This window comes from Somniosus microcephalus, chromosome 12 (assembly GCF_052327205.1).
Source record: "Somniosus microcephalus isolate GS21.2 chromosome 12, FLI_Smic_1.0, whole genome shotgun sequence".
Taxonomy (NCBI): Eukaryota; Metazoa; Chordata; class Chondrichthyes; order Squaliformes; family Somniosidae; genus Somniosus; species Somniosus microcephalus.
The window spans coordinates 200050853-200195031 of NC_140998.1; the positions used below are offsets into that span (position 1 = coordinate 200050853).

The 144179-nt window shown below is 48.6% G+C and overlaps 1 protein-coding gene across 1 annotated transcript; it reads right to left on the reverse strand.

The window, feature by feature from the left end:
* Positions 1 to 15874: 15874 nt before the first annotated feature.
* LOC147109883 (POU domain, class 2, transcription factor 2-like) lies at positions 15875 to 100820 on the reverse strand. The gene is made up of 4 exons (XM_086004223.1): positions 100570 to 100820; positions 66299 to 66364; positions 41991 to 42025; positions 15875 to 16049 (listed from the first exon to the last, which is right to left on the reverse strand). Exons 2-4 carry the CDS (start codon positions 66354 to 66356, stop codon positions 15912 to 15914), a joined length of 231 nt encoding a protein of 76 aa, XP_085860349.1. The 5' UTR covers positions 66357 to 66364; positions 100570 to 100820; the 3' UTR covers positions 15875 to 15911.
* Positions 100821 to 144179: the final 43359 nt, after the last annotated feature.

The window sequence follows — 144179 nt, forward strand, 5'->3', positions numbered from 1 at the left end:
ACCTGCTCTGTGCTCCTGTCCTTTACCTGCTCCGTGCTCCTGTCCTTTACCTGCTCTGTACTCCTGTCCTTTACCTGCTCCGTACTCCTGTCCTTTACCTGCTCCGTACTCCTGTCCTTTACCTGCTCCGTACTCCTGTCCTTTACCTGCTCCGTACTCCTGTCCTTTACCTGCTCCGTGCTCCTGTCCTTTACCTGCTCTGTGCTCCTGTCCTTTACCTGCTCCGTACTCCTGTCCTTTACCTGCTCCGTACTCCTGTCCTTTACCTGCTCCGTACTCCTGTCCTTTACCTGCTCCGTACTCCTGTCCTTTACCTGCTCCGTACTCCTGTCCTTTACCTGCTCTGTACTCCTGTCCTTTACCTGCTCCGTACTCCTGTCCTTTACCTGCTCTGTACTCCTGTCCTTTACCTGCTCCGTGTTCCTGTCCTTTACCTGCTCCGTGCTCCTGTCCTTTACCTGCTCTGTACTCCTGTCCTTTACCTGCTCCGTACTCCTGTCCTTTACCTGCTCCGTACTCCTGTCCTTTACGTGCTCTGTACTCCTGTCCTTTACCTGCTCCGTACTCCTGTCCTTTACCTGCTCCGTACTCCTGTCCTTTACCTGCTCTGTACTCCTGTCCTTTACCTGCTCTGTACTCCTGTCCTTTACCTGCTCTGTGCTCCTGTCCTTTACCTGCTCTGTGCTCCTGTCCTTTACCTGCTCCGTACTCCTGTCCTTTACCTGCTCCGTGCTCCTGTCCTTTACCTGCTCTGTGCTCCTGTCCTTTACCTGCTCTGTACTCCTGTCCTTTACCTGCTCCGTGCTCCTGTCCATTACCTGCTCTGTGCTCCTGTCCTTTACCTGCTCTGTACTCCTGTCCTTTACCTGCTCCGTGCTCCTGTCCTTTACCTGCTCTGTGCTCCTGTCCTTTACCTGCTCTGTACTCCTGTCCTTTACCTGCTCCGTACTCCTGTCCTTTACCTGCTCTGTGCTCCTGTCCTTTACCTGCTCCGTACTCCTGTCCTTTACCTGCTCTGTACTCCTGTCCTTTACCTGCTCTGTACTCCTGTCCTTTACCTGCTCTGTGCTCCTGTCCTTTACCTGCTCTGTACTCCTGTCCTTTACCTGCTCTGTACTCCTGTCCTTTACCTGCTCCGTACTCCTGTCCTTTACCTGCTCTGTACTCCTGTCCTTTACCTGCTCTGTGCTCCTGTCCTTTACCTGCTCCGTGCTCCTGTCCTTTACCTGCTCTGTACTCCTGTCCTTTACCTGCTCTGTACTCCTGTCCTTTACCTGCTCTGTACTCCTGTCCTTTACCTGCTCTGCACTCCTGTCCTTTACCTGCTCTGTACTCCTGTCCTTTACCTGCTCCGTACTCCTGTCCTTTACCTGCTCTGTACTCCTGTCCTTTACCTGCTCTGTACTCCTGTCCTTTACCTGCTCTGTACTCCTGTCCTTTACCTGCTCCGTACTCCTGCCCTTTACCTGCTCCGTACTCCTGTCCTTTACCTGCTCTGTACTCCTGTCCTTTACCTGCTCCGTACTCCTGTCCTTTACCTGCTCCGTACTCCTGTCCTTTACCTGCTCTGTACTCCTGTCCTTTACCTGCTCTGTGCTCCTGTCCTTTACCTGCTCTGTGCTCCTGTCCTTTACCTGCTCTGTACTCCTGTCCTTTACCTGCTCCGTGCTCCTGTCCTTTACCTGCTCCGTACTCCTGTCCTTTACCTGCTCCGTACTCCTGTCCTTTACCTGCTCCGTACTCCTGTCCTTTACCTGCTCCGTACTCCTGTACTTTACCTGCTCTGTGCTCCTGTCCTTTACCTGCTCCGTACTCCTGTCCTTTACCTGCTCCGTACTCCTGTCCTTTACCTGCTCCGTACTCCTGTCCTTTACCTGCTCCGTGCTCCTGTCCTTTACCTGCTCCATGCTCCTGTCCTTTACCTGCTCCGTACTCCTGTCCTTTACCTGCTCCGTGCTCCTGTCCTTTACCTGCTCCGTGCTCCTGTCCTTTACCTGCTCCGTACTCCTGTCCTTTACCTGCTCTGTGCTCCTGTCCTTTACCTGCTCCGTACTCCTGTCCTTTACCTGCTCTGTACTCCTGTCCTTTACCTGCTCCGTACTCCTGTCCTTTACCTGCTCTGTACTCCTGTCCTTTACCTGCTCCGTACTCCTGTCCTTTACCTGTTCCGTACTCCTGTCCTTTACCTGCTCCGTACTCCTGTCCTTTACCTGCTCTGTACTCCTGTCCTTTACCTGCTCCGTACTCCTGTCCTTTACCTGCTCCGTACTCCTGTCCTTTACCTGCTCCGTACTCCTGTCCTTTACCTGCTCCGTACTCCTGTCCTTTACCTGCTCTGTACTCCTGTCCTTTACCTGCTCTGTGCTCCTGTCCTTTACCTGCTCCGTGCTCCTGTCCTTTACCTGCTCTGTACTCCTGTCCTTTACCTGCTCCGTACTCCTGTCCTTTACCTGCTCCGTACTCCTGTCCTTTACCTGCTCTGTACTCCTGTCCTTTACCTGCTCCGTACTCCTGTCCTTTACCTGCTCTGTACTCCTGTCCTTTACCTGCTCCGTACTCCTGTCCTTTACCTGCTCCGTGTTCCTGTCCTTTACCTGCTCTGTGCTCCTGTCCTTTACCTGCTCTGTACTCCTGTCCTTTACCTGCTCCGTGTTCCTGTCCTTTACCTGCTCCGTACTCCTGTCCTTTACCTGCTCTGTACTCCTGTCCTTTACCTGCTCCGTACTCCTGTCCTTTACCTGCTCCGTGTTCCTGTCCTTTACCTGCTCTGTGCTCCTGTCCTTTACCTGCTCTGTACTCCTGTCCTTTACCTGCTCCGTACTCCTGTCCTTTACCTGCTCCGTGCTCCTGTCCTTTACCTGCACTGTACTCCTGTCCTTTACCTGCTCCGTACTCCTGTCCTTGACCTGCTCCGTACTCCTGTCCTTTACCTGCTCCGTACTCCTGTCCTTTACCTGCTCTGTACTCCTGTCCTTTACCTGCTCTGTACTCCTGTCCTTTACCTGCTCCGTACTCCTGTCCTTTACCTGCTCTGTACTCCTGTCCTTTACCTGCTCCGTACTCCTGTCCTTTACCTGCTCTGTGCTCCTGTCCTTTACCTGCTCTGTGCTCCTGTCCTTTACCTGCTCTGTGTTCCTGTCCTTTACCTGCTCTGTACTCCTGTCCTTTACCTGCTCCGTACTCCTGTCCTTTACCTGCTCTGTGCTCCTGTCCTTTACCTGCTCTGTGTTCCTGTCCTTTACCTGCTCCGTACTCCTGTCCTTTACCTGCTCTGTGTTCCTGTCCTTTACCTGCTCTGTGCTCCTGTCCTTTACCTGCTCTGTGCTCCTGTCCTTTACCTGCTCCGTACTCCTGTCCTTTACCTGCTCCGTGCTCCTGTCCTTTACCTGCTCTGTACTCCTGTCCTTTACCCGCTCTGTGCTCCTGTCCTTTACCTGCTCTGTACTCCTGTCCTTTACCTGCTCTGTACTCCTGTCCTTTACCTCCTCTGTACTCCTGTCCTTTACCTGCTCCGTACTCCTGTCCTTTACCTGCTCCGTACTCCTGTCCTTTACCTGCTCTGTACTCCTGTCCTTTACCTGCTCCGTGCTCCTGTCCTTTACCTGCTCCGTGTTCCTGTCCTTTACCTGCTCCGTACTCCTGTCCTTTACCTGCTCCGTACTCCTGTCCTTTACCTGCTCCGTACTCCTGTCCTTTACCTGCTCCGTACTCCTGTCCTTTACCTGCTCCGTACTCCTGTCCTTTACCTGCTCCGTACTCCTGTCCTTTACCTGCTCCGTACTCCTGTCCTTTACCTGCTCCGTACTCCTGTCCTTTACCTACCTGCTCTGTACTCCTGTCCTTTACCTGCTCCGTACTCCTGTCCTTTACCTGCTCCGTACTCCTGTCCTTTACCTGCTCCGTTCTCCTGTCCTTTACCTGCTCTGTGCTCCTGTCCTTTACCTGCTCCGTACTCCTGTCCTTTACCTGCTCTGTACTCCTGTCCTTTACCTGCTCCGTACTCCTGTCCTTTACCTGCTCCGTACTCCTGTCCTTTACCTGCTCTGTACTCCTGTCCTTTACCTGCTCCGTGCTCCTGTCCTTTACCTGCTCCGTGTTCCTGTCCTTTACCTGCTCCGTACTCCTGTCCTTTACCTGCTCCGTACTCCTGTCCTTTACCTGCTCCGTACTCCTGTCCTTTACCTGCTCCGTACTCCTGTCCTTTACCTGCTCCGTACTCCTGTCCTTTACCTGCTCCGTACTCCTGTCCTTTACCTGCTCCGTACTCCTGTCCTTTACCTGCTCCGTACTCCTGTCCTTTACCTGCTCTGTACTCCTGTCCTTTACCTGCTCCGTACTCCTGTCCTTTACCTGCTCCGTACTCCTGTCCTTTACCTGCTCCGTTCTCCTGTCCTTTACCTGCTCTGTGCTCCTGTCCTTTACCTGCTCCGTACTCCTGTCCTTTACCTGCTCCGTACTCCTGTCCTTTACCTGCTCCGTACTCCTGTCCTTTACCTGCTCCGTGCTCCTGTCCTTTACCTGCTCCGTGCTCCTGTCCTTTACCTGCTCTGTACTCCTGTCCTTTACCTGCCCCGTACTCCTGTCCTTTACCTGCTCCGTACTCCTGTCCTTTACCTGCTCCGTACTCCTGTCCTTTACCTGCTCCGTGCTCCTGTCCTTTACCTGCTCCGTCCTCCTGTCCTTTACCTGCTCCGTACTCCTGTCCTTTACCTGCTCCGTACTCCTGTCCTTTACCTGCTCTGTACTCCTGTCCTTTACCTGCTCTGTACTCCTGTCCTTTACCTGCTCCGTACTCCTGTCCTTTACCTGCTCTGTACTCCTGTCCTTTACCTGCTCCGTGTTCCTGTCCTTTACCTGCTCTGTGCTTCTGCACCTCCCCTTTTACCTCTTGTGCTCAGAACAATAACTGGGCTTGTCCTGATGTCATGTGCCAGTTCTGATCCGTGTGCTCTGAAACATGCAGCTGTCTTTTTTTTCTGTCTCAGATGCCGCCGGACCCATTGAGCTTGTTCAGGTTTATGTTTTTCTGGCAGAATAGCTGCAATCTGGGCGTGGATTGTTACTGGTTGGTGTTGTGGGGGGGCGGGGAGTGGGTGAAAGGGTTAAAGTGTGGAGCAGTGAAGGTGAGGAGGTGCCTGCTGCTTCCTGTTTGGTAGCAAGAGCGAGAGAGAGGGGCTTCCCCTCCCGCAGCTAGCAGGGGAAAGGTCTGACTCACAAAGCCCACAGAGGTGAAAGTGTTTGAAAAACATGTTAGTCACAGAGCCATGTGGGAGAGGCAGAATCTGTGTGTAAGACAGAGATAAAACCTCCTACAGCAACCAGCATCTAACCCCGCGCCACAAACACACACGAACATTCCTTTAACGCAGCAATATCTCCACCCAGGCTTCTCAGTTTGAGAATCCCAGTTGCCCTCTGGGCACACAGATTCTCTGAACTGTCACTCAGATAATCAACTGATGTGGTGAGGTAGGAAATGGGAATGTCACTGATCTGAGGCACGTTGATGTGACAGTGTAGAGGGAGCTTTTCCCTGTAACTAACCCGTACTGTATCTGCCCTGGGAGTGATTGATGGGACAGTGTAGAGGGAGCTTTACTCTGTATCTAACGCGTGCTGTACCTGCCCTGGGAGTGTTTGATGGGACAGTGTAGAGGGAGCTTTACTCTGTATCTAACCCGTGCTGTACCTGCCCTGGGAGTGTTTGATGGGACAGTGTAGAGGGAGCTTTACTCTGTATCTAATCCCGTGCTGTACCTGCCCTGGGAGTGTTTGACGGGACAGTGTAGAGGGAGCTTTACTCTGTATCTAACACGTGCTGTACCTGCCCTGGGAGTGTTTGATGGGACAGTGTAGAGGGAGCTTTACTCTGTATCTAACACGTGCTGTACCTGCCCTGGGAGTGTTTGATGGGACAGTGCAGAGGGAGCTTTACTCTGTATCTAATCCCGTGCTGTACCTGCCCTGGGAGTGATTGACGGGACAGTGTAGAGAGGGAGCTTTACTCTGTATCTAATCCCGTGCTGTACCTGCCCTGGGAGTGTTTGATGGGACAGTGCAGAGGGAGCTTTACTCTGTATCTAACCCGTGCTGTACCCGACCTGGGAGTGTTTGACAGGACAGTGTAGAGGGAGCTTTACTCTATCTAATCCGTGCTGTACCTGCCCTGGGAGTGTTTGATGGGACAGTGTAGAGGGAGCTTTACTCTGTATCTAACCCATGCTGTACCTGCCCTGGGAGTGTTTGATGGGACAGTGTAGAGGGAGCTTTACTCTGTAGCTAACCCGTGCTGTACCTGCCCTGGGAGTGTTTGATGGGACAAAGTAGAGGGAGCTTTTCTCTGTATCTAATCCGTGCTGTACCTGCCCTGGGAGTGTTTGATGGGACAGTGCAGAAACATAGAAACATAGAAGATAGGAGCAGGAGTAGGCCATTCGGCCCTTCAAGCCTGCTCCGCCATTCAATGAGATCATGGCCGATCATCCAAATTCAGTACCCTTTTCCTGCTTTCTCCCATATCCCTTGATCCCTTTAGCCTTAAGAACTATATCTAACTCCTTCTTGAATATATTTAATGATTTGGCCTCAACTGCCTTCTGTGGTAGAGAATTCCACAGGTTCGCCACTCTCCGGGTGAAGAAATTCCTCCTCATCTCAGTCCTAAATGGCTTACCCCTTATCCTTAGACTGTGACCCCTGGTTCTGGACTCCCCCGCCATCGGGAACATCCTTCCTGCATCTCGTCTGTCTAGTCCTGTTAGAATTTTATAAGTTTCAATGAGATCCCCTCTCATTCTTCTAAACTCCAGCGAATATAAGCCTAATCGACCCAATCTCTCTTCATACGTCATCCCTGCCATCCCAGGTATCAGTCTGGTGAATCTTCGCTGCACTCCCTCCATGACAAGAACATCCTTCCTCAGATAAGGCGACCAAAACTGCACACAATACTCAAGGTGTGGTCTCACCAAGGCCCTGTACAACTGCAGCAAGACATCCTTGCTCCTGTACTCGAATCCTCTCGCTATGAAGCCCAACATACCATTTGCCTTCTTAACCGCCTGCTGCACCTGCATGCTTACCTTCAGCGACTGGTGCACAAGGACACCCAGGTCTCGTTGCACTTCCCCTTTTCCCAATCTATTGCCGTTCAGATAAAAATCTGCCTTCCTGTTTTTGCCACCAAAGTGGATAACTTCACATTTATCCACATTGTACTGCATCTGCAATGCATCTGCCCAATCACCCAACCTGTCCAAATCATACTGGAGTTTCTCTGCATCCTCCTCACAGCACACTCGCTCACCCAGCTTTGTGTTGTCTGCAAACTTGGCGATATTACATCTAGTTCCTTCGTCTAAATCATTAATATATATTGCGAATAGCTGGGGTCCTAGCACCGATCCCTGCGGTACCCCACTAGTCACTACCTGCCACTCGGAAAAAGACCCGTTCTTTCCAACTCTTTACTTCCTGTCTGCCAACCAGTTCTCTATCCAAGTCAGTACCTTACCCACAATCCCATGTGCCTTAACTTTGCATGCTAATCTCTTATGCAGGACCTTGTCGAAAGCCTTCTGAAAGTCCAAATACACCTCATCCACTGGTTCTCCCTTATCAATTCTACCAGTTACATCCTCAAAAAATTCCAGTAGATTTGTCAAGCATGAGGGAGCTTTACCCTGTAGCTAACCCGTGCTGTACCTGCCCTGGGAGTGTTTCATGGGACAGTGTCGAGGGAGCTTTACTCTCGATCAAACCCGTGCTGTACCTGCCCTGGGAGTGTTTGATGGGACAGTGTAGTGGGAGCTTTACTCTGTATCTAACCCGTGCTGTACCTGCCCTGGGAGAGTTTGATGGGACAGTGTAGAGGGAGCTTTACTCTGTATCTTGAAGGGTTAATTACAGTCCTAGCCCTTTTGGGCTACCCCAGATCAGGCGTATTCCCCAGACGTTCACCTTCAACTTAAGTTAGAGATAGCCGAATTCCATAAGACGCTTAAATGGGTCTAAAGGTTCAGGCTATCGCTCCCTAAAGGAAAGGAATGACTTTTAATGACCTCCGGATAGTACTTTTAATAAGTTGAACTAGACTGTAACCTTCCGGATATTATGAGGGTCCGGAATATCCATCAGATTTCTGCAACTCCTTACAAAAGTGTGTACAGAATTTGTGGGTTCGCGAGTATATACAGATTCACTCTTTGAGACAATTCTAAAAATATACAGTTTTATTTAAGAGCCGGCATTCAGTTAACATCTGTTGATCAGTCGCAACATTAACAATTCAAAATACAATTAGATTACATTTCTTATTTCTCAGAGATCCTTATTCTCAAATCTTTACTTTGTTATATTTCTTATTTCTTATTTCTAAATCCAGAACATTTCTTATTTCTTATTTCTAAATCCAGAACCTCCACCAAAAATCAATCACTTTGATATACCCAAGACTCATAGTTAAAAACTTAGAGATGCCTCTGGAAAGTTGAGAAACGCCCTGCCCGTTCAGCGTGTTCTGACTTTCTGTTAAAAAGCTCTTATTTTTATACCCTTTTGGCATTGGTTTCTTCTTTGATGTTCCCTGCTGATGTCAGCTAATTGTCTTTATTGATACCTCTGTTTGAATGGTTTCTATGATACTATCAATTCAACTATTGCATGCATAATTATTTCTCTACTTTTAGGTGTTCCAAAAACCATCATAAAAACAATGACAGCTATGGATTTTGTTTGATGTCATTCTTACCGAAGATTCTTCATTCATTTTTTAATATTGGCTTAACTGCTTTTTAGCAGACATTTTGACTCCGTTCTGCTTGAAGTTTAATACAAACACAATGCAATTGCTTGGTGTCATCTATTGAAGTTATATCTTCAAAGTCTTGTTGGTATGGTTTTTACTATATGTAAATCAAAACCACTTTAACTGTGTGTTTACTTGTTTTCTAGCTATCTCAATTGGTTGCATATTTTATCGTGTTTCCTGTCATCCAAGTTTAACATAAAACTATTTGACCAGCAGGTTTCTTTTCTTGATGTCATGTTTCAAAGGCACATGCCTCTTTTAATGTTTGTATTTCTGTTTCAATGTGTTAGTTTGTAACACCTAAATTCGGTCTTCCCATTGTGTTCGTTGCAAACCGTAGACCTTTCGGAACCACCAATGGTTTGCTTCAATCTTTCATTGTTTTAGTACATTTAACTAATTCTCATTTCAAAGCTTGTTTACAACTTTGTTATCAACTGATCTTTCCTCAGAAGCCTGTATTTCTGTTTACAGCCTTTCTGCTGAGACTTGTGTCTTTTAAACCCAGTATGTCTTTTATTAATAATATTACAAATCTGTTCATAGTACAGGAAACTATCGATTTACTGGCACCTAAATAACGGGAAATCTCTGTTAACCGGCAAAATTCAGGAGTAGGTTCAGGTAAGTTTTAATTCATATTAGTGGCCGTTCCTGGATCTTGTGGCCGGGTTCCTGTACCTGTTGCTAAGCGACAGGGACGCTTGGATCTTGTGGTCGGGTTCCTGCACCGGTTGCTAAGCAACAGGGAGGCTTGGATCTTGTGGCCGGAGTTCCTGCACCTGTTGCTAAGCAACAGGGAAGCCTGGATTTGTTGCTGTGTACGGAGCTCTCGTACCGTTTAACTATACCTCTCTGTAATCCGGACTTTTTGATAAACCGGCACCACGCCGGTCCCGTTGGTGCCGGATAAAAAAGAGTTTCCTGTATCGTGTATTTCTCTGAATCATGGCTATTCCTTCACAATCTAACCCCGTGCTGTACCTGCCCTGGGAGTGTTTGATGGGACAGTGTAGAGGGAGGTTTACTCTGTATCTAACCCGTGCTGTACCTGCCCTGGGAGTGTTTGATGGGGCAGTGTAGAGGGAGGTTTACTCTGTATCTAACCCGTGCTGTACCTGCCCTGGGAGTGTTTGATGGGACAGTGTAGAGAGAGCTTTACTCTGTATCTAACCCGTGCTGTACCTGCCCTGGGAGTGTTTGATGGGACAGTGTAGAGGGAGCTTTACTCTGTATCTAACCCGTGCTGTACCTGCCCTGGGAGTGTTTGATGGGACAGTGTAGAGGGAGCTTTACTCAGTATCTAACCCCATGCTGTACCTGCCCTGGGAGTGTTTGATGGGACAGTGTAGAGGGAGCTTTACTCTGTATCTAACCCGTGCTGTACCTGCCCTGGGAGTGTTTGATGGGAGAGTGTAGAGGGAGCTTTACTCTGTATCTAACCCGTGCTGTACCTGCCCTGGGAGTTTTAAATGGGACAGTGTAGAGGGAGCTTTACTCTGTATCTAACCCGTGCTGTACCTGCCCTGGGAGTGTTTGATGGGACAGTGTAGAGGGAGCTTTACTCTGTATCTAACCCGTGCTGTACCTGCCCTGGGAGTGTTTGATGGGACAGTGTAGAGGGAGCTTTACTCTGTATCTAACCCGTGCTGTACCTGCCCTGGGAGTGTTTGATGGGACAGTGTAGAGGGGGCTTTACTCTGTATCTAACTCGTGCTGTACCTGCCCTGGGAGTGTTTGATGGGACAGTGTAGAGGGAGCTTTACTCTGTATCTAACCCGTGCTGTACCTGCCCTGGGAGTGTTTGATGGGACAGTGTAGAGGGAGCTTTACTCTGTATCTAACCCGTGCTGTACCTGCCCTGGGAGTTTTAAATGGGACAGTGTAGAGGGAGCTTCACTCTGTATCTAACCCGTGCTGTACCTGCCCTGGGACTGTTTGATGGGACAGTGTAGAGGGAGCTTTACTCTGTATCTAACCCGTGCTGTACCTGCCCTGGGTGTGTTTGATGGGAGAGTGTAGAGGGAGCTTTACTCTGTATTTAACCCGCGCTGTACCTGCCCTGGGAGTGTTAGATGCGACAGTGTAGAGGGAGTTTTACTCTGTATCTAACCCGAGCTGTACCTGCCCTGGGAGTGGTTGATGGGACAGTGTAGAGGGAGCTTTACTCTGTATCTAACCCGTGCTGTACCTGCCCTGGGAGTGTTTGATGGGACAGTGTAGAGGGAGCTTTACTCTGTATCTAACTCGTGCTGTACCTGCCCTGGGAGTGTTTGATGGGACAGTGTAGAGGGAGCTTTACTCTGTATCTAACCCGTGCTGTACCTGCCCTGGGAGTGTTTGATGGGACAGTGTAGAGGGAGCTTTACTCTGTATCTAACCCGTGCTGTACCTGCCCTGGGAGTGTTTGGTGGGACAGTGTAGAGGGAGCTATACTCTGTATCTAACCCGTGCTGTACCTGCCCTGACAGTCTTTGATGGGACAGTGTAGAGGGAGCTTTACTCTGTATCTAAATCCGTGCTGTACCTGCCCTGGGAGTGTTTGATGGGACAGTGTAGAGGGAGTTTTACTCTGTATCTAACCCCGTGCTGTACCTGCCCTGGGAATGTTTGATGGGACAGTGTAGAGGGAGCTTTACTCTGTATCTAAATCCGTGCTGTACCTGCCCTGGGAGTGTTTGATGGGACAGTGTAGAGAGAGCTTTACTCTGTATCTAACCCGTGCTGTACCTGCGCTGGGAGTGTTTGATGGGACAGTGTAGAGGGAGCTTTACTCTGTATCTAACCCGTGCTGTACCTGCCCTGGGAGTGTTTGATGGGACAGTGCAGAGGGAGCTTTACTCTGTATCTAACCCATGCTGTACCTGCCCTGGGAGTGTTTGATCGGACAGTGTAGAGGGAGCTTTACTCTGTATCTAACCCGTGCTGTACCTGCCCTGGGAGTGTTTGATCGGACAGTGCAGAGGGAGGCTTACTCTGTATCTAACCCGTGCTGTACCTGCCCTGGGAGTGTGGAGCATTAACACTGGATGTGAAGGGTTTGTGTTGAGCACTAACGCTGAGTGTGAAGGGTTTGTGTTGAGCACTAACGCTGAGTGTGAAGGGTTTGTGTTGAGCACTAACGCTGAGTGTGAAGGGTTTGTGTTGAGCACTAACGCTGAGTGTGAAGGGTTTGTGTTGAGCACTAACGCTGAGTGTGAAGGGTTTGTGTTGAGCACTAACGCTGAGTGTGAAGGGTTTGTGTTGAGCACTAACGCTGAGTGTGAAGGGTTTGTGTTGAGCACTAACGCTGAGTGTGAAGGGTTTGTGTTGAGCACTAACGCTGAGTGTGAAGGGTTCGTGTTGAGCACTAACGCTGAGTGTGAAGGGTTTGTGTTGAGCACTAACGCTGAGTGTGAAGGGTTTCTGTTGAGCACTGACGCTGAGTGTGAAGGGTTTGTGTTGAGCACTAACGCTGGATGTGAAGGGTTTGTGTTGAGCACTAACGCTGAGTGTGAAGGGTTTGTGTTGAGCACTAACGCTGAGTGTGAAGGGTTTGTGTTGAGCACTAACGCTGAGTATGAGGGGTTTGTGTTGAGCACTAACGCTGAGTGTGAAGGGTTTGTGTTGAGCACTAACGCTGAGTGTGAGGGGTTTGTGTTGAGCACTAATGCTGAGTGTGAAGGGTTTGTGTTGAGCACTAACGCTGAGTGTGAAGGGTTTGTGTTGAGCACTAACGCTGAGTGTGAAGGGTTTGTGTTGAGCACTAACACTGGATGTGAAGGGTTTGTGTTGAGCACTAACAGAGTGTGAAGGGGATGTGTTGAGCACTAACGCTGAGTGTGGAGGGTTTGTGTTGAGCACTAACGCTGAGTGTGAAGGGTTTGTGTTGAGCACTAACGCTGAGTGTGAAGGGTTTGTGTTGAGCACTAACGCTGAGTGTGAAGGGTTTGTGTTGAGCACTAACGCTGAGTGTGAAGGGTTTGTGTTGAGCACTAACGCTGAGTGTGAAGGGTTTGTGTTGAGCACTAACGCTGAGTGTGAAGGGTTTGTGTTGAGCACTAACGCTGAGTGTGAGGGGTTTGTGTTGAGCACTAACGCTGAGTGTGAAGGGTTTGTGTTGAGCACTAACGCTGGGTGTGAAGGGTTTGTGTTGAGCACTGACGCTGAGTGTGAAGGGTTTGTGTTGAGCACTAACGCTGAGTGTGAAGGGTTTGTGTTGAGCACTAACGCTGAGTGTGAAGGGTTTGTGTTGAGCACTAACGCTGGGTGTGAAGGGTTTGTGTTGAGCACTAACGCTGAGTGTGAAGGGTTTGTGTTGAGCACTAACAGAGTGTGAAGGGTTTGTGTTGAGCACTAACGCTGAGTGTGAAGGGTTTGTGTTGAGCACTGACGCTAAGTGTGAAGGGTTTGTGTTGAGCACTAACGCTGAGTGTGAAGGGTTTGTGTTGAGCACTAACAGAGTGTGAAGGGTTTGTGTTGAGCACTAACAGAGTGTGAAGGGTTTGTGTTGAGCACTGACGCTGAGTGTGAAGGGTTTGTGTTGAGCACTAACAGAGTGTGAAGGGTTTGTGTTGAGCACTAACAGAGTGTGAAGGGTTTGTGTTGAGCACTGACGCTGAGTGTGAAGGGTTTGTGTTGAGCACTAACAGAGTGTGAAGGGTTTGTGTTGAGCACTAACAGAGTGTGAAGGGTTTGTGTTGAGCACTGACGCTGAGTGTGAAGGGTTTGTGTTGAGCACTAACAGAGTGTGAAGGGTTTGTGTTGAGCACTAACGCTGAGTGTGAAGGGTTTGTGTTGAGCACTAACAGAGTGTGAAGGGTTTGTGTTGAGCACTAACGCTGAGTGTGAAGGGTTTGTGTTGAGCACTAACGCTGAGTGTGAAGGGTTTGTGTTGAGCACTAACGCTGAGTGTGAGGGGTTTGTGTTGAGCACTAACGCTGAGTGTGAAGGGTTTGTGTTGAGCACTAACGCTGAGTGTGAGGGGTTTGTGTTGAGCACTAACGCTGAGTGTGAGGGGTTTGTGTTGAGCACTAACGCTGAGTGTGAAGGGTTTGTGTTGAGCACTAACGCTGAGTGTGAGGGGTTTGTGTTGAGCACTGACGCTGAGTGTGAGGGGTTTGTGTTGAGCACTAACGCTGAGTGTGAAGGGTTTGTGTTGAGCACTAACGCTGAGTGTGAAGGGTTTGTGTTGAGCACTAACGCTGGGTGTGAAGGGTTTGTGTTGAGCACTGACGCTAAGTGTGAAGGGTTTGTGTTGAGCACTAACGCTGAGTGTGAAGGGTTTGTGTTGAGCACTAACGCTGAGTGTGAAGGGTTTGTGTTGAGCACTAACGCTGAGTGTGAAGGGTTTGTGTTGAGCACTAACAGAGTGTGAAGGGTTTGTGTTGAGCACTAACAGAGTGTGAAGGGTTTGTGTTGAGCACTGACGCTGAGTGTGAAGGGTTTGTGTTGAGCACTAACAGAGTGTGAAGGGTTTGTGTTGAGCACTAACGCTGAGTGTGAAGGGTTTGTGTTGAGCACTAACAGAGTGTGAAGGGTTTGTGTTGAGCACTAACAGAGTGTGAAGGGTTTGTGTTGAGCACTAACAGAGTGTGAAGGGTTTGTGTTGAGCACTAACAGAGTGTGAAGGGTTTGTGTTGAGCACTAACAGAGTGTGAAGGGTTTGTGTTGAGCACTAACGCTGAGTGTGAAGGGTTTGTGTTGAGCACTAACGCTGAGTGTGAAGGGTTTGTGTTGAGCACTGACGCTGAGTGTGAAGGGTTTGTGTTGAGCACTAACGCTGAGTGTGAAGGGTTTGTGTTGAGCACTAACGCTGAGTGTGAAGGGTTTGTGTTGAGCACTGACGCTGAGTGTGAAGGGTTTGTGTTGAGCACTAACAGAGTGTGAAGGGTTTGTGTTGAGCACTAACGCTGAGTGTGAAGGGTTTGTGTTGAGCACTAACGCTGAGTGTGAAGGGTTTGTGTTGAGCACTAACGCTGAGTGTGAAGGGTTTGTGTTGAGCACTGACGCTGAGTGTGAAGGGTTTGTGTTGAGCACTGACGCTGAGTGTGAAGGGTTTGTGTTGAGCACTAACGCTGAGTGTGAAGGGTTTGTGTTGAGCACTAACGCTGAGTGTGAAGGGTTTGTGTTGAGCAATAACGCTGAGTGTGAAGGGTTTGTGTTGAGCACTAACGCTGAGTGTGAAGGGTTTGTGTTGAGCACTGACGCTGAGTGTGAAGGGTTTGTGTTGAGCACTAACGCTGAGTGTGAAGGGTTTGTGTTGAGCACTAACAGAGTGTGAAGGGTTTGTGTTGAGCACTAACAGAGTGTGAAGGGTTTGTGTTGAGCACTAACAGAGTGTGAAGGGTTTGTGTTGAGCACTAACGCTGAGTGTGAAGGGTTTGTGTTGAGCACTGACGCTGAGTGTGAAGATTTTGTGTTGAGCACTCACAGAGTGTGAAGGGTTTGTGTTGAGCACTAACGCTGAGTGTGAAGGGTTTGTGTTGAGCACTAACGCTGAGTGTGAAGGGTTTGTGTTGAGCACTAACGCTGAGTGTGAAGGGTTTGTGTTGAGCACTAACGCTGAGTGTGAAGGGTTTGTGTTGAGCACTGACGCTGAGTGTGAAGGGTTTGTGTTGAGCACTAACGCTGAGTGTGAAGGGTTTGTGTTGAGCACTGACGCTGAGTGTGAAGGGTTTGTGTTGAGCACTAATGCTGAGTGTGAAGGGTTTGTGTTGAGCACTAACGCTGAGTGTGAAGGGTTTGTGTTGAGCACTAACGCTGAGTGTGAAGGGTTTGTGTTGAGCACTAACGCTGAGTGTGAAGGGTTTGTGTTGAGCACTGACGCTGAGTGTGAAGGGTTTGTGTTGAGCACTAATGCTGAGTGTGAAGGGTTTGTGTTGAGCACTAACGCTGAGTGTGAAGGGTTTGTGTTGAGCACTAACGCTGAGTGTGAAGGGTTTGTGTTGAGCACTAACACTGAGTGTGAACAGTATTGTGCTTTGTCTGGAAGCTGCTGAACGCAGGCTTAGAATGAGACTGACATGAGCTAAGAGGAATGATGATATGACGAGTTCAGACCTGCTGACTGTTCCAGACCGATTAGACCCCGCGGCCAATTCCAGGAAGCTCAGTCCTTTTGTCATACTGTGGAGGTGGCTGATGCTGTTGTGGAGGGAGATACACAGGATGAAGTAATTACTTCAGTCACAGTTACCTTGGTGCTGAGGTTGGAAGTAGCAGGTGATGAGGAAAAGGACGGCACTTTACTTGACTGCGTCTGAAACACAAACAGATGGGTCTAGTTACTCTACTGTTTGATCTCCCGAATTTGTCCGCCCAACCTAGACACGCAACCAGTGCTAGCCAGCCTGGGATAAATCCATACAGTTAACCAGCCTGGGATAAATCCATACAGTTAACCAGCCTGGGATAAATGCATACAGTTAACCAGCCTGGGATAAATCCTCACAGATAACCAGCCTGGGATAAATCCATACAGTTAACCAGCCTGGGATAAATCCTCACACATAACCAGCCTGGGATAAATCCATACAGTTAACCAGCCTGGGATAAATCCTCACAGATAACCAGCCTGGGATAAATCCTCACAGATAACCAGCCTGGGATAAATCCTGACAGATAACCAGCCTGTGAGAAATCCTCACAGATAACCAGCCTGGGATAAGTCTTCACAGATAATCAGCCTGGGATAAATCCTCAGAGATAACCAGCCTGGGATAAATCCTCACAGATAACGAGCCAGGGATAAATCCTGACAGATAACCAGCCTGTGAGAAATCTTCACAGATAACCAGCCTGGGATAAATCCTCACAGATAACCAGCCTGGGATAAATCTTCACAGATAATCAGCCTGGGACAAATCCTCACAGATAACCAGCCTGGGCCAAATCCTCACAGATAACCAGCCTGGGATAAATCCTGACAGATAACCAGCCTGTGAGAAATCTTCACAGATAACCAGCCTGGGATAAATCTTCACAGATAACCAGCCTGGGATAAATCTTCACAGATAACTAGCCTGGGATAAATCCTCACAGATAACCAGCCTGGGATAAATCTTCACAGATAACCAGCCTGGGCCAAATCCTCACACATAACCAGCCTGGTATAAGTCCTCACAGATAACCAGCCTGGGCCAAATCCTCACAGATAACCAGCCTCGGCCAAATCCTCACAGATAACCAGCCTGAGATAAATCCTCACAGATAACCAGCCTGGACCAAATCTTCACAGATAACCAGCCTGGGATAAATCCTCACAGATAACCAGCCTAAGCCAAATCCTCACAGACTTAAAAAGGGTGGTAGACAGAAAACGGCAAATTATAGACCGGTAAGCCTGACATCGGTAGTGGGGAAAATGCTAGAGTCTATTATAAAAGATGTAATAGCAGAACATTTGGAAAACAGTGACAGGATTGGACAAAGTCAATATGGATTTTAAAAAGATAAATCATGCTTGACTAATATACTGGAATTTTCTGAGGATGTAACTGGTAGAATAGATATGGGAGAACCAGTAGATGTGGTGTATTTGGACATTCAGAAGGCTTTCGATAAGGTCCAGCATAAGAGATTATTGTGTAAAGTTAAAGCATATGGGATTGGGGGTAAGGTACTATCTTGGCTAGAGAACTGGTTGGCAGACAGGAAGCAAAGAGTTGGAATAAACGGGTCTTTTTCCAAATGGCAGGCAGTGATTAGTGGGGTACCGCAGGGATCGGTGCTAGGACCCCAGCTATTCACAATATATATAAATGACCTAGACGAGGGAACTAGATGTAATATCTCCATGTTTGCAGACGACACAAAGCTGGGTGGATGTGTGTGCTGTAAGGAGAATGCAGAGAAACTCCAGTACGATTTGGACAGGTTGGGTGACTGGGCAGGTGCATGGCAAATGCAGTATAACGTGGATAAATGCGAAGTTATCCACTTCGGTGGCAAAAACAGGAAGGCAGATTATTATCTGAATGGCAATAGATTGGAAAAAGGGGAAGTGCGACGAGACCTGGGTGTCCTTGTGCACCAGTCGCTGAAGGTAAGCATGCAGGTGCAGCAGGCGGTTAAGAAGGCAAATGGTATGTTGGCCTTCATAGCGAGAGGATTTGAGTACAGGAGCAAGGATGTCTTGCTGCAGTTGTACAGGGCCTTAGTGAGACCACACCTTGAGTATTGTGTGCAGTTTTTGTCACCTTATCTGAGGAAGGATGTTCTTGCCATGGAGAGAGCGCAGCGAAGATTCACCAGACTGATACCTGGGATGGCAGTAATGACGTATGAGGAGAGATTGGGTCGATTCGGCTTATATTCGCCAGAGTTTAGAAGAATGAGAGGGGATCTCATTGAAACTTATAAAATTCTAAAAGGACCAGACAGACTAGATGCAGGAAGGATGTTTCCGATGGCGGGGGAGTCCAGAACCAGGGGTCACAGTCTAAGGATAACAGGTAAGCCATTTAGGACTGAGATGAGGAGGAATTTTTTCACCCAGAGGGTGGTGAACCTGTGGAATTCTCTGCCACAGAAGGCAGTTGAGGCCAATTCATTAAATATATTCAAGAAGGAGTTAGATATATTTCTTGAGGCTAAAGGGATCAAGGGATATGGGGAGAAAGCAGGAAAAGGGTACTGAATTGGGATGGGGCAAATCCTCACAGATAAACAGCCTGGGATAAATCATCACAGATAATCAGCCTGGAATAAATCCTCACAAATAACCAGCCTGGGATAAATCCTCACAGAAAACCAGCCTGGGATAAATCCTCACAGAAAACCAGCCTGGGATAAATCTTCACAGAGAACCAGCCTGGGATAAATCCTCACAGAAAACCAGCCTGGGATAAATCTTCACAGATAACCAGCCTGGGATAAATCTTCACAGAGAACCAGCCTGGGATAAATCCTCACAGATAACCAGCCTGGGATAAATCCTCACAGATAACCAGCCTGGGATAAATCCTCACAGAAAACCAGCCTGGGATAAATCCTCACAGATAACCAGCCTGGGATAAATCCTCACCGATAACCAGCCTGGGATAAATCCTCACAGATAGCAAGCCTGGGATAAATCCTCACAGAAAACCAGCCTGGGATAAATCCTCACAGATAACCAGCCTGGGATAAATCCTCACAGAAAACCAGACTGGGATAAATCCTCACAGATAACCAGCCTGGGATAAATACTCACAGATAGCCAGCCTGGGATAAATCCTCACAGAAAACCAGACTGGGATAAATCCTCACAGATAACCAGCCTGGGATAAATCCTCACAGATAACCAGCCTGGGATAAATACTCACAGATAGCCAGCCTGGGATAAATCCTCACAGAAAACCAGACTGGGATAAATCCTCACAGATAACCAGCCTGGGATAAATCCTCACAGTTAACCAGCCTGGGATAAATCTTCACAGATAACCAGCCTGGGATAAATCCTCACAGATAACCAGCCTGGGATAAATCCTCACAGATAACCAGCCTGGGATAAATCCTCACAGATAACCAGCCTGGGATAAATCTTCACAGATAACAAGCCTGGGATAAATCCTCACAGATAACCAGCCTGGGATAAATCCTCACAGATAACCAGCCTGGGATAAATCTTCACAGATAACCAACCTGGGATAAATCTTCACAGATAACCAGCCTGGGATAAATCCTCACAGATAACCAGCCTGGTATAAATCCTCACAGATAACCAGCCTGGGGTAAATATTCACAGATAACAAGCCTGGGATAAATCCTCACAGATAACCAGCCTGGGGTAAATCCTCACAGATAACCAGCCTGGGGTAAATCCTCACAGATAACCAGCCTGGGATAAATCCTCACAAAGAACCAGCCTGGGATAAATCCTCACAGATAGCCAGCTGGGATAAATCTTCACAGTTAACCAGCCTGGGATAAATCCTCACAGATAACCAGCCTGGGATAAATCTTCACAGATAACCAGCCTGGGATAAATCCTCACAGTTAACCAGCCTGGGATAAATCTTCACAGATAACCAGCCTGGGATAAATCTTCACAGATAACCAGCCTGGGATAAATCTTCACAGATAACCAGCCTGGGATAAATCCGCTCAGATAACCAGCCTGGGATAAATCCTCACAGATAACCAGCCTGGGATAAATCCTCACAAAGAACCAGCCTGGGATAAATCCTCACAGATAGCCAGCTGGGATAAATCTTCACAGATAACCAGCCTGGGATAAATCCTCACAGTTAACCAGCCTGGGATAAATCTTCACAGATAACCAACCTGGGATAAATCTTCACAGATAACCAGCCTGGGATAAATCTTCACAGATAACCAGCCTGGGATAAATCCGCTCAGATAACCAGCCTGGGATAAATCCTCACAGATAACCAGCCTGGGATAAATCTTCACAGATAACCAGCCTGGGATAAATCTTCACAGATAACCAGCCTGGGATAAATCTTCACAGAAAACCAGCCTGGGATAAATCCTCACAAAGAACCAGCCTGGGATAAATCTTCACAGAGAACCAGCCTTGTAACGATCAATAGCATGTCATTCTATAGTGGACACTAGGTGGAGCCGCAGAGCCGTATATAGCTGTATATTAAGACTACACTTCCCAGCTGTATATATATATTAAGACTACATTACCCATGAGGCACTAGGCTACCCACAAGGCAGCAGTCAAGATGGAAGCCTCTACAAGATGCTGTACAAGTCCACATGTGCTCAATAAAAGTAGCTAGCAAAAGCTAGCTGTGTTCATGATAAGAATGTCTATTTATTAATGAACATAACATGGTACCAGGGTGGTGAAGATCTGCTGAAAATTGTGAAAAGCGACATGGAGAATTTGAAGCCACCAGAGCGTTTGAATCTCACAGAAAAAATCGACTACAACTGGCAGACCTTTAAACAGCCATTCGAACTCCACATTGCAGCCATCGGATTCGGTACGAAGCCAGACGCAAGGAAGATAGCGTTGCTGCTTACGGTTGCAGTCCCACAGGCGATAGAGGTATTTAATACATTTGTATTTAATCCAGTGGAGAACAGAGAAAAATTAGAAGATGTGCTAAAAAAATTTGATGCACATTGCTCTCCCAAAAAGAATGAGACCTATGAAAGATACATCTTCCGTTCTCGGACACAGCAACAAAATGAGGCTTTTGATAGCTTTATAACTGATCTGAAACTGAAAGCACAGACAAGTAATTTCTCTGAGCTCAAAGCATCCATGATTCGTGACCAGATTGTGTTTGGTGTTCATGATAAAAAAGTCAGGGAACGTCTGTTGAGAGAAACCGAACTAAATTTAGAAAATGCGGTGAAAATATGCCAAGCCAGCGAGCTAGCTCGAAATCACGCGAAGACTTTCAGTGAAATCAATAATGATGCGAATGTAATGCATGATAATGATGCTGTCGGTGCTGTGTCCTACAAGGGGAAGAAACGTGGGCAGAACAGAAATGAAAAGCAATCGGAGGATGACATTTTTAATTGTAAACGCTGTGGTTACAAACACCAGTTAAGACAATGCCCAGCGTTTGGAAAAATGTGCACAAAGTGTAATGGAAAGAATCACTTTGCCAAACAATGCTTTTCAAAAGTAAAAACAACGAAAGGGCAACAAGTTAATGTAATTGAGGACACTGATTTAAGTGAGACGTTTTTTGTACGAATGGTGTCATGTGACAATATCAAAAAGGATACACAAAATGTGCAGCCCTCAGAAATGGACAATGCTGAACATAAAGTTAATGCAGTAAAAGAGGACAAATGGATGATCCCGCTGCAGGTAAATGGAGCATTAGTTACCTTGAAACTAGACACTGGGGCAAAAGCAAACTTAATCAGTATGAGTGACATTAACAATATGAAAGAAAAGCCCAAAATACAGAAAAAGTCAGTACTACTGAAGAGCTATAATGGACAGAAAATAGATAGCTTAGGTGTATGCAGACTTAAAGTGACAGTCAAAGACAAAGTGCATCATCTCATGTTTTCTGTTGTGGCTGAAAGACTTGATTCGATACTAGGTGACAAAACTTGTGAAGACTTAGAACTGGTCAAGAGATTCTACCGTATAAACTGTGCCATAAGCAGACCAGATGACTCAGGTGATGAAGCAGAGAGCCCATCAAGGATGAAAAGGCCAAAAGGGTATCCATGTCTTCAAAAAGCCTAGTTTCTCCAAGAAGAAAGAAAAAGACTTTAAGGTCAGAGAAGCCAAAGGAAGAAAAGCACAAAGAGGAAAAACACAAGGAGAAAAAGTCCAAAGATATAACCGCAGCAGATGTTGTTAAGCAGTGGAAAGAGAAAAAGAAAAAGAAGAAGCCTGCACCAGAGCAGGAAGCAGTTCCGGTGGATACTCCTTCTTTCCTCAGGCCAATCTTTGGTGTTCCATTAGCCGAGGCTGCTGAGAGGACTATGCTGTATGATGGGATCCAGCTACCAGCAGTTCTTTGAGAGTGCATTGACCACATTGAGAGTTATGGCATGAAGAGTGAAGAACACACTGAAACCCTCTCCAAGCAAAGATCGCAAGGAGACCTCGATCTATACAAGAGCAGATTGATGATAATGCCGCAACTGCATCTTGTCATTCACCGCCAGAACAATCTCATGAAGACACATCAGACTTACCCGTGTTGAGAAGATCCACACGTGAAGTAAACGAGCCTGATAGACTTAATCTTTGAGTACAATGTAAAGCTTTGAAAATGTGTTGACTGTTTTGAAAATGTTTATGTTTATAGAGCACTAACAAAAGGGTTACTGATATTATCTTTATTGTTTTCTTGAAAGCTGATTGATATTGATTTTGTTAAACCTCAAAGAAAGGGGGATGTAGTGATCAATAACATGTCATTCTATAGTGGACACTAGGTGGAGCCGTAGAGCTGTGTAGAGCAGTATATAAGACTACACTTCCCAGCTGTATATATATATTAGGACTACATTACCCATGAGGCACTAGGCTACCCACAAGGCAGCAGTCAAGATGGAAGCCTCCACAAGATGCTGTATAAGTCCACATGTGCTCAATAAAAGTAGCTAGCAAAAGCTAGCTGTGTTCATAATAAGAATGTCTATTTATTAATGAACATAACAAGCCTGGGCAAAATATTCACTGAAAACCAGCCTGGGCCAAATCTTGATGGATATGCAGCCTGGGATAAATCTTCACAGATAACCAGCCTGGGATAAATCCTCATAGAGAACCAGCCTGTGATAAATCTTCACAGATAACCAGCCTGGGATAAATCTTCACAGATAACCTGCCTGGGCCAAATCCTCACAGATAACCAGCCTGGGCCAAATCTTCACAGATAACCAGCCTGGGATAAATCCTCACAGATAACCAGCCTGGGATAAATCTTCACAGATAACCTGCCTGGGCCAAATCCTCACAGATAACCAGCCTGGGCCAAATCTTCAGAGATAACCAGCCTGGGATAAATCCTCACAGATAACCAGCCTGGGATAAATCTTCACAGATAACCTGCCTGGGCCAAATCCTCACAGATAACCAGTCTGGGCCAAATCTTCACAGAGAACCAGCCTGGGATAAATCCTCACAGATAACCAGCCTGGGATAAATCCTCACAGATAACCAGCCTGGGCAAAATCCTCACAGATAACCAGCCTGGGATAAATCTTCACAGATAACCAGCCTGGGATAAATCTTCACAGATAACCAGCCTGGGATAAATCCTCACAGATAACCAGCCTGGGGTAAATCCTCACAGATAACCAGCCTGGGATAAATCTTCACAGCTAACCAGCCTGGGATAAATCTTCACAGATAACCAGCCTGGGATAAATCTTCACAGAAAACCAGCCAGGGACAAATCCTCACAAAGAACCAGCCTGGATAAATCCTCACAGATAACCAGCCTGGGATAAATCCTCACAGATAACCAGCCTGGGATAAATCCTCACAGATAACCAGCCTGGGATAAATCTTCACAGATAACCAGCCTGGGATAAATCTTCACAGATAACCAGCCTGGGATAAATCCTCACAGATAACCAGCCTGGGATAAATCTTCACAGATAATCAGCCTGGGATAAATCCGCACAGATAACCAGCCTGGGATAAATCCTCAGATAACCAGCCTGGGATAAACCTTCACAAATAACCAGCCTGGGATAAATCCTCACAGATAACCAGCCTGGGGTAAATCCTCACAGATAACCAGCCTGGGATAAATCCTCAGATAACCAGCCTGGGATAAACCTTCACAAATAACCAGCCTGGGATAAATCTTCACAGATAACCAGCCTGGGATAAATCCGCTCACATAACCAGCCTGGGATAAATCTTCACAGAGAACCAGCCTGGGATAAATCTTCACATAGAACCAGCCTGGGATAAATTTTCACAGATAACCAGCCTGGGACAAATCCTCACAGATAACCAGCCTGGGACAAATCCTCACAAAGAACCAGCCTGGGATAAATCCTCACAGATAACCAGCCTGGGCCAAATCCTCACAGATAACCAGCCTGGGATAAATCTTCACAGATAATCAGCCTGGGATAAATCCTCACAGATAACCAGCCTGGGATAAATCTTCACAGATAATCAGCCTGGGATAAATCCTCACAGAAAACCAGCCTGGGATAAACTTTCACAAATAACCAGCATGGGATAAATCTTCACAGATAACCAGCCTGGGATAAATCTTCACACATAACCAGCCTAGGATGAATCCTCACAGATAACCAGCCTGGGATAAATCTTCACAGATAACCAGCCTGGGATAAATCTTCACAGAAAACCAGCCTGGGATAAATCCTCACAGATAACCAGCCTGGGATAAATCCTCACAGATAACCAGCCTGGGATAAATCTTCACAGAAAACCAGCCTGGGATAAATCCTCACAGATAACCAGCCTGGGATAAATCCTCACAGATAACCAGCCTGGGATAAATCTTCACAGAAAACCAGCCTGGGATAAATCCTCACAGATAACCAGCCTGGGATAAATCTTCACAGATAACCAGCCTGTGATAAATCTTCACAGATAACCAGCCTGGGATAAATCCTCACAGATAACCAGCCTGGGCCAAATCCTCACAGATAACCAGCATGGGATAAATCTTCACAGATAACCAGCCTGGGCCAAATCTTGATGGATATGCAGCCTGGGATAAATCCTCACAGATAACCAGCCTGGGATAAATCCTCACAGAGAACCAGCCTGTGATAAATCTTCACAGATAACAAGCCTGGGATAAATCCTCACAGATAACCAGCCTGGGCCAAATCCTCACAGATAACCAGCCTGGGATAAATCTTCACAGATAATCAGCCTGGGCCAAATCCTCACAGATAACCAGCCTGGGATAAATCTTCACAGATAACCAGCCTGGGATAAATCCTCACAGATAACCAGCCTGGGATAAAACTTCACAAATAACCAGCCTGGGATAAATCTTCACAGATAACCAGCCTGGGATAAATACGCTCAGATAACCAGCCTGGGATAAATCCTCACAGATAACCAGCCTGGGATCAATCCTTACAGATAACCAGCTTCGGATAAATCTTCACAGATAACCAGCCTGGGATAAATCCTCACAGATAACCAGCCTGGGATAAATCTTCACTGATAACCAGCCTGGGATAAATCCTCACAGATAACCAGCCTGGGATAAATCTTCACAGATAACCAGCCTGGGATAAATCCTCACAGATAACCAGCCTGGGATAAATCCTCACAGATAACCAGCCTGGGATAAATCCTCACAGATAACCAGCCTGGGATAAATCCTCACAGATAACCAGCCTGGGATAAATCTTCACTGATAACCAGCCTGGGATAAATCCTCACAGATAACCAGCCTGGGATAAATCTTCACTGATAACCAGCCTGGGATGAATCTTCACAGATAACCAGCCTGGGATAAATCCTCACAGATAACCAGCCTGGGATAAATCCTCACAGATAACCAGCCTGGGATAAATCCTCACAGATAACCTGCCTGTGATAAATCCTCACAGATAACCAGCCTGGGATAAATCCTCACAGATAACCAGCCTGGGATAAATCCTCACAGATAACCAGCCTGGGATAAATCTTCACTGATAACCAGCCTGGGATAAATCTTCACAGATAACCAGCCTGGAATAAATCTTATTGCAAAATACTGCGGATGCTGGAAATCTGAAATAACAACAGAAAATGCTGGAAATACTCAGCAGGCCAGGCAGCATCCGTGGAGAGAGAAACAGAGTTAATGTTTCCGGTCTGGGACCCTTCATCAGAACTGGAAAAAGCTGGAGATGTAACAGATATTAAGCAGGTGCCGAGACAGCAGGGGGGTTGGGGGTTAGGAGGGGAGAGGAAGAAATAGAAAGAACATCCTGTACTTTTGTAAGAGGCCTGGGATAAATCCTCACAGATAACCAGCCTGGGATAAATCTTCACAGATAACCAGCCTGGGATAAATCTTCACAGATAACCAGCCTGGGCCAAATCTTCACAGATAACCAGCCTGTGATAAATCTTCACAGTATTTGACAATTAGGAAGGACAGACAGGAAGGAAAGGGAGGTGGGGTTGCTATGTTAATCAAGGATGGAATCACTGCAATACTCAGAAATGATATTGGGTGAAAGGATCAGGATAGTGAAACAGTTTGGGTGGAGATAAGGAATAATTAGGGGGAAAAGTCACTAGTGGGCGTAGTCTATAGGCCTCCTAACAGTTGCAACTCTGTTGGTCAGAGTATAAATCAGGAAATAGTTGGGGCTTGTAATAAGGGAACAGCTATAATCATGGGGAATTTTAACTTTCATATTGACTGGACTAATCAAATTTGGCATGGCAGCATTGAGGAAGAGTTCATAGAGTGTATTAGGGACGGGTTCCTTGAGCAGTATGTAACTGAACCAACCAGGGGGCAGGCAATCTTAGATCTGGTCCTGTGTAATGAGACAGGATTAATAAAAAATGTCCTAGTAAAGGATCCCCTTGGAATGAGTGACCATAATATGGTTGAATTCCAAATTCAGTTTGAGGGTGAGAGAGTTGGATCTCAAACCAGCGTACAAAGCTAAAATAAAGGAGACTATGAAGGTATCAGAGTAGAATTGGCTAAAGTGGACTGGGAAAACAGATTAAAGTGTAAGACGATACAAGAGCAGTGGTCTACATTCAATGAGATATTTCACATCTTTCAAGATAAATATATTCCACTGAGGAAAAAGGGGAGTAAAAGAAAAGACAGCCATCCGTGGCTTAGTAAAGTAATAAAGGATAGTATTCGACTGAAAACAAGGGCATATAAAGTAGCCAAATCTAGTGGGAGGATAGAAGATTGGGAAGCATTTAAAAGCCAGCAAACAATAACGAAAAGATTAATTAAGAAAGGGAAGATAGATTATGAAAGTAAACTAGCAAAAAATATAAAAACAGATAACAAGAGTTTCGACAGCTGTATAAAAAGAAAAAGGGTGGCGAAAGTGAACGTTGGTCCCTTAGAAGATGGGACCGGGAAACTAGTGGTGGGGAACATGGAGATGGCAAAGACGCTGAACAAATATTTTGTATCAGTCTTTACAGTAGAGGACACTAAAAATATCCCAACACTGGACAAACAGGGGGCAATGGCGGGGGAGGAGCTAAACACGATTAAAATCACTAAGGAGATGGTACTCAGTAAAATAATGGGACTTAAGGCGGATAAATCCCCCGGACCTGATGGCCTACATCCTAGGGTCTTGAGAGAAGTGGCGGTAGGGATTGTGGATGCATTGGTGATCATTTTCCAGAACTCCCTGGACTCAGGAAAGGCCGCGGCAGATTGGAAAACTGCTAATGTAACACCCTTATTTAAGAAGGGAAGTAGACCAAAAGCTGGAAACTATAGACCAGTTAGCCTAACATCTGTGGTTGGCAAAATGTTGGAGTCCATTATTAAGGAAACAGTAACAGAGCATTTGGATAAACATAATTTAATAGGACAGAGTCAGCATGGTTTTATGAAGGGGAAGTCATGTTTGACAAATTTGCTCGAATTCTTTGAGGATGTAACATACAGGGTGGATAAAGGGGAACCAGTGGATGTAGTGTGTTTGGACTTCCAAAAGGCATTTGACAAGGTTCCACACAAAAGATTACTGATCAAGATAAAAAATCACGGGATTGGGGGTAATATACTGGCATGGGTGGAAGATTGGCCATCTAACAGAAAACAAAGAGTTGTGATAAATGGTTCGTTCTTGGGCTGGCAATCAGTAACTAGTGGTGTTCCGCAGTGGTCAGTGCTGGGACCCCAACTCTTTACAATCTATATTAACGATTTGGAGGAAGGGACCGAGTGCAACATATCCAAGTTTGCCGACGGTACAAAGATGGGAGGGAAAGCAGTGAGTGAGGAGGACATAAAAAACCTTCAAAAGGACATAGACAGGCTAAGTGAGTGGGCAGAGATTTGGCAGATGCAATATAATGTTGGAAAGTGTGAGGTTATGCACTTTGGCAGAAAAAATCAAAGAGCAAGTTATTATCTAAATGGAGAAACTGCAAAGTGCTACAGTACAAAGGGATCTGGGGGTCCTGGTGCATGAAACACAAAAAGTTAGTATGCAGGTGCAGCAGGTGATCAGGAAGGCCAATGGAATCTTGGCTTTTATTGCGAGGGGGATGGAGTATAAAAACAGGGAAGTCTTGCTGCAGTTATACAGGGTATTGGTGAGGCCACACCTGGAATACTGCGTGCAGTTTTGGTTTCCATATTTAAGAAAAGATATACTTGCTCTCGAGGCGGTTCAGAGAAGGTTCACTCGGTTGATTCCAGAGATGATGGGGTTGACGTATGAGGAAATGTTGTGTAGGTTGGGACTCTACTCATTGGAGTTCATATCTTATCGAAACATATAAGATTGTGAGGGGGCTTGATCGGGTGGATGCGGTGAGGATGTTTCCACGGATGGGTGAGACTAGAACTAGGGGGCATAATCTTAGAATAAGGGGCTGCCCTTTCAAAACTGAGATGAGGAGAAACTTCTTCACTCAGAGGGTAGTAAATCTATGGAGTTTGCTACCCCAGAGAGCTGTGGAAGCTGCAACATCAAATAAATTTAAAATGGAGATCGACATTTTCCTAGCAGATAAGGGAATTAGGGGTTACGGGGATAGGGCAGGGAAGTGGACGTGAGTCTAGATTCAGATCAGCCATGATCCTATTGAATGGCGGAGCAGGCCTGAGGGGCCGTATGGCCTACTCCTGCTCCTACTTCTTATGTTCTTGTGTTCTTATAACCAGCCTGTGATAAATCTTCACAGATAACCTGCCTGGGATAAATCCTCACATAACCAGCCTGGGCCAAATCCTCACAGATAATCAGCCTGGGATAAATCCTCAGAGATAACCAGCCTGGGCCAAATCTTCACAGAGAACCAGCCTGGGATAAATCCTTACAGAGAACCAGCCTGGGATAAATCCTCACAGAGAACCATCCTGGGATAAATCCTCACAGATAACCAGCCTGGGATAAATCCTCACAGATAACCAGCCTGGGATAAATCCTCACAGATAACCAGCCTGGGCCAAATCCTCACAGATAACCAGCCTGGGATAAATCTTCACAGATAACCAGCCTGGGATAAATCTTCACAGATAACCAGCCTGGGATAAATCCTCACAGATAACCAGCCTGGGATAAATCCTCACAGATAACCAGCCTGGGATAAATATTCACAGATAACCAGCCTGGGATAAATCCTCACAGATAACCAGCCTGGGATAAATCCTCACAGATAACCAGCCTGGGATAAATCTTCACAGATAACCAGCCTGGGATAAATCTTCACAGATAACCAGCCTGGGATAAATCCTCACAGATAACCAGCCTGGGATAAATCCTCACAGATAACCAGCCTGGGATAAATCCTCACAGATAACCAGCCTGGGATAAATCCTCACAGATAACCAGCCTGGGATAAATATTCACAGATAACCAGCCTGGGATAAATCCTCACAGATAACCAGCCTGGGATAAATCCTCACAGATAACCAGCCTGGGATAAATCCTCACAGATAACCAGCCTGGGATAAATCCTCACAGATAACCAGCCTGGGATAAATATTCACAGATAACCAGCCTGGGATAAATCTTCACAGATAACCAGCCTGAGATAAATCTTCACAGATAACCAGCCTGGGATAAATCTTCACAGATAACCAGCCTGGGATAAATCTTCACAGATAACCAGCCTGGGATAAATCCTCACAGATAACCAGACTGGGATAAATCCTCACAGATAACCAGCCTGGGATAAATCCTCACAGATAACCAGCCTGGGATAAATCTTCACAGATAACCAGCCTGGGATAAATCCTCACAGATAACCAGCCTGGGATAAATCTTCACAGATAACCAGCCTGGGATAAATGCACACAGGTAACCAGCCTGGGATAAATCTTCACAGATAACCAGCCTGGGCCAAATCCTCACAGATAACCAGCCTGGGATAAATGCACACAGATAACCAGCCTGGGATAAATCTTCACAGATAACCAGCCTGGGATAAATCCTCACAGATAACCAGCCTGGGATAAATCCTCACAGATAACCAGCCTGGGATAAATCTTCACAGATAACCAGCCTGGGATAAATCTTCACAGATAACCAGCCTGGGATAAATGCACACAGATAACCAGCCTGGGATAAATCTTCACAGATAACCAGCCTGGGATAAATCCTCACAGATAACCAGCCTGGGATAAATCCTCACAGATAACCAGCCTGGGATAAATCTTCACAGATAACCAGCCTGGGATAAATCTTCACAGATAACCAGCCTGGGGTAAATCTTCACAGATAACCAGCCTGAGATAAATCTTCACAGATAACCAGCCTGGGATAAATCTTGATAGATAACCAGCCTGGGATAAATCTTCACAGATAACCAGCCTGGGATAAATCTTCACAGATAACCAGCCTGGGATAAATCCTCACAGATAACCAGCCTGGGATAAATCCTCACAGATAACCAGCCTGGGATAAATATTCACAGATAACCAGCCTGGGATAAATCCTCACAGATAACCAGCCTGGGATAAATCCTCACAGATAACCAGCCTGGGATAAATCTTCACAGATAACCAGCCTGGGATAAATCTTCACAGATAACCAGCCTGGGATAAATCCTCACAGATAACCAGCCTGGGATAAATCCTCACAGATAACCAGCCTGGGATAAATCCTCACAGATAACCAGCCTGGGATAAATATTCACAGATAACCAGCCTGGGATAAATCCTCACAGATAACTAGCCTGGGATAAATCCTCACAGATAACCAGCCTGGGATAAATCCTCACAGATAACCAGCCTGGGATAAATCCTCACAGATAACCAGCCTGGGATAAATATTCACAGATAACCAGCCTGGGATAAATCTTCACAGATAACCAGCCTGAGATAAATCTTCACAGATAACCAGCCTGGGATAAATCTTCACAGATAACCAGCCTGGGATAAATCCTCACAGATAACCAGCCTGGGATAAATCCTCACAGATAACCAGCCTGGGATAAATCCTCACAGATAACCAGCCTGGGATAAATCCTCACAGATAACCAGCCTGGGATAAATCTTCACAGATAACCAGCCTGGGATAAATCCTCACAGATAACCAGCCTGGGATAAATCTTCACAGATAACCAGCCTGGGATAAATGCACACAGGTAACCAGCCTGGGATAAATCTTCACAGATAACCAGCCTGGGCCAAATCCTCACAGATAACCAGCCTGGGATAAATGCACACAGATAACCAGCCTGGGATAAATCTTCACAGATAACCAGCCTGGGATAAATCCTCACAGATAACCAGCCTGGGATAAATCCTCACAGATAACCAGCCTGGGATAAATCTTCACAGATAACCAGCCTGGGATAAATCTTCACAGATAACCAGCCTGGGATAAATGCACACAGATAACCAGCCTGGGATAAATCTTCACAGATAACCAGCCTGGGATAAATCCTCACAGATAACCAGCCTGGGATAAATCCTCACAGATAACCAGCCTGGGATAAATCTTCACAGATAACCAGCCTGGGATAAATCTTCACAGATAACCAGCCTGGGGTAAATCTTCACAGATAACCAGCCTGAGATAAATCTTCACAGATAACCAGCCTGGGATAAATCTTGATAGATAACCAGCCTGGGATAAATCTTCACAGATAACCAGCCTGGGATAAATCCTCACAGATAACCAGCCTGGGATAAATCCTCACAGATAACCAGCCTGGGATAAATCTTCACTGATAACCAGCCTGGGATAAATCCTCACAGATAACCAGCCTGGGATAAATCTTCACTGATAACCAGCCTGGGATGAATCTTCACAGATAACCAGCCTGGGATAAATCCTCACAGATAACCAGCCTGGGATAAATCCTCACAGATAACCAGCCTGGGATAAATCCTCACAGATAACCTGCCTGTGATAAATCCTCACAGATAACCAGCCTGGGATAAATCCTCACAGATAACCAGCCTGGGATAAATCCTCACAGATAACCAGCCTGGGATAAATCTTCACTGATAACCAGCCTGGGATAAATCTTCACAGATAACCAGCCTGGAATAAATCTTATTGCAAAATACTGCGGATGCTGGAAATCTGAAATAACAACAGAAAATGCTGGAAATACTCAGCAGGCCAGGCAGCATCCGTGGAGAGAGAAACAGAGTTAATGTTTCCGGTCTGGGACCCTTCATCAGAACTGGAAAAAGCTGGAGATGTAACAGATATTAAGCAGGTGCCGAGACAGCGGGGGGGTTGGGGGTTAGGAGGGGAGAGGAAGAAATAGAAAGAACATCCTGTACTTTTGTAAGAGGCCTGGGATAAATCCTCACAGATAACCAGCCTGGGATAAATCTTCACAGATAACCAGCCTGGGATAAATCTTCACAGATAACCAGCCTGGGCCAAATCTTCACAGATAACCAGCCTGTGATAAATCTTCACAGTATTTGACAATTAGGAAGGACAGACAGGAAGGAAAGGGAGGTGGGGTTGCTATGTTAATCAAGGATGGAATCACTGCAATACTCAGAAATGATATTGGGTGAAAGGATCAGGATAGTGAAACAGTTTGGGTGGAGATAAGGAATAATTAGGGGGAAAAGTCACTAGTGGGCGTAGTCTATAGGCCTCCTAACAGTTGCAACTCTGTTGGTCAGAGTATAAATCAGGAAATAGTTGGGGCTTGTAATAAGGGAACAGCTATAATCATGGGGAATTTTAACTTTCATATTGACTGGACTAATCAAATTTGGCATGGCAGCATTGAGGAAGAGTTCATAGAGTGTATTAGGGACGGGTTCCTTGAGCAGTATGTAACTGAACCAACCAGGGGGCAGGCAATCTTAGATCTGGTCCTGTGTAATGAGACAGGATTAATAAAAAATGTCCTAGTAAAGGATCCCCTTGGAATGAGTGACCATAATATGGTTGAATTCCAAATTCAGTTTGAGGGTGAGAGAGTTGGATCTCAAACCAGCGTACAAAGCTAAAATAAAGGAGACTATGAAGGTATCAGAGTAGAATTGGCTAAAGTGGACTGGGAAAACAGATTAAAGTGTAAGACGATACAAGAGCAGTGGTCTACATTCAATGAGATATTTCACATCTTTCAAGATAAATATATTCCACTGAGGAAAAAGGGGAGTAAAAGAAAAGACAGCCATCCGTGGCTTAGTAAAGTAATAAAGGATAGTATTCGACTGAAAACAAGGGCATATAAAGTAGCCAAATCTAGTGGGAGGATAGAAGATTGGGAAGCATTTAAAAGCCAGCAAACAATAACGAAAAGATTAATTAAGAAAGGGAAGATAGATTATGAAAGTAAACTAGCAAAAAATATAAAAACAGATAACAAGAGTTTCGACAGCTGTATAAAAAGAAAAAGGGTGGCGAAAGTGAACGTTGGTCCCTTAGAAGATGGGACCGGGAAACTAGTGGTGGGGAACATGGAGATGGCAAAGACGCTGAACAAATATTTTGTATCAGTCTTTACAGTAGAGGACACTAAAAATATCCCAACACTGGACAAACAGGGGGCAATGGCGGGGGAGGAGCTAAACACGATTAAAATCACTAAGGAGATGGTACTCAGTAAAATAATGGGACTTAAGGCGGATAAATCCCCCGGACCTGATGGCCTACATCCTAGGGTCTTGAGAGAAGTGGCGGTAGGGATTGTGGATGCATTGGTGATCATTTTCCAGAACTCCCTGGACTCAGGAAAGGCCGCGGCAGATTGGAAAACTGCTAATGTAACACCCTTATTTAAGAAGGGAAGTAGACCAAAAGCTGGAAACTATAGACCAGTTAGCCTAACATCTGTGGTTGGCAAAATGTTGGAGTCCATTATTAAGGAAACAGTAACAGAGCATTTGGATAAACATAATTTAATAGGACAGAGTCAGCATGGTTTTATGAAGGGGAAGTCATGTTTGACAAATTTGCTCGAATTCTTTGAGGATGTAACATACAGGGTGGATAAAGGGGAACCAGTGGATGTAGTGTGTTTGGACTTCCAAAAGGCATTTGACAAGGTTCCACACAAAAGATTACTGATCAAGATAAAAAATCACGGGATTGGGGGTAATATACTGGCATGGGTGGAAGATTGGCCATCTAACAGAAAACAAAGAGTTGTGATAAATGGTTCGTTCTTGGGCTGGCAATCAGTAACTAGTGGTGTTCCGCAGTGGTCAGTGCTGGGACCCCAACTCTTTACAATCTATATTAACGATTTGGAGGAAGGGACCGAGTGCAACATATCCAAGTTTGCCGACGGTACAAAGATGGGAGGGAAAGCAGTGAGTGAGGAGGACATAAAAAACCTTCAAAAGGACATAGACAGGCTAAGTGAGTGGGCAGAGATTTGGCAGATGCAATATAATGTTGGAAAGTGTGAGGTTATGCACTTTGGCAGAAAAAATCAAAGAGCAAGTTATTATCTAAATGGAGAAACTGCAAAGTGCTACAGTACAAAGGGATCTGGGGGTCCTGGTGCATGAAACACAAAAAGTTAGTATGCAGGTGCAGCAGGTGATCAGGAAGGCCAATGGAATCTTGGCTTTTATTGCGAGGGGGATGGAGTATAAAAACAGGGAAGTCTTGCTGCAGTTATACAGGGTATTGGTGAGGCCACACCTGGAATACTGCGTGCAGTTTTGGTTTCCATATTTAAGAAAAGATATACTTGCTCTCGAGGCGGTTCAGAGAAGGTTCACTCGGTTGATTCCAGAGATGATGGGGTTGACGTATGAGGAAATGTTGTGTAGGTTGGGACTCTACTCATTGGAGTTCATATCTTATCGAAACATATAAGATTGTGAGGGGGCTTGATCGGGTGGATGCGGTGAGGATGTTTCCACGGATGGGTGAGACTAGAACTAGGGGGCATAATCTTAGAATAAGGGGCTGCCCTTTCAAAACTGAGATGAGGAGAAACTTCTTCACTCAGAGGGTAGTAAATCTATGGAGTTTGCTACCCCAGAGAGCTGTGGAAGCTGCAACATCAAATAAATTTAAAATGGAGATCGACATTTTCCTAGCAGATAAGGGAATTAGGGGTTACGGGGATAGGGCAGGGAAGTGGACGTGAGTCTAGATTCAGATCAGCCATGATCCTATTGAATGGCGGAGCAGGCCTGAGGGGCCGTATGGCCTACTCCTGCTCCTACTTCTTATGTTCTTGTGTTCTTATAACCAGCCTGTGATAAATCTTCACAGATAACCTGCCTGGGATAAATCCTCACATAACCAGCCTGGGCCAAATCCTCACAGATAATCAGCCTGGGATAAATCCTCAGAGATAACCAGCCTGGGCCAAATCTTCACAGAGAACCAGCCTGGGATAAATCCTTACAGAGAACCAGCCTGGGATAAATCCTCACAGAGAACCATCCTGGGATAAATCCTCACAGATAACCAGCCTGGGATAAATCCTCACAGATAACCAGCCTGGGATAAATCCTCACAGATAACCAGCCTGGGCCAAATCCTCACAGATAACCAGCCTGGGATAAATCTTCACAGATAACCAGCCTGGGATAAATCTTCACAGATAACCAGCCTGGGATAAAACTTCACAAATAACCAGCCTGGGATAAATCTTCACAGATAACCAGCCTGGGATAAATACGCTCAGATAACCAGCCTGGGATAAATCCTCACAGATAACCAGCCTGGGATAAATCCTCACAGATAACCAGCCTGGGATAAAACTTCACAAATAACCAGCCTGGGATAAATCTTCACAGATAACCAGCCTGGGATAAATACGCTCAGATAACCAGCCTGGGATAAATCCTCACAGATAACCAGCCTGGGATAAATCCTTACAGATAACCAGCTTCGGATAAATCTTCACAGATAACCAGCCTGGGATAAATCCTCACAGATAACCAGCCTGGGATAAATCTTCACTGATAACCAGCCTGGGATAAATCCTCACAGATAACCAGCCTGGGATAAATCTTCACAGATAACCAGCCTGGGATAAATCCTCACAGATAACCAGCCTGGGATAAATCCTCACAGATAACCAGCCTGGGATAAATCTTGATAGATAACCAGCCTGGGATAAATCTTGATAGACAACCAGCCTGGGCCAAATCCTCACAGATAACCAGCCTGGGATAAATCCTCACAGATAACCAGCCTGGGATAAATCTTCACAGATAACCAGCCTGGGATAAATCCTCACAGATAACCAGCCTGGGATAAATCCTCACAGATAACCAGCCTGGGATAAATCCTCACAGATAACCAGCCTGGGATAAATATTCACAGATAACCAGCCTGGGCCAAATCCTCACAGATAACCAGCCTGGGATAAATCTTCACAGATAACCAGCCTGGGATAAATCCTCACAGATAACCAGCCTGGGATAAATCTTCACAGATAACCAGCCTGGGATAAATGCACACAGATAACCAGCCTGGGATAAATCTTCACAGATAACCAGCCTGGGCCAAATCCTCACAGATAACCAGCCTGGGATAAATGCACACAGATAACCAGCCTGGGATAAATCTTCACAGATAACCAGCCTGGGATAAATCCTCACAGATAACCAGCCTGGGATAAATCCTCACAGATAACCAGCCTGGGATAAATCTTCACAGATAACCAGCCTGGGATAAATCTTCACAGATAACCAGCCTGGGATAAATGCACACAGATAACCAGCCTGGGATAAATCTTCACAGATAACCAGCCTGGGATAAATCCTCACAGATAACCAGCCTGGGATAAATCCTCACAGATAACCAGCCTGGGATAAATCTTCACAGATAACCAGCCTGGGATAAATCTTCACAGATAACCAGCCTGGGGTAAATCTTCACAGATAACCAGCCTGAGATAAATCTTCACAGATAACCAGCCTGGGATAAATCTTGATAGATAACCAGCCTGGGATAAATCTTCACAGATAACCAGCCTGGGATAAATCTTCACAGATAACCAGCCTGGGATAAATCCTCACAGATAACCAGCCTGGGATAAATCCTCACAGATAACCAGCCTGGGATAAATATTCACAGATAACCAGCCTGGGATAAATCCTCACAGATAACCAGCCTGGGATAAATCCTCACAGATAACCAGCCTGGGATAAATCTTCACAGATAACCAGCCTGGGATAAATCTTCACAGATAACCAGCCTGGGATAAATCCTCACAGATAACCAGCCTGGGATAAATCCTCACAGATAACCAGCCTGGGATAAATCCTCACAGATAACCAGCCTGGGATAAATCCTCACAGATAACCAGCCTGGGATAAATATTCACAGATAACCAGCCTGGGATAAATCCTCACAGATAACCAGCCTGGGATAAATCCTCACAGATAACCAGCCTGGGATAAATCCTCACAGATAACCAGCCTGGGATAAATCCTCACAGATAACCAGCCTGGGATAAATATTCACAGATAACCAGCCTGGGATAAATCTTCACAGATAACCAGCCTGAGATAAATCTTCACAGATAACCAGCCTGGGATAAATCTTCACAGATAACCAGCCTGGGATAAATCTTCACAGATAACCAGCCTGGGATAAATCCTCACAGATAACCAGACTGGGATAAATCCTCACAGATAACCAGCCTGGGATAAATCCTCACAGATAACCAGCCTGGGATAAATCTTCACAGATAACCAGCCTGGGATAAATCCTCACAGATAACCAGCCTGGGATAAATCTTCACAGATAACCAGCCTGGGATAAATGCACACAGGTAACCAGCCTGGGATAAATCTTCACAGATAACCAGCCTGGGCCAAATCCTCACAGATAACCAGCCTGGGATAAATGCACACAGATAACCAGCCTGGGATAAATCTTCACAGATAACCAGCCTGGGATAAATCCTCACAGATAACCAGCCTGGGATAAATCCTCACAGATAACCAGCCTGGGATAAATCTTCACAGATAACCAGCCTGGGATAAATCTTCACAGATAACCAGCCTGGGATAAATGCACACAGATAACCAGCCTGGGATAAATCTTCACAGATAACCAGCCTGGGATAAATCCTCACAGATAACCAGCCTGGGATAAATCCTCACAGATAACCAGCCTGGGATAAATCTTCACAGATAACCAGCCTGGGATAAATCTTCACAGATAACCAGCCTGGGGTAAATCTTCACAGATAACCAGCCTGAGATAAATCTTCACAGATAACCAGCCTGGGATAAATCTTGATAGATAACCAGCCTGGGATAAATCTTCACAGATAACCAGCCTGGGATAAATCTTCACAGATAACCAGCCTGGGATAAATCCTCACAGATAACCAGCCTGGGATAAATCCTCACAGATAACCAGCCTGGGATAAATATTCACAGATAACCAGCCTGGGATAAATCCTCACAGATAACCAGCCTGGGATAAATCCTCACAGATAACCAGCCTGGGATAAATCTTCACAGATAACCAGCCTGGGATAAATCTTCACAGATAACCAGCCTGGGATAAATCCTCACAGATAACCAGCCTGGGATAAATCCTCACAGATAACCAGCCTGGGATAAATCCTCACAGATAACCAGCCTGGGATAAATATTCACAGATAACCAGCCTGGGATAAATCCTCACAGATAACCAGCCTGGGATAAATCCTCACAGATAACCAGCCTGGGATAAATCCTCACAGATAACCAGCCTGGGATAAATCCTCACAGATAACCAGCCTGGGATAAATATTCACAGATAACCAGCCTGGGATAAATCTTCACAGATAACCAGCCTGAGATAAATCTTCACAGATAACCAGCCTGGGATAAATCTTCACAGATAACCAGCCTGGGATAAATCCTCACAGATAACCAGCCTGGGATAAATCCTCACAGATAACCAGCCTGGGATAAATCCTCACAGATAACCAGCCTGGGATAAATCCTCACAGATAACCAGCCTGGGATAAATCTTCACAGATAACCAGCCTGGGATAAATCCTCACAGATAACCAGCCTGGGATAAATCTTCACAGATAACCAGCCTGGGATAAATGCACACAGGTAACCAGCCTGGGATAAATCTTCACAGATAACCAGCCTGGGCCAAATCCTCACAGATAACCAGCCTGGGATAAATGCACACAGATAACCAGCCTGGGATAAATCTTCACAGATAACCAGCCTGGGATAAATCCTCACAGATAACCAGCCTGGGATAAATCCTCACAGATAACCAGCCTGGGATAAATCTTCACAGATAACCAGCCTGGGATAAATCTTCACAGATAACCAGCCTGGGATAAATGCACACAGATAACCAGCCTGGGATAAATCTTCACAGATAACCAGCCTGGGATAAATCCTCACAGATAACCAGCCTGGGATAAATCCTCACAGATAACCAGCCTGGGATAAATCTTCACAGATAACCAGCCTGGGATAAATCTTCACAGATAACCAGCCTGGGGTAAATCTTCACAGATAACCAGCCTGAGATAAATCTTCACAGATAACCAGCCTGGGATAAATCTTGATAGATAACCAGCCTGGGATAAATCTTCACAGATAACCAGCTTGGGATAAATCTTCACAGATAACCAGCCTGGGATAAATCCTCACAGATAACCAGCCTGGGATAAATCCTCACAGATAACCAGCCTGGGATAAATATTCACAGATAACCAGCCTGGGATAAATCCTCACAGATAACCAGCCTGGGATAAATCCTCACAGATAACCAGCCTGGGATAAATCTTCACAGATAACCAGCCTGGGATAAATCTTCACAGATAACCAGCCTGGGATAAATCCTCACAGATAACCAGCCTGGGATAAATCCTCACAGATAACCAGCCTGGGATAAATCCTCACAGATAACCAGCCTGGGATAAATATTCACAGATAACCAGCCTGGGATAAATCCTCACAGATAACCAGCCTGGGATAAATCCTCACAGATAACCAGCCTGGGATAAATCCTCACAGATAACCAGCCTGGGATAAATCCTCACAGATAACCAGCCTGGGATAAATATTCACAGATAACCAGCCTGGGATAAATCTTCACAGATAACCAGCCTGAGATAAATCTTCACAGATAACCAGCCTGGGATAAATCTTCACAGATAACCAGCCTGGGATAAATCCTCACAGATAACCAGCCTGGGATAAATCCTCACAGATAACCAGCCTGGGATAAATATTCACAGATAACCAGCCTGGGATAAATCCTCACAGATAACCAGCCTGGGATAAATCCTCACAGATAACCAGCCTGGGATAAATCTTCACAGATAACCAGCCTGGGATAAATCTTCACAGATAACCAGCCTGGGATAAATCCTCACAGATAACCAGCCTGGGATAAATCCTCACAGATAACCAGCCTGGGATAAATATTCACAGATAACCAGCCTGGGATAAATCCTCACAGATAACCAGCCTGGGATAAATCCTCACAGATAACCAGCCTGGGATAAATCCTCACAGATAACCAGCCTGGGATAAATCCTCACAGATAACCAGCCTGGGATAAATATTCACAGATAACCAGCCTGGGATAAATCTTCACAGATAACCAGCCTGGGATAAATCCTCACAGATAACCAGCCTGGGATAAATCCTCACAGATAACCAGCCTGGGATAAATCCTCACAGATAACCAGCCTGGGATAAATCCTCACAGATAACCAGCCTGGGATAAATATTCACAGATAACCAGCCTGGGATAAATCTTCACAGATAACCAGCCTGGGATAAATCCTCACAGATAACCAGCCTGGGATAAATCCTCACAGATAACCAGCCTGGGATAAATCCTCACAGATAACCAGCCTGGGATAAATCCTCACAGATAACCAGCCTGGGATAAATATTCACAGATAACCAGCCTGGGATAAATCTTCACAGATAACCAGCCTGAGATAAATCTTCACAGATAACCAGCCTGGGATAAATCTTCACAGATAACCAGCCTGGGATAAATCCTCACAGATAACCAGCCTGGGATAAATCCTCACAGATAACCAGCCTGGGATAAATATTCACAGATAACCAGCCTGGGATAAATCCTCACAGATAACCAGCCTGGGATAAATCCTCACAGATAACCAGCCTGGGATAAATCTTCACAGATAACCAGCCTGGGATAAATCTTCACAGATAACCAGCCTGGGATAAATCCTCACAGATAACCAGCCTGGGATAAATCCTCACAGATAACCAGCCTGGGATAAATCCTCACAGATAACCAGCCTGGGATAAATCTTCACAGATAAACAGCTCAAACCAATTTTTGACATATAACCAGCCTGGGATAAATCCTCACAGATAAACAGCTCAAACCAATTTTTGACATATAACCAGCCTGGGCCAAACCCCAGTCTAATCACCCAGCCAACCGCTTCCTTAATCCCCCACCCCCTCCCCTCCCCCCCACCCACCACCTCCGTATCCACCCCTCCCTGCTCCCCCACCCACACCCAGCCCCCAATATCCCCTCCCTGCTCTCTCCCACTCTCCTCTACAACCCCTTCCTGCATTTTCCTGCTCCCCCCACCCTCCCTGCCACTCCTATCTATCCCCGACATCCTCCGTGCTTCCCACCCTCTGCCTGCTCCCCCCACCCTCTCCCCTTGTTCCAGAGCCCAACTTGTTCACTAACTCTGGTCTTTAACAGCACCTACCTGGTGATTGGCGTCTGGCCCATTTCTCTCGGTGTCTGAAAGGGAGACAGAGACAGATGATTATTATTAATCACTCACTCAGTACAAGTGTTGGGCAGCATTAATGAGCAGAGACAGAGGCAGTGAAGTGATGCTGGAATCATGGGAGTTCGTCAGTGAAAAGATGAGTCTTTAGTTTAACTTGCTGCATTCGCCTGTGTCAAATGGAGGGAGTGATCACTGCACTGTCGGAGGGTCAGTACTGAGGGAGCGCTGCACTGTTGGAGGGGCAGTACTGAGGGGGCGCTGCACTGTTGGAGGGTCAGTACTGAGTGAGCGCTGCACTGTCGGAGGGGCAGTACTGAGGGAGCGCTGCACTGTTGGAGGGGCAGTACTGAGGGGGCGCTGCACTGTTGGAGGGTCAGTACTGAGGGAGCGCTGCACTGTCGGAGGGGCAGTACTGAGGGAGCGCTGCACTGTTGGAGGGGCAGTACTGAGGGAGCGCTGCTTTGTCGGAGGGTCAGCACTGAGAGAGCGCTGCTTTGTCGGAGGGGCAGTACTGAGGGAGCGCTGCACTGTCGGAGGGGCAGTACTGAGGGAGCGCTGCACTGTCGGAGGGGCAGTACTGAGGGAGTGCTGCACTGTCGGACGGGCAGTACTGAGGGAGCGCCGCAGTGTCGGAGGGGCAGTACTGAGGGAGCGCTGCTTTGTCGGAGGGGCAGTACTGAGGGAGTGCTGCAGTGTCAGGACTGGAACTTGAGGGATTGGGGAATTGTCCACTACCCATCCCAATTCTCTCCGTGAAACCTTATCCTGGAATGGGTAAATTGTCTGGAGTTGGATAACCCCTGACTCAATGGACCTGAGTGTGGAGTTTGGATAGCTTGCTAGGTCTCTTTTCTCTTGAAAAGAGAAGGCTGAGGGGTAACCTAATAGAGGTCTTTAAAATTATGAAAGGTTTTGATAGAGTGGATAGAGAGAGAGTGTTTCCACTTGTGGGGAAGAGCAAAGCTAGAGGCCATCAATATAAGATAGTCACCAAGAAATCAAGGAGGGAATTCAGAAGAAACTTCAATGTCCAGTGCGTGGTGAGAATGTGGTTGAGGCAAATAGTATCGATGCATTTAAAGGGAAGCTAGATAAGCATATGAGGGAGAAGGGAATGGAGGGTTATACTGATAGAGTTAGATGAGGAAAGATGAGAGGAGGCTCGAGTGGAGCATAAACAACATCATGGACTGGTTAGGCCGAAAGCCCTGTTTCTGTGCTGTGTATTCTATGTAGATTGGGCTGACTACACGTCCCCAATTTCCAGGGACAGTCCCCGGATGAGGTACTGTGTGCCCTGGCAAACAATGTCCCCAGAAGAGTCCCCGGTTCATGAAGCTCGCCCCCGCATACCCTAAACTTTGAATTTCTCGTGCTGGTATATGACGTACAACACACATACATTCTACCATTTGCCCTTACTTGATTACACCGTCCCTGCCCGGGTGCCCCGTCAATCATGCTCACCCATGAGCACCGACCTGAGGCGGGCTCGGCAGTGTACTCTTTTTATACGGGGTGGATAAACAAATCAACTGTAACTTAATAAAACTTTAAATAAAACTTAACAAATTAAATTAAAATTTGGTTCCCGGTGGTGATAATGCACTCCAGTCCTCGCGGTGCCCACCGGTCGCGGAAGGGCTCAAGCGTGCCGGCGGACACCGCGTGCTCCATCTCCAGGACCACCCGGGCACGAACATGGCCGCGGAAGAGAGGCAGGCAATCGGGCCGAACGACCCCCTCGACCACCCGCTGCCTGGACCAATCGATGGATTTTTTGGCCAGGCCCAGGAGCAGTCCTATGAGGAGGTCCTCCGATCTGCCCGCTCCCCTCCGCACCGGGTGACCAAAGATCAGGAGCGTGGGACTGAAGTGCAGCCAAAAATCGAGGAGCAGCCCCTTCAAGTAGTGAAAGAGGGGCTGCAACCTCTCACACTCCCTGTAAACATGAAACACGGACTCCTCCAGGCCGCAGAAAAGGCAGGCGGCCTGGGAGTCCGTGAACCTATTTAAAACCATATTGCACGGGACTGCTCCGTGCAACACCCTCCAGGCCAAGTCCCCAATAGAACAAGGGAGGACTCCCGTGTAGAGAGCCCTCCATTGGGGACCTCCGCCGGACGGCAAGATGGCGTGTCCGGACGGCAGACGAAGATGGCAAAGTGGAGAGTGTGCAGGAGCAGCCCGTACAGGAAACGCCTCCGTGCAGAATGAAAAGGCACGGAGGGCATTTCCCCGAGACAGCACAAATTGTGAGGCGCCGGTTCCCGAGAGGGGTGGGCTCGGCAGTGTAAGGGGAGGGTGTATCGGGTAGCGTCCATGACATGAATTAGTCATTCATGAAAGAAAGGCTTATAAAATAATACTGAGCGGCCTATGGGTGGCGCTGTCCAGGGAGAGTATTAATACTCGGGCACGGGCCCAGCTTGCCCAGGACATTCTTAACAGGAACTAGTGAAGGACACAACTAGACCTCCGTTGTAAAACAGTTGATTAAAGCTTTGTTTACCGCTTAGACCAAGTGCCTAGTAGTTTTCTTACGTCAGTCCACGTGAATCGAGCGCCGAGCACGCGCTGCCAGCAAGTTCGGCTGTGCTCCCGACCCAGCCTTGCTCGACAACCAAACCCCCACATTGTTCTCCCCTCTTCCTTCGCTACGGGATGCACCAGTTTGAATGGCAAGCGGTCGTGAACCGATTGGTCGGCGGGCTTCTAATTTCATCATCTCCTCCCTCCCCCCACCCGCCCCCCACAATTCGAAATGGTCACAATTCGGAAGTTGATTGGTCGGTCAGTGATGGTTACGCCCAATGATGTTGTTAATATATGGTGTGATTATTTTTGGGGAAAAAACGGTCGGCAACACTCGAGTGCAGTGGAGACAAAAGGACAGGTGTCAGCAAGAGCCTGCAGCAGTGGACACGGAAATCTGACATTCCTGAACAGTGTTCTTGTATTATTTAGAAACAGAGTCTGAATGCGTTTCAATAAGGCGACATGACACCCGCGGTAATTATATACACATTTGTTTTGCATTGGCAATGTATGTGTGTAGCTGGTAAAATATAGGCTGCTAAAAACGTTTGCCTCGCTACGATACGCAACCTACGTTTTCCGTCCTGGCTACTTTGCTGTGCTCCCGTCCTGTGCGTCCCCAGATTCGGTTTAGGAAATATGGTCACCCTAATGGATTCTATGTAACCTCTGACTCACTGGGTCTGGGCCTGGGGTTTGGATCACCCGAGTCACTGGGCCTGGGGTTTGGATCACCCCTGCCTCACTGGGCCTGGGTGTGGGGTTTGGATAGCCCCTGAGTCACTGGGCCTGGGGTTTGGATCATCCCTGACTCACTGGGCCTGGGGTTTGTATCACCCCTGAGTCACTGGGCCTGGGGTTTGGATCACCCCTGCCTCACTGGGCCTGGGTGTGGGGTTTGGATAGCCCCTGACTCACTGGGTCTGGGCCTGGGGTTTGGATCACCCCTGACTCACTGGGCCTGGGGTTTGGATCACCCCTGCCTCACTGGGCCTGGGTGTGGGGTTTGGATAGCCCCTGACTCACTGGGTCTGGGCCCTGTCTCGGGGTGATACCTCTGGTTCAATTGCCGTCTCCACAGGAGACTCTTGTCCAGACACAAATTGGTGAGGTAATCCTCCGATTAGTTTTCACGCTCTGACATGTGGCTGGGAGTCAGCCGGCCTCCCTTCTGTCGCCCTGTGGCCATTCTTCGTAGGTGGTCCTGGGCCTGCGGTAATCGGATCCTCCGACTTCAGCAACATTGGGCGGAACCTCCTCGCTGCCCGAACAGGCAGGTCAGTCACTGTCAGAGACCAGGGCCAGGCAAGTACACTTTCTGGCAGGCATCAAGAGCAGGAACTCCAGCTGATTTTACCCTCTCTAATCCCCGATCAATGAGGCCAATTGTAGCCCCACCATTGTCCAAGCTAAGATCAGGCTAAAACAACACAGGTCGGCGATGGAACTTGGGCTTTTCCTGCTCTGTGTGGGGCTCAGTCCCACAGTGACGGTGTATCGGAACAGAACGAGAGCTGATATAGAGGCCCTGCAGCCACTCCCAGACCTGGCTGGTCACACAGTGTACAATCCCTCCACCACACAACAAGGGGCTGACATCAGTGTGATCACAGCCAGTGCTGCTGAACAGGTCAAGACGGCCCTAACTCAAGGCAAAACAACCTCCGAGTGCCATTTCGGCCCACATATTGATATACAAAGGGAAGCTCCCAGATCCAGTCAAACTCCCGATCCAGTCCAGGCTGCCGATCCAGTCCCGGCTCCCGACCCAGTCCAGGCTCCCGACCCAGTCCAGGCTCCCGACCCAGTCCAGGCTCCCGATCCAGTCCAGGCACCCGTTCCAGTCCAGGCTCCCAATCCAGTCCAGGCTCCCGATCCAGTCCAATCTCCTGATCCAGTCCAGACACCCGATCCAGTCCAGGCTCCCGACCCAGTCCAGGCTCCCGATCCAGTCCAGGCACCCGTTCCAGTCCAGGCTCCCGATCCAGTCCAGGCTCCCGATCCAGTCCAATCTCCTGATCCAGTCCAGACTCCCGATCCAGTCCAGACTCCCGATCCAGTCCAGACTCCCGATTCAGTCCAGGCTCCAGATCCAGTCCAGACTCCCGATCCAGTCCAGACTCCCGATCCAGTCCAGACTCCCGATTCAGTCCAGGCTCCCGATCCAGTCCAATCTCCTGATCCAGTCCAGACTCCCGATCCAGTCCAGACTCCCGATCCAGTCCAGACTCCCGATTCAGTCCAGGCTCCAGATCCAGTCCAAGCTCCCGATCCAGCCCAGGCTCCCGATCCAGTCCAGGCTCCCGATCCAGTCCAGGCTCCCGATCCAGTCCAATCTCCCGATCCAGTCCAGACTCCCGATCCAGTCCAGACTCCCGATCCAGTCCAGACTCCCGATCCAGTCCAGACTCCCAATTCAGTCCAGGCTCCAGATCCAGTCCAAGCTCTCGATCCAGTCCAGGCTCCCGATCCAGTCCAGGCTCCCGATACAGTCCAGGCTCCCGATCCAGTCCAGGCTCCCGATCCCGTCCAGGCTCCCGATCCCGTCCAGGCTCCCGATCCAGTCCAGGCTCCCGATACAGTCCAGGCTCCCAATCCTGTCCAGGCTCCCGATCCCGTCCAGGCTCCCGATCCAGTCCAGGCTCCCGATCCAGTCCAGACTCCCGATCCAGTCCAGACTCCCAATTCAGTCCAGGCTCCAGATCCAGTCCAAGCTCTCGATCCAGTCCAGGCTCCCGATCCAGTCCAGGCTCCCGATACAGTCCAGGCTCCCGATCCAGTCCAGGCTCCCAATCCCGTCCAGGCTCCCGATCCCGTCCAGGCTCCCGATCCAGTCTAGACTCCCAGATCCAATCCACGATCCCAATCGAGTCCACACTCCCGATCCAATAGCAACAACTTGTATTTATATAGCGTCTTTAACATAGTAAAATGTCCCAAGGTGCTTCACAGGAGCATTATAAAACAACATTTCACACTGAGCCACATAAGGAGATATTGGTCAAAGAGGGAGCTTTTAAGGAGCGCCTTAAAGGAGGAAAGAGAGGTAGAGAGGTGGAGAGGTTTAGGGAGGGAAATCCAGAGCTTAGGGCCTGGGCAACGGAAGGCACGGCCACCAATGGTTGAGCGATTATAATCAGGGATGCTCAAGAGGCCAGGATTAAAGGAGGGTCGTGGGCTGAAGGAGATACAGAGGGCTCGAGGCCACAGAGGGATTTGAAAACAAGAATGAGAAATTTAAGATTGAGGCGTTGCTTAACCTGGAGTCAATGTAGGTCAGCGAGCACACGTTAGGGCACGGGCAGCAGAGTTTTGGATGACCTCAAGTTTACGGAGGGTAGAATGTGGGAGGCCAGCCAGGAGTGTGTTGGAATAGTCAAGTCTAGAGGTAAAAAAGGCATGAATGAGGGTTTCAGCAGCGGATGAGCTGAGGCAAGGGCGGAGACGGGCGATGTTCTGGAAGTGGAAATAGACAGGCTTAGTGATGGAGCAGATATGTGGTCGGAAGTTCATTTCAGGGTCAAATATGACACCAAGGTTGCGAACAGACTGGTTCAGCCTCAGACAGATGCCAGGGAGAGGGATAGAGTCAGTGGGTGGCGAGGGACTGAAGACAATGGCTTCGGTCTTTCCAATATTTAGTTGGAGGAAATTCCTGCTCATCCAGAACTGGATGTCGGACAAGCGGTGTGACAATTTAGAGACAGTGGAGGGGTTGAGAGAAGTGGTGGTGAGGTAGAGCTGGGTGTCGTCAGCGTACATGTGAAAACTGATGCTGTGTTTTCGGATGATGTTGCCAAGGGGCAGCATATAAATGAGAAATCGGAGGGGGCCAAGGATAGATCCTTGGGGGACACCAGACGTAACAGTGTGGGAGCAGGAAGAGATGCCATTGCAGGTGATTCTCTGGCTGCGATTAGATAAATAAGAATGGAACTAGGAGAGTGCAGTCCCACCCAGCTGGACGATGGTGGAGAGTCACTGGAGGAGGGTGTTTGTGCTCCACCGTGTCAAAGGCTGCAGACAGGTCAAGAAGGACGAGGAGGGATAGTTTAACTTAGTCGCAGTCACATAGGATGTCATTTGTGGACTCTAATAAGAGCCGTTTCGGTACTGTGGCAGGGGTGGCAACCTAATTGGAGAGATTCAAACATGGAGTACTGGGAAAGATGGGCAGGAATTTGGGAGGTGACAACACGTTCAAGGACTTTGGAGAGGAAAGTGATGTTGGAGATGGGGTGGTAGTTTGCAAGGACGGAGGGGGCAAGGGTTGGTATTTTGAGGAGAGAGGTGATGACGGCAGATTTAAAGGGGACGGGGACAATACCTGAGGAGAGAGAACTGTTTACAGTGTCAGCTAACATGGGGGCCAGGAAGGGAAGTTGGGTGGTCAGCAGTTTAGTGGGAATAGGGTCAAGGGAGTAGGAAGTGAGTCTCGTGGACAAGATGAGCTCAGGGAAGGCATGAGGGGAGATCGGAGAGAAACTGGAGAAAGATGCGAGTTCAGGGCTAAGGCAAGGGGGGTACCTTAGAGGAAGTTGGCCCAGTGGGCTAGGAGAAGGAAGGGAACTGGCAGAGGCAGCTGAATGGATGGTCTCAATCTTAGAGACAAAGAAGTCCATGAACTCCTCAAACTTGTTGGAAGTGAGGGTGGAGGAGACGGGGAGAGGGGTTTAAGACTGTTTGCAGTAGAGAAAATAAGCCGGGGTTGATCTTTGCATTCCAGAATGATCCTGGAATAGTGAGCAGTGTTGGCAGACGAGAGCAGGACCCGATAGTGCTTTATGTGGTCCGGCCAGGTCTAGCGGTGAATGGCTAAACCAGGTGTCCGCCATATCTGTTCAAGGCTGGATTTGAGGGAGCAGAGATGAGGGCCGTACCGGGGAAACGGCCAGGGTGTGGGAGAGTAATGGTTTTAAAGGGGGCTAGGGCATCAAAGGTGGAGGTGAGGGTGTGGTTGAGCAGATCGGCAGCTGCAGAAATGTCATGGTGAATGGAGGGCCAAAGGCTGGACAGTTGGGATTTTTAAAGTGCAGTTGTAAGTGAATTGGAAGAGAGTTTTTCCAGGGGCGGACACAGAAGGAAGTAGGGTTGTGAGGGGGAAGGGGGATGTGGGTGGAGAGCGAGACAAGGAAGTGGTCAGAGATGGCCTTATCTATTACTGACACGATGGGAGTAGCGAGGCCACGTGAGATGGCAAGATCGAGGGGCTGGCCGTGAATACGGGTTGGGGCGTTTACACCGAGGGGGAGATTAAGGGAGGACAGGAGGTTGGTGAACTCAGAGGCGAGAGAGCATGATGAATTGAGATGGGGGTTGAAATCACCAAGGATGAGAAATCGTTCAGTGCAGAGGCTGAGGAAGGAAAGCAGTGAAGATATCTCGGTAATAACATTTTTACAGGACTTGGGTGGGCGGTAGAGAATGAGGATTTTAAAGGAGAGGCGAGAGGGGTGGACTGAGGTGAGATGCTCAAAGGAGGAGAAAGCGCCAGAGGAGTAGGAGGACAGACCAGGGTGTGATTTGGTGATAGAGCCACACCGTCACCACGGCGGTCTGAGCGGAGCAAGTGGTGGAAGGTATAGCCAGGTGGGGAGGCTTCATTTAGGGGGAAGGTGTCATCACCCCTCAGCCAGGTTTCCGTCAAAGCCATGAAGTCATGCAATCATCCAAAATAAGCTCATGTATTGCAAGAGCCTTGTTAACAAGTGAGCGGACATTCTGGAAGGAGATGCAGAGAGGGGCGGTGATGGCTGATCCACTGGCAGAGTCCACTGGGAGGGGTGAGTTGGACGGGGAGGAGATTGGCAAGATTAGCCCCCAGCGGGGGCACTAGGCGGGAAGGCCGGCGAGGGAGTAGGATGGGGCTGTTGCTGCTCGTGAGGAGGCAGTGACGAGTGCCTTGATGGGCCCTTCGGAGGATGCCAAGAGAGGCTTACCTAAGAGGGAGTCAAGCCTGGGACAACGGCAGAGAGCAGGAAGATTGAAGAGTACTGAAGGGTTGGGGTAGGGATTTGGGAGGGCAGAGTACCCGAGAGTGGAGAAATGAAAGGAGGCATGTCGACAGGAGAGGGGGGTCTAGGAGGGGTAGAGAGAAAAGAATTAAAAAAATTAAGAAAAAAGTGGAAATAGAAGTGATAGGCTCGGGCCCGGAGCGGCAGCCACAGAAAACTCCAGTTACATAGGCCTGGTTACATAGAAACATAGAAGATAGGAGCAGGAGTAGGCCATTCGGCCCCTCGAGCCTGCTCCGCCATTTAATGAGATCATGGCTGATCATCCAAATTCAGTACCCTGTCCATGCTTTCTCCCCATATCCCTTGATCCCTTTAGCCTTAAGAAATATATCTAACTCCTTCTTGAATATATTTAATGAATTGGCCTCAACTGCCTTTTGTGGTCGAGAGTTCCACAGGTTCACCACTCTCTGGGTGAAGAAATTCCTCCTCATCTCTGTCCTAAATGGCTTACCCCTTATCTTTAGACTGTGACCCCTGGTTCTGGACTCCCCCGCCATCGGGAACATCCTTCCTGCATCTAGTCTGTCTAGTCCTGCTAGAATTTTATAAGTTTCAATGAGATCCCCTCTCATTCTTCTAAACACCTGTGAATATAAGCCCAATCGACCCAATCTCTCCTCATACGTCATTCCTGCCATCCCAGGTATCAGTCTGGTGAATCTTCGCTGCACTCCCTCCATGGCAAGAACATTCTTCCTCAGATAAGGCGACCAAAACTGCACACAATACTCAAGGTGTGGTCTCACCAAGGCCCTGTACAACTGCAGCAAGACATCCTTGCTCCTGTACTCGAATCCTCTCGCTATGAAGGTCAACATACCATTTGAATTCTTAACCGCCTGCTGTACCTGCATGCTTACCTTCAGCGACTGGTGCACAAGGACACCCAGGTCTCGTTGCACTTCCCCTTCTCCCAATCTATTGCCGTTCAGATAATAATCTGCCTTCCTGTTTTTGCCACCAAAGTGGATAACCTCGCATTTACCCACATTATACTGCATCTGCCATGCATCTGCCCAATCACCCAATCTGTCCAAATCATACTGGAGTTTCTCGGCATCCTCCTCACAGCACACATGCCCACCCAGCTTTGTGTCGTCTGCAAACTTGGAGATATTACATCTAGTTCCCTCGTCTAGATCATTAATATATATTGTGAATAGCTGGGGTCCTAGCACCGATCCCTGTGGTACCCCACTAGTCACTGCCTGCCACCCGGAAAAAGACCCGTTTATTCCAACACTTTGCTTCCTGTCTGCCAACCAGTTCTCCATCCAAGTCAGTACCTTACCCCCAATCCCCAGTACCTGACCCCCTTACCCCCAATACCCCCAGTTACGTAGCAATTATTAGGATACCTATATCCTGGTAGTAACAGGGAATAGATAGGAGACAATAGGAGGGAGTCCAGAGTTAAAGTCAGAGGTCCCGCGGTAGGATAAAGTTGACATAGGTAGGGTGGAGTCGGCATGGAGCATTGACGAATTGTTGTCCAAGTTCGGAGACGGGTGTAGCGAGCGAGTGGAATCCAGAAGCTATTTGAAGGGTTGAGAATTGAAGGCTGGAGGTATTTCCGTGGGAATGAAGATCCAGGAGACGTGCAGAATGATCATGGCGAAGTTGGAGGTCACCGTAAGATCCAGAAATGTACTTGGGCCCAGGCGAGTAAAACACTAGCCAGAAACCAGACTGTAGCTGAAGCTGAATAACCAGTAGGACCAGTAGGCCGGTCACAGGCTCAGCAGGGAACAGCAGCGGTGGGGGAAGGGCTAAAGCTGATCAATGCTACTTTAAAATTGAAGCAACAGCACACAGCAGCTGAGTTTTACGGCATAGTCCAGTGCAGAAGCGTAGTCTTGATGTCCAGAGAAGTCCAGGAATTTGGAAGCCAAATTTGAGAAGCGATCCAGGAGCTCAATGAGAAAGGCATGGCTGGAGAACAGCAGTTTAAACTAGCCGTTAACTTGCAGTTAACTTTAAAATGCGCCCACTAATAGAGCTAGGGGAACTTAAACAGCGGAAGAGAGGAGATTGGGAGAGAGAGGGCAAAAGATGGCAGCGGATTGCCAAGGATACAGGCGCACAGTGAGGATCTCCCTCGGGAGCTGCCAGACTAGGAGCCATCTTGGGACAATGTCCAGTCCAGTCCAGACTCCCGATCCAGTCCAAGATCCCGGTCCAATCGAAGCTCCCGATCCGGTACACGCTCCCGATTCGATACATGCTCCCGATCCAGTCCCAGCTCCTGATCCAGTCCAATTTTTCTTTGGACACTAAGGGAATCAAGGGATACTGGGATAGGGTGAAAACATGGATTTCAGGTGGAAGATCAGCCATGATCTTATGGCGGAGCAGGCTCAAAGGGCCGAATGGCCTACTCCTGCTCCTATTTCCTATCTTCTTATTTCTTATTTTGCAGAGACGCAGGTTACACAGAGACACGTTACAGAGACACGTTACATAGACTCATAGAAATTGGGTATAGCCCCACTTGAGGCGTTAGAATTGGCGCTGCGCAAAGTTTATAGCCAGACGCAACTTATCGCCGCCTGGCGCGATATTGGGTTGCATCGCCCCCAAAGGTGATTGAGGCGCGAATTCAGGCGTTGCACGGGACTCCTAAGGCGCTAAACTTCCGGCGCAACCCAATATCGGCGCGGACGGGCGCAGCGCAGGTGCTCTCAATTACTGATAACCACGAGACTTCCAGGCGCCGGCCGGCTCTTAAAGGGGTGGGTCAGTCAGCTTCAGCATCCACACTCTGCGCCTTGCAGGCCTCAGAATCGGCGCAGGCCCTTCTCTGGTGCTAAAAACTTGGACCAGATGGAGAAGGTCAGGCAGAGAGCAGAGCGCTTGACCAATGAGGCTCTGGAGCAATTGGTGGCCGCAGTGGAGCGCCGTCGAGATGTTCTGTACCCAGACAATGGCAGGAGGCCGAATCATAAGGACTACCGACGAGCTTGGAGGGATGTATGCCAGAGGGTCAACTCCAGCAACATGGTGACCAGGAGCCCTGTCCAAGAGCCCTGTCCAATGCAGAAATAAATTCAATGACCTCACTCGGGTCGTCAGGGTGAGTGTTGTTTCTGCATACTTCTGCATCCCTTCATTTGCACCTGTCTTTATGGCTACAGGGTGGCCTGTGCCCCATTCGCCATCTGCCAGCAAGCACCCATGGCCCTTTCTGGGCACACACAACCCACATTTGACTCAGGGCATCATGTAAGGGCTCTTGCACCATGGGGGGCATGAGATGATCACTCAGGGCATTATGTAAGGGCTCTTGCACCATGGGGGGCATGAGATGATCACTCAGGGCATCATGTAAGGGCTCTTGCACCATGGGGGGCATGAGATGGTCACTCAGGGCATCATGTAACATAACTTCCCCTCCTTTCCCCTGCAGTCCAAGCTGGTGAAGATTCGCAAAGACCAGCTTCGAACCGGTGGAGGACCTCCACAAGTGGTCACTCTCACGGATCTCGAGGAGAGAGTCCACCAGATTCTTGGAGGACGTCTGAGTGGTCCTGTAACCACTGCAGCTGCCGACCCCATTGTCGACAGCGATGGTAAGGTTCTCACCTTTTACAACTGTCTCCTTCCACTTGGTCCCCCCGCCAGCATGCTTTCTCACTGTGGAGCCATGTCATAGCCTTGCCACAATCTGGCATCCCTTGCTGCCAAGCTGTCCTTTTGCTAAAGCCACTCTTCCACCTCCCTGCTTTCAGATGCTGCATCACCAGCTCGGGATCCGGGCCCTGAAGCTGCCAGTGCCAGTGCCTCCGGAGGCGAGGATCAGGAGGAAGCCGGACCATCCGTTCCAGCCTCAGGGGAGCCTACACATCTGCAGACTGGGGATAGTAGTTCCCTGGAGGGGAGGGGGGGGGGTGCTCTGATGAGGAGCCAGTTGCCGGAACAAGCGGCCTGCAGCAACGCGAGGGGGGTAGGCAAGTTCGGGCACCGGCTCCCCGGAGGGCAAGGCAGGGCACAATGACTGCTGCACAGAGTGCAGAGGAGGTGTGTAGCCTTGCTGAAATGAGCACCCAGGCCCGGCTCAGGCACACTGAGCTTATGGCTGCAGTGGGGAGGATGCCTCAGTCGATCGACACACTGGCAAAGAGTGTGCTGGACTTTGGGGCAGCAATGGAGAGGACTGTCCAGGGCTTCAGGGCAGCAATGGAGAGGACTGTCCAGGGCTTCGAGGCCGCTATGGAAAGGACTGTTCAGAGCTTCGGACAATCCTTGGAAAGGTCTGTCCAGGGCTTGTCCGACGCAGTGGAACGGACTACTCCAGCCTTGTCCGAAGCAATGGAAAGAACTGTCCAGGGCTTCTCCGAAGCACTGGCACCTGCCACACAGGTCCTCACTGCTGCCACGCAGTCACTTGCCGGCCTCGTCCACACCCAAATTGAGGCAACGCGAACTCTCACTGCTGCCACCCTCTCTGCATCAGCCAGGATCACCCCAGGCCCTTCCAGTACCACAGGAGGCCATGAATCAGTGGAGCAGTCGATTGTGGTGAATGATCCGAACCGGTCCCCTCAGAGAGCCAGTGTGTCATCTGACCATGGTGCAGGTGTCCTCTCTCAGCAGGTGACCATTGCTCATGCCACCGCTGGAACGTCTGCAGTGCAGCTGCCACCACCTGCAGGGCACACTGCTTCCAGCCATGCCCAGTTCAAGCAGCCAGCTTCCACGCCCTCCAAGCCCAGAGGTTGTCCAGGCCGTCCCTCAGGGGCTTCTGCGCTTCCAGACAGTCAGCAGGCGTCCCCCAGCCTTGACGCCGCCACTGGGGTTCAATTACGTAGGAGCAGCAGGGAGGGAAGGGGCCGACCGCGAAAGAGAAGTCGGTCTCCATCAAGGGGCCAGCAGTAGAGGGAGGTGCTGAGACGTATCTTTCTCCAAATTCAAGGACGCCCTCACCTGTTGTGATTGTTTGTGATGGTTTGTTAAGTTTTGCGGCTTTGCCAGAGAGTTATCTGTTATTTTGTTAGTTATGGTTTCTGTTGACATGACGTTGTTATGCTGGAAGGAAGCACTTTTTTGACAATAAAGAATTTTTTTAATTTACAATGGTACTCGTAACTATTTACAATCATGGTGGCCTTCATAGGCTTTGTACAAGCCGAAGTGCGCGGTACGAATGACACCCATCATGCCGTCAGAGGGGCCTAGAACTGAGTCCTTATGAGCCTCTGACGGACGGCCCTTCCAGTTTCAGGAGCCCTCCCATCTTCCTCCTCCTCCTCCTCCTCCTGCTCGTCCGCATGCTCCTCCTCCTCCTCCTCGTCCGCCTGCTCTTCCTCCTCCTCCTCCTCCTCCTCGTCCGCCTGCTCTGCTGGACCTTGAGGGTCGGCTGGCATTGGCTGGGTTTGTCGAATGGCCAAGTTGTGGAGCATGCAGCAGACGACGACGATGCGACCCACTTGCTCCGGTGAGTACTGCAGGGCTCCCCCCGAATGGTCTAGACAGCGGAAACGCTGTTTGAGCACACCAATAGTGTGCTCCACAATGTTCCTGGTCGCTTGATGGCTGCTGTTGTAAAGCTCTTCTGCCGGGGTAGCAGGCAAACGGAGCAGGGTCATGAGCCATGGCAGAGAGGATAGCCCTTGTCGCCAAGAAGCCAGCCTCGTGGGTGAGCCGGGCCCTCAAAAAGGTCAGAAACTGAGGTCTGCCGCAGGATGAACGCATCGTGGCTGCTCCCAGGGAATTGTGCGTTGACTGCCATGATCAGCTGCCGGTGGTCACAGACCAGCTGGACATTGAGGGAGTGGAACCCCTTGCGGTTGCGGAACTCCTCAGGATTCTGTAATGGCGCCCGCAAAGCCACGTGTGTGCAATCAATGGCCCCCTGCACTATGGGGAAGTCCGCAATAGCAGCGAAGCCCTGCGCGTGCTCCCCCTGCTTCTCCAGGGTCACAGGGAAGGTGATGAATTCACGCCTCCTTCTATAGAGGGCAGCTGTCACTTGCCGGGTGCAACAATGCACTGCAAATTGTGATATATTCGCGATGTCCCCAGTGGCTGACTGAAAGGATCCGCTGGCGTAAAAGTTGAGGGCAACAGTCACTTTGACGGCCACCGACAGAGAGGTCCTGCACCGTAGACGCGGCTGCAGATCTTCAGCAAGCAGGTGGCACAGCTCAGTCACAACCTCCTTACCGAATCTGAGCCTTCGCAGACACTGCTCCTCCGACATGGTGAGGTATGACACCTGCTGCCTGAAAACCCTCGCAGCGTATCGTCGGATTGGGCGACCTCCATTGCCCCTCCTCCTTCTGGCCAATCCCGGCCCTCTCTCCCGCCGTCTCTGTGCCCCTTCCAAATGTCTGGCCATGAGGACGTTCCCCTCCAAAGCAGCTCCCATTGCTATGCCAGACGGGCAAGACGCAGTAATGTCTAGCGCTCCAACTGCTCCGGACAGGGCTGCAGGTCCCAAGTCTCCGAAGGCTAACTCAGAAAATTACTGTGCAACAGAAGGTCAGCAACTCTCTCCAGCAACGATCAGAATGAACAGGCCAAGTGGCTGCAGCTTTTATACTAGAGCTGTCCCCTTTAAATAGCGCCCCCCGACTCCGAGAAGGGCCTGGGAACGTTCCATCCAACTGTCACTAATAGCGCCAGGCAGAAAGGTTGCGGGCGACACCGAATATCCGGTCAGGGGCGCCAAAAAGGCGTTGCACACTGAAATGACATCATGATCTGCCTGCGCACGCGGGCGCGCACAAAGAGTTAGCGCAGGCGCTAAAAGGATACTCAATATGGGAGGTGGCGCTATCTTCATTGCGCCCGCCCAAACATTGGGTAACGCCCCAATTCTCGGGCTCTTTAGGCGCTAATCGCTGGCGCTACCAACCGAATTTCTAGGCCATAGAGTCATAGATTTATACAGCACAGAAAGAGGCCCTTCGGCCCATCGTGTCCGCGCCGGCCATCAAGCCCTGTCTATTCTAATCCCATTTTCCAGCACTTGGTCCGTAGCCTTGTATGCTATGGCGTTTCAAGTGCTCATCTAAATGCTTCTTGAATGTTGTGAGGGTTCCTGCCTCTACCACCCTTTCAGGCAGTGAGTTCTAGATTCCAGTCACCCTGTGGGTGAAAAAGTTTTTCCTCAAATCCCCTCTAAACCTCCTGCCCCTTACCTTGAAACTATGCCCCCTGGTTATTGACCCCTCCACTAAGGGGAAAAGTTCCTTTCTATCTACGCCCCTCATAATTTTGTACACCTCAATCAGGTCCCCCCTCAGCCTTCTCTGCTCTAAGGAAAACAACCCCAGCCTGTCCAGTCTCTCTTCATAGCTGAGACGCTCCAGCCCAGGTAACATCCTGGTGAATCTCCTCTGCACCCTCTCCAATGTAATCACATCCTTCCTATAGTGAGGCGACCAGAACTGCACACAGTATTCCAGCTGTGGCCTAACTAGCGTTTTGTACAGCTCCATCATAACCTCCCTGCTCATATATTCTATGCCTCGGCTAATGAAGGCAAGTATCCCATATGCCTTTTTAACCTTATCTACCTGTCCTGCTGCCTTCAGGGATCTATGTACATGCACACCAAGGTCTCTCTGATCCTCTGTCCTTCCTAGGGTCCTACTATACATTGTGTATTCCCTTGCCTTGTTAGTCCTCCCAAAATGCATCACCTCACACTTTTCAGGGTAAAATTCCATTTGCCACTGTTCCGCCCATCTGACCAACCCGTCTATATCATCCTGTAGCCTGAGGCTTCCCTCCTCGCTATTTACCACGCCACCAATTTTCATGTCATCTGCGAACTTACTGATTATACCTCCTACATTCATATCTGAATCATTAATGTACACTACAAACAGCAAAGGACCCAGCACCGATCCCTGCGGTACACCACTGGACACAGGCTTCCAGTCACAAAAACAACCTTCGACCATCACCCTCTGCCTCCTGCCACTAAGCCAATTTTGGATCCAATGTGCCAAGTTGCCCTGGATCCCATGGGCTCTTACCTTCTTGACCAGTCTCCCATGCAGGACTTTGTCAAAAGCCTTACTGAAGTCCATGTAGACCACATCAACTGCACTACCCTCATCCACACACCTAGTCACCCCTCGAAAAATTCAATCAAATTGGTCAGACATGATCTCCCCCTGACAAAGCCATGCTGACTATCACTGATTAATCCTTGCCTCTCCAAGTGGAGACTAATTCTGTCCCTCAGAATTTTTTCCAATAATTTCCCTACCACTGATATTAGGCTCACTGGCCTGTAATTCCCTGGTTTATCCCTACTACCCTTCTTGAATAATGGTACTACATTAGCTGTCCTCCAGTCCTCTGGCACCTCCCCTGCGGCCAGAGAGGTCACAGAGACACGTCACAGAGACACGTCACAGAGACACGTCACAGAGAGGGACATTACAGAGACACGTTACAGAGACACGTTACAGAGCGACACGTCACAGAGAGGGACGTCACAGAGACACGTCACAGAGGCACGACACAGACATTACAGAGACACGTCACAGAGAGGGACGTTACAGAGAGGGACATTACAGAGACACGTCACAGAGAGGGACGTTAAAGAGAGGGATGTTACAGAGACATGTCACAGGCACCTCACAGAGACACCTCACAGAGAGGGACATTACAGAGGCACGTTACAGAGACATGTTACAGAGACACGTTACAGAGACATGTTAGAGACACGTTAGAGACACGTTACAGAGACATGTTACAGAGACACGTTACAGAGACATGTTACAGAGACACGTTACAGAGACATGTTACAGAGACACGTTACAGAGACACATTACAGAGACATGTTAGAGACATGTTACAGAGACACGTTACAGAGAGGGACATTACAGAGACACGTTACAGAGACATGTTACAGAGACACGTTACAGAGACATGTTAGAGACAGGTTACAGAGACATGTTAGAGACATGTTACAGAGACATGTTAGAGACACGTTACAGAGACACGTTACAGAGACATGTTAGAGACATGTTACAGAGACACGTTACAGAGACATGTTAGAGACATGTTACAGAGACACGTTACAGAGAGGGACATTACAGAGACACGTTACAGAGACATGTTACAGAGACATGTTAGAGACACGTTACAGAGACACGTTACAGAGAGGGACATTACAGAGACACGTTACAGAGACATGTTACAGAGACATGTTAGAGACACGTTACAGAGACATGTTAGAGACATGTTACAGAGACACGTTACAGAGACATGTTAGAGACATGTTACACAGACACGTTACAGAGACATGTTAGAGACATGTTACAGAGACACGTTACAGAGACATGTTAGAGACATGTTACAGACATGTTACAGAGAGGGACATTACAGAGACACGTTACAGAGACATGTTACAGAGACACGTTACAGGGACATGTTAGAGACACGTTACAGAGACACATTACAGAGACATGTTAGAGACATGTTACAGAGACACGTTACAGAGACACGTTAGAGACATGTTACAGAGACACGTTACAGAGAGGGACATTACAGAGACACGTTACAGAGACATGTTACAGAGACACGTTACAGAGACATGTTACAGAGACACGTTACAGAGACATGTTAGAGACACGTTACAGAGACACGTTACAGAGAGGGACATTACAGAGACATGTTACAGAGACACGTTACAGAGACATGTTACAGAGACACGTTACAGAGAGGGACATTACAGAGACACGTTACAGAGACATGTTACAGCGACACGTTACAGAGACATGTTAGAGACACGTTACAGAGACACGTTACAGAGACATGTTAGAGACATGTTACAGAGACACATTACAGAGAGGGACATTACAGAGACACGTTACAGAGACACATTACAGAGACACGTTACAGAGACACGTTACAGAGACACGTTACAGAGACATGTTACAGAGACATGTTAGAGACACGTTACAGAGACACGTTACAGAGACACGTTACAGAGAGGGACATTACAGAGACACGTTACAGAGACATGTTACAGAGACACGTTACAGAGACATGTTAGAGACACGTTACAGAGACACGTTACAGAGACATGTTAGAGACATGTTACAGAGACACGTTACAGAGACATGTTACAGAGACACGTTACAGAGACATGTTACAGAGGCATGTTAGAGACACGTTACAGAGACACGTTACAGAGACATGTTAGAGACATGTTACAGAGACACGTTACAGAGACACGTTAGAGACATGTTACAGAGACACGTTACAGAGAGGGACATTACAGACACGTTACAGAGACATGTTACAGAGACACGTTACAGAGACAAGTTACAGAGACATGTTAGAGACACGTTACAGAGACACGTTACAGAGACATGTTAGAGACATGTTACAGAGACACGTTACAGAGACATGTTACAGAGACATGTTACAGAGACACGTTACAGAGACATGTTAGAGACACGTTACAGAGACACGTTACAGAGACACGTTACAGAGAGGGACATTACAGAGACACGTTACAGAGACGTGTTACAGAGACACGACACAGAGACACGTCACAGAGAGGGACATTACAGAGACACGTTACAGAGACATGTTAGAGACACGTTACAGAGACACGTTACAGAGAGGGACATTACAGAGACACGTTACAGAGACATGTTACAGAGACACGACACAGACATTACAGAGACACGTCACAGAGAGGGACGTTACCGATCCTCTCTCTCTCCTCTTTGATCCTCCCCGCTTCGATCCTCTCTCCCCCCTTCGATCCTCTCTCCCCCCTTCGATCCCCTCTCCCCCGCTGCTCCCCTCTCCCCCTCTGAAGCCCTCTCCCCCTCCGATCCCCTCTCCCCTTCCGATCCTCTCCCCCCCTCAAATCCTCTCTCACCCTCCGATCCCCTCTCCCCACTTGCATCCTCTCTTCCCACCTTCGATCCTCTCTCCCCCCTTCGAGCCTCTCTTCCCCCCTCGATCCTCTCTCCCCCTTCGATCCTCTCCCCCCGCTTCGATCCTCTCCCCCCCCTTCGATCCTCTCTCCCCCCTTCGATCCTCTCTCTCCCCCTTCGATCCTCTCTCCCCCTTCGATCCTCTCTCTCCCCTTCGATCCTCTCTCCCCCTTCGATCCTCTCTCTCCCCCTTCGATCCTCTCTCCCCCTTCGATCCTCTCTCCCCTTTGATCCTCTCTCTCCCCCTTCGATCCTCTCTCTCCCCCTTCGATCCTCTCCCCCCTTCGATCCTCTCTCCCCCTTCGATCCTCTCTCTCCCCCTTCAATCCTCTCTCTCCCCCTTCGATCCTCTCTCCCCCTTCGATCCTCTCCCCCCCTTCGATCCTCTCTCCCCCCCTTCGATCCTCTCTCTCCCCCCTTCGATCCTCTCTCTCCCCCTTCGATCCTCTCCCCCCTTCGATCCTCTCTCTCCCCCTTCGATCCTCTCTCTCCCCCCTTCGATCCTCTCTCCCCCTTCGATCCTCTCTCTCCCCCTTCGATCCTCTCTCTCCCCCCTTCGATCCTCTCTCCCCCTTCGATCCTCTCCCCCCCCTTCGATCCTCTCTCCCCCTTCGATCCTCTCCCCCCCCTTCGATCCTCTCTCCCCCCCTTCGGTCCTCTCTCCCCCTTCGATCCTCTCTCCCCCTTCGATCCTCTCTCCCCCCTTCGATCCTCTCTCTCCCCCTTCGATCCTCTCTCTCCCCCTTCGATCCTCTCTCTCCCCCCTTCGATCCTCTCTCTCCCCCTTCGATCCGCTCTCCCCCCCTTCGATCCTCTCTCCCCCTTCGATCCTCTCTCCCCGCTTCGATCCTCTCTCCCCCTTCGATCCTCTCTCCCCCCTTCGATCCTCTCTCCCCCTTCGATCCTCTCTCTCCCCCTTCGATCCTCTCTCCCCCCTTCGATCCTCTCTCCCCCCTTCGATCCTCTCTCCCCCCTTCGATCCTCTCTCTCCCCCTTCGATCCTCTCTCTCCCCCTTCGATCCTCTCTCTCCCCCTTCGATCCTCTCTCCCCTTCGATCCTCTCTCCCCCTTCGATCCTCTCTCCCCCCTTCGATCCTCTCTCCCGCCTTCGATCCTCTCTCCCCCCTTCGATCCTCTCTCCCCCTTCGATCCTCTCTCTCCCCCTTCGATCCTCTCTCTCCCTTCGATCCTCTCTCTCCCCCTTCGATCCTCTCTCCCCCTTCGATCCTCTCTCTCCCTTTGATCCTCTCTCCCATTTCGATCCTCTCTCTCCCCTTCGATCCTCTCCCCCCCTTCGATCCTCTCTCCCCCCCTTCGATCCTGTCTCCCCCCCTTCGATCCTCTCTCCCCCTTCGATCCTCTCTCTCCCCCTTCGATCCTCTCTCCCCCTTCGATCCTCTCTCCCCTTCGATCCTCTCTCTCCCTTCGATCCTCTCTCTCCCCCTTCGATCCTCTCTCCCCCTTCGATCCTCTCTCTCCCTTTGATCCTCTCTCCCCTTTCGATCCTCTCTCTCCCCCTTCGATCCTCTCCCCCCCTTCGATCCTGTCTCCCCCCCTTCGATGCTCTCTCCCCCTTCGATCCTCTCTCCCCCTTCGATCCTCTCTCTCCCCCTTCGATCCTCTCTCCCCCCTTCGATCCTCTCTCTCCCCTTCGATCCTCTCTCCCCCCCTTCGATCCTCTCTCCCCCCCTTCGATCCTCTCTCTCCCCCTTCGATCCTCTCTCCCCCTTCGATCCTCTCTCTCCCCCTTCGATCCTCTCTCTCCCCCTTCGATCCTCTCTCTCCCCCCTTCGATCCTCTCTCCCCCTTCGATCCTCTCCCTCCCCCCTTCGATCCTCTCTCCCCCTTCGATCCTCTCTCTCCCCCTTCGATCCTCTCTCCCCCTTCGATCCTCTCTCTCCCCCCTTCGATCCTCTCTCCCCCTTCGATCCTCTCTCCCCCTTCGATCCTCTCTCCCCCTTCGATCCTCTCTTCCCCTTCGATCCTCTCTCCCCCCTTCGATCCTCTCTCCCCCCTTCGATCCTCTCCCCCCCTTCGATCCTCTCTCCCCCCCTTCGATCCTCTCTCTCCCCCTTCGATCCTCTCTCCCCCCTTCGATCCTCTCTCTCCCCCTTCGATCCTCTCTCCCCCTTCGATCCTCTCTCTCCCCCTTCGATCCTCTCTCCCCCCTTCGATCCTCTCTCCCCCCTTCGATCCTCTCTCTCCCCCTTCGATCCTCTCTCCCCCCTTCGATCCTCTCTCCCCCTTCGACCCTCTCTCCCCCTTCGATCCTCTCTCTCCCCCTTCGATCCTCTCTCCCCCTTCGATCCTCTCTCTCCCCCTTCGATCCTCTCTCTCCCCCTTTGATCCTCTCTCCCCTTCGATCCTCTCTCCCCCTTCGATCCTCTCTCTTCCCCTTCGATCCTCTCTCCCCCCCTTCAATCCTCTCTCCCCCTTCGACCCTCTCTCCCCCTTCGATCCTGTCTCCCCCCCTTCGATCCTCTCTCCCCCTTCGATCCTCTCTCTCCCCCTTCGATCCTCTCTCTCCCCCTTCGATCCTCTCTCCCCCCTGCGATCCTCTCTCCCCCCTGCGATCCTCTCTCTCCCCTTCGATCCTCTCTCCCCCCTTCGATCCTTTCCCCCCCTTCGATCCTCTCTCTCCCCCTTCGATCCTCTCTCTCCCCCTTCGATCCTCTCTCTCCCCCTTCGACCCTCTCTCCCCCCTTCGATCCTCTCTCTCCCCCCTTCGATCCTCTCTCCCCCTTCGATCCTCTCTCCCCCCTTCGATCCTCTCTCCCCCCCTTCGATCCTCTCTCCCCCCTTCGATCCTCTCTCCCCCTTCGATCCTCTCTCTCCCCCTTCGATCCTCTCTCTCCCTTCGATCCTCTCTCTCCCTTCGATCCTCTCTCTCCCCCTTCGATCCTCTCTCCCCCTTCGATCCTCTCTCTCCCCCTTCGATCCTCTCTCCTCCCTTCGATCCTCTCTCTCCCCCCTTCGATCCTCTCTCCCCCTTCGATCCTCTCTCCCCCCTTCGATCCTCTCTCCCCCCCTTCGATCCTCTCTCCCCCCTTCGATCCTCTCTCCCCCTCTGATCCTCTCTCCCTCCCCTTTCAATCCCCTCCCCCTCCCCCCCTTCAATCCCCTCTCCCTCCCCCTTCACTCCCCTCTCCCTCCCTTTTCGATCCCCTCACCCTCCCCCCTTCTCTCCCCTCCACCCCTCTCGATCCACTCACCACGCGCACCCCCCCCCTCCCCCACCAGCCAACGGATACCCTGACCTTCTCCGCACGGAACCGAGGAAAGCGCGACTGTGCAGGCTGCAGCCGCTACACTGTTGGGCACTCCGCAGGCGCGACCAGATCATGTGCGCAGAGAGTGCCAAAAATGCGGTGCAAATAATGCCACCGAAAGGAATGTGTGCTCATCTGATCATCGCCTAAGGCTATCACTGTCCATTAACACCAGAAAATGGCACTATTCATGTGCGGAAGGCCAGACCAAAATTTCTCCTCGACAACGTTCAATTAATTTTCAGGACATGTTACTCTGAAGCTTCACCACTGCCACTCATCCCTACCTGCGGAAGATGCACATGTTTGGCCTGTACAGAATTAGCAGTAAAGTGGAGGAAAAGTGAGTTGCTATTTGTTTAGTAGATTATAGAAAGTCCCAGATGACCATTTAATGCTCTTGTATTATATTCCTGTGTTTAACTCACTTACCTATGTTATCCAAGTTTATAGATGGAGGATCACAGGCATGGATTCAGAATTTACTCTCCTGTATTGTGTGATCGCAGCCAACTACTGCTCCCCCCCCCACCCCCAAGCTCCGAACACCCGCCTTCGCCCCTCTCGATTGCCGGGGTCCAACCCCTAGGGTCCCCGGCTACTGCCTCCTGCCGCTGCTTTTCCTGCCCGGGTGTGCCTGTCGATCTAACCGGCGGCTGGGCGGCAAACGGAAGAAGAAAATGATAATGAGCCTCTTGGCAGGACCTCCGCATCCCCCGGGGATGTCCGGGTTCCTCGGCCGTTTCTGGTCTCCCCCGGATCCTCTCCGTAAATGTCGGGGCCACAGTCAATAATAAATCCAATCGGGAAATCGGGAGAAACTTCTTTACCCAGAGAGTGGTGAGAATGTGGAACTCGCTACCACAAGGAGTGGTTGAGACAAATAGTATAGATGCATTAAAGGAGAAGCTAGATAAGCACATGAGGGAGAAAGGAATAGAAGGGGTGGGAGGAGGCTCGTGTGGAGCATAAACACCGGCATGAACCAGTTGGGTCAAATGGCCTGTTTCTGTGCTGTACATTCGATGTTATTCTATGTACCAGGATGGTAGAAGGTGAACTAGACTGTCCCTGGTCTTTTTCCGTCCAGCAATCCCTACGGTCCAATGTTCCTACCCTCAATGCCACCACTTTGAATGACTGCTTCGGGCAGACTCAAACATCCCCACATGCCGTACTGCACTTCGCTGCACCATCTGCCTCAGTCACCTGCTCCTGACTCACTCGGAACACTTCCTGCGTCCAACTCCTGACTGATCAGTACCCACCACACAAGAGGTGGACGGGACGGCGCGGCACCAATGTGGGAGGCGCATTACTGATGGATGAGAGTGTACAGGGCATGGGTACTTAGACACGGAGAATGGAAGGACATTGGGGCAGGGGATGGGTGAGTGAGAGAGACAATGACACAGATAGCTGGGATCACTGGGAGAGCGGAGGGGAGGTGTATGAGGGGGAGACTGAGCAGTGAGCTGTGATGCTCCAGCCCTGACAATAATGAGGTAGTTCTCTGCTCACAGACAACGGTACAGTACCTGTCAGTTCCAGCTGGGAATCCAATCCGGGATTCTCACATTCTGTCCCTTTGTTCATTCTTATTTCTGTAAAAAAATAATAGAATCAAATAAAATACTTAGAACCGATAACAATAAACCAGAGATAGAGAGAGACAGAGAGAGAAAGACAGATAGATGACCTGTCAAAATTAAGATTAGTCCTGGGAGAAGGAGACAGACCATACCTTGGTGCCAAATATGTAACAACATGTCACAACCTGAGGACTGTTTAAAATTAATACTGAATGTACCCAACGATGTACAACGACTGTTTAAATTAATATTATTTAAAGTAATATTGTATGTACCCAATGAAGGTCAAAATTGTTTGACACCTACAGAATGTTGGAAAACTGTACTTTTTGTTATGTAAGCTTTGGCAATATGGTTACCTGTAAACTTTCATGCCAATAAAGCATTTGAATTGAAAATTGAGAGAGAGAGCGAGAGACAGAGAGAGAGGGAGAGACAGAGAGAGAAAGACAGATAGAGACAGAGACAGAGAGAGGGAGAAGAGGGAGAGACAGAGAGAGGGAGAGAGAGAGAGAGAGACAGAGAGAGAGAGAGAGAGAGAGAGAGAGACACAGAGAGAGGGAGAGACAGAGAGAGAGACAGAGAGAGAGAGAGAGAGAGACAGAGAGAGAGAGACAGACAGAATTCTGCCGAAGCATCCTTCGCACCCAAAGAAAAACGCCAACAAATGCATGCAGAGCCGAACTAGGCAGATACCCACTGATAATAAACATCCAAAAACGAGCACTAAACTTCCTAAATCACCTCAAATCTAGCTCCCCAGACACCCTTCATTTCAAAGCCTTTCAGACCCAAGAGCTAAACCCAGAAAAGAGTCCCCTGAGTCAGCTGCTACTGAAACTAAGTACTCAGCCGGACCCTGACCAGCCCCAGACCAACACAGCCGTCCAAACACCAATCCGAGTGAACCAAATCATTAAAAAATGCAAAGAAACCTACCTGGAACATTGGAACAAAATAACTGAAAGCCAAAGCAGATTAGAATGTTACCGGGCCCTAAAAAGAGAATATAAACTGGCAGACTACCTCACGACCATCAGAGACACAAAACAGAGACAGACCCTCACCAGGTACAGACTAAGCGACCACCAACTGGAAATTGAAAAAGGCAGATACAAGAAATCCTGGCAGCCTAGAGAGAATAGAATATGCGATCAATGTCTGGCTGGCGAGGTTGAAACAGAAATGCATTTCCTCCTAAAATGCGAAAAATTCAACACATCAAGAAACATATTATTCAACAAGCTAAGCCAAACAACCCCAGATTTCAAGGAATTGGATGATCTGTCAAAATTGAGATTAGTCCTAGGAGAAGGAGACAGACCATACCTTGGGGCTAAATATGTAACAACATGTCACAACCTGAGGACTGTTTAAAAGTAAGACTGTTTAAAATTAATATTGAACGTACCAAATGAAGTAGAAAGACTGTTTAAAATTAATATTGTTTAAAAGTAATATTGTATATACCCAACAAATGTCAAATCGATTGACACCTACAGAATGTTGGAAAACTGTACCTTTTTGCTATGTAAGCTTTGGCAATATGGTTCTCTGTAAACTTTCATGCCAATAAAGCATTTGAACTGAACTGAACTGAAAAAACTGAGAGACAGAAAGACAGAGAGAGAGGGAGAGACAGAGAGAGAGAGAGAGAGAGAGATAGAGAGAGAGAGACACAGAGAGAGAGGGAGAGACAGAGAGAGAGACAGAGAGAGAGAGAGAGAGAGAGATTATTTCTGTGTACCAAGAACAAGGGGATCCAAGCACAAATCCAGGCCCATTAAAGCTCCCTGTGTAACCTAACGCCCTGCGCCTCCTGTACCTGTCCCTCTCCAGTGAGTCAGGCACTGGACAGATCCAGGCCTCACTAATTAGATGTCTATTTCTCACTCATTTTCTTTTAAACTTTCACCTACGTAATTTAACAAAGCTATTTTTAATGAAGTAGTTGTTTGTTTGTAAGCCTGCGTCACTGCTGTGAAATGTCACCGCTCTCAGTCTCTCCCTCGTGTTAACCCCATTCAATCACACAGGCTTGCTCCAGAAGACAGCAACAACATTATTTCAAAACTTTATAAAAGGGACGTTGGTTCCTCCAATAGCTCAGCATATTCAAGGCAGTGAGCAGCTGAGCTACACAGAGCAGGAAAGGCTCAGGATCCATCCCCGGCCTGTGCTCACGGTCCCTGCTAACTCCCGCTCCTGATCACTATTCAATTCAATTCAATTCAAATCACTTTATTGGCATGACAAGTTACATCTTATGTTGCCAAAGCATCGAAAAACATTCATGTTTGTACACAAAAATACAGATCTATCCATACAGTGTATAAACAGATATATCCCTGAGTGTATAAATATACATTCATATAATTTATATATACTCCTTTCTTATATTTAGTGGTTGTCCCTCTGTTTATGGCAAGCTGTAACATAGTGTGCCGCTAGTGTTACACAATATCCAGTGACCCCTGCATGTGTGGCGATCGGGTGAGGATTGGGCTCCTCTGTGCTGCCCCCCCATGGGTCAACACCCTGTCAACACTCACTGTCTGCGCTCACAGTTGAAGAATGGCTACTGAGGTGAGGTAGTCGAGGCGAGGGGCAGTGCCCCTGGAACATGCCCCGCAGCGGGAGACACCGCTGTTCTGGGGAGGGGCAAGAGAGAACGAGATGGAAAGGGAGAGTGACGAGTTTATTGAGAGGAGATATTAGAAGTGAAGAGAATGCCACAAGACTCAAGTACAGCAGCGCGAGTGGTTTATATGGAGGTGACCTGGGCTCACCAGTGTTGGAGATCTTTGATGAGTGGAGGATGCCCGGGGTTTGGCGCGGTTTGATTTCTGCCCCCCGCCGCCACCCCCGCCTCTCCTCAGCCATCAAATTCAAGGTGGCCGCCATCGATTGTGTTCCACATCAGCTGATAAGTAGCAGGCGGGGCACAAGCTGAGGGAAGGAGGGAGAGAACGATCCCAAGCCCGAGGGAGGGAAGGAGCGAACGATCCCAGGCCTGAGGGAGGGAGGGAGAGAACGATCCCAGGCCCGAGGGAGGGAGAGAACGATCCCAGGCCCGAGGGAGGGAGGGAGAGAACGATCCCAGGCCCGAGGGAGGGAGGGAGCGAACGATCCCAGGCCCGAGGGAGGGAGCGAACGATCCCAGGCCCAAGGGAGGGAGGGAGAGAACGATCCCAGGCCCAAGGGAGGGAGGGAGAGAACAATCCCAGGACTGAGGGAAGGAGAGAGAGAGAACGATCCCAGGCCCGAGGGAGGGAGAGAATGATCCCAGGCCCGAAGAAGGGAGAGAGAGAGAAAACGATCCCAGGCCTGAGGGAGGGAGAGAACGATCCCAGGCCCGAGGGAGGGAGAGAGAGAGAAAACGATCCCAGGCCCGAGGGAGAGACAAAACAATCCCAGGCCTGAGGGAGGGAGGGAACGATCCCAGGCCCGAGGGAGGGAGCGAACGATCCCAGGCCCAAGGGAGGGAGGGAGAGAACGATCCCAGGCCCGAGGGAGGGAGAGAGAGAGAAAATGATCCCAGGCCCGAGGGAGAGACAAAACAATCCCAGGCCTGAGGGAGGGAGAGAGAGAGAAAATGATCCCAGGCCTGAGGGAGGGAGAGAACGATCCCAGGCCCGAGGGAGGGAGAGAGAGAGAAAATGATCCCAGGCCCGAGGGAGAGACAAAACAATCCCAGGCCTGAGGGAGGGAGAGAGAAAACGATCCCAGGCCTGAGGGAGGGAGAGAACGATCCCAGGCCCGAGGGAGGGAGAGAGAGAGAAAACGATCCCAGGCCCGAGGGAGAGACAAAACAATCTCAGGCCTGAGGGAGGGAGAGAACGATCCCAGGCCCGAGGGAGGGAGAGAGAGAGAAAATGATCCCAGGCCCGAGGGAGAGACAAAACAATCCCAGGCCTGAGGGAGGGAGAGAACGATCCCAGGCCTGAGGGAGGGAGAGAACGATCCCAGGCCCGAGGGAGGGAGAGAGAGAGAAAATGATCCCAGGCCCGAGGGAGAGACAAAACAATCCCAGGCCTGAGGGAGGGAGAGAACGATCCCAGGCCTGAGGGAGGGAGATAACGATCCCAGGCCCAAGGGAGGGAGAGAGAGAAAAAACGATCCCAGGCCTGAGGGAGGGAGAGAACGATCCCAGGCCCAAGGGAGGGAGAGAGAGAAAACGATCCCAGGCCTGAGGGAGGGAGAGAACGATCCCAGGCCCGAGGAAGAGACAGGGCTGTTACCGTGATAGTTTACAGTACCGCCCAGGATGTGTAGGACACGGTTCCGACTGAATATCCGAACGTTCGATCGACAGTGGAAACTCACAGCCTGTCAGCCAGGCCGAGTGTTAAAGTCAGGCAAATCATTTGAATCTTCTCTGGACATTTGCATATCAACAGGCTGAGTCATAAAGGAGCAGTTACAGGCCTTAACCCCGCTCTCAGACTCTGAAGAACTCGATCCAATGCAGTGTGAAAAGTGACGGAGTGGGCGTGTGGAGATCATAGTTATTGACAACTCCATAGATACGGACTATTTAGAATTTCAGAGTCCGTTAGGTACAGCAACAAGGCGTGATTATCAAACAAAATTTGACAGCAAACCACATAAGGAGGTAATTATTAGGAAAGGTGGCTGTTGTGTATGTACCTTTAAGAAAGAACTGCTTTTATACTGTAGTACCGGCAGTGACCACACCTGTATATAAAGCCGTAGCAGGCTTCTGTACTTTCAGTTCCAGCATACCCTCTGTTCAGTAAACACCTGTTATTATCGTTCTCCTGCAGTCCGTGTGTTATTGAGACGCGGACACTACAGTGGCCAAAAACTTGGTCAAAGAGGTAGGTTTGAAGGGGGATAAAGAGTTTTTTTTTATTCATTCACAGGATATGGACATCACTGGCAAGGCTGGCATTTATTGCCCATCCCGAATTGCCCTTGAGAAGTTCTTGAACCGCTGCAGTCCGTGTGGTGTGTCGTAAGCAGGGCAGCACGGTGGCATAGTGGTTAGCACTGTTGCCTCACAGCGCCAGGGACCCGGGTTCAAATCCGTCCTCGGGGGACTGTCTGTGTGGAGTTTGCACATTCTCCCCGTGTTTGCGTGGGTTTCCTCCGGGTGCTCCGGTTTCCTCCCACAGTCCAAAGATGTGCGGGTTAGGTTGATTGGCCATGATAAAAAAAAAAATTGGCCCTTAGTGTTAGGGGGGATTAAATACGTGGGGTTACGGGGTTACGGGGATAGGGCTTGGGTGGGATGGTTGTCGGTGTAGGAACCGGGTGCTAGGGTTTGGATGATCAGCCATGATCTCGTTGAATGGCGGAGCAGGCTCGAAGGGCCGAATGGCCTACTCCTGCTCCTATGTTTCTATGTTGCAACTGAGTGTCTTGCTAGGTCATTTAAGGGCAGTTGAGAGTCAACCATATTGCTGTGGGTGAGTCACATATCGGCCAGACCAGGTAAGGACGGCAGATTTCCTTCCCTAAAGGACATTAGTGAACCAGATGGGTTTTTACGACAATCCAGTGGTTACATGGTCACCGTTACTGATACTAGCTTTTTTTTATTATTCCAGATTTATTTCATTAACTGTATTTAAATTCCCCAGCTGCCATGGTGGCCTCTGGGTTACTAGTCCGGTAACATAACCTCTATGCTACTGCGCCCTAGGTAGAGAGTGTAATGAAATCCGTTTGTCTTGCCTGTATTCGTTTTGCACTCATGTATATTACCCTCCCCCACACGGTGTATAGTTTCACTTCCTCTTTCCTGACTAACCTGGAAGGTTCCAGGTCTTGGCTCTTGGCTCCGCCCCTGACTTCTCTTACTTAAAGATCCCAGGATCTGTATGACTCATTCCTGTGAGCCAGTCGGTGTGTTGAGATGTTAGCTCTGATCTTAGTGATTAAAAGCCAACTTGTTAAAGTCTATAACTTCTAGTTTTGTGGTTATTGAAGGCACATCAGAGAGGCGGAGAGGTTTAGGGAGGGAAATCCAGAGCTTAGGGCCAAGACAGCAATGGTGGTGTGAAGAAAATCGGGGATGTGCAAGAGGCCAGAATTGGAGGAGCGCAGAGATCTCGGAGGGGTGTAGGGCTGGAGGAGGTTACAGAGATAGGGAGGCCATGGAGGGATTTGAAAATAAGGATGAGAATTTTAAAACTGAGGCGTTGCCAGACCGGGAGAATGAAGGTCAGCGAACACAGGGGTGATGGGTGAATGGGACTTGGTGCGAGTTAGGATGCGGGCAGCCGAGTTTTGGATGATTTGAGGTTGACGGAGAATGGAAGATGAGAGGTCAGCTAGGAGTGCGTTGGAATAGTCAAGTTTGGATGTAACAAAGGCATGGATGAGGGTTTCAGCAGCAGATAAGCTGAGGCAAGGGAGGAGACGGGCGATGCCACAGAGGTGGAAGTAGGCGGTCTTAGTGATGGAGAGGATATGTGGTCGGAAGCTCAGCTCAAGGTCAAATAGGACACCAAGGTTGCTAACAGTCTGGTTCAGCCTCAGACTGTTAGCTGAGGGAGGGGGGTGGAGTTGGTGGCTAGGGAGCAGCGCTTGTGACAGGGACTGAAGACATCGATGGCCCAGAAATTCGGGTCTCCACGGGTGAGTACGCACGGGGTACACACCCGTAAGCCCAATGGAAGTGCCGGTTTCGTGCATGCACTGCGCATGTGCGGGAAACCGGCACTTCCGTTCCCCTGAAAGAAGGGGTTCAGAGGTCGAACGCGTGCGCCGGAGAGGCAGCGCGTGCGCATCGAACTTACGTTCTTTTTGCAGGTTTTCCCGGGAGGGTAAGTCTCCAGAAGTTAGACTTTTAAAAAGCAGTCGCAAGGCCTGCTTTTAACAAGGTAAGTGGTGAATTAATTAAAATTAAAACATTTTTTCCACAGGTTTATTATTTTTAAATACTTTAAAGAAAGGTAAGTTTATTTTTAGCCCCGTTAGAAAATAATATTATTTTTTTCAAAAATTTAAATTATTGTTTAAAATAGTTATTTCATGTAATTTATAGTTTATTTTTAAAATGTGATTTAAAAAAAAATGTATTTGAAGATTTAGTTATGTTTTGGGGCCATAGTATTTATAGGTTTGACAGCCCTTCCTGTCAAACTTATGAATGGGCATTTCCCTGCTACCATTGGCTCTCCATGGCCCACGTGATCCCAGGGGACGCATCGAACTAACTGCGCCCTTGGGATACGCGAGCACTGCGCGGCAACAGTTGGAGGAGGCCCAGGATCGGAATCCCACGCGGGCCCACAGCTCAACGGCCGGCGCGCTAGGTAAGTGCAGGTCAGGGGCTTGCACCCGCGGGAAGCCCCCGACCCGAATTTCTGGGCTAATAGCTTCAGTCTTCACAATATTTAGTGGGAGGAAATTACTGCTCATCCAATATTGGATATCGGGCAAGCAGCATGACAAATCAGAGACAGTGGAAGGATCGAGAGAGGAGGCGGTGAGATGGAGCTGGGTGTCAGTAGCACACATGTGGAAACTGAAGCTGTGTTTTCGGATGATGTCGCCGAGCGGCAGTATGTAGATGAGAAATAGGACGGGGCCAAGGATAGATCCTTGGGGGACTCCAGAGGTAATGGTGTGGGAGCGGGAAGAGAAACCATTGCAGGTGATTCTCTGGCTACGACTGGATAGGTCAGGTTGGAACCAAGCCAGAGCAGTCCCACCCAACTGGATGACGATGAAGTGGCATTGGAAGAGGACAGTGTGGTCAACCGTATCAAAGGTTGCAGACAGGTCGAGAAGGATGAGAAGGAATAGTTTATCATGGTCACAGTCACATCGGATGTCATTTGTGACTTTGATAAGGGTTGTTTCAGTACTGTGGCAGGGGCGGAAACCTGATCGGAAGGATTCAAACATGGAATGGCGGGAAAGATGAGCATGAATTTGGGAGGCAAGAAAACATTCAAGGACTTTGAAGAGGAAAGGGAGATTGGAGATGGGGTGGTAGTTTGCAAGGACAGAGGGGTCAAGGGTGGGTTTGTTGAGGAGCGGGGTTATGACAGCAGATTTGAAGGGAAGGGGGACAATACCTGAGGAGAGAGAACCATTAACTATATCAGCTAACATGGGGGCCAGGAAGGGATGTTGGGCGGTCAGCAGTTCGGTGGGAATAGGGTCGAGGGAGCAGGAGGTGGGTCTCATTGACGAGATGAGCTCGGAGAGGGCATGAGGGGAGAATGGAGAGAAACTAGAGAAAGATGCGAGTTCAGGGCTAGGGCAGTGGGAACCTAGGGGGAAGTTTGGCCCAGTGGACTAGGGGAAGGGATGGAATCGGCACAGAAAGCAATCTTAGTGACAGAGAAGTTCATGAGCTCCTCACACTTGCTGTTGGAGGTGAGGGTGGCGGGGCATGAGGAGAGGGGTTTAAGGAGATGATTGTGGTGAAAAAAGGAGGTTGGGGGTTATCTTTGCATTGCAGGATGATTCTGGAGTAGTGAGCAGAGTTGGCAGAGGAGAACAGGACCCAATGGTGCTTAAAGGAGGCGCAGCAAGGATTTGTTATGGGCAAATCGTGTCGGACTAACTTGATTGAGTTTTTTTTGATGGGGTAACAGAAAGGGTAGATGAGGGCAGTGCAGTTGATGAGGGCAGTGCAGTTGATGAGGGCAGTGCAGTTGATGTTATGTATATGGACTTTCAAAATGCGTTTGATAAAGTACTACCTATTAGGCTTGAAAGCAAATTTGAGGCCCATGGGATAAAAGGGGCACTGGCAGCATTGATTTAAAATTGGCGAAGGGATAGATAGCAGAGAGTTGTGGTGACTGGCTGTTTTTCGGACTGGAGGGAGGTATACCATGGCGCTCCCCAAGGTTCAGTACTAGGACCACTGCTGTTTTTGATATATATTAAGTCTTGGACCTGGGGGTACAGGGCACAATTTTGAAATTTGCAGATGAAACAAAACTTGGAAGGGCAGTAAACAGTGAGGAAGATAGTGATAGACTTCAAGAGGACACAGACAGGCTGGTGGAACAGGTGGACACATGGCAGATGAAATTCAACACAGAAAAGTGTGAGGTGATACATTTTGGTCAGGAAAAAGAGAGACAATACAGGCTAAATGGGACAATTTTAAAGGGGGTTCAGAAAGAGAGAGACCTGGGGGTGTTTGTACACAAATCATTGAAGGTGGCAGGACAGGTTAGCAAAGCAGTTAATAAAACATATGAGGGGAAAAATTCGGTTGGTTAGCGCCTCCGGGGGGCGCTAGGAACTTAGCGCCCGAACGCGGCAATCTTAGCGCCGCTCGCGAAATTGTCCAATCATTTTGTGGCAGCGGCGCTAAACACTACCGCCATGATCTCCTGCGCCCGCAGATCATTACATCAGTCAAGTGTGCAACGCCCCGGTAGCGCCCCGGACCGGATACTGAGTTGCACCCCCTGCCTTAGCGCCTGCCGCTAGCAACGACAAATAGAGAGGAACGTTTTCAAGTCGGGAAGGGGCTGAGGTTCCTAAGCGCCGAGCTCTTTCCCCGGGCCTATCCATTAGTGCTTCCAACACAATTGCTTTTGAGGTCTCGCCAGGCCGAAATTCAAGGCTGCAATGAGCGGGGCGTGGCTGGCCAGCAAGATGGCCCCTCCCCTTTAAGAACTGGACGGCGCCAGTGTGTCTGGCTTCCATGGTAACGGATATCACCTGAGCTTCGGTAGCGCTCTGAGGTAGCGCCTCGCTCCCCGACATTAGCGCCTTAAGAGAGCTGTGCAGCGCCTGATTTAGCACTCAAATCACCTCCAGGGGGCGATAGAGGTGAATTTTGCAGTCGGAGGCGATAATTAGCACCGGGCGCTAAACTTTGCGCCCGGCCGATATTAGCGCTCAAAATGGGCGATGCCAAACTTTTCCCCCATGGGATCCTGGGTTTTATAAATAGAGGCAGAGAGTACAAAAGTCAGGAAGTTATGCGAAACCTGTATAAACCACTAGTTCGGCCTCAGCTGGAGTGTTGTGTCCAATTCTGGGCACCACACTTCGGGAAGGACGTGAAGGCTTTGGCGAGGGTGCAGAATAGATTTACGAGAATGGTTCCAGGGGTCAGGGATTACTTTTACATGGATAGACTGGAGAAGCTGGGGTTGTTTCCCTTGCAGCAGCGAAGGCTAAGAGGAAATTTGATAGAGCTGTTTAAAATCATGAAGGGTTTAGATAGAGTAAATAAAGAGAAAATGTTTCCAATGGCTGGAGGGTCAAAATCCAGAGGGCACAAATTTAAATTGATTGACAAAAGAGCCGGAGGCGGCCTGAAGAAAAACTTTTTTACGCAGCGAGTGATTAGGATCTGGAATGCACTGCCTGATAGGGTGGTGGATACAGATTCAATAGTAGCCTTCAAAAGGGCATTGGATAAATACTTGAAGGAGAAAAAAATTGCAGGGATATGGGGAAAGAGTGGGGGAGTGGGACTAACAGGATTGCTCTTCCAAAAGAGCCGGCACAGACTCGATGGGCTGAATGGCCTCCTTCTGTGCTGTACTATTTTATGATTCTCTGCGGTCCAGCCAGATCTGGCAATGAATGGCGCAACCAGTTGCGTGCAATACACTCAAATCTGTGCCCCATGGACTTGTGGGGGTGGGGGGAGGGGGAGATGGGGGCCGTATCAGAGAGAACGACCAGGGTGGGACAGGGTAAAGGGTTTACCGAAGGCGAGTGGAGGTGAGGGAATGGTGGAGTAGACTGGTAGCTGCAGAAGTTTTGTGGCGAATACCTAATACCTGGGATGGCAGGAATGATGTATGAAGAGAGATTGAGTCGATTAGGCTTATATTCGCTAGAGTTTAGAAGAATGAGAGGGGATCGCATTGAAACTTGTAAAATTCTAACAGGACCAGACAGACTAGATGCAGGAAGGATGTTCCCGATGGCGGGGGAGTCCAGAACTAGGGGTCACAGTCTAAGGATAAGGGGTGAGCCATTTAGGACAGAGATGAGGAGGAATTTCTTCACCCAGAGAGTGGTGAACCTGTGGAATTCTCTACCACACAGGGCAGTTGAGGCCAATTCATTAAATATATTCAAGAAGGAGTTAGATATATAAGAGTTGGATATATTTCTTAAGGCTAAAGAGATCAAGGGATATGGGGAGAAAGCAGGGACCGGGTACTGAATTTGGATGATCAGCCATGATCTCATTAAATGGCGGAACAGGCTCGAGGGGCCGAATGGCCTACTCCTGCTCCTATCTTCTATGTTTCTATGAATGGAAGACCAAAGGCTAGACAGCTGGGAGTTTGAAAGTGCCGTTGTAAGTGACTTGGGGAGAGTTTTTTCCAGCGGTGGACACAGGATGCAAGGAAATGGTTGGAGGTTGCCGTGTCTGTGTCAGAGACGATGGGAATAGAGAGGTCACGCGAGATGGCATAGGACAGGAGGGCAGTGAACTCAGAGGCGAGAGGGCGAGTTGAGATGGAGATTGAAATCACGGTGGATGAGTCGTCGCTCAGTGCTGAGGCTGAGGGAGGATATCTCAGTGAGAAATTCGAGGTTTGTTGGGGGGGCGGGGGCTGGTGGTGGAAAGTGTAGCCGGGCGGGGAGGCTTCAGTCAAGGGCAAGGTGTAACCACTTATAAGCCCAGTTTCTGTCCGAGCCCGGATGTCAATGTAGTCTTTCACAATAAGGTTGTGGATGGTACGTGTTAGATCCGTGTGTTAATGGAGACACGGAATGCAGGAGTTGATTTAACAAGTGTTTACTGAACAAAGTCTGGAGGTGAACTAAACTACACAAGATGCTACACAGGCTTATACACCTGAGTGGTCACTACTGGTACTACAGTATACAGGGGCTTCAAAAACATAGTTCCTCTTAAAGGTACATACACTACAATTCCTCCCCTTTTAGATAAATAGTACATAACATTTTAAGTAATCATTAAATAACATTTTTACAAGAACAATAACCTACACATTTGCTGAAGTTAATCAATTACAAATTCAGTCTCTCTGGAGGCTTCCTGACTCGGTCCGGATAATGCCTCGGTGGTGTAGTAGGTTTCGGTGGTGTAGTAGGTTCTTTTGGCGAGGTCGATTCGGCTTCAATGCCAGTGTCGGGTTCATCTTGTTCCAGTATCACCGGATCGGAGGTAGATACTATGGTTATCTCTGCTTCATCACTAGGCGTATAGAGCTGTGGTGTAGGTTGTCCTTTTTCGGATGACTCTATGATCTGATCAGCATGGCGCCTTATCATGCTTTCTCCAATGTCCACGGTATACATCAGCGGTCCTAGTCGTGTGCAAATAGTTCCAGGCTGCCATTTCTCGGTACGGTAGTCCCGGGCCAAAACTGGTTGACCTATCTGGAAGGTTCTAGTTGGCCTTTCATTCATGCTTTGAAATTGCCGGTTCTCTACGTCCCTTCTGACGTTTGGCTTGACCAAATCCAGCCGGCATCTTAGTCTTCTATTAAAAAACATCATGGCGGGGGTTTGGTTTATAACCACATGTGTTGCATTCCTGTACGCAAACAAGAAGTTATCTACCTTATGTTGTAGATTTATGTCTTCATTACCCATGGCCTTTATGGCCTTCTTGAAGGTCTGGACAAACCTTTCAGCTAATCCATTGGTGGCGGGATGGTATGGGGCGGACGTGTAGTGCTTAACCCTTTTGTTTTTTTAAGAACTTCCTGAATTCTTCGGATACAAATTGCGGTCCATTATCAGAACAGATCGGTTCAGGCAGCCCATTCCTGGCGAATATGGTCCTTGATACTGTGATGGTTTTTTCCGTGGTGGTGGAGGACATCTTTATTACCTCCGGCCACTTGGAGTGTGCATCCACTGCGATTAAGAACATTGAGTCCATAAATGGACCAGCAAAGTCGATATGTACCCTTTGCCATGGAGATGAGGGCCACTCCCATGGATGTAGAGGGGCTTGTGGTGGGGCGTTTTGGACCTTCTGGCATCCTAGACAGCTCTTGGTCATTTCTTCGATGTCTCCATCGATACCTGGCCACCACACAAACGCTCTGGCTAAGTTCTTCATTTTCACTCCACCCAGATGCCCCTCGTGAAGCTCCTTTAGCACTTTATCCTTGAGTTTGGGTGGAATCACCACTCTGGATCCACACATCAAGGTTCCTCTGCACACTGACAGCTGTTCTCTTCTTTGCGAGAATGCTGGCAACAGTGGTTCGCCATGTGCTGGCCATTCCTTCACCGTTAAATCATAGACTCGTGAGAGAGTCGGGTCATTTCTCGTTTCCTTTTCAATGGTAGAATTTGTCACCGGTAGACATTCCACTATGGTCGAGTGGAACATCTCCACTGGGTCCACTGTAGGCGCCTCTTCTACCGTTGGCAACGGTAGGCGCGATAACCCGTCAGCATTCCCATGCTGTTTTGTTCCTTTGTATTCTATGTCATATTGGTGTGCCCCTAGGAAAAGGGACCACCTCTGTAGCCTTTGCGCTGTCATAATGGGAACGTCCTTTTTAGGGTTGAATATGGAGACGAGGGGTTGATGGTCAGTCAACAAGGTAAATTTTTGTCCGTGTAGGTAATGGTTGAATTTCTTCCACACCAGGCTGAGTGCCTCCCTGTCGATCTGGGCATAGTTACGCTCAGCTGAGTTCAATGAGCGTGACGCAAAAGCTATCGGCTGCTCCGAGCCATCAGGGAACCTATGCGATAATACCGCTCCCACGCCGTAAGGGGATGCATCGCACGCCAGTCTGATTGGCAGTGATGGGTTGTAATGAGCCAACACTTCCCTGGACGTGATCAAGCCTTTGCATTTATGGAAGGCACGTTTACAGTCTTCGCTCCATTTCCAAACTACTCCCGTTTGTAGCAGTGCGTTAAGAGGGTGCAGAACCATTGACAAGTTCGGTAAAAATTTATGATAGTAATTTATTAATCCCAGGAACAACCTTAATTGTGAGACATTTTCAGGCGCTGGGGCCTTTGCGACCGCTTCAATTTTTTCAGGTGACTTATGCAACCCTTCTTCGTTAATGACATGGCCACAATATGATATTTGTTTCTGGAAAAATTCGCACTTGGGGTGATTTGCTCGTAGGCCCCGTTCTCTCAGCCTCGTGAGCACCTGCTCCAAGTTGGCAAGGTGCTCGTTGTCGTTTTCTCCTGTTACAAGGATGTCGTCTAGGTAGCATTGAGTCCCCGGAATCCCTTGCAGGACTTGCTCCATGGCTCTTTGCCAGATAGCTGGAGCTGATGCTACTCCAAAAACCAGTCGATTGTACTGGTACAGGCCTTTGTGTGTGTTTATCAGGAGATACTTTTTAGAGGCCTCTTCAACCTCCATCTGTAGATATGCCTGTGCCAAGTCAATTTTGGTGAAACGTTTCCCTCCGGATAGTGAGGCGAAAATATCTTCTATCCTCGGAAGAGGATACTGTACCGTGTGAAGAACCGGGTTTACAGTCACCTTGAAGTCCCCACAGATGCGAATTTTTCTCTGTTCTTCAGATTTATCATTATTCAACGTTTTCTTCATGACCGGGACGATGGGTGTTGCCCACTCGCTCCAATCTACCTTGGATAATACGCCTGCGTTTTCCAAATTCTCCAGCTCTGCCTCGACGGCTGGACGAATTGCGTATGGCACCGGCCTTGCCTTAAAAAACTTGGGAATTGCCGCATCTTCCACTTTTATTGAGGCGGTGGCGCCTTTCAGGGTTCCTAGTTCCTGTTGAAACACTTCTTTGCCGTTAGCCAAGATTTCTTTTAATCGTCCAGGTATGACGTCATCATCATTTTTTTTCTTACTGGTCACCGTCAGTGCCTGAATGGAGTGCCAGTCTAAACGTATCTTTCTGATCCATTCACGTCCCAACAACGGTGGACCACCATCTTGCAGAACGTATAAATACAACTTCTGTATTTCCTTGCCGTTGTATACAACAGGCACCCTTATTTTCCCTCTGAGGTATACTTTCTGCCCCGTATATGTCTTCAAGATAATAGATGTGTCTTTCAAAGGTATATGCGGAAATAGCCGCTCGTAATCCCGTCGACTCATGACGGTCAGAGCTGATCCTGTATCTAGCTCCATTTTGACTGGGGACCCCGCTATCGTGAGGGTAACCCAAATGGTCTGGTAATCTTCTTTGGCAATTACATTATGTAATTTGAGACAGCTTAGTCTCTTGTTTCCGGAGTCGCTATCGCTCTTCTGGTCTTCGGAGCTACTGTCCATCATCATTTGTACCTTTCTGTACTTTTCCTTATTGACCTTTTTACTGTCAGCGGATTTTTTTCCAGATCTGTATACACGTGCAATGTGTCCCATCTTTCCGCATTGCCTGCATGCTTTGTCCTTGAACCAGCAGTCCTTCTGGTCATGGGTGGATCTGCCGCAGCGATAACATCTCTCGAAACCCCGTGTCATTTCATGGTTGCCGAAGTCCTGTGGCTTTTGCTGTATCTCTGCAGCTCCTCTTGCTGCTGCTTCGTATGATACAGCCACACTGAAAGCCTTGTCCAGTGTCAAATCTTTCTCAGAAAGTAGTCTTTTCTGTGTTCCTTCGCTTAGGAGACCGCAGACGAATTTGTCTCGTAGAGAATCTGCCAGTCCTGCCCCGAATTGGCAGTGCTTTGACAGCTTTCGTAATTCGGTGAGGTAATCAGCGTTACTTTCATTCTTGTGCTGATTCCTCCTGAAGAATTTGAATCGTTCCGCTATCAGCAGCAGTGTTGGGTTTAAGTGCTCCTGTAAGGTATCAACAATCTCCTTAAAATTCTTGTCCATCGGTTTGGCTGGGGTGATCAAGTTTCGTAACAGCCCGTATGTCCTTGCGCCCATCAGATTTAGAAGTACCGATGCCTTTTTATCATCCGCTACTTCATTCGCCTTGCAATATACCTCCACTCTTTCCACATATGTGGTCCAATCTTCTATATCACTATCGAAAGCAGTAATATTGCCAGTCTTCGGCATCTTGAAAATCTAAAAGGGCGCTTCCCGCGCTTTTCCTCCATCCCCGATGGATCAAAATGGCGCCTCCCGCGCTTTTCTTTCTTCCCCGCCGAGTTAAGATGGCGCCTCCCGCGCTTTCCCGCCGCTGCCGCTGCTGCCAACGCTGTTCTCCGCGGTTCCCGTTGTGACCTGCAGCTTTTCGCGGTATTTCTATTTTTTTTTATATATATCTCTTAAATAGTTTCTCCGTTACTTGGAGAACCGTTCCCGTCATGGAGCGGACCCTCTGGGACTTTCCCCTCCCTCTGCTCGGTCCGAACGCCGACCTGCTTTGCAGCACCGGCCGCCCCCTGAGTGCTCCACCCTCTGTCTCTCTTTGCTTCTGCTTCCCGACTCGCTGCCCGGCCCCGTTGCAGAGCCACCCGATCGAGCTCTAGCCCGCCGCAGCCCAGGAAGGATCAGTGCACTACCTGCCACCAGCCCGTTTAGCTGGTGAAACCACAGTTTTTTGTTTTTTTTTCTTGCTTCTGGCTTCGACCTTCGTCTGAGGAATCGATCCCCTTGAGGTGCTGCCGAATTGCAGGTAAGTTCGTTTCTAACTCGTCGCCACTGTTAGATCCGTGTGTTAATGGCAACACGGAATGCAGGAGTTGATTTAACAAGTGTTTACTAAACAAAGTCTGGAGGTGAACTAAACTACACAAGTCGCTACACAGGCTTATATACCCGAGTGGTCACTACTGGTACTACAGTATACAGGGGCTTCAAAAACATAGTTCCTCTTAAAGGTACATACACTACAGTACGGGCTTTGTTGGTGTGTGTGACCTTCTGCGGGGAGATACAGAGAGGAGTGGCGATTAATGATCACAGGAACAGAACTGGTTATTGAGGGAGTGTCCCAGAATTCAACAGAAATAGATTTTGTGTCATTGTATTAAATGGAGTGGAAGGGAGCAGCTAGGAGTGGGTGTCCTGGGGCCAATATTTATCCCTCAGCCAACATCACTAAAACAGATTATCTGGTCATTATCACATTGCCGATTGTGGGATCTTGCTGTGTGCAAATTGGCTGCTGCGTTTCCTATATTACAAGAGAGAATACAATTCAAAAAACAACTTCATTGGCTCTAAAGTGCTTTGGGACGTCCTGAGGTGGTGAAAGGCGCTATAGAAATGCAAGTCTTTCATTCTTTATGTGCAGCGTCAGTCGAACTCATTCTGACTTGGTAAGGCCGCAAATAACCAAAAGATGGAGTAAGAAAGAACTATATACCCACTTATCACATCCGCAAGGTGTCCTAAAGTGCTTCCCGGCCCTTAAGTTACTTTGGAACTACAGTCAGTCATTGTTGATATATCGGCAAACAAACTCAGAAGCCGAGTTCGACAAAGAGCATCCAAATAAATAACCTGTTTATCTGGTTCTGGAGGTGGTTAATGGAACACTTTAGGGCAGAAATCTTCGAATTGTGCCGCAGGATGTTTTACATCCGCCTGGGTTAATGTCTCAATTGAAAAAAGGCACTTCACACAATGCATGACCCCCTCTGTACTTCACTGAACAGATTGAGCATCGATCATGTGCTCAAACCTGAGGTGGGGCCCAAACCCAAAACTAGAGGGCTGAGAGGCATCAACTGGACACAGTGCTCAAGGTGGGTCTGACCAGAACTGGACACAGTGCTCAAGGTGGGTCTGACCAGAACTGGACACAGTGCTCAAGGTGGGTCTGACCAGAACTGGACACAGTGCTCAAGGTGGGTCTGACCAGAACTGGACACAGAGCTCAAGGTGGGTCTGACCAGAACTGGACATAGTGCTCAAGGTGGGTCTGACCAGAACTGGACACAGTGCTCAAGGTGGGTCTGACCAGAACTGGACACAGTGCTCAAGGTGGGTCTGACCAGAACTGGACATAGTGCTCAAGGTGGGTCTGACCAGAACTGGACACAGTGCTCAAGGTGGGTCTGACCAGAACTGGACACAGTGCTCAAGGTGGGTCTGACCAGAACTGGACATAGTGCTCAAGGTGGGTCTGACCAGAACTGGACACAGTGCTCAAGGTGGGACTGACCAGAACTGGACACAGTGCTCAAGGTGGGTCTGACCAGAACTGGACATAGTGCTCAAGGTGGGTCTGACCAGAACTGGACACAGTGCTCAAGGTGGGACTGACCAGAACTGGACACAGTGCTCAAGGTGGGTCTGACCAGAACTGGACATAGTGCTCAAGGTGGGTCTGACCAGAACTGGACACAGTGCTCAAGGTGGGTCTGACCAGAACTGGACATAGTGCTCAAGGTGGGTCTGACCAGAACTGGACACAGAGCTCAAGGTGGGTCTAACCAGAACTGGACACAGTGCTCAAGGTGGGTCTGACCAGAACTGGACACAGTGCTCAAGGTGGGTCTGACCAGAACTGGACACAGTGCTCAAGGTGGGTCTAACCAGAACTGGACACCGTGCTCAAGGTGGGACTGACCAGAACTGGAGACACAGCTCAAGGTGGGTCTAACCAGAACTGGACACAGTGCTCAAGGTGGGTCTAACCAGAACTGGACACCGTGCTCAAGGTGGGTCTGACCAGAACTGGACACAGTGCTCAAGGTGGGACTGACCAGAACTGGAGACACAGCTCAAGGTGGGTCTAACCAGAACTGGACACAGTGCTCAAGGTGGGTCTGACCAGAACTGGACACAGTGCTCAAGGTGGGTCTGACCAGATCTGGACACAGTGCTCAAGGTGGGTCTGACCAGAACTGGACACAGAGCTCAAGGTGGGTCTAACCAGAACTGGACACAGTGCTCAAGGTGGGTCTGACCAGAACTGGACACAGTGCTCAAGGTGGGTCTGACCAGAACTGGACACAGTGCTCAAGGTGGGTCTGACCAGAACTGGACACAGTGCTCAAGGTGGGTCTAACCAGAACTGGACACAGTGCTCAAGGTGGGTCTGACCAGAACTGGACACAGTGCTCAAGGTGGGTCTGACCAGAACTGGACACAGTGCTCAAGGTGGGTCTGACCAGAACTGGACACAGTGCTCAAGGTGGGTCTGACCAGAACTGGACACAGTGCTCAAGGTGGGTCTGACCAGAACTGGACACAGTGCTCAAGGTGGGTCTGACCAGAACTGGACACAGTGCTCAAGGTGCGGTCTGACCAGAACTGGACACAGTGCTCAAGGTGGGACTGACCAGAACTGGACACAGTGCTCAAGGTGGGTCTGACTAGAACTGGACACAGTGCTCAAGGTGGGTCTGACCAGAACTGGACACAGTGCTCAAGGTGGGTCTGACCAGAAATGAACACAGTGCTCAAGGTGTGTCTGACCAGAACTGGACACAGAGCTCCAGGTGGGTCTAACCAGAGCTGGACACAGTGCTCAATGTGGGTCTGACCAGAACTGGACACAGTGCTCAAGGTGGGTCTGACCAGAACTGGACACAGAGCTCAAGGTGGGTCTGACCAGAACTGGACACAGAGCTCCAGGTGGGTCTAACCAGAACTGGACACAGTGCTCAAGGTGGGTCTGACCAGAACTGGACACAGTGCTCAAGGTGGGTCTGACCAGAACTGGGCACAGTGCTCAAGGTGGGACTGACCAGAACTGGACACAGTGCTCAAGGTGGGTCTGACCAGAACTGGACACAGGGCTCAAGGTGGGACTGACCAGAACTGGACACAGTGCTCAAGGTGGGTCTAACCAGAACTGGACACAATGCTCAAGGTGGGTCTGACCAGAACTGGACACAGTGCTCAAGGTGGGTCTGACCAGAACTGGACACAATGCTCAAGGTGGGTCTGACCAGAACTGGACACAGTGCTCAAGGTGGGACTGACCAGAACTGGACACAGTGCTCAAGGTGGGTCTGACCAGAACTGGACACAGTGCTCAAGGTGGGTCTGACCAGAACTGGACACAGTGCTCAAGGTGGGTCTGACCAGAACTGGACACAGAGCTCAAGGTGGGACTGACCAGAACTGGACACAGTGCTCAAGGTGGGTCTGACCAGAACTGGACACAGTGCTCAAGGTGGGTCTGACCAGAACTGGACACAGTGCTCAAGGTGGGACTGACCAGAACTGGACACTGTGCTCAAGGTGGGTCTGACCAGAACTGGACCCAGTGCTCAAGGTGGGTCTGACCAGAACTGGACACAGTGCTCAAGGTGGGACTGACCAGAACTGGACACAGTGCTCAAGGTGGGACTGACCAGAACTGGACACAGTGCTCAAGGTGGGTCTGACCAGAACTGGACACAATGCTCAAGGTGGGACTGACCAGAACTGGACACAGTGCTCAAGGTGGGTCTGACCAGAACTGGACACAGTGCTGAAGGTGGGTCTGACCAGAACTGGACACAGTGCTGAAGGTGGGTCTGACCAGAACTGGACACAGTGCTCAAGGTGGGTCTGACCAGAACTGGACACAGTGCTCAAGGTGGGTCTGATCAGAACTGGACACCGTGCTCAAGGTGGGACTGACCAGAACTGGACACAGTGCTCAAGGTGGGTCTGACCAGAACTGGACACAGTGCTCAAGGTGGGTCTGACCAGAACTGGACACAGTGCTCAAGGTGGGTCTGACCAGAACTGGACACAGTGCTCAAGGTGGGTCTGACCAGAACTGGACACAGTGCTCAAGGTGGGTCTGACCAGAACTGGACACTGTGCTCAAGGTGGGTCTGACCAGAACTGGACACAGAGCTCAAGGTGGGACTGACCAGAACTGGACACAGTGCTCAAGGTGGGTCTGACCAGAACTGGACACAGTGCTCAAGGTGGGTCTGACCAGAACTGGACACAGTGCTCAAGGTGGGACTGACCAGAACTGGACACTGTGCTCAAGGTGGGTCTGACCAGAACTGGACCCAGTGCTCAAGGTGGGTCTGACCAGAACTGGACACAGTGCTCAAGGTGGGACTGACCAGAACTGGACACAGTGCTCAAGGTGGGACTGACCAGAACTGGACACAGTGCTCAAGGTGGGTCTGACCAGAACTGGACACAATGCTCAAGGTGGGACTGACCAGAACTGGACACAGTGCTCAAGGTGGGTCTGACCAGAACTGGACACAGTGCTGAAGGTGGGTCTGACCAGAACTGGACACAGTGCTGAAGGTGGGTCTGACCAGAACTGGACACAGTGCTCAAGGTGGGTCTGACCAGAACTGGACACAGTGCTCAAGGTGGGTCTGATCAGAACTGGACACCGTGCTCAAGGTGGGACTGACCAGAACTGGACACAGTGCTCAAGGTGGGTCTGACCAGAACTGGACACAGTGCTCAAGGTGGGTCTGACCAGAACTGGACACAGTGCTCAAGGTGGGTCTGACCAGAACTGGACACTGTGCTCAAGGTGGGTCTGACCAGAACTGGACACAGTGCTCAAGGTGGGTCTGACCAGAACTGGACACAGTGCTGAAGGTGTGTCTGATCAGAACTGGACACAGTGCTCAAGGTGGGTCTGATCAGAACTGGACACAGTGCTCAAGGTGGGTCTGACCAGAAGTGGACACAGTGCTCAGAGTTTTGAGCCGTTGTAATCTCATTTATATTAAAGCCATTAATTTAGCAGGAGCTAACTGTGCTCGGTCTGGTTTCTCACCTGCTGCTGAAACCCTCATCCATGCTTTTGTCACCTCCAGACTTGACTATTCCGATGCTCTCCTGGCCGGCTGCCCATCTTCCACCCTCAATAAACTTAAACTCATCCAAAGCTCTGCTGTCCATATCCTAACTCGCACCAAGTCCCGTTCACCCATCGCCCCTGTGCTTGCTGACCTACACTGGCTCACGGTCCGGCAACGCTGCAATTTTAAAATTCTCATCCTTGTTTTCATATCCCTCCATAGCCTCGCCCTTCCTTATCTCGGTAACCTCCTCCATCCCTACAACCCTCCGAGATATCTGCGCTCCTCCAATTCTGACCACAGTGGTAGTTGGTAGCACCCTCGCTCGCCTCTGAGTCAGAAGGTTGTGGGTGTAAGTCCCACTTCAGAGACTTGAGCACAAAAATCTAAGCTGACACTCCAGTGCAGTACTGAGGGAGTGTTTGTGATGAGACGGTAAACCGATGCCCTATCTGCCCTCTCAAGTGGACGTGAAAATTCTATGGCACTATTTCGAAGAAGAGCAGGGGAGTTATCCTGTGTGTCCTAGCCAATATTTAGCTCTCAATCAACATCACTAAAACAGATTATCTGGTCATTATCACATTGTTATTTGTGGGAGCTTGCTGTGAGCAAATTGGCTGCCGCGTTTCCTACATTACAGCAGTGACTGCACTTCAAAAAGTACGACTGGAGAGCGCTTTGGAACGTCCGGTGGTCGTGAAAGAGGCGATATAAATGGAAGTCAGTCTTTCATTCCTTCTCTTGCACACCCCGATTTTAATCGCTCTACCATTGGTGGCCGTGCCTTCAGCTGCCTGGGCCCTGGGCTCTGGAATCCCCTCCCTGAACCTCTCCGCTTCTCCGCCTCTCTCTCCTCTTTAAGACGCTCTATAAAACCTACCTCTTTGACCAATTTTTTGGTCACCTGTCCTTATATACAGGAAACTTTGTGATATCCGGCACCGACGGGACCGGCGTGTTGCCGATCTATCAAAAGTGCCGGACATACAAAGTTAATGTTGAAGCATACGGAGGTTTTCATCTCCGTATCTGACAACAAACACTGTTGCTTAGCAACAGCTTCTAAAGAGTCGTCTGCAGCTGCAAGCGTCTCTAGCTGAAGCTGTTGCTATAGCTGCAGACCTTGCAGTGGCTGACTGGGAAAAAAAAAGAATGAGATCTAAAAAAACTTACAGAAAACGACTCCTGATTTTTGCCGTCAGATCGAGTATTCTGGACATACAACCTCCAGATAAACCAAAGTTTCCTGTATGTGGCTTAAATTTTGTTTGATAACACTCCAGTGAAGCGGCATTTGACATTTTACTACGTTAAAGGTGCTATATGAATGCAAGTTGTTGTTGTATTCCCTTGTGAATACTTGGGAGCAAATAATCCTCTTTTTTAGTCCCATTTTGCATTAGCCGTGACTTATCTCGGAGTCAGAAGGTTGTGGGTTTCGAGTCCCACTCCAGAGGCTTGAGCCCATAATCCAGGCCGACACTCCCAGTGCCGTGCTGAGGGAGCGCTGCACTGTGGGAGGTGCCGTCTTTCGGATGAGACGTTAAACCGAGGCCCTGTCTGCCCTCTCAGGTGGATGTAAAAGATCCTATGGCCACTATTGGAAGAAGAGCAGGGGGGAGTTATCCCCGGTGTCCTGGGGCCAATATTTATCCCTCAACCAGCATCATTAAAAAAACAGATTATCTGGTCATTATCTCAGTGCTGTTTGCGGGCCCTTGCTGTGCGCAAATTGTCTGCCACGTTTCCCACAGTACAACAGTGACCAGGCTTCAAAATGTGCTTCATTGGCTGTGAAGTGCTTTGGGACGTCCTGAGGTCATGAAAGGCGCTATAGAAATGCAGGTCTTGCTCACTTTTTGCATCTTTTATGATTCTCGCCTCTTACTGTTATGTCACTGAAAGAATTCCTCACTGTTCTGTTTTACGGAGGTGACTTTTCCTCTTTGTTTCACGTCTGATATGTTTAATGATCCGTGTAGGGTCGTGTGTGGCAGGCTTGATGGCCAAGCTGGTCGATTCCTGCCATGATTTTCGTATCTTCGTATAAATTTCCTTCTCTCCTTTTGATAACCCACTGTAATCCGCTTCCATTTACCCACAGACCCAGTCTCGGTTTCATTGGTGCAGATCACCTTCCCCGCGCTAGTTCCTCACGATAACGCAGTGCCTGAGCTCAGTACAGTCGCTGCTCTAATCAGGTCAAATGGTGATGTTAATCGTGCAGCTAATACAACGGGAAGGGTTAAACGAGTTGCTGTCCTAGCTCCGTGTTACACCTGGCCCAGCTCCGTGTTACACCTGTCCCTAGCTCCGTGTTACACCTGTCCCAGCTCCGTGTTACACCTGTCCCAGCTCCGTGTTACACCTGGCCCAGCTCCGTGTTACACCTGTCCCCAGCTCCGTGTTACACCTGTCCCAGCACCGTGTTACACCTGTCCCAGCTCCGTGTTACACCTGTCCCAGCTCCGTGTTACACCTGTCCCAGCACCGTGTTACACCTGGCCCAGCTCCGTGTTACACCTGTCCCAGCTCCGTGTTACACCTGTCCCAGCTCCGTGTTACACCTGGCCCAGCACCGTGTTACACCTGTCCCAGCTCCGTGTTACACCTGTCCCAGCTCCGCGTTACACCTGTCCCAGCTCCGTGTTACACCTGTCCCAGCTCCGTGTTACACCTGTCCCAGCTCCGTGTTACACCTGGCCCAGCTTCGTGTTACACCTGTCCCAGCTCCGTGTTACACCTGTCCCAGCTCCGTGTTACACCTGTCCCAGCTCCGTGTTACACCTGGCCCAGCTCCGTGTTACACCTGTCCCAGCTCCGTGTTACGCCGGTCCCAGCTCCGTGTTACACCTGTCCCAGCTCCGTGTTACACCTGTCCCAGCTCCGTGTTACACCTGGCCCAGCTCCGTGTTACACCTGTCCCCAGCTCCGTGTTACACCTGGCCCAGCTCCGTGTTACACCTGTCCCCAGCTCCGTGTTACACCTGTCCCAGCTCCGTGTTACACCTGTCCCAGCTCCGGGTTACACCTGTCCCAGCTCCGGGTTACACCTGTCCCAGCTCAGTGTTACACCTGTCCCAGCTCCGTGTTACACCTGTCCCAGCTCCGTGTTACACCTGGCCCAGCTCCGTGTTACACCTGTCCCAGCTCCGTGTTACACCTGTCCCAGCTCCGTGTTACACCTGGCCCAGCTCCGTGTTACACCTGGCCCAGCTCCGTGTTACACCTGTCCCAGCACCGTGTTACACCTGTCCCAGCTCCGTGTTACACCTGTCCCAGCTCCGTGTTACACCTGGCCCAGCTCCGTGTTACACCTGTCCCCTGCTCCGTGTTACACCGGTCCCCAGCTCCGTGTTACACCTGTCCCCAGCTCCGTGTTACACCTGGCCCAGCTCCGTGTTACACCTGTCCCAGCTCCGTGTTACACCTGTCCCAGCACCGTGTTACACCTGTCCCCAGCTCCGTGTTACACCTGTCCCCAGCTCCGTGTTACACCTGTCCCAGCTCCGTGTTACACCTGTCCCCAGCTCCATGTTACACCTGGCCCAGCTCCGTGTTACACCTGTCCCAGCACCGTGTTACACCTGTCCCAGCTCCGTGTTACACCTGGCCCAGCTCCGTGTTACACCTGGCCCAGCTCCGTGTTACACCTGTCCCAGCTCCGTGTTACACCTGGCCCCAGCCCCGTGTTACACCTGTCCCAGCTCCGTGTTACACCTGTCCCCAGCTCCGTGTTACACCTGGCCCAGCACCGTGTTACACCTGTCCCAGCTCCGTGTTACATCTGGCCCCAGCCCCGTGTTACACCTGTCCCAGCTCCGTGTTACACCTGTCCCAGCTCCGTGTTACACCTGTCCCAGCTCCGTGTTACACCTGGCCCAGCTCCGTGTTACACCTGTCCCAGCACCGTGTTACACCTGGCCCAGCTCCGTGTTACACCTGGCCCAGCTCCGTGTTACACCTGTCCCAGCTCCGTGTTACACCTGGCCCAGCTCCGTGTTACACCTGTCCCCAGCTCCGTGTTACACCGGTCCCAGCTCCGTGTTACACCTGTCCCCAGCTCCGTGTTACACCTGGCCCAGCTCCGTGTTACACCTGTCCCAGCTCCGTGTTACACCTGGCCCAGCTCCGTGTTACACCTGGCCCAGCTCCGTGTTACACCTGGCCCAGCTCCGTGTTACACCTGGCCCCAGCCCCGTGTTACACCTGTCCCAGCTCCGTGTTACACCTGGCCCCAGCCCCGTGTTACACCTGTCCCAGCTCCGTGTTACACCTGTCCCCAGCTCCGTGTTACACCTGGCCCAGCACCGTGTTACACCTGTCCCAGCTCCGTGTTACACCTGGCCCCAGCCCCGTGTTACACCTGTCCCAGCTCCGTGTTACACCTGTCCCAGCTCCGTGTTACACCTGTCCCAGCTCCGTGTTACACCTGTCCCAGCTCCGTGTTACACCTATCCCAGCTCTGTGTTACACCTGTCCCCAGCTCCGTGTTACACCTGGCCCAGCTCCGTGTTACACCTGTCCCAGCACCGTGTTACACCTGTCCCAGCTCCGTGTTACACCTGTCCCAGCTCCGTGTTACACCTGGCCCAGCTCCGTGTTACACCTGTCCCAGCTCCGTGTTACACCTGGCCCAGCTCCATGTTACACCTGTCCCAGCTCCGTGTTACACCTGTCCCAGCTCCATGTTACACCTGTCCCCAGCCCCGTGTTACACCTGTCCCAGCTCTGTGTTACACCTGTCCCAGCTCCATGTTACACCTGTCCCCAGCCCCGTGTTACACCTGTCCCAGCTCTGTGTTACACCTGGCCCAGCTCTGTGTTACACCTGTCTCATGTGCGCCCCTAGATTTGAACTGTTCTGTGCCCAGCTACTGTACGGGGGAAAAGTACAAAATTCTAATCCTGAGGTCGGTGTCACTGAATACGACAGGGTGAGTGTGAGAATCCCATTAACCTTTTGAGGGCTGACCGAGTCAATCAGCAGATTTGCCAGGGTCAGAACGTACAAGTTAGATAAAGATCAGGCAGAAGCCGATGTGCTGGGAGCTGCAGCAGTTCCTCCCGGGATTGAGATGCTGTGAGTGAACAGGCTCCTTTGATACAGGAAGTGGTCTGATCAATTGCTGAAACGCTACCAGCTCGCTGGTAACTCACTGAAATAAGTTAGCTCACACGCACTGGCAACTGTGAGGGATCACAGAATCCAAGCAGCCCCTTCATATAAAGTGCAGAATAAGTGTGCCCAACCCAATGGTCAATCGCCCTCCATCGGAGGGACTTGCTCAAACACGAACGCACCAAATTAGCAACTTCTCAAAACTATGGAATCGGCAGCATCATCACAACGACAAGATCACCAATGGCCACAGGAAAAAGCAGCAATCTTCAACCTCTCCCACTCACAATCTCACTCTCCGCTACAGTTACTGCTACTGATACTCTTACACTCGCTGTTACTGATACTCTTACACTCTCTGTTACTGATACTCTTACACTCTCTGTTACTGATACTCTTACACTCGCTGTTACTGATACTCTTACACTCTCTGTTACTGATACTCTTACACTCTCTGTTACTGATACTCTTACACTCTCTGTTACTGATACTCTTACACTCGCTGTTACTGATACTCTTACACTCTGTTACTGATACTCTTACACTCGCTGTTACTGATACTCTTACACTCGCTGTTACTGATACTCTTACACTCTCTGTTACTGATACTCTTACACTCTCTGTTACTGATACTCTTACACTCGCTGTTACTGATACTCTTACACTCTGTTACTGATACTCTTACACTCTCTGTTACTGATACTCTTGCACTCTCTGTTACTGATACTCTTACACTCGCTGTTACTGATACTCTTACACTCTCTGTTACTGATACTCTTACACTCTCTGTTACTGATACTCTTACACTCTCTGTTACTGATACTCTTACACTCTCTGTTACTGATACTCTTACACTCGCTGTTACTGATACTCTTACACTCTCTGTTACTGATACTCTTACACTCTCTGTTATTGATACTCTTACACTCTCTGTTACTGATACTCTTACACTCTCTGTTACTGATACTCTTACACTCGCTGTTACTGATACTCTTACACTCGCTGTTACTGATACTCTTACACTCTCTGTTACTGATACTCTTACACTCTCTGTTACTGATACTCTTACACTCTCTGTTACTGATACTCTTACACTCTCTGTTACTGATACTCTTACACTCTCTGTTACTGATACTCTTACACTCTCTGTTGCTGATACTCTTACACTCTCTGTTACTGATACTCTTACACTCGCTGTTACTGATACTCTTACACTCTCTGTTACTGATACTCTTACACTCGCCGTTACTGATACTCTTACACTCTGTTACTGATACTCTAACACTCTGTTACTGATACTCTTACACTCTCTGTTACTGATACTCTTACACTCTGTTACTGATACTCTTACACATTTATAATATTGTTATACAATGTTACTGATACTCTTACACTCTCTGTTACTGATACTCTTACACTCTCTGTTACTGATACTCTTACACTCTCTGTTACTGATACTCTTACACTGTGTTACTGATACTCTTACACTCTCTGTTACTGATACTCTTGCACTCTCTGTTACTGATACTCTTACACTCTGTTACTGATACTCTTGCACTTTCTGTTACTGATAGATTTACACTCTCTGTTACTGATATTCCTGCACAGTTACTTATATTCTTACACATTTATAATGATATTGTTATACAATGTTATTGATATTCTTACACTCTGTTATGACATACACACTGAAACACACACAGAAATACTCAAATTTAAAAATATTGAATTACAGACGCACACTCTAAATACAGGCAAGCTTAAGCACATGTACATACACATAGCAATACGCTGATATATTGAAACATATACATGCTCTGAAACACACACACTGAAATACACACACTGAAACACACACACACACACAGGTCCACACACACACACACACACAGACCCACACTCCATATTCCATATTCAATTAGAGGGTGAGAAGGTTGGATCTCAAACCAGCATACTGAGCTTGAATAAAGGAGGCTATGAAGGTATGAGAGCGGAATTGATTAGAGTGGACTGGGAAAATAGATTAAAGGGTAAGACGGTACATGATCAGTGGTGTACATTTAAGGAGTTATTTTACAACTTTCAAAAAATATATATTCCACTGAGGAAAAAAGGGTGTAAAAGAAATGACAGCCATCCGTGGCTAAGTAAAGTAATTAAGAATAGTATCCGACTAAAAACAAGGGCATATAAATTAGCCAAATCTAGTGGGAGGATAGAAGATTGGGAAGTCTTCAAAAGACAACAAAAAATAACTAAAAGATTGATTAAGAAAGGGAAGATAGATTATGAAAGTAAATTAGCAAAAAATATAAAAACAGATAGCAAGAGTTTCTATAGTTATATAAAAAGAAAAAGGGTGGCTAAAGTAAATGTTGGTCCCTTAGAGGATGAGACCGGGAAATTAATGGTGGGAAACATGGAGATGGCAAAAACGCTGAACAAATATTTTGCATCAGTCTTTACAGTAGGGGACACTAAGAATATCCCAACACTGGACAAACAGGGGGCTCTAGGGGGGGAGGAGCTAAATACGATTAAAATCACTAAGGAATTGGTACTCGGTAAAATAATGGGACTCAAGGCAGATAAATCCCCTGGACCTGATGGCTTACATCCTAGGGTCTTGAGGGAAGTGGTGGTAGGGATTGTGGATGCATTGGTAATAATTTTCCAAAACTCCCTGGACTCAGCAAAGGTCCCGGCAGTTTGGAAAACTGCTAATGTAACACCCTTATTTAAAAAGGGTAGTAGGCAGAAGGCTGGAAACTATAGACCAGTTAGCCTAACATCTGTGGTTGGTAAAATTTTGGAGTCCATTATTAAGGAGACAGTAACGGGACATTTGGATAAACATAATTTAATAGGACAAAGTCAGCATGGTTTTATGAAGGGGAAGTCATGTTTGACAAATTTGCTTGAGTTCTTTGAGGACGTAACATACAGGGTGGATAAAGGGGAACCAGTGGACGTAGTGTATTTAGACTTCCAAAAGGCATTTGACAAGGTGCCACACAAAAGATTATTGCTCAAGATAAAAAATCACGGGTGGAGGATTGGTTATCTAACAGAAAGCAGAGAGTTGGGATAAATGGTTCGTTCTCAGACTGGCAATCAGTAGCTAGTGGTGTTCCACAGGGGTCAGTGCTGGGTCCCCAACTCTTTACAATCTATATTAACGATTTGGAGGAGGGGACCGAGTGTAACATATCAAAGTTTGCAGATGATACAAAGATGGGAGGGAAAGTAGTGAGTGAGGAGGACATAAAAAACCTGCAAAGGGACATAGACAGGCTAAGTAAGTGGGCAGAGATTTGGCAGATGGAATACAATACTGGAAAGTGTGAGGTTATGCACTTTGGCAGGAAAAATCATAGAGCAAGCTATTATCTTAATGGTAAGAAACTGGAAAGTACTGCAGTACAAAGGGATCTGGGGGTCCTGGTGCACAAAACTCAAAAAGTTAGTATGCAGGTGCAGCAGGTGATCAAGAAGGCCAATGGAATGCTGGCTTTTATTGTTAGGGGGATAGAATATAAAAACAGGGAAGTATTGCTGCAGTTATACAAGGTATTGGTGAGACCGCACCTGGAATACTGTATACAGTTTTGGTGTCCATACTTAAGAAAAGACATACAGTACTTGCTCTCGAGTCAGTGCAAAGAAGGTTCACTCGTTTAATCCCGGGGATGAGGGGGTGGACATATGAGGAGAGGTTGAGTAGATTGGGGCTCTACTCATTGGAGTTCAGAAGAATGAGAGGCGATCTTAATGAAACATATAAGATTGTGAAGGGGTTGGATCGGGTGGATGCAGGGAGGATGTTCCCAATGATGGGTGAAACTAGAACTAGGGGGCATAGTCTTAGAATAAGGGGCTGCTGTTTTAAAACTGAGATGAGGAGAAACTTCTTCACTCAGAGGGTAGTAGGTCTGTGGAATTTGCTGCCCCAGAAAGCTGTGGAAGCTACATCATTAAATAAATTTAAAACAGAAATACAGTTTCCTAGAAGTAAAGGGAATTAAGGGTTACGGGGAGCGGGTAGGAAATTGGACATGAGTCTAGGTTCGGATCGGTCATGGGCCTGTGGGTAGTGGAGTGGGCCCAGGGGCCGTGTAGCCTGGTTCTGCTCCTACTTCTTGTGTTCTAATTCTGTGTTAGATTTCAGGAGATGGTTCTATTCACAGGGATTAGTGGAGACCTCGGGAACAGGCTGCCAGCTAGGAGTCCTTCAAGAGTAAATTGGGCCTGTTCCTGGCTGGGGTGGAGATCATCTTTTACAGAAGGTAAGTACTGCAGGAAATACAGGGACAGAGTGATCTCCTGGACGAGTTTCGATCGCTTAGATGGGTCGGAGAGGAATTTCCCAGATTTTTTCTCCCAAATTGGCCATTGGGTTTTTTATCTGTTTTTTTGCCTCTCCCGGGAGATCACATGGGTTCGGGTGGGATGGAGAGTGATAGTAGATTTGAGGTTAGGATCAGATCAGCCATGATCTTATTGAATGGCGGAGCAGGCTCGAGGGGCCGATTGGCCTGCTCCTGCTCCTATTTCTTATGTTCTTATGTTCACACACACACACATACAGATCCACACACACACACTGAAATACACACAACAACGACTTGTATTTATATAGCGCCCTCAAGATATTAAAACATCCCAAGGCGCTTCACAGGAGCGTTACAAAGCAAAGCTTGACACTGAGCCACATAAGGAGAAATGAGGGCAGATGACCAAAAGCTTGGTCAAAGAGGTAGGTTTTAAGGAGCGTCTTAAAGGAAGAAAGAGAGGTAGAGAGGCGGAGAGGTTTAGGGAGGGAATTCCAGAGCTTCGGGCCCAGGCAGCTGAAGGCAAGGCCGCCAATGGTTGAGCGATTATAATCAGGGATGCTCAAGAGGGCAGAATTAGATTAGCACAGATATCTCGGAGGGTGGTAGGGCTGGAGAAGATTTCAGAGATAGGGAGGGGCGAGGCCATGGAGGGATTTGAAAACAAGGTTGAGAATTCTGAAATCGAGGCGCTGCTTAACAGGGAGCCAATGTAGGTCAGCGGGCAAAGGGGTGATGGGTGAACGGGACTTGGTGCGAGTTAGGACACGGGCAGCCGAGTTTATGATGACCTCAAGTTTACGTAGAGTGGAATGTGGGAGGCCAGCCAGGAGTGCGTTGGAATAGTCAAGTCTAGAGGTAACAAAGGCATGAATGAGGGTTTCAGCAGTAGATGAGCTGAGTCGGGCGATGTTGCGGAGGTGGAAATAGGCGGTGTTAGTTATGCCGCGGACATGTGGTCGGAAGCTCATTTCAGGGTCAAATATGACACCAAGGTTGCGAACAGTGTGGTTCAGCCTCACAGATGCCAGGGAGAGGGATGGAGTCGGTGGCGAGGGAACGGAGTTCGTGGTGGGGACTGAAAACAATGGCTTCGGTCTTCCCAATATTTAGTTGGAGGAAATTTCTTCTCATCCAGTATTGGCTGTCGGACAAGCTGTTTGACAATTTAGAGACCGTGGAGGGGTCGAGAGAGGTGGTGCTGAGGTAGAGCTGGGAGTCGTCAGCGTACATGTGGAAACTGACGCTGTGTTTTCAGATGATGTCACCAAGGGGCAACATGTAGATGAGAAATAGGAGGAGGCCAAGGATAGCTCCTTGGGGGACACCAGAAGTAACGATGCGGGAGCGGGAAGAGAAGCCATTGCAGGTGATTCTCTGGCAACGATTAGATAGATAAGAATGGGACCAGGCGAGTGCAGTCCCAACCAGCTGGACGACGGTGGAGAGGCGTTGGAGGAGGATGGAGTGGTCAACCGTGTCAAAGGCTGCAGACAAGTCGAGAAAGACAAGGAGGGAGAGTTTACCTTTGTCACAGTCACACAGAATGTCATTTGTGACTTTGATGAGCGCCGTTTCGGTACTGTGGCAGGGGCGGAAACCTGATTGGAGGGATTCAAAGATGGGATTGTGGGAAAGATGGGCAGGGATTTGGGAGGCGACAACACGTTCAAGGACTTTGGAGAGGAAAGGGAGGTTGGAGATGGAGCACTAGTTTGCAAGGATGGAGGGGTTAAGGGTTGTTTTTTTGAGAGGGGTGATGACGGCAGATTAGAAGGACAGGGGGACAGTACCCGAGGAGAGAGAACCGTTAACAATATCAGCCAACACGGGAGCCAGAAAAGGAAGTCGGGTGGTCAGCAGTTTAGTAAAACACACTCACAATCTGAAACACACACACTGTGAAGCAGACACACACAAACACAATCTGAAACACACTCACTCGGAAATCACACATAGATGCACAGTGAAACACTCAATCTGAAACACACACACACACTGAAACACACACTCTCTGAAACACACACTCTCTGAAACACACACTCTCTGAAACACACACACACTGAAACACACACTCTGAAACACACACACACACTGAAACACACACTCTGAAACACACACTCTGAAACACACACACACTGAAACACACACTCTGAAACACACACACACTGAAACACACACACACTGAAACACACACACACTGAAACACACACACACACTCTGAAACACACACAGATGCACAATGACACACACACACTGAAACACAAGACACACACAATCTGAAACACACACAGATACTCTGAAACATACTCACTCGGACGCACAGACGCACACTGAAACATACACACAATCTGAAACATACACTCTGAAAAACACATACACACATACTCAAACACACTCACTCAGAAACACACACACACTCTGAAACACAGATATACTCTGAAACACAGATATACTCTGAAACACACTCACTCGGAAACACACACAGCGCACAATGAAACACACACACACACCAAAGTGCAAGGGGTGCAGTCGTTTGACTTCCCTCTGATTTAGAACTTCTGTATCTCAATCAAAATTAACTCTCTCAGCGCTGGTTGTCTTTTGGAGTTTCTGAGCTCAGGTCTTGCTAAGGGAAGATCCACACTTCAAACGCTGAAAGTGCTCCTCCAGACCCACAAAGTGGAGATAACCACGGCCCTGTGACACAAATCAGGGGCCTGCTGTTCTTCAGCTAGCTGGCCCTATGCAGGTGTCTGCTAATCGAGGTTACTCCAGGCACAGTCCATACTGTATACCGTACTGCGTCACACTGCCCTCAGTACAACAACACAACTTGCATTTATATAGCACCTTTGCCATCCCAAGGTGCTTCACAGGAGCGATTATCAAACAAAATTTGACACCGAGCCACATAAGGGACTATTAGGACAGGCGACCAGAAGCTTGGTCAAAGAGGTAGGTTTTATGAAGCGTCTTAAAGGAGGAGAGAGGTTTTTTTAGAATTCAGGTTTAAGGAAGGAATTCCAGAGCTCGGGGCCCAGGCAGCTGAAGGCACGGCCGCCAATGGTGGAGCGAAGAAAATCGAAGATGCGCAAGAGGCTGGAATTGGAGGAGCGCAGAGATCTGGGAGGGTTGTAAGGCTGGAGGAGGTTACAGAGATAGGGAGGAAGGAAAGGAGAAAGTATTAAATGTACCACATTACTCAGTACCTGGGCTCCAGAGACTGGGATCCACCCTCACCCACACACCATCCTGTCTGCACTCCGTGTTCACTGGCACCAACTCAAGCCACCACCACCAGCAGAGTTCCAGATTGCAACACAGATTTAGTGGGAATCACCTGGTGCTGGGCTGTTAACGGGAGAGGGGGCAGGACGCGGAGAGGTCTGAAGAGCAGCGAGACACCCGGACTCATAGCCCAGCTGGCTCAGAGTGGCATCAGGAGAGGTACTTGAGTCAACTCCTGGGGGTGGAGGAAGAATGTGTGTCACTCACCCCCTGACCCCACCCTCCTCTCCACTCCGCGCCTGTAAGCAAATTCGCTTCATTTGCATGCGGCAGGGCACGGGGCAAGGAGGCAGTGACAGGCACCAGAAAAACAACCACATCAAACAGCAGAGGCCTCTGCTGGAAGTTTGAAATCACTCTCTCGACCCAGATCGGCAAACTCTGCCCGGCAATACCTTCTGCTCACTCTCATTCACATTCAAATATTAACCCGTTCACCACCAACAGCTCGCTCTGGCCTGGCCCAGAGCTGTCAACACTTACTCCCTGATTTACACACTCCCGATTTACACACTCCTAATTTATCCCCACCCTGATTTACACACTCAATGTCTGGGTCTCTCAGTCGCAGTCTGGCTCAATGTCTGGGGCTCTCAGTCGCAGCCTGGCTCAATGTCTGGGGCTCTCAGTCGCAGCCTGGCTCAATGTCTGGGGCTCTCAGTCGCAGCCTGGCTCAATGTCTGGGTCTCTCAGTCACAGCCTGGCTCAATGTCTGGGGCTCTCAGTCGCAGCCTGGCTCAATGTCTGGGTCTCTCAGTCACAGTCTGGCTCAATGTCTGGGTCTCTCAGTCACAGCCTGGCTCAATGTCTGGGGCTCTCAGTCGCAGCCTGGCTCAATGTCTGGGTCTCTCAGTCACAGCCTGGCTCAATGTCTGGGGCTCTCAGTCGCAGCCTGGCTCAATGTCTGGGGCTCTCAGTCGCAGTCTGGCTCAATGTCTGGGTCCCTCAGTCGCAGTCTGGCTCAATGTCTGGGTCTCTCAGTCGCAGTCTGGCTCAATGTCTGGGTCTCTCAGTCGCAGCCTGGCTCAATGTCTGGATCCCTCAGTCGCAGTCTGGCTCAATGTCTGGGTCTCTCAGTCACAGCCTGGCTCAATGTCTGGGTCTCTCAGTCACAGCCTGGCTCAATGTCTGGGGCTCTCAGTCACAGCCTGGCTCAATGTCTGGGTCTCTCAGTCACAGTCTGGCTCAATGTCTGGGTCTCTCAGTCACAGCCTGGCTCAATGTCTGGGTCTCTCAGTCGCAGTCTGGCTCAATGTCTGGGGCTCTCAGTCACAGCCTGGCTCAATGTCTGGGTCTCTCAGTCGCAGTCTGGCTCAATGTCTGGGGCTCTCAGTCACAGCCTGGCTCAATGTCTGGGGCTCTCAGTCGCAGCCTGGCTCAATGTCTGGGGCTCTCAGTCGCAGCCTGGCTCAATGTCTGGATCCCTCAGTCGCAGCCTGGCTCAATGTCTGGGGCTCTCAGTCGCAGTCTGGCTCAATGTCTGGGGCTCTCAGTCGCAGCCTGGCTCAATGTCTGGATCCCTCAGTCGCAGTCTGGCTCAATGTCTGGGGCTCTCAGTCACAGCCTGGCTCAATGTCTGGGTCTCTCAGTCGCAGCCTGGCTCAATGTCTGGGGCTCTCAGTCGCAGCCTGGCTCAATGTCTGGGTCTCTCAGTCACAGCCTGGCTCAATGTCTGGGGCTCTCAGTTGCAGCCTGGCTCAATGTCTGGGGCTCTCAGTCGCAGCCTGGCTCAATGTCTGGGTCTCTCAGTCACAGCCTGGCTCAATGTCTGGGGCTCTCAGTTGCAGCCTGGCTCAATGTCTGGGGCTCTCAGTTGCAGTCTGGCTCAATATCTGGGCCTTCAGATGCTGGCTGGCGCAATGTCTGGGGCAGCAACCTGGCTCAATGTCTGGGCCTTCAGACGCAGCCTGGCTCAATGTCTGGGGCAGCAGGCTGGCTCAATGTCTGGGGCAGCAGGCTGGCTCAATGTCTGGGGCAGCAGGCTGGCTCAATGTCTGGGGCAGCAGGCTGGCTCAATGTCTGGGGCAGCAGGCTGGCTCAATGTCTGGGGCAGCAGGCTGGCTCAATGTCTGGGGCAGCAGGCTGGATCAATGCCTGGGGCAGCAGGCTGACTCAATGTCTGGGGCAGCAGGCTGGCTCAATGTCTGGGGCAGCAGGCTGGCTCAATGTCTGGGGCAGCAGGCTGGCTCAATGTCTGGGGCAGCAGGCTGGCTCAATGTCTGGGGCAGCAGGCTGGATCAATGTCTGGGGCAGCAGGCTGGCTCAATGTCTGGGGCAGCAGGCTGGCTCAATGTCTGGGACCCGTGTGTGTCTCAAAGGTTCTGGTTTTGATCAAACAGAAAGAGGAAGGAAAGTCTGTTCTTATTTTAGATCCTATGAAAGCCGGAGGGGATGTCCCCAGCCACACGGAGATTCACAGCGTGACCCACTCACACAACCTCCAGCACACTAGGGAGTCCAGTGTGACAGGCTCAGCACCTCACTCACTCACTGCCCTCACAGCTTCAACTACAACCCTCAGGACAACATCTACTGGGTCAGCACATCAACCCATCTATCACCAGAAGTACAAAGGGCCATCTCAGTGTCTAATGGGGCACCGTAACCCAGTACAGATCACCCCCCGTATCCAGTACAGATCATCCCCGTAACACAGTGCGGATCACACCCCATATCCCAGTACAGATCACACCCTGTATCCCAGTACAGATCACACCCCATATCCCAGTACAGATCACACCCCATATCCCAGTACAGATCACACCCTGTATCCCAGTACAGGTCACACCCTGTATCGCAGTACAGATCAATCCTGTATCCCAGTACAGATCACACCCTGTATCGCAGTACAGATCACACCCTGTATCGCAGTACAGATCATTCCTGTATCCCAGTACAGGTCACACCCTGTATCGCAGTACAGATCACACCCCATATCCCAGTACAGATCACACCCCATATCCCAGGACAGGTCACACCCCGTATCCAATACAGTTCATCCCCATAGCCCAGTACAGATCATCCCTGTATCCCAGTACAGATCACTCCCTGTATCCTGTACAGATCACGCCCCCCCGTATCCTAGTACAGATTATACCCCGTATTCAGTACAAATCATCCCCGTAACCCAGTGCAGATCACACCCCATATCCCAGTACAGATCATCCCTGTATCCCAGTACAGATCACACCCCGTATCCCATTACAGATCATCCCTGTATCCCAGTACAGATCACACCCCGTATTCCATTACAGATCATCCCTGTATCCCAGTACAGATCACACCCCGTATCCCAGTACAGATCATCCCCGGTATCCCAGTACAGATCACAATATCCCCGGTATCCCAGTACAGCTCACCCCACCCCCCATATCCCAGTACAGATCACAACACCCCCGGTATCCCACTACAGATCAAAACACCCCCGGTATCCCAGTACAGCTCACCCCACCCGCCATATCCCAGTACAGAGCAGCCTCCCGTACCCTAGTACAGATCACCCCGGTATCCCAGTACAGCTCACCCCACCCCGCATATCCCAGTACAGATCACAACACCCCCGGTATCCCAGTACAGATCACAACACCCCCGGTATCCCAGTACAGCTCACCCCACCCTCCATATCCCAGTACAGAGCAGCCTCCCGTACCCTAGTACAGATCACCCCGGTATCCCAGTACAGCTCACCTCACCCCCCATATCCCAGTACAGATCACAACACCCCCGGTATCCCAGTACAGATCACAACACCCCCGGTATCCCAGTACAGCTCACCCCACCCTCCATATCCCAGTAGAGATCAGCCTCCCGTACCCTAGTACAGATCACCCCGGTATCCCAGTACAGATCATACCATATAAAAGTAGAGATCACCGCCCCTCCGTATCCCAGTACGGATCACCACCCACCCTCCCACACTGTATCCCAGTACAGATCACCCCGGTATCCCAGCACAAAACATCCCGTATCCCAGTAGAGATCAAAAACCTCCCCATATCTCAGTAGAGATCATCCCGTAACGCAGTACAGATTATACCCCCGTACCTCTCGCTCCATTATACACAGGAATCCCCCCTCACTGGGAGACCCTGATCGAGGGGGTCTCGCGCCATTATACACAGGGACCGCCCTCACTGGGAGACCCTGATCGAGGGGGTCTCGCTCCATTATACACAGGGACCCCCCTCACTGGGAGACCCCGATCGAGGGGGTCTCGCTCCATTATACACAGGGACCCCCCCTCACTGGGAGACCCCGATCGAGGGGGTCTCGCTCCATTATACACAGGGACCCCCCCTCACTGGGAGACCCCGATCGAGGGGGTCTCGCTCCATTATACACAGGGACCCCCCCTCACTGGGAGACCCCGATCGAGGGGGTCTCGCTCCATTATACACAGGGACCCCCCCTCACTGGGAGACCCCGATCGAGGGGGTCTCGCTCCATTATACACAGGGACCCCCCCTCACTGGGAGACCCCGATCGAGGGGGTCTCGCTCCATTATACACAGGGACCCCCCCTCACTGGGAGACCCCGATCGAGGGGGTCTCGCTCCATTATACACAGGGACCCCCCCTCACTGGGAGACCCCGATCGAGGGGGTCTCGCTCCATTATACACAGGGACCCCCCCTCACTGGGAGACCCCGATCGAGGGGGTCTCGCTCCATTATACACAGGGACCCCCCTCACTGGGAGACCCCGATCGAGGGGGTCTCGCTCCATTATACACAGGGACCCCCCTCACTGGGAGACCCCGATCGAGGGGGTCTCGCTCCATTATACACAGGGACCCCCCTCACTGGGAGACCCCGATCGAGGGGGTCTCGCTCCATTATACACAGGGACCCCCCTCACTGGGAGACCCCGATCGAGGGGGTCTCGCACCATTATACACAGGGACCCCCCTCACTGGGAGACCCCGATCGAGGGGGTCTCGCTCCATTATACACAGGGACCCCCCTCACTGGGAGACCCCGATCGAGGGGGGTCTCGCTCCATTTTACACAGGGGCCCCCCTCACTGGGAGACCCCGATCGAGGGGGTCTCGCTCCATTATACACAGGGACCCCCCTCACTGGGAGACCCCGATCGAGGGGGTCTCGCTCCATTATACACAGGGACCCCCCTCACTGGGAGACCCCGATCGAGGGGGTCTCGCTCCATTATACACAGGGACCCCCCTCACTGGGAGACCCCGATCGAGGGGGTCTCGCTCCATTATACACAGGGACCCCCCCTCACTGGGAGACCCCGATCGAGGGGGTCTCGCTCCATTATACACAGGGACCCCCCTCACTGGGAGACCCCGATCGAGGGGGTCTCGCTCCATTATACACAGGGACCGCCCTCACTGGGAGACCCCGATCGAGGGGGTCTCGCTCCATTATACACAGGGACCGCCCTCACTGGGAGACCCCGATCGAGGGGGTCTCGCTCCATTTTACACAGGGACCGCCCTCACTGGGAGACCCCGATCGAGGGGGTCTCGCTCCATTTTACACAGGGACCGCCCTCACTGGGAGACCCCGATCGAGGGGGTCTCGCTCCATTATACACAGGGACCGCCCTCACTGGGAGACCCCGATCGAGGGGGTCTCGCTCCATTATACACAGGGACCCCCCTCACTGGGAGAGCGAGATGATGTGAAGATGGGGTGTTGAGAGACTGAGTCCCGTTCGGACACCCAGGCTGCAAGGACTGAGTGATGAAGCGGGGTCGGATCTGCTGCCCCAGGCAAATCTATTTCTACAATTGAAAAAAACACACAGCGTGCACGTTATACATCTTCCAGCAGGGGGCAGCCGTATATCACACAGAGTGTGGTCCATCTCCCTGAGTGAGCTACCACCAGAGGGCTCACTCCCGCACTACAAACTGTCTCCAACATGGATTAGGTGAATCACAGGACATGTCGAGTGGACTCTGTGTGTGGAGTGTGTGTGGAGTGAGTGTGGAGTGTGTGTGGAGTGTGTGCGGACACTGTGTGTGCGGAGTGTGTGTGTGGAGTGTGTGTGGAGTGTGTGCGGAGTGTGTGCGGACAGTGTGTGTGCGGAGTGTGTGTGTGGAGAGTGTGCAGAGTGTGTGTGGACAGTGTGTGTGGGCAGTGGGTGTGTGGAGTGTGTGTCGACATTGTGTGTGGGCAGTGTGCGGAGTGTGTGTGCGGAGTGTGTGTGGACAGTGTGCGGAGTGCAAGAGGACTGTGCGCAGTGTGCGTGGTGTGTGGATTTACACAGGGGTGTGATTCAGTGTGTGGATTTACACAGGGCTGTGATTCAGTGTGTGGATTTACACAGGAGTGTGATTCAGTGTGGATTTACACAGGGCTGTGATTCAGTGTATGGATTTACACAGGGGTGTGATTCAGTGTGTGGATTTACACAGGGGTGTGATTCAGTGGAGATTTACACAGGGGTGTGATTCAGTGTGGATTTACACAGGGCTGTGATTCAGTGTGTGGATTTACACAGGGGTGTGATTCAGTGTGTGGATTTACACAGGGGTGTGATTCAGTGTGTGGATTTACACAGGGGTGTGATTCACTGTGTGGATTTACACAGGGGTGTGATTCAGTGTGTGGATTTACACAGGGGTGTGATTCAGTGTGTGGATTTACACAGGGGTGTGATTCACTGTGTGGATTTACACAGGGGTGTGATTCAGTGTGTGGATTTACACAGGGGTGTGATTCAGTGTGTGGATTTACACAGGGGTGTGATTCAGTGTGGATTTACACAGGGTGTGGTTCAGTGTGTGGATTTACACAGGGGTGTGATTCAGTGTGTGGATTTACACAGGCGTGTGATTCAGTGTGTGGATTTACACAGGCGTGTGATTCAGTGTGTGGATTTACACAGGGTGTGATTCAGTGTGTGGATTTACACAGGGGTGTGATTCAGTGTGGATTTACACAGGGGTGTGATTCAGTGTGTGGATTTACACAGGGGTGTGATTCAGTGTGTGGATTTACACAGGGGTGTGATTCAGTGTGTGGATTTACACAGGGTGTGGTTCAGTGTGTGGATTTACACAGGGGTGTGATTCAGTGTGTGGATTTACACAGGGGTGTGATTCAGTGTGGATTTACACAGGGGTGTGATTCAGTGTGTGGATTTACACAGGGGTGTGATTCAGTGTGTGGATTTACACAGGGGTGTGGTTCAGTGTGGATTTACACAGGGGTGTGATTCACTGTGTGGATTTACACAGGGGTGTGATTCAGTGTGTGGATTTACACAGGGTGTGGTTCAGTGTGTTGAATTACACAGGGGTGTGATTCAGTGTGGATTTACACAGGGGTGTGATTCAGTGTGTGGATTTACACAGGGGTGTGATTCAGTGTGGATTTACACAGGGTGTGGTTCAGTGTGTGGATTTACACAGGGGTGTGATTCAGTGTGGATTTACACAGGGGTGTGATTCAGTGTGTGGATTTACACAGGGGTGTGATTCAGTGTGGATTTACACAGGGGTGTGATTCAGTGTGGATTTACACAGGGGTGTGATTCAGTGTGGATTTACACAGGGGTGTGATTCAGTGTGTGGATTTACACAGGGGTGTGATTCAGTGTGTGGATTTACACAGGGGTGTGATTCAGTGTGTGGATTTACACAGGGGTGTGATTCAGTGTGGATTTACACAGGGGTGTGATTCAGTGTGTGGATTTACACAGGGGTGTGATTCAGTGTGGATTTACACAGGGGTGTGATTCAGTGTGGATTTACACAGGGGTGTGATTCAGTGTGGATTTACACAGGGGTGTGATTCAGTGTGTGGATTTACACAGGGGTGTGATTCAGTGTGTGGATTTACACAGGGGTGTGATTCAGTGTGGATTTACACAGGGGTGTGATTCAGTGTGTGGATTTACACAGGGGTGTGATTCAGTTTGTGGATTTACACAGGGGTGTGATTCAGTGTGTGGATTTACACAGGGGTGTGATTCAGTGTGGATTTACACAGGGGTGTGATTCAGTGTGTGGATTTACACAGGGTGTGGTTCAGTGTGTGGATTTACACAGGGTGTGGTTCAGTGTGTGGATTTACACAGGGGTGTGATTCAGTGTGTGGATTTACACAGGGTGTGATTCAGTGTGGATTTACACAGGGGTGTGATTCAGTCTGTGGATTTACACAGGGGTGTGATTCAGTGTGTGGATTTACACAGTGTGTGATTCAGTGTGGATTTACACAGGGTGTGGTTCAGTGTGTGGATTTACACAGGGGCGTGATTCAGTGTGTGGATTTACACAGGGGTGTGATTCAGTGTGGATTTACACAGGGTGTGGTTCAGTGTGTGGATTTACACAGGGGTGTGATTCAGTGTGTGGATTTACACAGAGGTGTGATTCACTGTGTGGATTTACACAGGGGTGTGATTCAGTGTGTGGATTTACACAGGGGTGTGATTCAGTGTGGATTTACACAGGGGTGTGATTCAGTGTGTGGATTTACACAGGGTGTGGTTCAGTGTGTGGATTTACACAGGGTGTGGTTCAGTGTGTGGATTTACACAGGGGTGTGATTCAGTGTGTGGATTTACACAGGGTGTGGTTCAGTGTGTGGATTTACACAGGGGTGTGATTCAGTGTGTGGATTTACACAGGGTGTGGTTCAGTGTGTGGATTTACACAGGGGTGTGATTCAGTGTGTGGATTTACACAGGGGTGTGATTCAGTCTGTGGATTTACACAGGGGTGTGATTCAGTGTGTGGATTTACACAGGGTGTGGTTCAGTGTGTGGATTTACACAGGGGTGTGATTCAGTGTGTGGATTTACACAGGGGTGTGATTCAGTCTGTGGATTTACACAGGGGTGTGATTCAGTGTGTGGATTTACACAGAGGTGTGATTCAGTGTGGATTTACACAGGGGTGTGATTCAGTGTGTGGATTTACACAGGGTGTGGTTCAGTGTGTGGATTTACACAGGGGCGTGATTCAGTGTGTGGATTTACACAGGGGTGTGATTCAGTGTGGATTTACACAGGGGTGTGATTCAGTGTGTGGATTTACACAGGGTGTGGTTCAGTGTGTGGATTTACACAGGGGTGTGATTCAGTGTGTGGATTTACACAGGGGTGTGATTCAGTGTGTGGATTTACACAGGGGTGTGGTTCAGTGTGTGGATTTACACAGGGGCGTGATTCAGTGTGTGGATTTACACAGAGGTGTGATTCACTGTGTGGATTTACACAGGGGTGTGATTCAGTGTGTGGGTTTACACAGGGGTGTGAGTCGGTGTGTGGATTTACACAGGGGTGTGATTCAGTGTGTGGATTTACACAGGGGTGTGATTCAGTGGGGATTTACACAGGGGTGTGATTCAGTGTGTGGATTTACACAGGGGTGTGATTCAGTGTGTGGATTTACACAGGGGTGTGATTCAGTGTGTGGATTTACACAGGGTGTGATTCAATGTGTGGATTTACACAGGGGTGTGATTCAGTGTGGATTTACACAGTGGTGTGATTCAGTGTGGATTTACACAGGGGTGTGATTCAGTGTGTGGATTTACACAGGAGTGTGATTCAGTGTGGATTTACACAGTGGTGTGATTCAGTGTGGATTTACACAGGGGTGTGATTCAGTGTGGATTTACACAGGGGTGTGATTCAGTGTGTGGATTTACACAGGGGTGTGATTCAGTGTGTGGATTTACACAGGAGTGTGATTCAGTGTGTGGATTTACACAGTGGTGTGATTCAGTGTGGATTTACACAGGGGTGTGATTCAGTGTGTGGATTTACACAGGGGTGTGATTCAGTGTGGATTTACACAGTGGTGTGATTCAGTGTGTGGATTTACACAGGGGTGTGATTCAGTGTGGATTTACACAGGGGTGTGATTCAGTGTGGATTTACACAGTGGTGTGATTCAGTGTGGATTTACACAGGGGTGTGATTCAGTGTGGATTTACACAGGGGTGTGATTCAGTGTGTGGATTTACACAGGGGTGTGATTCAGTGTGTGGATTTACACAGGGGTGTGATTCAGTGTGTGGATTTACACAGGGGTGTGATTCAGTGTGTGGATTTACACAGGGGTGTGATTCAGTGTGTGGATTTACACAGGGGTGTGATTCAGTGTGTGGATTTACACAGGGGTGTGATTCAGTGTGTGGATTTACACAGAGGTGTGATTCAGTGTGGATTTACACAGGGGTATGATTCAGTGTGGATTTACACAGGGGTGTGATTCAGTGTGTGGGTTTACACAGGGTGTGATTCAGTGTGGATTTACACAGGGGTGTGATTCAGTGTGTGGATTTACACAGGGGTGTGATTCAGTGTGTGGATTTACACAGGGGTGTGATTCAGTGTGTGGATTTACACAGGGGTGTGATTCCGTGTGTGGATTTACACAGGGGTGTGATTCAGTGTGTGGATTTACACAGGAGTGTGATTCAGTGTGTGGATTTACACAGGGGTGTGATTCAGTGTGTGGATTTACACAGGGGTGTGATTCAGTGTGTGGATTTACACAGGGGTGTGATTCAGTGTGTGGATTTACACAGGAGTGTGAGTCGGTGTGTGGATTTACACAGGGGTGTGATTCAGTGTGTGGATTTACACAGGAGTGTGATTCAGTGTGTGGATTTACACAGGAGTGTGATTCAGTGTGTGGATTTACACAGGGGTGTGATTCAGTTTGTGGATTTACACAGGGGTGTGATTCAGTGTGTGGATTTACACAGGGGTGTGCTTCAGTGTGGATTTACACAGGGGTGTGATTCAGTGTGGATTTACACAGGGGTGTGATTCAGTGTGTGGATTTACACAGGGGTGTGATTCAGTTTGTGGACTTACACAGGGGTGTGATTCAGTGTGTGGATTTACACAGGGGTGTGATTCAGTGTGGATTTACACAGGGGTGTGATTCAGTGTGTGGATTTACACAGGGGTGTGATTCAGTGTGGATTTACACAGAGGTGTGATTCAGTGTGTGGATTTACACAGGGGTGTGATTCAGTGCGTGGATTTACACAGGGTGTGATTCAGTGTGGATTTACACGGGTATGATTCAGTGTGGATTTACACAGGGGTGTGATTCAGTGTGGATTTACACAGGGGTGTGATTCAGTGTGTGGATTTACACAGGGGTGTGATTCAGTGTGTGGATTTACACAGGAGTGTGATTTAGTGTGTGGATTTACACAGGGGTGTGATTCAGTGTGTGGATTTACACAGGGGTGTGATTCAGTGTGGATTTACACAGGGCTGTGATTCAGCGTGGATTTACACAGGGGTGTGATTCAGTGTGTGGATTTACACAGGGGTGTGATTCAGCGTGGATTTACACAGGAGTGTGATTTAGTGTGTGGATTTACACAGGGGTGTGATTTAGTGTGTGGATTTACACAGGGGTGTGATTCAGTGTGTGGATTTACACAGGGGTGTGATTCAGCGTGGATTTACACAGGAGTGTGATTTAGTGTGTGGATTTACACAGGGGTGTGATTTAGTGTGTGGATTTACACAGGGGTGTGATTCAGTGTGTGGATTTACACAGGGGTGTGATTCAGTGTGTGGATTTACACAGGGGTGTGATTCAGTGTGTGGATTTACACAGGGGTGTGATTCAGTGTGTGGATTTACACAGGGCTGTGATTCAGCGTGGATTTACACAGGAGTGTGATTTAGTGTGTGGATTTACACAGGGGTGTGATTTAGTGTGTGGATTTACACAGGGGTGTGATTCAGTGTGTGGATTTACACAGGGGTGTGATTCAGTGTGTGGATTTACACAGGGGTGTGATTCAGTGTGTGGATTTACACAGGGGTGTGATTCAGTGTGTGGATTTAAACAGGGGTGTGATTCAGTGTGTGGATTTACACAGGGGTGTGATTCAGTGTGTGGATTTACACAGGCGTGTGATTCAGTGTGTGGATTTACACAGGGGTGTGATTCACTGTGTGGATTTACACAGGGGTGTGATTCAGTGTGTGGATTTACACAGGGGTGTGATTCAGTGTGTGGATTTACACAGGGTGTGATTCAGTGTGTGGATTTACACAGTGGTGTGATTCAGTGTGTGGATTTACACAGGGGTGTGATTCAGTGTGGATTTACACAGGGGTGTGATTCAGTGTGTGGATTTACACAGGGCTGTGATTCAGTGTGTGGATTTACACAGGGGTGTGATTCAGTGTGTGGATTTACACAGGGGTGTGCTTCAGTGTGTGGATTTACACAGGAGTGTGAGTCGGTGTGTGGATTTACACAGGGGTGTGATTCAGTGTGTGGATTTACACAGGAGTGTGATTCAGTGTGTGGATTTACACAGGGGTGTGATTCAGTGTGTGGATTTACACAGGGGTGTGATTCAGTGTGTGGATTTACACAGGGGTGTGATTCAGTTTGTGGATTTACACAGTGGTGTGATTCAGTGTGTGGATTTACACAGGGGTGTGATTCAGTGTGTGGATTTACACAGGGGTGTGATTCAGTGTTGATTTACACAGGGGTGTGATTCAGTGTGTGGATTTACACAGGGGTGTGATTCAGTGTGTGGATTTACACAGGGGTGTGATTCAGTGTGTGGATTTACACAGGGGTGTGATTCAGTGTGTGGATTTACACAGGGGTGTGATTCAGTGTGTGGATTTACACAGGGGTGTGATTCAGTGTGGATTTACACAGGGGTGTGATTCAGTGTGGATTTACACAGGGGTGTGATTCAGTGTGTGGATTTACACAGGGGTGTGATTCAGTGTGTGGATTTACACAGGGGTGTGATTCAGTGTGGATTTGCACAGGGGTGTGATTCAGTGTGTGGATTTACACAGGGGTGTGATTCAGTGTGGATTTACACAGGGGTGTGATTCAGTGTGTGGATTTACACAGGGATGTGATTCAGTGTGGATTTACACAGGGGTGTGATTCAGTGTGTGGATTTACACAGGGGTGTGATTCCGTGTGTGGATTTACACAGGAGTGTGATTCAGTGTGTGGATTTACACAGGGATGTGATTCAGAGTGTGGATTTACACAGGGGTGTGATTCAGTGTGTGGATTTACACAGGGGTGTGATTCAGTGTGTGGATTTACACAGGAGTGTGATTCAGTGTGTGGATTTACACAGGGGTGTGATTCAGTGTGTGGATTTACACAGGGGTGTGATTCAGTGTGTGGATTTACACAGGGATGTGATTCAGTGTGGATTTACACAGGGGTGTGATTCAATGTGTGGATTTACACAGGGGTGTGATTCCGTGTGTGGATTTACACAGGAGTGTGATTCAGTGTGTGGATTTACACAGGGATGTGATTCAGAGTGTGGATTTACACAGGGGTGTGATTCAGTGTGTGGATTGACACAGGGTGATATTGTGTGTGTGTTTACACAGGGGTGTGTTTCAGTGTGTGGATTTACACAGGGGTGTGATTCAGTGTGGATTTACACAGGGGTGTGATTCAGAGTGTGGATTTACACAGGGGTGTGATTCAGTGTGTGGATTGACACAGGGGTGTGATTCAGTGTGTGGATTTACACAGTGTGTGATTCAATGTGTGCATTTACACAGGGTTGTGATTCAATGTGTGCATTTACACAGGGGTGTGATTCAATGTGTGCATTTACACAGGGGTGTGATTCAGTGTGTGGATTTACACAGGGGTGTGATTCAGTGTGGATTTACACAGGGGTGTGATTCAGTGTGGATTTACACAGGGGTATGATTCAGTGTGTGGATTTACACAGGGGTGTGATTCAGTGTGTGGATTTACACAGGGGTGTGATTCAGTGTGTGGATTTACACAGGGGTGTGATTCAGTGTGTGGATTTACACAGGAGTGTGATTCAGTGTGGATTTACACAGGGGTGTGATTCAGTGTGTGGATTTACACAGGGGTGTCATTCAGTGTGTGGATTTACACAGGGGTGTGATTCACTGTGTGGATTTACACAGGGATGTGATTCAGAGTGTGGATTTACACAGGGGTGTGATTCAGTGTGTGGATTTACACAGGGGTGTGATTCAGTGTGTGGATTTACACAGGGATGTGATTCAGTGTGTGGATTTACACAGGGGTGTGATTCAGTGTGTGGATTTACACAGGGGTGTGATTCAGTGTGTGGATTTACACAGGGGTGTGATTCAGTGTGGATTTACACAGGGGTGTGATTCAGTGTGTGGATTTACACAGGGGTGTGATTCAGTGTGTGGATTTACACGGGTGTGATTCAGTGTGTGGATTTACACAGGGGTGTGATTCAGTGTGTGGATTTACACAGGGGTGTGATTCAGTGTGGATTTACACAGGGGTGTGATTCAGTGTGTGGATTGACACAGGGGTGTGATTCAGTGTGTGGATTTACACAGGGTGTGATTCAGTGTGTGGATTTACACAGGGGTGTGATTCAGTGTGGATTTACACAGGGGTGTGATTCAGTGTGTGGGTTTACACAGGGGTGTGATTCAGTGTGTGGATTTACACAGGGGTGTGATTCAGTGTGGATTTACACAGGGGTGTGATTCAGTGTGTGGATTGACACAGGGGTGTGATTCAGTGTGTGGATTTACACAGGGTGTGATTCAGTGTGTGGATTTACACAGGGGTGTGATTCAGTGTGGATTTACACAGGGGTGTGATTCAGTGTGTGGATTTACACAGGGGTGTGATTCAGTGTGTGGATTTACACAGGGTGTGATTCAGTGTGTGGATTTACACAGGGGTGTGATTCAGTGTGGATTTACACAGGGGTGTGATTCAGTGTGTGGATTTACACAGGGGTGTGATTCAGTGTGGATTTACACAGTGGTGTGATTCAGTGTGGATTTACACAGGGTGTGATTCAGTTTGTGGATTTACACGGGTGTGATTCAGTGTGGATTTACACAGGGGTGTGATTCAGTGTGTGGATTTACACAGGGGTGTGATTCAGTGTGTTGATTTACACAGGGGTGTGATTCAGTGTGTGGATTTACACAGGGGTGTGATTCAGTGTGTGGATTTACACAGGGGTGTGATTCAGTGTGTGGATTTACACAGGGGTGTGATTCAGTGTGTGGATTTACACAGGGGTGTGATTCAGTGTGTGGATTTACACAGTGTGTGATTCAGTGTCTGGATTTACACAGTGTGTGATTCAGTGTGTGGATTTACACAGGGGTGTGATTCAGTGTGTGGATTTACACAGTGTGTGATTCAGTGTGTGGATTTACACAGGGGTGTGATTCAGTGTGTGGATTTACACAGGGGTGTGATTCAGTGTGTGGATTTACACAGTGTGTGATTCAGTGTGGATTTACACAGGGGTGTGATTCAGTGTGGATTTACACAGGGGTGTGATTCAGTGTGTGGATTTACACAGGGGTGTGATTCAGTGTGTGGATTTACACAGGGGTGTGATTCAGTGTGTGGATTTACACAGTGTGTGATTCAGTGTCTGGATTTACACAGGGGTGTGATTCAGTGTGTGGATTTACACAGGGGTATGATTCAGTGTGTGGATTTACACAGGGGTGTGATTCAGTGTGTGGATTTACACAGGGGTGTGATTCAGTGTGGATTTACACAGGGGTGTGATTCAGTGTGTGGATTTACACAGGGGTGTGATTCAGTGTGTGGATTTACACAGGGGTGTGATTCAATGTGTGGATTTACACAGGGGTGTGATTCAGTGTGGACTTACACAGGGGTCTGTCTGATTCAGTGTGAATTTTCACAGGGCTGTGATTCAATGTGTGGATTTACACAGGGGTGTGATTCCGTGTGTGGATTTACACAGGAGTGTGATTCAGTGTGTGGATTTACACAGGGGTGTGATTCAGTGTGTGGATTTACACAGGGGTGTGATTCAGTGTGTGGATTTACACAGGGGTGTGATTCCGTGTGTGGATTTACACAGGGTGTGATTCAGTGTGAATTTACACAGGGGTGTGATTCAGTGTGTGGATTTACACAGGGGTGTGATTCAGTGTGTGGATTTACACAGGGGTGTGATTCAGTGTGAATTTACACAGGGCTGTGATTTAGTCTGTGGATTTACACAGGGGTGTGATTCAGTGTGGATTTGCAAAGGGGTGTGATTCAGTGTGTGGATTTACACAGGGGTGTGATTCAGTGTGTGGACTTACACAGGGGTGTGATTCAGTGTGTGGATTTACACAGGGGTGTGATTCAGTGTGTGGATTTACACAGGGGTGTGATTCAGTGTGTGGATTTACACAGGGGTGTGATTCAGTGTGAATTTACACAGGGCTGTGATTTAGTCTGTGGATTTACACAGGGGTGTGATTCAGTGTGTGGATTTACACAGGGGTGTGATTCAGTGTGGATTTGCACAGGGGTGTGATTCAGTGTGTGGATTTACACAGGGGTGTGATTCAGTGTGTGGATTTACACAGGGGTGTGATTCAGTGTGCGGATTTACACAGGGGTGTGATTCAGTGTGGATTTACACAGGGGTGTGATTCAGTGTGTGGATTGACACAGGGTGATATTGTGTGTGTGTTTACACAGGGGTATGATTCAGTGTGTGGATTTACACAGGGGTTTGATTCAGTGTGGATTTACACAGGGGTGTGATTCAGTGTGTGGATTTACACAGGGGTGTGATTCAGTGTGGATTTACACAGGGGTGTGATTCAGTGTGTGGATTTACACAGGGTGTGATTCAGTGTGTGTGTTTACACAGGGGTATGATTCAGTGTGTGGATTTACACAGGGGTTTGATTCAGTGTGGATTTACACAGGGGTGTGATTCAGTGTGTGGATTTACACAGGGGTGTGATTCAGTGTGGATTTACACAGGGGTGTGATTCAGTGTGTGGATTTACACAGGGGTGTGATTCAGTGTGGATTTACACAGGGGTGTGATTCAGTGTGTGGATTTACACAGGGGTGTGATTCAGTGTGGATTTACACAGGGGTGTGATTCAGTGTGTGGATTTACACAGGGGTGTGATTCAGTGTGTGGATTTACACAGGGGTGTGATTCAGTGTGTGGATTTACACAGGGGTGTGATTCAGTGTGGATTTACACAGGGGTGTGATTCAGTGTGTGGATTTACACAGGGGTGTGATTCAGTGTGTGGATTTACACAGGGGTGTGATTCAGTGTGGATTTACACAGGGGTGTGATTCAGTGTGTGGATTTACACAGGGGTGTGATTCAGTGTGTGGATTTAAACAGGGGTGTGATTCAGTGTGTGGATTTACACAGGGGTGTGATTCAGTGTGTGGATTTACACAGGCGTGTGATTCAGTGTGTGGATTTACACAGGGGTGTGATTCACTGTGTGGATTTACACAGGGGTGTGATTCAGTGTGTGGATTTACACAGGGGTGTGATTCAGTGTGTGGATTTACACAGGGTGTGATTCAGTGTGTGGATTTACACAGTGGTGTGATTCAGTGTGTGGATTTACACAGGGGTGTGATTCAGTGTGGATTTACACAGGGGTGTGATTCAGTGTGTGGATTTACACAGGGCTGTGATTCAGTGTGTGGATTTACACAGGGGTGTGATTCAGTGTGTGGATTTACACAGGGGTGTGCTTCAGTGTGTGGATTTACACAGGAGTGTGAGTCGGTGTGTGGATTTACACAGGGGTGTGATTCAGTGTGTGGATTTACACAGGAGTGTGATTCAGTGTGTGGATTTACACAGGGGTGTGATTCAGTGTGTGGATTTACACAGGGGTGTGATTCAGTGTGTGGATTTACACAGGGGTGTGATTCAGTTTGTGGATTTACACAGTGGTGTGATTCAGTGTGTGGATTTACACAGGGGTGTGATTCAGTGTGTGGATTTACACAGGGGTGTGATTCAGTGTTGATTTACACAGGGGTGTGATTCAGTGTGTGGATTTACACAGGGGTGTGATTCAGTGTGTGGATTTACACAGGGGTGTGATTCAGTGTGTGGATTTACACAGGGGTGTGATTCAGTGTGTGGATTTACACAGGGGTGTGATTCAGTGTGGATTTACACAGGGGTGTGATTCAGTGTGGATTTACACAGGGGTGTGATTCAGTGTGTGGATTTACACAGGGGTGTGATTCAGTGTGTGGATTTACACAGGGGTGTGATTCAGTGTGGATTTGCACAGGGGTGTGATTCAGTGTGTGGATTTACACAGGGGTGTGATTCAGTGTGGATTTACACAGGGGTGTGATTCAGTGTGTGGATTTACACAGGGATGTGATTCAGTGTGGATTTACACAGGGGTGTGATTCAGTGTGTGGATTTACACAGGGGTGTGATTCCGTGTGTGGATTTACACAGGAGTGTGATTCAGTGTGTGGATTTACACAGGGATGTGATTCAGAGTGTGGATTTACACAGGGGTGTGATTCAGTGTGTGGATTTACACAGGGGTGTGATTCAGTGTGTGGATTTACACAGGAGTGTGATTCAGTGTGTGGATTTACACAGGGGTGTGATTCAGTGTGTGGATTTACACAGGGGTGTGATTCAGTGTGTGGATTTACACAGGGATGTGATTCAGTGTGGATTTACACAGGGGTGTGATTCAGTGTGTGGATTTACACAGGGGTGTGATTCCGTGTGTGGATTTACACAGGAGTGTGATTCAGTGTGTGGATTTACACAGGGATGTGATTCAGAGTGTGGATTTACACAGGGGTGTGATTCAGTGTGTGGATTGACACAGGGTGATATTGTGTGTGTGTTTACACAGGGGTGTGTTTCAGTGTGTGGATTTACACAGGGGTGTGATTCAGTGTGGATTTACACAGGGGTGTGATTCAGAGTGTGGATTTACACAGGGGTGTGATTCAGTGTGTGGATTGACACAGGGGTGTGATTCAGTGTGTGGATTTACACAGGGGTGTGATTCAATGTGTGCATTTACACAGGGGTGTGATTCAATGTGTGCATTTACACAGGGGTGTGATTCAGTGTGTGGATTTACACAGGGGTGTGATTCAGTGTGGATTTACACAGGGGTGTGATTCAGTGTGGATTTACACAGGGGTATGATTCAGTGTGTGGATTTACACAGGGGTGTGATTCAGTGTGTGGATTTACACAGGAGTGTGATTCAGTGTGGATTTACACAGGGGTGTGATTCAGTGTGTGGATTTACACAGGGGTGTCATTCAGTGTGTGGATTTACACAGGGGTGTGATTCAGTGTGTGGATTTACACAGGGATGTGATTCAGTGTGTGGATTTACACAGGGGTGTGATTCAGTGTGTGGATTTACACAGGGGTGTGATTCAGTGTGTGGATTTACACAGGGGTGTGATTCAGTGTGGATTTACACAGGGGTGTGATTCAGTGTGTGGATTTACACAGGGGTGTGATTCAGTGTGTGGATTTACACGGGTGTGATTCAGTGTGTGGATTTACACAGGGGTGTGATTCAGTGTGTGGATTTACACAGGGGTGTGATTCAGTGTGTGGGTTTACACAGGGGTGTGATTCAGTGTGTGGGTTTACACAGGGGTATGATTCAGTGTGTGGATTTACACAGGGGTGTGATTCAGTGTGGATTTACACAGGGGTGTGATTCAGCGTGGATTTACACAGGGGTGTGATTCAGTGTGTGGGTTTACACAGGGGTGTGATTCAGTGTGGATTTACACAGGGGTGTGATTCAGTGTGGATTTACACAGGGGTGTGATTCAGTGTGGATTTACACAGGGGTGTGATTCAGTGTGTGGGTTTACACAGGGGTGTGATTCAGTGTGTGGATTTACACAGGGGTGTGATTCAGTGTGGATTTACACAGGGGTGTGATTCAGTGTGTGGATTGACACAGGGGTGTGATTCAGTGTGTGGATTTACACAGGGTGTGATTCAGTGTGTGGATTTACACAGGGGTGTGATTCAGTGTGGATTTACACAGGGGTGTGATTCAGTGTGTGGATTTACACAGGGGTGTGATTCAGTGTGTGGATTTACACAGGGTGTGATTCAGTGTGTGGATTTACACAGGGGTGTGATTCAGTGTGGATTTACACAGGGGTGTGATTCAGTGTGTGGATTTACACAGGGGTGTGATTCAGTGTGGATTTACACAGTGGTGTGATTCAGTGTGGATTTACACAGGGTGTGATTCAGTTTGTGGATTTACACGGGTGTGATTCAGTGTGGATTTACACAGGGGTGTGATTCAGTGTGGATTTACACAGGGGTGTGATTCAGTGTGTGGATTTACACAGGGGTGTGATTCAGTGTGTGGATTTACACAGGGGTGTGATTCAGTGTGGATTTACACAGGGGTGTGATTCAGTGTGTGGATTTACACAGGGGTGTGATTCAGTGTGTGGATTTAAACAGGGGTGTGATTCAGTGTGTGGATTTACACAGGGGTGTGATTCAGTGTGTGGATTTACACAGGCGTGTGATTCAGTGTGTGGATTTACACAGGGGTGTGATTCATTGTGTGGATTTACACAGGGGTGTGATTCAGTGTGTGGATTTACACAGGGTGTGATTCAGTGTGTGGATTTACACAGTGGTGTGATTCAGTGTGTGGATTTACACAGGGGTGTGATTCAGTGTGGATTTACACAGGGGTGTGATTCAGTGTGTGGATTTACACAGGGGTGTGATTCAGTGTGTGGATTTACACAGGGGTGTGATTCAGTGTGTGGATTTACACAGGGTGTGATTCAGTGTGTGGATTTACACAGTGGTGTGATTCAGTGTGTGGATTTACACAGGGGTGTGATTCAGTGTGGATTTACACAGGGGTGTGATTCAGTGTGTGGATTTACACAGGAGTGTGATTCAGTGTGTGGATTTACACAGGGGTGTGATTCAGTGTGTGGATTTACACAGGGGTGTGCTTCAGTGTGTGGATTTACACAGGAGTGTGAGTCGGTGTGTGGATTTACACAGGGGTGTGATTCAGTGTGTGGATTTACACAGGGGTGTGATTCAGTGTGGATTTACACAGGGGTGTGATTCAGTGTGTGGATTTACACAGGGGTGTGATTCAGTGTGTGGATTTAAACAGGGGTGTGATTCAGTGTGTGGATTTACACAGGGGTGTGATTCAGTGTGTGGATTTACACAGGCGTGTGATTCAGTGTGTGGATTTACACAGGGGTGTGATTCACTGTGTGGATTTACACAGGGGTGTGATTCAGTGTGTGGATTTACACAGGGGTGTGATTCAGTGTGTGGATTTACACAGGGTGTGATTCAGTGTGTGGATTTACACAGTGGTGTGATTCAGTGTGTGGATTTACACAGGGGTGTGATTCAGTGTGGATTTACACAGGGGTGTGATTCAGTGTGTGGATTTACACGGGTGTGATTCAGTGTGTGGATTTACACAGGGGTGTGATTCAGTGTGTGGATTTACACAGGGGTGTGATTCAGTGTGTGGGTTTACACAGGGGTGTGATTCAGTGTGTGGGTTTACACAGGGGTATGATTCAGTGTGTGGATTTACACAGGGGTGTGATTCAGTGTGGATTTACACAGGGGTGTGATTCAGCGTGGATTTACACAGGGGTGTGATTCAGTGTGTGGGTTTACACAGGGGTGTGATTCAGTGTGGATTTACACAGGGGTGTGATTCAGTGTGGATTTACACAGGGGTGTGATTCAGTGTGGATTTACACAGGGGTGTGATTCAGTGTGTGGGTTTACACAGGGGTGTGATTCAGTGTGTGGATTTACACAGGGGTGTGATTCAGTGTGGATTTACACAGGGGTGTGATTCAGTGTGTGGATTGACACAGGGGTGTGATTCAGTGTGTGGATTTACACAGGGTGTGATTCAGTGTGTGGATTTACACAGGGGTGTGATTCAGTGTGGATTTACACAGGGGTGTGATTCAGTGTGTGGATTTACACAGGGGTGTGATTCAGTGTGTGGATTTACACAGGGTGTGATTCAGTGTGTGGATTTACACAGGGGTGTGATTCAGTGTGGATTTACACAGGGGTGTGATTCAGTGTGTGGATTTACACAGGGGTGTGATTCAGTGTGGATTTACACAGTGGTGTGATTCAGTGTGGATTTACACAGGGTGTGATTCAGTTTGTGGATTTACACGGGTGTGATTCAGTGTGGATTTACACAGGGGTGTGATTCAGTGTGGATTTACACAGGGGTGTGATTCAGTGTGTGGATTTACACAGGGGTGTGATTCAGTGTGTGGATTTACACAGGGGTGTGATTCAGTGTGGATTTACACAGGGGTGTGATTCAGTGTGTTGATTTACACAGGGGTGTGATTCAGTGTGTGGATTTAAACAGGGGTGTGATTCAGTGTGTGGATTTACACAGGGGTGTGATTCAGTGTGTGGATTTACACAGGCGTGTGATTCAGTGTGTGGATTTACACAGGGGTGTGATTCACTGTGTGGATTTACACAGGGGTGTGATTCAGTGTGTGGATTTACACAGGGGTGTGATTCAGTGTGTGGATTTACACAGGGTGTGATTCAGTGTGTGGATTTACACAGTGGTGTGATTCAGTGTGTGGATTTACACAGGGGTGTGATTCAGTGTGGATTTACACAGGGGTGTGATTCAGTGTGTGGATTTACACAGGGCTGTGATTCAGTGTGTGGATTTACACAGGGGTGTGATTCAGTGTGTGGATTTACACAGGGGTGTGCTTCAGTGTGTGGATTTACACAGGAGTGTGAGTCGGTGTGTGGATTTACACAGGGGTGTGATTCAGTGTGTGGATTTACACAGGAGTGTGATTCAGTGTGTGGATTTACACAGGGGTGTGATTCAGTGTGTGGATTTACACAGGGGTGTGATTCAGTGTGTGGATTTACACAGGGGTGTGATTCAGTGTGTGGATTTACACAGGGGTGTGATTCAGTGTGGATTTACACAGGGGTGTGATTCAGTGTGTGGATTTACACAGGGGTGTGATTCAGTGTGTGGATTTAAACAGGGGTGTGATTCAGTGTGTGGATTTACACAGGGGTGTGATTCAGTGTGTGGATTTACACAGGCGTGTGATTCAGTGTGTGGATTTACACAGGGGTGTGATTCACTGTGTGGATTTACACAGGGGTGTGATTCAGTGTGTGGATTTACACAGGGGTGTGATTCAGTGTGTGGATTTACACAGGGTGTGATTCAGTGTGTGGATTTACACAGTGGTGTGATTCAGTGTGTGGATTTACACAGGGGTGTGATTCAGTGTGGATTTACACAGGGGTGTGATTCAGTGTGTGGATTTACACAGGGCTGTGATTCAGTGTGTGGATTTACACAGGGGTGTGATTCAGTGTGTGGATTTACACAGGGGTGTGCTTCAGTGTGTGGATTTACACAGGAGTGTGAGTCGGTGTGTGGATTTACACAGGGGTGTGATTCAGTGTGTGGATTTACACAGGAGTGTGATTCAGTGTGTGGATTTACACAGGGGTGTGATTCAGTGTGTGGATTTACACAGGGGTGTGATTCAGTGTGTGGATTTACACAGGGGTGTGATTCAGTTTGTGGATTTACACAGTGGTGTGATTCAGTGTGTGGATTTACACAGGGGTGTGATTCAGTGTGTGGATTTACACAGGGGTGTGATTCAGTGTTGATTTACACAGGGGTGTGATTCAGTGTGTGGATTTACACAGGGGTGTGATTCAGTGTGTGGATTTACACAGGGGTGTGATTCAGTGTGTGGATTTACACAGGGGTGTGATTCAGTGTGTGGATTTACACAGGGGTGTGATTCAGTGTGGATTTACACAGGGGTGTGATTCAGTGTGGATTTACACAGGGGTGTGATTCAGTGTGTGGATTTACACAGGGGTGTGATTCAGTGTGTGGATTTACACAGGGGTGTGATTCAGTGTGGATTTGCACAGGGGTGTGATTCAGTGTGTGGATTTACACAGGGGTGTGATTCAGTGTGGATTTACACAGGGGTGTGATTCAGTGTGTGGATTTACACAGGGATGTGATTCAGTGTGGATTTACACAGGGGTGTGATTCAGTGTGTGGATTTACACAGGGGTGTGATTCCGTGTGTGGATTTACACAGGAGTGTGATTCAGTGTGTGGATTTACACAGGGATGTGATTCAGAGTGTGGATTTACACAGGGGTGTGATTCAGTGTGTGGATTTACACAGGGGTGTGATTCAGTGTGTGGATTTACACAGGAGTGTGATTCAGTGTGTGGATTTACACAGGGGTGTGATTCAGTGTGTGGATTTACACAGGGGTGTGATTCAGTGTGTGGATTTACACAGGGATGTGATTCAGTGTGGATTTACACAGGGGTGTGATTCAGTGTGTGGATTTACACAGGGGTGTGATTCCGTGTGTGGATTTACACAGGAGTGTGATTCAGTGTGTGGATTTACACAGGGATGTGATTCAGAGTGTGGATTTACACAGGGGTGTGATTCAGTGTGTGGATTGACACAGGGTGATATTGTGTGTGTGTTTACACAGGGGTGTGTTTCAGTGTGTGGATTTACACAGGGGTGTGATTCAGTGTGGATTTACACAGGGGTGTGATTCAGAGTGTGGATTTACACAGGGGTGTGATTCAGTGTGTGGATTGACACAGGGGTGTGATTCAGTGTGTGGATTTACACAGTGTGTGATTCAATGTGTGCATTTACACAGGGTTGTGATTCAATGTGTGCATTTACACAGGGGTGTGATTCAATGTGTGCATTTACACAGGGGTGTGATTCAGTGTGTGGATTTACACAGGGGTGTGATTCAGTGTGGATTTACACAGGGGTGTGATTCAGTGTGGATTTACACAGGGGTATGATTCAGTGTGTGGATTTACACAGGGGTGTGATTCAGTGTGTGGATTTACACAGGAGTGTGATTCAGTGTGGATTTACACAGGGGTGTGATTCAGTGTGTGGATTTACACAGGGGTGTCATTCAGTGTGTGGATTTACACAGGGGTGTGATTCACTGTGTGGATTTACACAGGGATGTGATTCAGAGTGTGGATTTACACAGGGGTGTGATTCAGTGTGTGGATTTACACAGGGGTGTGATTCAGTGTGTGGATTTACACAGGGATGTGATTCAGTGTGTGGATTTACACAGGGGTGTGATTCAGTGTGTGGATTTACACAGGGGTGTGATTCAGTGTGTGGATTTACACAGGGGTGTGATTCAGTGTGGATTTACACAGGGGTGTGATTCAGTGTGTGGATTTACACAGGGGTGTGATTCAGTGTGTGGATTTACACGGGTGTGATTCAGTGTGTGGATTTACACAGGGGTGTGATTCAGTGTGTGGATTTACACAGGGGTGTGATTCAGTGTGTGGGTTTACACAGGGGTGTGATTCAGTGTGTGGGTTTACACAGGGGTATGATTCAGTGTGTGGATTTACACAGGGGTGTGATTCAGTGTGGATTTACACAGGGGTGTGATTCAGCGTGGATTTACACAGGGGTGTGATTCAGTGTGTGGGTTTACACAGGGGTGTGATTCAGTGTGGATTTACACAGGGGTGTGATTCAGTGTGGATTTACACAGGGGTGTGATTCAGTGTGGATTTACACAGGGGTGTGATTCAGTGTGTGGATTTACACAGGGGTGTGATTCAGTGTGTGGATTTACACAGGGGTGTGATTCAGTGTGGATTTACACAGGGGTGTGATTCAGTGTGTGGATTTACACAGGGGTGTGATTCAGTGTGTGGATTTAAACAGGGGTGTGATTCAGTGTGTGGATTTACACAGGGGTGTGATTCAGTGTGTGGATTTACACAGGCGTGTGATTCAGTGTGTGGATTTACACAGGGGTGTGATTCACTGTGTGGATTTACACAGGGGTGTGATTCAGTGTGTGGATTTACACAGGGGTGTGATTCAGTGTGTGGATTTACACAGGGTGTGATTCAGTGTGTGGATTTACACAGTGGTGTGATTCAGTGTGTGGATTTACACAGGGGTGTGATTCAGTGTGGATTTACACAGGGGTGTGATTCAGTGTGTGGATTTACACAGGGCTGTGATTCAGTGTGTGGATTTACACAGGGGTGTGATTCAGTGTGTGGATTTACACAGGGGTGTGCTTCAGTGTGTGGATTTACACAGGAGTGTGAGTCGGTGTGTGGATTTACACAGGGGTGTGATTCAGTGTGTGGATTTACACAGGAGTGTGATTCAGTGTGTGGATTTACACAGGGGTGTGATTCAGTGTGTGGATTTACACAGGGGTGTGATTCAGTGTGTGGATTTACACAGGGGTGTGATTCAGTTTGTGGATTTACACAGTGGTGTGATTCAGTGTGTGGATTTACACAGGGGTGTGATTCAGTGTGTGGATTTACACAGGGGTGTGATTCAGTGTTGATTTACACAGGGGTGTGATTCAGTGTGTGGATTTACACAGGGGTGTGATTCAGTGTGTGGATTTACACAGGGGTGTGATTCAGTGTGTGGATTTACACAGGGGTGTGATTCAGTGTGTGGATTTACACAGGGGTGTGATTCAGTGTGGATTTACACAGGGGTGTGATTCAGTGTGGATTTACACAGGGGTGTGATTCAGTGTGTGGATTTACACAGGGGTGTGATTCAGTGTGTGGATTTACACAGGGGTGTGATTCAGTGTGGATTTGCACAGGGGTGTGATTCAGTGTGTGGATTTACACAGGGGTGTGATTCAGTGTGGATTTACACAGGGGTGTGATTCAGTGTGTGGATTTACACAGGGATGTGATTCAGTGTGGATTTACACAGGGGTGTGATTCAGTGTGTGGATTTACACAGGGGTGTGATTCCGTGTGTGGATTTACACAGGAGTGTGATTCAGTGTGTGGATTTACACAGGGATGTGATTCAGAGTGTGGATTTACACAGGCGTGTGATTCAGTGTGTGGATTTACACAGGGGTGTGATTCAGTGTGTGGATTTACACAGGGGTGTGATTCAGTGTGTGGATTTACACAGGGGTGTGATTCAGTGTGTGGATTTACACAGGGATGTGATTCAGTGTGGATTTACACAGGGGTGTGATTCAGTGTGTGGATTTACACAGGGGTGTGATTCAGTGTGTGTGTTTACACAGGGGTGTGATTCAGTGTGTGGATTTACACAGGGGTGTGATTCAGTGTGTGTGTTTACACAGGGGTGTGATTCAGTGTGTGGATTTACACAGGGGTTTGATTCAGTGTGGATTTACACAGGGGTGTGATTCAGTGTGTGGATTTACACAGGGGTGTGATTCAGTGTGGATTTACACAGGGGTGTGATTCAGTGTGTGGATTTACACAGGGGTGTGATTCAGTGTGGATTTACACAGGGGTGTGATTCAGTGTGTGGATTTACACAGGGGTGTGATTCAGTGTGGATTTACACAGGGGTGTGATTCAGTGTGTGGATTTACACAGGGGTGTGATTCAGTGTGTGGATTTACACAGGGGTGTGATTCAGTGTGTGGATTTACACAGGGGTGTGATTCAGTGTGGATTTACACAGGGGTGTGATTCAGTGTGTGGATTTACACAGGGGTGTGATTCAGTGTGGATTTACACAGGGGTGTGATTCAGTGTGGATTTACACAGGGGTGTGATTCAGTGTGTGGATTTATACAGGGGTGTGATTCAGTGTGTGGATTTGCACAGTGGTGTGATTCAGTGTGGATTTACACAGGGGTGTGTTTCAGTGTGTGGATTTACACAGGGGTGTGATTCAGTGTGGATTTACACAGGCCTGTGATTCAGTGTGTGGACTTACACAGGGGTGTGATTCAGTGTGGATTTACACAGGGGTGTGATTCAGTGTGGATTTACACAGGGCTGTGATTCAGTGTGTGGATTTACACAGGGCTGTGATTCAGTGTGTGGATTTACACAGGGGTGTGATTCAGTGTGTGGACTTACACAGGGGTGTGATTCAGTGTGTGGATTTACACAGGGGTGAGATTCAGTGTGTGGATTTACACAGGGTGTGATTCAGTGTGTGGATTTACACAGGGGTGTGATTCAGTGTGTGGATTTACACAGGGGTGTGATTCAGTGTGTAGATTTACACAGGGGTGTGATTCAGTGTGGATTTACACAGGGGTGTGATTCAGTGTGGATTTACACAGGGGTGTGATTCAGTGTGTGGATTTACACAGGGGTGTGATTCAGTGTGTGGATTTACACAGGGGTGTCATTCAGTGTGTGGATTTACACAGGGGTGTGATTCAGTGTGGATTTACACAGGGGTGTGATTCAGTGTGTGGATTTACACAGGGGTGTGATTCAGTGTGGATTTACACAGGGGTGTGATTCAGTGTGTGGATTTACACAGGGGTGTGATTCAGTGTGGATTTACACAGGGGTGTGATTCAGTGTGTGGATTTACACAGGGGTGTGATTCAGTGTGTGGATTTACACAGGGGTGTGATTCAGTGTGGATTTAAACAGGGGTGTGATTCAGTGTGTGGATTTACACAGTGGTGTGATTCAGAGTGTAGATTTACACAGGGGTGTGATTCAGTGTGGATTTAAACAGGGGTGTGATTCAGTGTGTGGATTTACACAGTGGTGTGATTCAGAGTGTAGATTTACACAGGGGTGTGATTCAGTGTGTGGATTTACACAGGGGTGTGATTCAGTGTGTGGATTTAAACAGGGGTGTGATTCAGTGTGTGGATTTACACAGTGGTGTGATTCAGTGTGTAGATTTACACAGGGGTGTGATTCAGTGTGGATTTAAACAGGGGTGTGATTCAGTGTGTGGATTTACACAGTGGTGTGATTCAGTGTGGATTTACACAGGGGTGTGATTCAGTGTGTGGATTTACACAGTGGTGTGATTCAGTGTGGATTTACACAGTGGTGTGATTCAGTGTGGATTTACACAGGGGTGTGATACAGTGTGCGGATTTACACGGGGTGTGATTCAGTGTGTGGATTTACACAGGGGTGTGATTCAGTGTGTCGATTTACACAGGGTGTGATTCAGTGTGGATTTACACAGGGGTGTGATTCAGTGTGGATTTACACAGGGGTGTGATTCAGTGTGTGGATTTACACAGGGGTGTGATGCAGTGTGCGGATTTACACGGGGTGTGATTCAGTTTGTGGATTTACACAGGGGTGTGATTCAGTGTGTCGATTTACACAGGGTGTGATTCAGTGTGGATTTACACAGGGGTGTGATTCAGTGTGGATTTACACAGGGGTGTGATGCAGTGTGTGGATTTACACAGGGGTGTGATTCAGTGCGGATTTACACAGGGGTGTGATTCAGTGTGTGGATTTACACAGGGGTGTAATTCAGTGTGGATTTACACAGGGGTGTGATTCAGTGTGTGGATTTACACAGGGGTGTGATTCAGTGTGGATTTACACAGGGGTGTGATTCAGTGTGTGGATTTACACAGGGGTGTGATTCAGTGTGTGGATTTACACAGGGGTGTGATTCAGTGTGGATTTACACAGGGGTGTGATTCAGTGTGGATTTACACAGGGGTGTGATTCAGTGTGGACTTACACAGGGGTATGATTCAGTGTGTGGATTTACACGGGTGTGATTCAGTGTGTGGATTTACACAGGGGTGTGATTCAGTGTGTGGATTTACACAGGGGTGTGATTCAGTGTGGATTTACACAGGGGTATGATTCAGTGTGTGGATTTACACGGGTGTGATTCAGTGTGTGGATTTACACAGGGGTGTGATTCAGTGTGTGGATTTACACAGTGGTGTGATTCAGCGTGTGGATTTACACAGGGGTGTGATTCAGTGTGGATTTACACAGGGGTGTGATGCAGTGTGTGGATTTACACAGGGGTGTGGTTCAGTGTGGATTTACACAGGGGTGTGATTCAGTGTGTGGATTTATACAGGGGTGTGATTCAGTGTGTGGATTTACACAGTGTGTGATTCAGCGTGTGGATTTACACAGTGGTGTGATTCAGTGTGGATTTACACAGGGGTGTGATTCAGTGTGGACTTACACAGGGGTATGATTCAGTGTGTGGATTTACACGGGTGTGATTCAGTGTGTGGATTTACACAGGGGTGTGATTCAGTGTGTGGATTTACACAGGGGTGTGATTCAGTGTGTGGATTTACACAGGGGTGTGATTCAGCGTGTGGATTTACACAGGGGTGTGATTCAGCGTGTGCATTTACACAGGGGTGTCATTCAGTGTGGATTTACACAGGGGTGTGATTCAGTGTGTGGATTTACACAGGGGTGTGATTCAGTGTGTGGATTTACACAGGGGTGTGATTCAGTGTGTGGATTTACACAGGGGTGTGATTCAGTGTGTGGATTTACACAGGAGTGTGAGTCGGTGTGTGGATTTACACAGGGCTGTGATTCAGTGTGTGGATTTACACAGGAGTGTGATTCAGTGTGTGGATTTACACAGGAGTGTGATTCAGTGTGTGGATTTACACAGTGGTGTGAGTCGGTGTGTGGATTTACACAGGGGTATGATTCAGTGTGTGGATTTACACAGGAGTGTGATTCAGTGTGTGGATTTACACAGGGGTGTGAGTCGGTGTGTGGATTTACACAGGGGTGTGATTCAGTGTGTGGATTTACACGGGTGTGATTCAGTGTGGATTTACACAGGCGTGTGAGTGTGTGGATTTACACAGGGGTGTGATTCAGTGTGTGGATTTACACAGGCGTGTGAGTGTGTAGATTTACACAGGCGTGTGAGTGTGTAGATTTACACAGGGGTGTGATTCAGTGTGGATTTACACAGGGCTGTGATTCAGTGTGTGGATTTACACGGGTGTGATTCAGTGTGCATTTACACAGGGGTGAGATTCAGTGTGTGGATTTACACAGGATGTGATTCAGTGCGGATTTACACGGGGTGTGTTTCAGTGTGTGGATTTACACAGGGTTGTGATTCCGTGTGTGGATTTACACGGGGTGTGTTTCAGTGTGTGGATTTACACAGGGGTGTGATTCAGTGTGTGGATTTACACAGGGGTGTGATTCACTGTGGATTTACACAGGGGTGTGATTCAGTGTGTGGATTTACACAGGGGTGTGATTCAGTGTGTGGATTTACACAGGGGTGTGATGCAGTGTGTGGATTTACACAGGGGTGTGATTCAGTGCGGATTTACACAGGGGTGTGATTCAGTGTGTGGGTTTACACAGGGGTGTAATTCAGTGTGGATTTACACAGGGGTGTGATTCAGTGTGTGGATTTACACAGGAGTGTGAGTCGGTGTGTGGATTTACACAGGGGTGTGATTCAGTGTGTGGATTTACACAGGAGTGTGATTCAGTGTGCATTTACACAGGGGTGAGATTCAGTGTGTGGATTTACACAGGGTGTGATTCAGTGCGGATTTACACAGGGGTGTGATTCAGTGTGGATTTACACAGGGGTGTGTTTCAGTGTGTGGATTTACACAGGGGTGTGATTCCGTGTGTGGATTTACACAGGGGTGTGATTCACTGTGGATTTACACAGGGGTGTGATTCAGTGTGTGGATTTACACAGGGGTGTGATTCAGTGTGGATTTACACAGGGGTATGATTCAGTGCGTGGATTTACACAGGGGTGTGATTCAGTGTGTGGATTTACACAGGGGTGTGATTCAGTGTGGATTTACACAGGGGTATGATTCAGTGCGTGGATTTACACAGGGGTGTGATTCAGTGTGGATTTACACAGGGGTGTGATTCAGTGTGTGGATTTACACAGGGGTGTGATTCAGTGTGTGGATTTACACAGGAGTGTGATTCAGTGTGTGGATTTACACAGGAGTGTGATTCAGTGTGTGGATTTACACAGGAGTGTGATTCAGTGTGTGGATTTACACAGTGGTGTGAGTCGGTGTGTGGATTTACACAGGGGTGTGATTCAGTGTGGATTTGCACAGGGGTGTGATTCAGTGTGTGGATTTACACAGGGGTGTGATTCAGTGTGTGGACTTACACAGGGGTGTGATTCAGTGTGGATTTACACAGGGGTGTGAGTCGGTGTGTGGATTTACACCGGGGTGTGATTCAGTGTGTGGATTTACACAGGGGTGTGATTCAGTGTGGATTTACACAGGGGTGTGATTCAGTGTGTGGATATACACAGGGGTTTGATTCAGTGTGTGGATTTACACAGGGGTGTGATTCAGTGTGTGGATTTACACAGGGGTGTGATTCAGTGTGTGGATTTACACCGGGGTGTGATTCAGTGTGGATTTACACAGGGGTGTGATTCAGTGTGGATTTACACAGGGGTGTGATTCAGTGTGGATTTACACAGGGGTGTGATTCAGTGTGGATTTACACAGGGGTGTGATTCAGTGTGTGGATATACACAGGGGTTTGATTCAGTGTGTGGATTTACACAGGGGTGTGATTCAGTGTGTGGATATACACAGGGGTTTGATTCAGTGTGTGGATTTACACAGGGGTGTGATTCAGTGTGTGGATTTACACAGGGGTGTGATTCAGTGTGTGGATTTACACAGGGGTGTGATTCAGTGTGTGGATTTACACAGGGGTTTGATTCAGTGTGTGGATTTACACAGGGGTGTGATTCAGTGTGTGGATTTACACAGGGGTGTGATTCAGTGTGGATTTACAAGGGGTGTGATTCAGTGTGTTGATTTACACAGGGGTGTGATTCAGTGTGGATTTACAAGGGGTGTGATTCAGTGTGTTGATTTACACCGGGGTGTGATTCAGTGTGTGGATTTACACAGGGGTGTGATTCAGTGTGTGGATTTACACAGGGGTGTGATTCAGTGTGGATTTACACAGGGGTGTGATTCCGTGTGTGGATTTACACAGGGGTGTGATTCAGTGTGTGGATTTACACAGGGGTGTGATTCAGTGTGTGGATTTACACAGGGGTGTGATTCAGTGTGTGGATTTACACAGGGGTGTGATTCAGTGTGTGGATTTACACAGGGGTGTGATTCAGCGTGTGGATTTACACAGGGGTGTGATTCAGCGTGTGCATTTACACAGGGGTGTGATTCAGTGTGTGGATTTACACAGGGGTGTGATTCAGTGTGTGGATTTACACAGGGGTGTGATTCAGTGTGTGGATTTACACAGGGGTGTGATTCAGTGTGTGGATTTACACAGGGGTGTGATTCAGTGTGTGGATTTACACAGGGGTGTGATTCAGTGTGTGGACTTACACAGGGGTGTGATTCAGTGTGTGGATTTACACAGGGGTGTGATTCAGTGTGTGGATTTACACAGGGGTGTGATTCAGCGTGTGGATTTACACAGGGGTGTGATTCAGTGTGTGGATTTACACAGGGGTGTGATTCAGTGTGTGGATTTACACAGGGGTGTCATACAGTGTGGATTTACACAGGGGTGTGATTCATTGTGGATTTACACAGGGCTGTGATTCAGCGTGTGGATTTACACAGGGGTGTGATTCAGCGTGTGGATTTACACAGGGGTGTGATTCAGTGTGTGGATTTACACAGGGGTGTGATTCAGTGTGCGGATTTACACGGGGTGTGATTCAGTGTGTGGATTTACACAGGGATGTGATTCAGTGTGGATTTACACAGGGGTGTGATGCAGTGTGTAGATTTACACAGGGGTGTGATTCAGTGTGTGGGTTTACACAGGGTGTGATTCAGTGTGGATTTACACAGGGGTGTGATGCAGTGTGTAGATTTACACAGGGGTGTGATTCAGTGTGTGGATTTACACAGGGTGTGATTCAGTGTGGATTTACACAGGGGTGTGATTCAGTGTGTGGATTTACACAGGGGTGTAATTCAGTGTGGATTTACACAGGGGTGTGATTCAGTGTGTGGATTTACACAGGGGTGTGATTCAGTGTGGATTTACACAGGGGTGTGATTCAGTGTGTGGATTTATACAGGGGTGTGATTCAGTGTGTGGATTTACACAGTGGTGTGATTCAGTGTGGATTTACACAGGGGTGTGATTCAGTGTGGACTTACACAGGGGTATGATTCAGTGTGTGGATTTACACAGGGGTGTGATTCAGTGTGTGGATTTACACAGGGGTGTGATTCAGTGTGTGGATTTACACAGGGGTGTGATTCAGTGTGTGGATTTACACAGGGGTGTGAGTCAGCGTGTGGATTTACACGGGTGTGATTCAGCGTGTGCATTTACACAGGGGTGTCATTCAGTGTGGATTTACACAGGGGTGTGATTCAAGTGTGGATTTGCACAGGGGTGTGATTCAGTGTGTGGATTTACACAGGGGTGTGATTCAGTGTGTGGATTTACACAGGGGTGTGATTCAGTGTGTGGATTTACACAGTAGTGTGATTCAGTGTGTGGATTTACACAGGGGTGTGATTCAGTGTGTGGATTTACACAGGGGTGTGATTCAGTGTGTGGATTTACACAGTAGTGTGATTCAGTGTGGATTTACACAGGGGTGTGATTCAGTGTGGATTTACACAGGGGTGTCATTCAGTGTGGATTTACACAGGGGTGTGATTCAGTGTGGATTTACACAGGGGTGTGATTCAGTGTGGATTTACACGGGGTGTAATTCATTGTGGATTTACACAGGGGTGTGATTCAGTGTGCGGATTTACACGGGGTGTGATTCAGTGTGTGGATTTACACAGGGGTGTGATTCAGTGTGTGGATTTACACAGGGTGTGATTCAGTGTGTGGATTTACACAGGGGTGTGATTCAGTGTGTGGATTTACACAGGGTGTGATTCAGTGTGTGGATTTACACAGGGGTGTGATTCAGTGTGTGGATTTACACAGGGGTGTGATTCAGTGTGGATTTACACAGTGGTGTGATGCAGTGTGTGGATTTACACAGGGGTGTGATTCAGTGTGGATTTACAGAGGCGTGTGATTCAGTGTGTGGATTTATACAGGGGTGTGATTCAGTGTGTGGATTTACACAGGGGTGTGATTCAGTGTGGATTTACACAGGGGTGTGATTCAGTGTGTGGATTTACACAGGGGTGTGATTCAGTGTGGATTTACACAGGGGTGTGATTCAGTGTGTGGATTTATACAGGGGTGTGATTCAGTGTGGATTTACACAGGGGTGTGATTCAGTGTGTGGATTTACACAGGGGTGTGATTCAGTGTGGATTTACACAGGGGTGTGATTCAGTGTGTGGATTTATACAGGGGTGTGATTCAGTGTGTGGATTTGCACAGTGGTGTGATTCAGTGTGGATTTACACAGGGGTGTGTTTCAGTGTGGATTTACACAGGGCTGTGATTCAGTGTGTGGACTTACACAGGGGTGTGATTCAGTGTGTGGATTTACACAGGGGTGTGATTCAGTGTGGATTTACACAGGGGTGAGATTCAGTGTGTGGATTTACACAGGGTGTGATTCAGTGTGTGGATTTACACAGGGGTGTGATTCAGTGTGGATTTACACAGGGGTGTGATTCAGTGTGTGGATTTACACAGGGGTGTGATTCAGTGTGGATTTACACAGGGGTGTGATTCAGTGTGGATTTACACAGGGGTGTGATTCAGTGTGGATTTACACAGGGGTATGATTCAGTGTGTGGATTTACACAGGGATGTGATTCAGTGTGTGGATTTACACAGGGGTGTGATTCAGTGTGGATTTACACAGGGGTGTGATTCAGTGTGTAGATTTACACAGGGGTGTGATTCAGTGTGGATTTACACAGGGGTGTGATTCAGTGTGTGGATTTACACAGGGGTGTCATTCAGTGTGTGGATTTACACAGGGGTGTGATTCAGTGTGGATTTACACAGGGGTGTGATTCAGTGTGTGGATTTACACAGTGATGTGATTCAGTGTGGATTTACACAGGGGTGTGATTCAGTGTGGATTTACACAGTGATGTGATTCAGTGTGGATTTACACAGGGGTGTGATTCAGTGTGTGGATTTACACAGTGATGTGATTCAGTGTGGATTTACACAGGGGTGTGATTCAGTGTGGATTTACACAGTGGTGTGATTCAGTGTGGATTTACACAGTGGTGTGATTCAGTGTGGATTTACACAGGGGTGTGATTCAGCATGTGGATTTACACAGGGGTGTGATACAGTGTGTGGATTTACACAGGGGTGTGATTCAGCATGTGGATTTACACAGGGGTGTGATTCAGTGTGTGGATTTACACGGGGTGTGATTCAGTGTGTGGATTTACACAGGGGTGTGATTCAGTGTGTCGATTTACACAGGGTGTGATTCAGTGTGGATTTACACAGGGGTGTGATTCAGTGTGGATTTACACAGGGGTGTGATGCAGTGTGCGGATTTACACGGGGTGTGATTCAGTGTGTGGATTTACACAGGGGTGTGATTCAGTGTGTCGATTTACACAGGGTGTGATTCAGTGTGGATTTACACAGGGGTGTGATTCAGTGTGGATTTACACAGGGGTGTGATGCAGTGTGTGGATTTACACAGGGGTGTGATTCAGTTCGGATTTACACAGGGGTGTGATTCAGTGTGTGGATTTACACAGGGGTGTAATTCAGTGTGGATTTACACAGGGGTGTGATTCAGTGTGGATTTACACAGGGGTGTGATTCAGTGTGTGGATTTACACAGGGGTGTGATTCAGTGTGTGGATTTACACAGGGGTGTGATTCAGTGTGTGGATTTACACAGGGGTGTGATTCAGTGTGGATTTACACAGGGGTGTGATTCAGTGTGGATTTACACAGGGGTGTGATTCAGTGTGGACTTACACAGGGGTATGATTCAGTGTGTGGATTTACACGGGTGTGATTCAGTGTGTGGATTTACACAGGGGTGTGATTCAGTGTGTGGATTTACACAGGGGTGTGATTCAGTGTGGATTTACACAGGGGTGTGATTCAGTGTGGACTTACACAGGGGTATGATTCAGTGTGTGGATTTACACGGGTGTGATTCAGTGTGTGGATTTACACAGGGGTGTGATTCAGTGTGTGGATTTACACAGTGGTGTGATTCAGCGTGTGGATTTACACAGGGGTGTGATTCAGTGTGGATTTACACAGGGGTGTGATGCAGTGTGTGGATTTACACAGGGGTGTGGTTCAGTGTGGATTTACACAGGGGTGTGATTCAGTGTGTGGATTTATACAGGGGTGTGATTCAGTGTGTGGATTTACACAGTGTGTGATTCAGCGTGTGGATTTACACAGTGGTGTGATTCAGTGTGGATTTACACAGGGGTGTGATTCAGTGTGGACTTACACAGGGGTATGATTCAGTGTGTGGATTTACACGGGTGTGATTCAGTGTGTGGATTTACACAGGGGTGTGATTCAGTGTGTGGATTTACACAGGGGTGTGATTCAGTGTGTGGATTTACACAGGGGTGTGATTCAGCGTGTGGATTTACACAGGGGTGTGATTCAGCGTGTGCATTTACACAGGGGTGTCATTCAGTGTGGATTTACACAGGGGTGTGTTTCAGTGTGTGGATTTACACAGGGGTGTGATTCAGTGTGTGGATTTACACAGGGGTGTGATTCAGTGTGTGGATTTACACAGGGGTGTGATTCAGTGTGTGGATTTACACAGGAGTGTGAGTCGGTGTGTGGATTTACACAGGGCTGTGATTCAGTGTGTGGATTTACACAGGAGTGTGATTCAGTGTGTGGATTTACACAGGAGTGTGATTCAGTGTGTGGATTTACACAGTGGTGTGAGTCGGTGTGTGGATTTACACAGGGGTATGATTCAGTGTGTGGATTTACACAGGAGTGTGATTCAGTGTGTGGATTTACACAGGGGTGTGAGTCGGTGTGTGGATTTACACAGGGGTGTGATTCAGTGTGTGGATTTACACGGGTGTGATTCAGTGTGGATTTACACAGGCGTGTGAGTGTGTGGATTTACACAGGGGTGTGATTCAGTGTGTGGATTTACACAGGCGCGTGAGTGTGTAGATTTACACAGGCGTGTGAGTGTGTAGATTTACACAGGGGTGTGATTCAGTGTGGATTTACACAGGGCTGTGATTCAGTGTGTGGATTTACACGGGTGTGATTCAGTGTGCATTTACACAGGGGTGAGATTCAGTGTGTGGATTTACACAGGATGTGATTCAGTGCGGATTTACACGGGGTGTGTTTCAGTGTGTGGATTTACACAGGGTTGTGATTCCGTGTGTGGATTTACACGGGGTGTGTTTCAGTGTGTGGATTTACACAGGGGTGTGATTCAGTGTGTGGATTTACACAGGGGTGTGATTCACTGTGGATTTACACAGGGGTGTGATTCAGTGTGTGGATTTACACAGGGGTGTGATTCAGTGTGTGGATTTACACAGGGGTGTGATGCAGTGTGTGGATTTACACAGGGGTGTGATTCAGTGCGGATTTACACAGGGGTGTGATTCAGTGTGTGGGTTTACACAGGGGTGTGATTCAGTGTGGATTTACAAGGGGTGTGATTCAGTGTGTTGATTTACACAGGGGTGTGATTCAGTGTGGATTTACAAGGGGTGTGATTCAGTGTGTTGATTTACACCGGGGTGTGATTCAGTGTGTGGATTTACACAGGGGTGTGATTCAGTGTGTGGATTTACACAGGGGTGTGATTCAGTGTGGATTTACACAGGGGTGTGATTCCGTGTGTGGATTTACACAGGGGTGTGATTCAGTGTGTGGATTTACACAGGGGTGTGATTCAGCGTGTGGATTTACACAGGGGTGTGATTCAGTGTGTGGATTTACACAGGGGTGTGATTCAGTGTGTGGATTTACACAGGGGTGTGATTCAGCGTGTGCATTTACACAGGGGTGTGATTCAGTGTGTGGATTTACACAGGGGTGTGATTCAGTGTGTGGATTTACACAGGGGTGTGATTCAGTGTGTGGATTTACACAGGGGTGTGATTCAGTGTGTGGATTTACACAGGGGTGTGATTCAGTGTGTGGATTTACACAGGGGTGTGATTCAGCGTGTGGACTTACACAGGGGTGTGATTCAGTGTGTGGATTTACACAGGGGTGTGATTCAGTGTGTGGATTTACACAGGGGTGTGATTCAGCGTGTGGATTTACACAGGGGTGTGATTCAGTGTGTGGATTTACACAGGGGTGTGATTCAGTGTGTGGATTTACACAGGGGTGTGATTCATTGTGGATTTACACAGGGCTGTGATTCAGCGTGTGGATTTACACAGGGGTGTGATTCAGCGTGTGGATTTACACAGGGGTGTGATTCAGTGTGTGGATTTACACAGGGGTGTGATTCAGTGTGCGGATTTACACGGGGTGTGATTCAGTGTGTGGATTTACACAGGGATGTGATTCAGTGTGGATTTACACAGGGGTGTGATGCAGTGTGTAGATTTACACAGGGGTGTGATTCAGTATGTGGGTTTACACAGGGTGTGATTCAGTGTGGATTTACACAGGGGTGTGATGCAGTGTGTAGATTTACACAGGGGTGTGATTCAGTGTGTGGATTTACACAGGGGTGTGATTCAGTGTGTGGACTTACACAGGGGTGTGATTCAGTGTGTGGATTTACACAGGGGTGTGATTCAGTGTGTGGATTTACACAGGGGTGTGATTCAGCGTGTGGATTTACACAGGGGTGTGATTCAGTGTGTGGATTTACACAGGGGTGTGATTCAGTGTGTGGATTTACACAGGGGTGTGATTCATTGTGGATTTACACAGGGCTGTGATTCAGCGTGTGGATTTACACAGGGGTGTGATTCAGCGTGTGGATTTACACAGGGGTGTGATTCAGTGTGTGGATTTACACAGGGGTGTGATTCAGTGTGCGGATTTACACGGGGTGTGATTCAGTGTGTGGATTTACACAGGGATGTGATTCAGTGTGGATTTACACAGGGGTGTGATGCAGTGTGTAGATTTACACAGGGGTGTGATTCAGTGTGTGGGTTTACACAGGGTGTGATTCAGTGTGGATTTACACAGGGGTGTGATGCAGTGTGTAGATTTACACAGGGGTGTGATTCAGTGTGTGGATTTACACAGGGTGTGATTCAGTGTGGATTTACACAGGGGTGTGATTCAGTGTGTGGATTTACACAGGGGTGTAATTCAGTGTGGATTTACACAGGGGTGTGATTCAGTGTGTGGATTTACACAGGGGTGTGATTCAGTGTGGATTTACACAGGGGTGTGATTCAGTGTGTGGATTTATACAGGGGTGTGATTCAGTGTGTGGATTTACACAGTGGTGTGATTCAGTGTGGATTTACACAGGGGTGTGATTCAGTGTGGACTTACACAGGGGTATGATTCAGTGTGTGGATTTACACAGGGGTGTGATTCAGTGTGTGGATTTACACAGGGGTGTGATTCAGTGTGTGGATTTACACAGGGGTGTGATTCAGTGTGTGGATTTACACAGGGGTGTGAGTCAGCGTGTGGATTTACACGGGTGTGATTCAGCGTGTGCATTTACACAGGGGTGTCATTCAGTGTGGATTTACACAGGGGTGTGATTCAAGTGTGGATTTGCACAGGGGTGTGATTCAGTGTGTGGATTTACACAGGGGTGTGATTCAGTGTGTGGATTTACACAGGGGTGTGATTCAGTGTGTGGATTTACACAGTAGTGTGATTCAGTGTGTGGATTTACACAGGGGTGTGATTCAGTGTGTGGATTTACACAGGGGTGTGATTCAGTGTGTGGATTTACACAGTAGTGTGATTCAGTGTGGATTTACACAGGGGTGTGATTCAGTGTGTGGATTTACACAGGGGTGTGATTCAGTGTGTGGATTTACACAGGGGTGTGATTCAGTGTGTGGATTTACACAGGGGTGTGATTCAGTGTGTGGATTTACACAGGGGTGTGATTCAGTGTGTGGATTTACACAGGGGTGTGATTCAGTGTGTGGATTTACACAGTAGTGTGATTCAGTGTGGATTTACACAGGGGTGTGATTCAGTGTGGATTTACACAGGGGTGTGATTCAGTGTGTGGATTTACACAGGGGTGTCATTCAGTGTGGATTTACACAGGGGTGTGATTCAGTGTGGATTTACACAGGGGTGTGATTCAGTGTGGATTTACACGGGGTGTAATTCATTGTGGATTTACACAGGGGTGTGATTCAGTGTGCGGATTTACACGGGGTGTGATTCAGTGTGTGGATTTACACAGGGGTGTGATTCAGTGTGTGGATTTACACAGGGTGTGATTCAGTGTGTGGATTTACACAGGGGTGTGATTCAGTGTGTGGATTTACACAGGGGTGTGATTCAGTGTGGATTTACACAGTGGTGTGATTCAGTGTGTGGATTTACACAGGGGTGTGATTCAGTGTGGATTTACACAGTGGTGTGATTCAGTGTGGATTTACAGAGGCGTGTGATTCAGTGTGTGGATTTACACAGGGGTGTGATTCAGTGTGGATTTACACAGGGGTGTGATTCAGTGTGTGGATTTATACAGGGGTGTGATTCAGTGTGGATTTACACAGGGGTGTGATTCAGTGTGGATTTACACAGGGGTGTGATTCAGTGTGGATTTACACAGGGGTGTGATTCTGTGTGTGGATTTACACAGGGGTGTGATTCAGTGTGGATTTACACAGGGGTGTGATTCAGTGTGTGGATTTATACAGGGGTGTGATTCAGTGTGTGGATTTGCACAGTGGTGTGATTCAGTGTGGATTTACACAGGGGTGTGTTTCAGTGTGGATTTACACAGGGCTGTGATTCAGTGTGTGGACTTACACAGGGGTGTGATTCAGTGTGTGGATTTACACAGGGGTGTGATTCAGTGTGGATTTACACAGGGGTGAGATTCAGTGTGTGGATTTACACAGGGTGTGATTCAGTGTGTGGATTTACACAGGGGTGTGATTCAGTGTGGATTTACACAGGGGTGTGATTCAGTGTGTGGATTTACACAGGGGTGTGATTCAGTGTGGATTTACACAGGGGTGTGATTCAGTGTGTGGATTTACACAGGGGTGTGATTCAGTGTGGATTTACACAGGGGTGTGATTCAGTGTGGATTTACACAGGGGTGTGATTCAGTGTGTGGATTTACACAGGGGTGTGATTCAGTGTGGATTTACACAGGGGTGTGATTCAGTGTGTAGATTTACACAGGGGTGTGATTCAGTGTGTGGATTTACACAGGGGTGTGATTCAGTGTGGATTTACACAGGGGTGTGATTCAGTGTGTGGATTTACACAGGGGTGTGATTCAGTGTGTGGATTTACACAGGGGTGTGATTCAGTGTGTGGATTTACACAGGGGTGTCATTCAGTGTGTGGATTTACACAGGGGTGTGATTCAGTGTGTGGATTTACACAGGGGTGTGATTCAGTGTGTGGATTTACACAGGGGTGTGATTCAGTGTGTGGATTTACACAGGGGTGTGATTCAGTGTGTGGATTTACACAGGGGTGTGATTCAGTGTGTGGATTTACACAGGGATGTGATTCAGTGTGTGGATTTACACAGGGGTGTGATTCAGTGTGTGGATTTACACAGTGATGTGATTCAGTGTGGATTTACACAGGAGTGTGATTCAGTGTGTGGATTTACACAGGGGTGTGATTCAGTGTGGATTTACACAGGGGTGTGATTCAGTGTGTGGATTTACACAGTGATGTGATTCAGTGTGGATTTACACAGGAGTGTGATTCAGTGTGTGGATTTACACAGGGGTGTGATTCAGTGTGGATTTACACAGGGGTGTGATTCAGTGTGTGGATTTACACAGGGGTGTGATTCAGTGTGGATTTACACAGGGGTGTGATTCAGTGTGGATTTACACAGGGGTGTGATTCAGTGTGGATTTACACAGGGGTGTCATTCAGTGTGTGGATTTACACAGGGGTGTGATTCAGTGTGGATTTACACAGGGGTGTGATTCAGTGTGTGGATTTACACAGTGATGTGATTCAGTGTGGATTTACACAGGGGGGTGATTCAGTGTGTGGATTTACACAGGGGTGTGATTCAGTGTGTGGATTTACACAGGGGTGTGATTCAGTGTGTGGATTTACACAGTGATGTGATTCAGTGTGGATTTACACAGGAGTGTGATTCAGTGTGTGGATTTACACAGTGATGTGATTCAGTGTGGATTTACACAGGGGTGTGATTCAGTGTGGATTTACACAGTGATGTGATTCAGTGTGGATTTACACAGGGGTGTGATTCAGTGTGTGGATTTACACAGTGATGTGATTCAGTGTGGATTTACACAGGGGTGTGATTCAGTGTGGATTTACACAGTGATGTGATTCAGTGTGGATTTACACAGGGGTGTGATTCAGTGTGTGGATTTACACAGTGATGTGATTCAGTGTGGATTTACACAGGGGTGTGATTCAGTGTGGATTTACACAGTGGTGTGATTCAGTGTGGATTTACACAGTGGTGTGATTCAGTGTGGATTTACACAGGGGTGTGATTCAGCATGTGGATTTACACAGGGGTGTGATACAGTGTGTGGATTTACACAGGGGTGTGATTCAGTGTGTGGATTTACACAGGGGTGTGATTCAGTGTGTGGATTTACACGGGGTGTGATTCAGTGTGTGGATTTACACAGGGGTGTGATTCAGTGTGTCGATTTACACAGGGTGTGATTCAGTGTGGATTTACACGGGTGTGATTCAGTGTGGATTTACACAGGGGTGTGATGCAGTGTGCGGATTTACACGGGGTGTGATTCAGTGTGTGGATTTACACAGGGGTGTGATTCAGTGTGTCGATTTACACAGGGTGTGATTCAGTGTGGATTTACACAGG

Bases quoted from the DNA above. Each gene is read 5' to 3' on its own strand.
- LOC147109883 (XM_086004223.1), bottom strand. From the start codon at position 66,356: ATGAACAAAGGGACAGAATGTGAGAATCCCGGATTGGATTCCCAGCTG. The intron at 42,026-66,298 runs GTACTGTACCGT...TCTCCCTTTCAG, and splicing joins TTCCCAGCTGGAACTGACAG to ACACCGAGAGAAATGGGCCA. The intron at 16,050-41,990 runs GTAGGTGCTGTT...TTTGTGTTTCAG, and splicing joins GGCCAGACGCCAATCACCAG to ACGCAGTCAAGTAAAGTGCC.